Source organism: Pristiophorus japonicus, chromosome 19 (assembly GCF_044704955.1).
Source record: "Pristiophorus japonicus isolate sPriJap1 chromosome 19, sPriJap1.hap1, whole genome shotgun sequence".
Taxonomy (NCBI): domain Eukaryota; kingdom Metazoa; phylum Chordata; class Chondrichthyes; family Pristiophoridae; genus Pristiophorus; species Pristiophorus japonicus.
Window position 1 is genome coordinate 16,158,794 of NC_091995.1, and position 144,179 is coordinate 16,302,972.

At 43.8% G+C, this 144,179-nt stretch overlaps 1 pseudogene; it reads left to right on the forward strand.

Moving 5' to 3' along the window:
• Positions 1–382: 382 nt before the first annotated feature.
• Positions 383–101,470, forward strand: LOC139230131 (zinc finger protein 850-like; annotated as a pseudogene).
• Positions 101,471–144,179: the final 42,709 nt, after the last annotated feature.

The window sequence follows — 144,179 nt, forward strand, 5'->3', positions numbered from 1 at the left end:
AGGAGTTAAACTGGTTGCCGCTCTGTCTGCTTATTTCCTCCTTCCTAAGATGACCGACTAATGTCAGTATTTACTCGGTGCTCTGAGGAAACACATTGCCTTTTTTTTTACGTAACAATGCAGAATACGTATAATTCACGGTTAGAGATTCGTATGCTCTGCTGCAGGGCTCAATTGCACCGATATTTATCAAATAAAATTAAAATTCGGCGCTTTCTACAACTGGCATTCATTGGCAACGACAGGTTTGCAGCCGCAGTGCATTTGGAAATCAATCCACATATATATTTACATGTATATATAAACCAGACACACTCACACGTATATACATGTATCGACACACCAGCGAGTTTACACTAGGGAGAAGTCGTTCACCCGCTCCATGTTTGGGAAGGGATTCACTCGGCCATCCACAGTTCTAAAGCACCAGCTGGTTCATATCAGGGATAGATCATTCACCTACTCTGAGTGTTGGAAGGGATTCATTCGGTCAACGAGACTGCCTACACACCAGCGAGTTCACACTGGGGAGAGGCCATTCACCTGCTCCACGTGTGGTAAGGGATTCACTCACTTTTCCAGCCTGCTAAAACACCAGCGAGTTCACACTGGGGAGAGACCTTTTATCTGCTCAGTGTGTGGGAAGGGATTCACTCACTTTTCCAGCCTGCTAAAACACCAGCGAGTTCACACTGGGGAGAGACCATTCACCTGCTCCACGTGTGGGAAGGGATTCACTCACTTTTCCAGCCTGCTAAAACACCAGCGAGTTCACACTGGGGAGAGACCTTTTATCTGCTCAGTGTGTGGGAAGGGATTCACTCACTTTTCCAGCCTGCTAAAACACCAGCGAGTTCACACTGGGGAGAGACCATTCACCTGCTCCACGTGTGGGAAGGGATTCACTCACTTTTCCAGCCTGCTAAAATACCAGCGAGTTCACACTGGGGAGAGACCTTTTATCTGCTCAGTGTGTGGGAAGGGATTCACTCAGTCACCCAATCTGCTGACACACCAGCGCGTTCACACTGGGCAGAGGCCATTCACCTGCTCCACGTGTGGGAAGGGATTCACTCACTTTTCCAGCCTGCTAAAACACCAGCGAGTTCACACTGGGGAGAGACCTTTTATCTGCTCAGTGTGTGGGAAGGGATTCACTCAGTCACCCAATCTGCTGACACACCAGCGAGTTCACACTGGGGAGAGACCTTTTATCTGCTCAGTGTGTGGGAAGGGATTCACTCAGTCACCCAATCTGCTGAAACACCAGCGAGTTCACACTGGGGAGAGATCGTTTATCTGCTCAGTGTGTGGGAAGGGATTCACTCAGTCACCCAATCTGCTGAGGCACCTGCGAGTTCACAAGTGATTGCAGTGTTTGGATTCTGCTGTTATTGCTGCTGTTATTCACATCCTACTGAATCGTGTTCATTCTGTTAGTTGGTGTTTGTTTCTGCTGCTGTTAATGAACCTTTAACTAGGTTGGAGTTTAGTATTTTGATATTTCAATTAACGGTGCGTCGATATTTGATGACTCCAAGATAAGAGGAGACCAACTAATGTCCTGTTACTGACTGCTCCATTTTTGATCGGGGAGGAGGAGTCGTGAGAGATCGGGGTCCAGGAGCATTGTGATCGGGGCCCAGGAAAGGCGAGGGTTCAGGGCCCAGAAGAGGCGAGGGCCCATGGGGAGCACGGGCCAGCCCACGTTGCGATCTATGGATAGTAGAAGCATGTGTGCGCACTAGGTCCATGCAGCAGAGCTTGGTCTCCAGTCGTCTTGGTTAACCCTTGCCAGTGAATCTAGACCTATCTCTTTCAAGCCCGTGTGGTGGCTGGTGTACAACGGCCACCCCACGTTAAAAGAATCCATGCACAGGCATCTTCCACCCTTCAGTAAGTCGTTCGGGACCTAGAATGTCAGGTCCATCATGAAAATACCTGTGGACTCATCCCTTTTTGGTGTGAAAGCGTGTCATCCTCGATTCGAGGGACTGCCTAATACTTTACTCATACATGTATATACTCATAATTATAAATATTTTAATGTATATATATATATACATATACACAAATATATATACAAACACGCACATTTTGTGGTATATGTCAATGACTTAGACTTGAATGTATGGGGTATGATTAAGAAGTTTCTATGATACCAAAATAGGCTGTGTGGTTGCGAATGAAGAAGAAAGCTGCGGACTGCAACATGGTATCAATCAACTGCTCAGGTTGGCAGAAGAGTGGCAAATGGATTTCAATCCAGAGAAGAATAAGGTAATGCATTTGCGGAGGGCTAACAAGGCATGGGAATACCCATTAAATGGTACGACACTGAGAAGCGTAGAGGAACAAAGGGCACGTTGGAGTGAATGTCCACAGATCCCTGAAAGTTGCAGGCCAGGTAGATAAGATGGTTAAGAAGGCACACGGATTATTTGCCTTTATTAGCCGAGGCATATAATACAACAGGGTGGTTATGCTTGAACTGTATACAACATTACTTATGCCAGTTAGAGTACTGCAATCAGTTCTGGTCACCACATTACAGGAAAGATGTGATTGCACTAGAGACGGTGCAGAGAAGGTTTAACGAGGATGTTACCTCGTGTGGAGAATTTTAGCAATGAGGAAAGATTGGATCGGCTGGGTTTATTTTCTTTGGAACGGAGGAGGCTGTGGGGAAAAGCTATTGATGAGTATACATTTATATGGGGCCAAGATAGAGTGGATAGGAAGGACTTGTTTCCCTTGGCAGAGGGATCAACAGCCATGGGGCATAAATACTAAGTAATTGGTAGGAGGTTTAGGGGGGAATGAGGGGACATTTTTTCACCCAGAGGGTGGTCTGAGTCTGGAACTTACTTGGATGTGCACTTGAAGTGACGTAACCTACAAGGCTACGGACCTGTCGCTGAAAAGTGGGAATCGGCCGGATAGCTCTTTGTCGGCCGGAGATGATACAATGGGACGAAATGGCTTCTTTCCGTATTGTAAATTTCTATGACTCTATGATTTTACATGCACACAATCATATATGCATGCACACACACGTATGTATTATATACATGTATTTATATATACACACACACATATACATATACATATATATATCAGAATAAAATTGAATTATGTTATGTCAAAATTCAGTTACCACTTACGCCTGGTTTCCAGTTTGGTCATATTGGTTAAGCCCCATCTTGCTTTCCCGTTAACTATACACACTGAAAATAAAGAAAATGAAGAATTGCATTTATATAGCACATTTCACAACCAAATTAAATAATTTTTGAAGTGCAGTCGCTGTTGTAATGTAGGAAATGCGGCTGCAAGTTGCGCACTGCAAGCTCCCACAAAGTTGATAACCACTGGATAATCTGTTCTTTTTTGTGATGTTGGATGAGGGATGACCAGAACACCGGGGAAGACTTCGTGGGATCTATTGCGACCACCTCAGAGAGCAGATGGGGGTCTCGGTTTAAAGTCTCATCCGAAAGACGGCACTCTGTGAGTCAGCCTGGATATTTCTGGTCCCAGAGATGAGAGTGCTGCCCACTGAGACACGGCTGCTACTAAAATGTCAATTCACCTCAAATGGGACTCGAACCCACAAGCCCTCAGTAAGGAGACCAGTGCCTTATTCATTAGGCCACTGGGACTGGTAGACGCAATCCCCTTACTATCTCACTCTACTTTTAACGTATTCAAAAATGCGGCACACATAATCATCCTCCGTCTTCTTGCAATCTTCGGGCTTTTAAAAGTCAAATTTGAGCTCATCTGATAATTACTTGATTTGCCTCATCCTCTCCCCTGCTCGTTTCAACCTCGGTTCCTCATTTAGAAAGTTAGAAACATACAGCACTCTCTCTTTCCGCCTGTCCCATGTCTTCCGTTTATGTTAGCTCCAACACAAGACGGGTGAGAGCTCACAGTTCAACCTAACACTTAACATTTCATTAAAAAATATGCTTCCTGACATCAGATGAGGGGCAGATTTTGGCTTTGGTATAGATGTTAACTTCGTGCGATAACGTCAAACGGGCGATGTCAATGAAAATATCAATGGCTAGAGATGGAAAACGGACTGCAATTGGCTATCACCCGTAAAAATCTTACCCAACAGTCGGAGTCAGATATATGTTTTCCGCCTCACAGAAATTTTATTAAAATGCTATTAATTATCATTTCGGTAATTCTGGTTGAATAATATGGGTCGAATTCCTCTGGTCCCTCCTATGTATCGACATCTTGAAAACGTTGATCAGCATTTCTCGGTGAATCGGAAGCATTTGTTCAAAGAATTCCTAGACAATCTGGATAGAATATTGAAACCTTTAAGAACGTATTTGCCCCGGTCGAATTCGTGTTTCTCCGCGGTGATTTTAAGCGAACAATTACAGGGCGCACAGTTAGGAGGGTGTCCCATTAACGCACACACTTTACAAGGGCACACAGTTAGTTTATCATCGCCGTCTATATGCGAGCGTTGCGAGCACAAGAGCCAGAAACCTCGATGCGCCGCACGGAACAGGAGTTAAACTGATTACCGCTCTGTCTGCTCATTTCCTCCTTCCTAAGATGACCGACTGATGTTAGTGTTTACTCGGTGCTCTAAGAAAACACATTTTTTGTTTAACTTAGCAATGCAGAATACATATAATTCACACGTTAATGAGAAGGACATGGTTATAGATTTGCCTGTTCTGCTGCAGGGCTCCCACTGCACCGATATTTATCAAATAAAATTAATCATAAAATTAATCTTCGGCGCTTTCTATCATCGGCACTCGACCCGCAGCGATAGGTTTATAGCCGGACAACATTTGGATATCAACCCACACACACATATATATATTATATATATATATATATACACATATGTATATATATATATATATGGACATATAAAGCAGACACACTCACAGGTATATACATATATTTACACATACTTATATATATACAAACACACACTTTTTGTGGTATATATCAATGATTTAGACTTGAATATACGGGGTATGATTAAGAAGTTTGCAGATGATACAAAAATAGGCTGTGTGGTTGATAATGAAGAAGAAAGCTGCGGACTGCGGGAAGATATCAATCAACTGCTCAGTTGGGCAGAACAGTGCCACGTGGAATTCAATCCGGGTAAATGTGAGGTAATGCATTTGGGGAGTGCTAACAAGGGAAGGGAATACACATTAAATAGTACGACACCGAGAAGGGTAGAGGAACAAAGAGACCTTGGAATGCATGTCCACAGATCCCTGAACGTAGCAGGCCAGGTGGTTAAGAAGACATACGATATATTTGACTTTATAAGCCGAGGCATAGAATACAAGAGCAGGGAGGTTATGCTTGAACTGCATTAAACACTAGTTAGGCCACAGCTAGACTACTGCAATCAGTTCTGTTCATCACATTACAGGAAAGATGTGATTGCACTCGACAGGGCGCAGAGGAGGTTTACGAGAATGTTGCCTGGACTGGAGAATTTTAGCTATGAGGAACAATTGGATAGGCTGGGTTTATTTTCTTTGGAACAGAGGAGGCTGAGGGGAAACCTTTTTGAAGTCTATAATATAATGAGGGTCCAAGATAGAATGGATAGGAAGAACCTATTTCCCTTGCCAGAGGCATCAACAGACAAGGGGCATAGATAACAAATAATTGGTAGGAGGTTTAGAGGGGATTTGGTGGCACATTTTCTCACCCAGAGGGTGATGGGAGTCTGGAACTCGCTTGGATGTGCACTTGAAGTGATGTAACCTACAAGGCTCAGGACCATGAGCTGGAAAGTTGCAAACGCATTTCCTATATTACAACAGTGACTGCACTTCAAATAGTATTTAATTTGGTTGTGAAAGGTGCTATATAAATGTAATGTTTATTTTCAGTATGTAAAGTTAATGGGAACAGGATAGGGAGATAGCTATGCTACCAAACTGGAAACCAGGCGTAAGTGGTAATTGCATTTTTCATATAACATAATTATGTTTTAATTCTGAATTATATATGTGTGTGTATATAAATATATGTGCGTGTATATATATATATATATATGTGTGTGTGTGTGTGTGTGCGTGTGTGTGTGTATCAATGTGTATATAAATACATGCATATATTTATATATTTAGACGTGTGTGTGTATGTGTGTGCGTGTGTGCGTGTGTCTGTATGTATATATGTGTGGATTAGGTTGGATAGCTCTTTGTTGGCTGGCGGGGACACAATGGGAAGAAATGTCTTCTTTCCATGATGTAAATTTCTATGATTGTATGATTCTGCATACACACACAAACACACACACGTACACATATATATACATGTATTTATATACACAAAGATACACATACACACATATATATATATATATATACACACATATTTATATACACACACGTATATATTTCAGAATTAGAACAGAATTATGTTATATGAAAAATGCAGTTACCACTTACGCCTGGTTTCCAGTTTGGTTGCATTGCTACCTCCCCATCCGTTTCCCATTAACTTTTCGCGCTGAAAATAAAGAAAATAAAGAATTGCATTTATATAGCACCTTTACAAACAAATTAAATACTTTTTGAAGTGTAGTTACCGTTGTAAAGTAGGAAATGAGGCTACAACTTGCGCAGAGCAAGCTCCCTCAAAAGTGATAATGGCTTGGTTATCTGTCTTTTTGTGATGTTGGATGAGGGAGGGCCAGGACACCGGGGAAGATTTCAAAAATACTTCAAGGGGTATTTTACAACCACCTCAGAGAGCAGACGGGGTCTCGCTTTAAAGTCTCATCCGAAAGACGACACCTGCGCTTTGCTACACTGTGTGTGTCAGCCTGGATATTTCTGATCCCAGAGATGAGGGTGCTGCCCACTGAGACACGGCTGCTACTAAAATGTTAATTCACGCAAGACGGGACTCAAACCCACAATCCCTGGCTTTGGAGGTCAGCGCCATATCTATTAAGCCGCTGGAGCTGCTAAACGGTTCGCTTCTACTATCTCACTCTACTTCAAGTTTTCAAAAATGCGGCACACATAACCATTCCCCGTCTTCTTGCAATCAGATGAGAGGCAAATTTTGGCTTTAGGAATGGATCTCGACTTCGTGCGATAGCGTCGAAAGGATGACGTCAATGGGGAAAGATGGAAAACGGGCTACCAATTGGCTATCACCCATTAAAATCGCACCTGACAGTCGGAGTCAGATGTATGTTTCCAGTCTCACAGAAGTTTTATTGAAATGCCATTAATTATTATTTCAATAATTCTGGTTGATTAATATGGGTCGAGTTCCTCAGGTCCCTCCTGTGTAGCGACATCTTGACAGCGTTTCTGGGTGAATCGTAAGCATCTGTTCAAAGAATTCCTAGACAATCTGGATAGAATTGTTGAACTGAAGGATCTTTTAAGAACGTATTTGCCCCGGCGAATTCTTGTTTACCCGATGGTAATTTTTACCGTACAATAACAGGGCGCACAGTCAGAAGGGCACTGACAGGTACACACATTACAAGGGCACACTCAGTTAGTTTGCCATTGCCATCAGTATGCGAGGATTGCGAGCACAAGAGCCAGAAACCTCGGTGTGCCCAGCCGAACAGGAGTTAAACTGATTGCCGTTCTGTCTGCTTATGTCCTCCTTCCTAAGTTGGCCGACTGATGTCAGTATTTACTCGGGGCTCTAAGAAAACACGTTATTCTACTTACCAATGCAGAATTCGTATAATTCGCACGTTAATGAGGAGGGAATAGTTATAGATTCGTCTGCTCTGCTGCAGGGTTCCCATTGCACCGTTATTTATCAAATAAAATTAAAATTCGGCGTTTTCTTTTACCGGCACTCGACCCGCAGCGATAGGTTTGTAGCTGGACTGCATGTTGGAAGCAACACCCATATACAAATATATACACACATACATGCACGCACACTTATATATAAATGCATATACATATATACATAAACACACACACATATATACATATATATATATATATATACATACACACACACACACACAATACATGCACAAATATATACTCACATATACACACGTAGATATATACACACATACGTATATACACATATATATATACATATATATACACACACATATATATACACACATACATACTTATATATACATACATACACACATATATACGCACAGATATATATATATATACACGCGCATATATATACACACACGCACACATATATACACATGTACATACCTATATACACATATACACATACATATATATATATATATATATCAGAATTAAAACAAAATTATGATAAATGAAAAATGCAATTACCACTTACGACTCGCTTGCAATTTGGTCGGTCGCATAGCCGTCTCTCCATCCCTTTCCCTTAACTTTACGCGCTGAAAAGAAAGAAAAGAAAGGTTTTCATTTTAAAAGCGCCTTTCGTCTCCCCAAGACGTCCCATAGTTACAACAAATGAACTACTTTTTGAAGTATCGTCACTGTCGTAATGAAGTAAAATCGAATGTCAACTTGTGCACAGCATGTTTCCGGAAACAGCAAATGTGATCATGACTAGATAATCTGTTTTTGTGATGTTGATTGAGGGATAAATATTGGTTAGGACACCGGAGATAACTCTCGGCTCTTCTTCGAAATAGCGGCGGTAGGGTCTTTTACACCCATCTGTGAGAGCAGACGGGGCCTCGGATTAACGTCTCATCCGAAATACCAGCAGGTGTCTGAGACTCCCTCAGGTCGGAGATTGTAATGAAAATTCTAACCTTGTTAAAAGAACTGATGTCCGACTTTTCCAGCCACCCTTTAAGAAATCCGACTTTTGCGCAAATCACCAGCGTTTTTTTCAACTCGTGTCCGCGGGACTGTGGGGATCATTCAACCCTCCTCCGCCATAACTCACGGCGCAGCTCAGTGGCACTGACTCTCCCTCCACTGCAGTTGTGAAGTTAGCAAACTGGAATACGGTGAGACTCAATCTCTGACCGTCTATAAAGTAAAGGCAGTTTTAATTCAAACCCGTCCGTGTTGCATTCCGAGTCTATCAAACGAGAAACTATAAATTTAGATCATATCAAACATTAAAATAAAAAATGCGAAATTATTCGGTTTTCGACAGTGGCGCCTATATGGAAATATTTCCCATTTAATTGCGTTCACCGGCGAATTTAGTTTGTTGCAATGCTATAAATGTTTGAATCTTGCATTATTTCACATTGTTACGCTTCTTATTTAGCTGCGGATGTCTCAGTATATCACACCGTCTTGAGTAGCCGCAGATCGGTTATCTCCGCAGTGACTCGGAGCCTGTGACGTTTGCGTGCAATTGGGGCAATTAATGATGCTAAGATCGGGCTCGCCATTCATATGTGCAAATCAAATGGCGACTTGTGGCGAATGTGCCCTGCAGCTATGTAATTCGAGGGTATATCTATCAGGAATAAACGAACAGGCTGGGTCTCTTTTCGCTTGAAAAGAGAAGGCTGAGGGGTGACCTAATAGAGATCTTTTAAATTATGAAAGGTTATGATAGAGAGAATGTTTCCACTTGTGGAGAAGAGCATAACTAGAGGCCATCAATATAAGATCGTCACCAAGAAATCAAATAGGGAATTCAGAAGAAACATCTTTACCCAGAGAGTGAGAATGTGGAACTCACTACCACAGGGAGTAGTTGAGAGAGTAGCAAATATGCATTTGAGGGGCAGTTAGACAGGCATATGATGGAGAACGGAATAGCGGGTTCTGCTGATAGAGTTAGATGAGGAAAGATGGGAGGAGGCTCAGTGGAGCATAATCGCTGGCATGGGGTGGTTGGGTCGAATGGCCTGTTTCTGTGCTGTATGTCCTATTTAATCCTGTGTAATCCTATGTTAGCTAGACGGTCTGAGGCTTATTGCTGCGATCAGAGTCCCGTCAGGAAGATGTCTGTTTACATTGCACAAGCCTGCAGTTCATTCAATAACGGGCACGGCTGCTTTCTGGTCAACCTCGACCCAACCTGCTGCTGCCTACATGAATTCAGTGAAAGCTCGGATATGTTTACTTGCGTCACGAATTGATTGTGAATTTTTAAGGAGAAACACTAATCTTGTCCCTTGTAATGTAACACTTCGCTGAGGGTACCCGGCGCCACAGTATTAAAACTTCGCAGACTGACGCATGAACAGTATTCTAACTGTTCTGCTGCTGTACAGAAAAGGGTTGAGTGTTTGGACTGAATGTTTAAGATTGCGAAATACATTCAAGAGCTGTTCAAAAATATGAATGACATGAATGAATGAATGAAAGAAATGAAATGAAAGACCGAAGGAATTAATGTACAGTCCCAGGTTTAGAATCTCCATATAAAGATCTTAGAGAGGGTGCAGAAAAGATTTACGAGAATGGCTCCAGGAATGAGGGACTTCAGTTCCGTGGATAGACTGGAGAAGCTGGGATTCTTCTCCTTAGAGCAGAGAAGGTTGAGAGAAGATTTGATCGACGTGTTCAAAATCATGAGGGCTCTGGACAGAATAGATGGAAAGAAGTTGTTCCCATTGGCGGAAGGGTCGAGAACCAGAGGACACAGATTTGAGGTGATTGATAAAAGAACCAAAGGTGACATGATGAAAAACTGTTTTACGCACTGATTGGTTAGGAACTGTAATGCACTGCCTGAAAGGGTGGTGGAGGCACACTCAAACCCAGCTTTCAAAAGGGGATTGGATAAATACCTGAACGAAAAAGGTGTAGGTCTATGGGGAAAAGGCGGGGTAATGGGACTAGCTGAGAGCTGGCACGGGCTCGATGGGCCGAATGGCCTCATTTTGTGTTATAACCATTCTATGATTCCTTATGATTCCAACGAAACATTGAATGAATTGTATCTATTTTCAAATGTTGTGCATTTAACGGGAATGTGGAGCAGGGCCTCCATTACTTCCAGCAGTAGGGTACGGTATGGTACGGTAGTGTAGTAGTTATGTTGTTATGTTGCTGGATTAGTAATCCCAAGGTTTAGAGTAATAACGTTTAGACAATGTGGGTTCAAATCCCACAATGGCAAATTGAGACTTTTATATCCAGTTTTGTAAAAACGTCTGAAAACATAAAGGTGGCATTATTAAAAGTGACCAGAATGTGTTGTCGTAAAACACCCAATTATTTATCCAATGTCCTTCAGGGAAGGACTCCTTACTTGGTTCAAATCCCACCACGGCAAATTGAGACTTTGATATTTTCTTTCAAAAATTCTGAAAATAAAAATACAGTATCAGTAAAAGTGACCATGAAGCTGTTGTAAAAAAAAAACTTTTACGAATGTCCCTCAAGAAAGGAGTCCTTACCTGGCATGGTCCATAGGTGACTCCAGTTCCACTTCAACGTGATTGACGCTTAATTGTGCTCTGAAGTACCCTGACAAGCCATTCAGTTGTATCAAACGGCTACATTGTAAAAGGTCAAGGAGAAGGTCTACCTTCTCAAGGTAACCAGGGATTAGGCACTAAAAGCGATGCCCGTATCCCAAGAATGATTTGTGTTTGTTGTTGCAGGTAGCTGAACTTGGTGTACAATGGTATTTTTGAAGCCGTCCGTTAAGCTCTCTCGAATAGATATTAGTGAGTTCGATGAGCGGACACAACGACGAGTATTATAAATAGCCACGCTGGTTCGAAAATAACTAACATCACCCAGCAGTACACGGCCTGCACAGACTTGGTGTTCATGTGAGCGCAGTCACGTACGAGGTAAATTTACCTCATGCGTACAGGTCGGTTTACAAGGCTTGCAGACATAAATGAGTTAATGTGCGAAATACGTGCAAATTTCAACACCAGCAACACTTCAATTCACTGTGAACACTTTTAAAGATAATCTATCTTTACTGTACCTGCCCTACACTGTGACCATTTGTGAACGCAATATTCGTGTCAATTTCATGTCATTTAATGTTATCTTTCCACCAATTTTTAGACAGAGACTTATTTTGTGAGGTCATTGCATTTGCTTCCGTGGATGGTAATGTGCTGGGAGATTTCCGTAAAGCAACCCGCTGCAAATGAAATGCAATTATATTTCAACGCAGAATCAGAGAGAAAAAATCATTCAAATTTACTGCACAGAAGGAGGCCATTCGGCCCATCGTGTCTGTGCTGGCAGAAACAAGAGCTATCCAGCCTAATCCCGCTTTCCAGCTCTAGGTCCGAAGCCCTCTAGGTTACGGCACTTCAAGTGCATATTCAAGTATTTTTAAATATGAGGAGGGTTTCTGCCTCTACCACGTTTTCAGGCAGTGAGCTCCAGGCCCCACCACCCTCTGGGTGAAAAACGATCTCCTCAACTCCCTTCTAATCCGTCTACCATTACAGGTACCTGAATACATCACAACTGTTTTTCCCCTTGTTATATTGACATAAAAGGGAGGCCGTTTGGTGGGGCGGGGGGAGGATGGAATTCGCAAAATATTTCAATACTTTCAATTCGAATTGAGGATTCTTCCACATCGCCAAATACGCCATAATAGCTTGTTGAAATGTAGGATGCATATAGACGGTGAGAAGAACCATCATATTACACCGCCCTACGAATACATCAGAACGCCAGGGCGTCACATTCGCCTGTGGCTAATAAGTTTCTGCCTCGCTGAAAAATAATACAGATTCCATCTTCTTAGTTGCATTAAATCAATCATTAAAACATGGAAATAGAAACTAGTATTTGAATCCTTTACATGTTCTTTGTTCTCTTCATTCCTTGGTCCCTTTCGGCTGCACCGCCAATCTCCAATGCTGCGCGTTCAATCCGAGGACCAAAAGGTCTTCACATGCAATGGGTGAGACTTGGCCACCGGCGGCACTTGGTGCGAGGAGGGAGCGTCTAGTTATTGATCGCAGCCTCCACTAAATAACAGGAATTGGATCAAAATGGAAGTTCGAAGCCGTTTGAACCCTGTGATATTTCACACTGGAGCACGCTGTGTACATTTTATAATCTCATTTTCGATGTAATGCTGTGTAATTTTATTAAAAATATGAACAATTGATTGTTATCACGGCGTTCACTTTTGAATGAGCTCCAGTTCACGGAAGGTCTAAGCTGTGGAAGCCAGCCAGGAAATGCATCTTCTCACTTTCACCTCTTCCCAATGGTCCTCTTTATCCCCAGCCCTAACAAACCCCATCTTTTTATTCATGGGATGTGGGTGTCGCTGGCAAGGCCGGCATTCGTTCCCCATCCCTAATTGCCCTTGAGAAGGTGGTGGCGAGCTGCCTTCTTGAACTGCAGAGGGCAGTTATGTGTCAACCACGTTGCTGTTGTTCTGGTGTTACATATAGGCCAGACCAGGTAAGGACGGCAGATTTCCTTCCCTAAAGGGCATTAATGAAACAGATGAGTTTTTACGACAATCCGGTAATGTCATGGTCACCATTACAGATACTATTACAGATTTATTCAACTGAATTTAAATTCAGCTGCCGTGGTGGAATTTGTACTCACATCCTCCAGATCATTAGTCCAGTTAATTACAAGTTCAGTAAATAACCACTACTGTACCCCCTACCCTGCGTGAGCCCCAGATCCGCTCACTTGTTCTCCCCCTCATCTCTACCCTCAACTATGATTGACTTACCCTCTCTCTCCACTCTGAGTTTCTTTCCATTATCCCATTAGCTTCTTACACATTCGTGCATCCTCGGTCCATAACACAACCTCTGCCGCTCAGGTTCAGCCCTATATCCCACTCAAACACCATCACCTTCCGTTCACCAACCTGGGATTATAGCCCCACTCCCTTACACCCTGCCTCCTCCCACCAGAAGTGTAATGTGAAAATCCTCCATTAGTCTCCAGTCCCTCCAAGAGTTCCTTCCTCATCGGCGTGTTGCTCAGCTCTGGGAGTGAACAATTTGTTTATTAAAGATTTAAAACGCTTCAGTTAGAACATGGTGTTATAAACACTTTGGAAAAAGAACACGAATTGATAGTTCCCGGTGCTGAGAGACGGACGAGAATCACCAGGGGATACGGGGAGGAAGCGCGCAAAGACGGGCATGCCACGGCCGAAGGACATAAGACAGGTCAGGGCAGAAGGAAGTTACTTTGATGCTGGGTTTTAGAAGCGGTCGAGTACCTGAGAGACATCAGAATGAGGAGCAGCGGCGCCACCTTGTGGAAGGTCCGCATATTACTGCAGCGTGACTGGCAAATGCTGACTCATATTTTTGCAGTGTCTGTTGACAAAAACAGGTACTGAAAAAAAATATGAAACAAGAAATAACTGGATTGTTAACAGATAGTGTTCACTTAACCCAAGGTATTATAGGTAGTTTTACCAATAGGATTTCATACGTAGATTCCTCAATTTTTCGCAGAATATCAAAATAATGATGCTAAGACAATAAAGAAAAGTAGTGCAACTAGAATCAGGAAGATTATCAAACTCGTAGGCAACAGGTTACAGAAAATAATCAAAAAGGCTAGAGGACTAGAACACAAGAGGTTATGCTGCAGCTATACAAAACCTTGGTTGGACCACATCTGGAATACTGTGAGCAGTTCTGGGCACCACACCTTTGGAAGGATATATTGGCCTTGAAGGGAGTGCAGCGTAGGTTTACCAGAATGATTCCCGGACTTCAAGGGTTAAGTTACCAGGAGAGATTACACAAATTGCGGTTGCATTGCTTGGAATTTAGAAGTTTAAGTGGTGATCCGATCGAAGTTTTCAAGCTATTAAGGGGGACAGATAGGGTAGATGGAGAGAAGCTACTTCCGCTGATTGAGGATTCTGGGACCAGGGGGCATAGTCTAAAAATTAGAACCAGACCTTTCAGGAGTGGTGTTAGGAAACACTTCTACACACAGGGTGGTAGAGGTTTGAAACTCTCTTCAGCAAACAGCAAAAGATGTAAGGTCAATTGTTAATTTTAAATCTGAGCTTTTTGTTTATAGCTTTCTGTTAACCAAAAGTATTAAGGGATCTGGGGCAAAGGCGGATGGAGTTAGGTCGCAGATCAGCCATGATCTCATTGAATGGCGGTGCAGCATCCAGGGGCTGAATGGCCTCCTTGTGTTCCGATGTTGCTATGAGCGGTGGATGACAGATTCATTTTAATATTCATAAGTGTAAAGCAATTATTATGAATCAAGATACCAAAAGAAGGAACATTTGTTAAATACTACAATGGGCACGACAATCAGGAAATAGATCTAAGCATTATATAATGGATACATATATCAAATCAAAAGCAAAGCCTTTCACTGCAGTGATAAAAATGCCAAATACTCGGTTGTATTAGCAGAGAGGCGGGGTGTAATTCTAAAGACATGTATCATTGTACAAGGAACTGGCCATAGCTTATGCAGTGTTGTATGAAGTGCTGATTATTTAACTGTAAGATATTATTCCCTTGATATAGTACAGAGCCAAGCAATGAAAATGGTCACAGGCATCAACATCTTAATTATCAGTAAATTTTAATCAGTGGACCTTGCTTCTTTCCTTAAATTGCTAGAAATTGCAATGGAAGATATGGTCATTTGGTCCCTCATGCCTGCGCCAGTAACAGTTCCACATTACAGCTATCTTCTCTAATCCCATTGATTTCTCCCGCTAATAATGTGTTTCTTCGCCTTAATTAATACCACACTTTGAAGGTTTAAGACCCACTGCAAGAATTAAACTCATAACCTAGGGTGATACGTTAGCAAAGTATTGCATAGTTAAAGGTTCTGGCCAACATTCCTCCCGAACCAACAGAAAAAAAGATCGGATGTATATTCGGATGCATATTAATGTGAATATACAATGTGAAAAATCATAATAGCAATTCTTGTACTTCCAAAAATAATGAATTGATTGTGAATTACTTTGGAAAGTCCTAAGAAGACCTAATATGGCTCTCTGAATACATGTTTGTTTTTTTCTTTGTCTCTTCAAGAATTTCAAGAACGTTCCCCTAAATAGTGCCATTGGCTTTGCTTCAAAATGTACGTGTGGCCGCTCATTGCGCTTCCTTTGCTTGAAAAAACCCTTCTCCAATGTTTTTAAGATCCCCTTAATATTCTCTACCCCAGTGAATGGCTCATTTAATCTCTCATCGTGAATCTATCCACATATAATCCCATGAATCGCAGATGCAACCTTTCCATAACTCCAGTATTCTTTCTCTAAAGTTGTACTTAACGCTGGACTCAGTACTCTATTACTCCATGAAGGCGTATTCACTCGTATTACAGATTTTTATTCAGTATATAAAAAGCCCAGAATCACACCTTCGTTTAATGGCTTAATACAACTCTAGATTTTATAAAACAAACCGCGAATCTTTATTCCTAGATCGCTGTGGTCCTCTCCAACTCCACTTAGAATGCTAGTTTTATTATATTTCCTATGATTTTTTCTGAAAATGATCGACATCATATTTGCAAAAATTGGTATATGTTTCCTCCTCTCCTCTTGCAATCTCTTTCTCAATTTTCCACCTTGTGCAATTAGATGCAGTCATCACTTTTTGCAGACTGAGTTCTACTTTCCTGCACTGTTCATTTGTGTGCATTGCAAACGAGAATAATGTCAATTACTGGTGAGTCCTAAACCCAACCTGGGAACTACACACCAGGGAGCATTGCTCCATTTCTCACATCAGTTATTTTAATGCTGCGTTTCAATATGATTGTCAATTTGGTGTTCATATATATTAAACTATAGGTGCGCTATTCTGTAGGCACTGTCTAAGTTAATTACAATAGGCGCCTTATACATGGCAGATGATGGAGACTTTCCCCATCAGTCTCAGGAAACAACTTCAGAATCACAGTCAGGAGATTGCATCTTTTCTCACTGTTCTCGCAACAAGCTAGTGATTCGAGTGTTGATTTTATTGTTGATACGTTTCAAGGACACTATAACATACAGTTTTACTGAAAATGTGCACATGAACGCGTTTCAGTTGCGGTTGCTTTTTTAACAGGAATACAGAAAATGCATGTACTCGTCAGCATAACTATATAACAAAACAATATAACTGTTTCCCTTTGCAGAGGGGCCAATAACCATGGGACATAGATTTAAAGTAGTTGGTTGAAGGTCTAGAGGGGAGATGAGGAAAAACATTCACCTAGAGGGTGGTGGGGGTCTGGAACTCACTGCCTGAAAGGGTGGTAGAGGCCGAAACCCTAATCACATTTTAAAAGTACTTGGATATGCAATTAAAGAGTCGTAACCTACAGGGCTACGGACCTAGTGCTGGAAAGTGGGATTAGGCTGGCTCGGGCTTTTTCGACCATCGCGGACATGATGAGCCGCTTTCCGTGTCGTAATTTTTCTAAGATTCTATGATTTCTAAAAGATTGGAAAATTTAAATTGTTCGACCAGGGTGTGTGGTCATCAATTGCTCCAGGCATTTGAATATATGTGAGCTGGAGGTGAGGTTTTCTGCATACATATAAAAAGAGGAACAAAAATTTGTCAATTTAGAACTGAATTATACGTGTCAGTCATCCGTCCGTCTATATCAATGTAGATCGATAATCAGAGCTAAGATAAGCGATCGGGTTCTGGAGATCAGTGGCGCCTGCAGAAAACGGCCAAGAACAGCTCATATAGATTTCTCTGTGACTATTACCATAATCAGTAACCGAGTTGTATTGAGACCGAGTACATCTCACCGGCCGACATGGTTCCATCTGCCTTTTGGTTTTAACCGGAGTGGTCGAAATTTGGCTCGGTTGTGCTCTGTTGCTGTTTGGATGTTCACGGCAGACACGTGGCGAAGGCTTGCCCCCACAGATAAGTGTTACCTTGCTCATACTGTTGCTGAATTCATAGAACCAGGATTAGCAGAATGGAAGGCAGCTAGTCTGCAGTCCAACTGGTCATTTCTTTCCTCAACTTTATCATCTTCACGTCAATCGTCACTGAACAACATGCAGTTTGGGGAGGTTGCATCTACTGTACAAGAATAGAACCGCGGATAGCATGGAACTTTGGTACTATCGACCGGGGTGTCATTTCTTATGCTGTGTACTTATCAGAAGCCATCAAACTGCTTTTCTTTAGAAAATTCCCGAACGCTAAAACAAAAAGCGGCTTTAAAGACTAACACCATTTAATTCCGTGCATCGCTGAAGTTTGCGCATCCTGTGTTGTCACTGTGGAGACCGCAAATAATTCCACTCACCCTTTATTTGGTTTGGTGCTAAATGCACCGCTCACCTTGCTTGCGCTGTTCGCCCAGGGGCTCATTGTTTCCAACCTCTCCACTTGTGCACCGACGATGCTGTTCACTCGCCAGCTTGCGTTAATGCAGCTGATTAATTTTGCAACATGCGCGGGTGAGTTAATGGCGTTTATGCCCGTCGCGGATAACGTCCATCGGCTTAGAGAATAACGTCCATTTAAATTGGACCGTTTGCAGAAAACGGACATTTTTTGAAGAACAATTATAATATTTCCAGCTTCTAATTAGTATTTTCATTATTTGCTAGCAGGGCTGGGTGAGAAAACAGTTAAAAATACTTAAGGAACCCTGGGCTTCATATATAGAGGTATAGAGTACAAAAGTGTGGAAATTATGATGAACCTGTACAAACCACTGGTTCAGCCCCAACTGGGCACCACACATGAAGAAAGATGGAAAGGCCTTAGTGAAGTTGCAGAAAAGAATCACGAGAATGATTCCAGGAATGAGGGAGTTCAGTTAAATTGATAAGCTGGTGTTGTTCTCCTTGGAGCAGACACGGTTGAGAGGAGATTTGATAAGAGGTGTTCAAAATCATGAGCGGTCTGGACAGAGTAGATAGAGAGAAACGGTTTCCATTGACAGAAGTGTGGAGAACCAGAGGACACAGATTTAAGTTAATTGGCAAAAAACCAAAGGCTACGGGTAAGAAAAAACCTTTTTTATGCAGCGAGTGATCTAGAATGCACTGCCTGAAAGGGTGGTGGAGGCAGACTCAAGCGTGGCTTTCAAAAGTGGCTTGGATAAGTATCTGAAGAAGGAAAAAAATGCAGGGCTACGGGGCAAGGGCAGGGGAGTGGGACTAATTGAGAGCCGGCACGGGCCTTCCTCTTGTGTTGTAACCATTCTACGATTCTATGGTTTGAGACAACCTCACAAACGCTAATGGGTACCGTCTGTTAACATGATTTTTTTTCTGCAACTTACGTACAGCTGTCGCACGAACATGAAATAACGGGGTCACTGTGCTATAAGAATACAAGTCTTTCTAATCATTGGGGGTGAGTTGGGGAGGAAACCAACTTAACTTTAAGGCTCTGCAAATTTTATCTCAAGGTTTAAATCAACCTGCACCTGCACTTAGTTTATGCTGCTGAGTCTGATGCATTATATATCTGTGCCTGGCTTTAAATGCACAAAGCACATGCAATCATAACATATTTGCATAGGGGGGAAAAATTCAGGTCAAAAAGGGTCGATGACCAGAGTGCACACATTTAAGGTAATTGGCAAATGAACCAGTGGGGACGATGAGGAAACAAATGTTTATGCAGCGAGTTGTAATGACATGGAATGCACTGCCTGATAGGGAGGTGGAGGCAGATTCAAAAGGGAATTGGATGTAAACTTGAAAAGGAACTAATTTTCAGGGCTATGGCGGAAGAGCAGGTCGGGAGGGGGCTTGTCGGACTAATTCAACAGCTCTTTCAAAGGGCCGACGGGCAGGATGAGCCGAATGACCTCCTTCTGTGCTGTATCTTTCTATGATTCTATGTTTCACTGTGCTTAGCAATTAGTCCATCCTTCTCCATGCAGAGTTACAGTATGTTCTAGACCTGAGCGCATATCGGGCAGAACTGCCGCAATCTTCTCCCGATCTCCCGCCATAGCTTTAGAATCATAGAATGGTTACAGCACAGAAGGAGGCCATTCGGCCCTTCGACCCGTGCCGGCTCTCTCCAACTAGTTCCACTCTCCCGCCCTTTCCCCGTAGCCCTGATTGTTTTATTTTCCCTTCAGGTATTATACAATTCCCGTTTGAAAACCACGATTATGTTTTCCTCCACCACCCTGTCAGGCAGTGAATTCCAGATCCTAACCATTCACTGCATGCTAAGTTTTTCCTGATGTCGCCTTTGGATATTCTACCAATCACCTTAAATCTGTGTCCTCTGGTTTTCTATCTTTCTGCCACGCGAACAGTTTCTCTTGCTCTACTCTGTCTGGAACCCTCATGATTTTGAACACTACTATCAAATCTCCTCTCAAACTTCTCTGCTCTAAGGAGAACAAGCCCCAGCTTCTCCAGTCTATCCACGTTATTGAAGTCCCTCAGCCTTGGAACCATTCTTGTAATTCTTTCCTGCACCCTCTCTAAAGCCTTCACATCTTTCCTAAAGTGCAGTGCCCAGAATTGGACACAGTACTCCAGTTGTAGCCAAACCAGTGTTTTATAAAGGTTTATCATAACTTCCTTGCTTTTGACTCTCTGCCTCTATTTATGAAGCCCAGGATCCCATAAGCTTTTTTAACTGCTTTCACAACCTGCCTTGCCACCTTTAACAATGGTGGAAGATTGGCTGTGTTTAACCGAAGTTATGACGGGAGATGGAGATGAGCCCGCCACAAAAATTCCAGGCAAAACTTTTCATTTGATTTAAGCTGTCTGTGGGGCGTTCCTCGCAGTAAATGACTGCTGCATCTGCTTTCCGAACAATAGTGGTTGCACTCCAGAAAGTAACTGGGAAACACTTTGATATGTTTCGACCATGTGGTAGGGCACTGTACAAATTCAATGGCTTTTTTTATAAATGCAAGTGTGATTATTATTACGTAATCGGAATTTTTTTTCATTCGCGGGATGTGGGCATCACTGGCTCTTGTGTGGTGCAAATGTAACTTATCACTATCAGCCCAAGCCTGGAAGCTGTCCAGATCTTGTTGCATGCGGGTGCGGACTGCTTCCTTATCTGGGGAGTTGCGAATGGAACGGAACGCTGTGCAATCATCAGTGAACATCCCCACAATATACGCTCCACAAAATGTTCTCGCCAAAACAGGATCTTTCTACCAATCCGTTTCAATTGCATCCGAATAATGGCCACTTCTCAGTATCAGAAAAAATCATTCATCTTCCGCGCTGGTCATACTCAAATTTTAAAAAGTAAAGTATGACTTCCTGTATCTATCTCAGTGCTTGTCTCCTTTTTCTCATCCTCCCTTCTCCTTCCCCCTTTCCTTCCCTCTGTCTTTGTCTTTCTCTTCTGCTATCCCTTTCACAATTCCATGCTCTGATGTGGGGCGATCCCAGCAGATTGTAAAACCGCAAATGTAATGCCCATATTTAAAAAAGGAGGCAGACAAAAAGCAGGAAACTATAGACCAATTAGCCTAACTTCTGTCCATTATTAAAGAAGCAGTAGCGGGACATTTGGAAAAGCATGATTCAATCAAGCAGAGTCAGCATGGTTTTATGAAAGTGAAATTATGTTTGACAAATTTGCTGCAGTTCTTTGAGGATGTAACAAGCAGTGTGGATAAGAGGGAACCAGTGGATGTGGTCTATTTGGATTTCCAGAAGGCATTTGATAAGATGCCACATAAGAGGTTACTGCACAAGATGAAAACTCACGGGGTTGGGGGTAATATATTAGCATGGATAGAAGATTGCCTAACGAACAGAAAACAGAGAATTGGGATAAATGAGTCATTTTCCGGTTGGCAAACAGTGACTAGTGGCAGATGGAGTATAATGTGGGAAAATATGAGGTTATCCATTTTGGCATAGGTAACAGAAAAGCAAATTATAATTTAAATGGAGAAAAATTGCAAAGTGTGGGTCCTTGTGCATGACACACAAGAAGTTAGTATGCAGGTGGAGCAAATAATCAGGAAGGTAAATGAAATGTTGGCCTTTATTGCAAGGGGGATAGAGTATAAAAGCAGAGAAGTCCTGCTACAACTGTACAGAGATTGGTGAGGCCACACCTGGACTACTACGTAAAGTTTCTGTCTCTGTATTTAAGGAGGGGTATACTTGCATTGGAGGCTGTTCAGAGAAGGTTCACTAGATTGATTCCAGAGATGAGGGGCTTGACTTATGAGGATACGTTGAGTAGGTTGGGCCTATGTACATTGGAGTTCAGAAGAATGAGAGGTGATCTTATTGAAACTTATAAGATATGAGGGGGCTCGACAAGGTGGATGCAGAGAGGATATTTCCACTCATAGAGGAACTAAAACTAGGGGATGTAGTCTTAGAATAAGGGGCCGCCCATTTAAAACTGAGACGAGGAGAAATTTCTTCTCTCAGATGACTGTACATCTATGGAGTTCCCTGCCCCAGAGAGCTGTGGAGGCTGAGTCATTGAATATATTTAAGGCGGAGATAGGCAGATTTTTGAGCGATAAATGAGTAAAGGGTTATGGGGAGCCGGCAGGGTGGAGGGCAGAGAATTGGAGCTGTGTCCATGATCAGATCAGCCATAATCTTATTGAATGGCGGAGCAGGCTCGAGGGACCAAATGGCCTACTCCTGCTCCTATTTCTTATGGTCTTATGTTTATCCGCGTTCTCTTTCTGACGTCTCAGTATTAGCCCCGATTCCTTTTCTCAGTCCGTCACTCTACTTTTGTGCATTTCTCTTTCTCGACTCCTTTCCTTCCGACTCACAATACTCCGTCTTTGTCCCGCACTGGTAGAAAGCAACCGGCATTATAAAACGGTTGTTGAATGAAAGGAGACAATGAAACTTTGGATGCCATGTCGTTCGGGTAATCGATCGCAGGTTGTCGATCTGCCGTCACAATTTTATCAGTTCGGCTCTTGACGTTTGCGGTTTGCTTGTATTCCCCGCTGCTGAGTGACTCTGGGCGGGATGCTTTCAGTCGTGGAGACAGCGAGACGGAGCAGCACAACCAACCTATCTTTTCCTTTCAGACCCTGGCTCACTTGCTATATATTTGCAACACTTTCTCTGTGTGTTTTTCACGTTTCCAGTATTCGCTGTTTTACTTCTTATCTCTGTATCTACATAATGTGGAATGATAATTAACTTTACCTACAAATAATGCCGATCAGTGTTCGACAGGTGTGGCGTGCAGTCATTATCCGTTTTACTTTTCAGCAGGTGGGACGGATACCACGGTCTACCAGTTACCTCCCTTTATAACTGCAACAGAAGGGGAGTCGGTGAAACTGAACTGTGCCGTGGCTACTGCAGGAAACCTATCTTCGATGGGCTCAGCTCAGTGGACACGGGGTGAACCAAATGGGTACAAACTGGATAATAGTCCATTTTATGGAGACCGGCTGGAGAAATCGGACAAAGATTCATTTTTCAACAACAGAGTATTTATTATTATCTCCAACTTGATTGAGAAAGACTCAGACACCTATTACTGCTGGATAAACTTAATGCGAGAAGGGCAGAGTTGCGGAAATGGCACCAAATTGGAAGTGACGCGTAAGTTGCAACTTATTGGTTGATAAAGCATGTGTTTTCATTTTCTATTCAAACAGAGCAGGATGAGTTTTGGTCCAATTTTCCGGACTTGTGATAGGCTGGCTGACCCCAGCAATCTGGGCGCCGATTAGTGTCAGCTATGGCTCAGTGGTGGCACCCTCGCTTGTGAGCCAGACGTCATGGGTTAAAGTCCCACTCCAAGGACTTGAGCGCAAAAGTCTAGGCTGACGCTCCAGTGCGGTGCTGCGCTGTCGGACGTGCCGTCATTCGGATGAGACGTTTGCCCTCTCAGGTGGGTGCAAAAGATCGTTTGGCTCTATTTGGAAGAAGAGTTAATCCCCGGTGTCCTGGGGTCAATATTTATCCCTCAATCAACATCACTAAAAACAGATTACTTGGCCATTATCACATTGCTATTTGTGGGAGCTTGCTGTGCGCAAATTGGTTCCAAGTTTCCCAGTTTACAACAATGACTACACTCCAAAATAGTACTTCATTGGCTGCAAAATGCCTTGGGACGTCTCGTGGTCGCTAAATAAATTCAAGTCTTTCTTTCTTTCACGGGGATGGGAATACAATCTCAAGTCGCTCCTCTTTGCCATACTCAAATCTTTTTTCTCCTGGAAGGTGCTTGTATGTTTGTGAGTATCAGAGGATAAAATTGGAAGCAAAACGGGTGGATTAGCATTGGCTGGCTATTATACCACACACCAGATATTCTGTTCTATTGAAGAATGATTCCTGGGATGGGGGGTTGTCCTATGAGGTGAAATTGAGGAGACTAGGCCTATCTTCTCTAGAGCTTAGAAGAATGAGAGGTGATCTCATTGAAACATACAACATTCTCACAGGGCTTGACCGGATTGATGCAAGGAGGATGTTACTTCTGGCTGGGGAATCCGGAACCAGCGGTCACAGCCTCAGAATAAGTGGTCGACCATTTAGGACTGAGATGAGGAGAAATTTATTCACTCAGAGGGTGGTGAATCTTTGGAATTCTCTACCACAGAAAGCTGTGGAAGCTCCGTTGTTGAGTACATTTAAGAAAGAGATCAATAGATGTTTTGGATATTAAGCGAATCAAGGGATATGGGGATAATGCAGGAAAGTGGAGTTGAGGTAGAAGATTTGTCGTGATCTTATTGAATGGTGGAGCAGGCTTGAGGGGCCTAATGGCCGAATCCTGCTCCTACCTCTTATCTTCTTATGTCCTTATGAAATAAATATCATCTGAACCTGTAACGGGCTCCCAATACCGCTTGTGTTGCCAACCTGCTCATGCCCAAGGTGCCTACTTTGATTTAATTTGTTTCTGGGATGTGGGCATCACTGGCATGGCCGACATTTATTACCCATCCATAATTGCCCTTGAACAGGTGGTGGTGAGCCGCCTTCTTGAACCGCTGCAGTCTGCGTGGCAAATGTACTCCCCCACAGTGCTGTTAGGGAGGGAGTTCCAAGATTTTGACCCAGCGCCGATGAAGGAAAGGCCGATATATTTTCAAGTCAGGATGGTGTGTGTGACTTGGAGGTGATCTTGGAGGTGGTGGTGTCCCCATGCGTCTGCTGCCCTTGTCCTTCGAGGCGGCAGAGGTCGTGGGTTTGGGAAGTGCTGCTGAAGAAGCTTGGCAGAGCAGGATTGTGATGCTTTTTAGAGTCAAATAGCCAAACTCACCTTCTGGGCTTAACTTTGAATAATCACCATTAAATTGATATCTTGGGCGCTCCAAGTGAAGAAAAAATCCATGAAGATTCCATGTAATGAGAACATGGGACAAAATCAATAAAGGTTGAGGAAAGCGTCTTGACATTTTCTTTATTATTGTTGATGCACCAACAGTAACACAATAGAAGAGCAAATTTTCTGTTTCCATTGTAATACAATCATGTTATTTGTTTTAAGGCAAACAAAACCATTTTCCCTCAGCGTCTTCCTATTTAGATATAAAAATATTGACTTCAACTCCTTATTTCAGGCAGAAAGCAGGAAAAAAAGAAAGGAGATATTATCCTGACACTTGTACTGGGAGGTGTGCTGGTATTGCTGGGGATAACCATCATGATTCTTACAATTCGACTGATCAGGCAAAACAAAGGTCTGTATCTTTACAAAACACACTGGTAACCTGTTTAAATATTACACTTTCACTATAGTGCAGGGGAATTACTCTGGCCACTGTAAATAACAATATAGCAAATGCTTTTGTGGAGCAAGTCAGCATTTCTACTGCAATCGGAATCACATTATTATGAACAACTATTTTAGGGCACCCATAGGATTTCACCAGAAATAATAATAGGAGAAAATGTCCATACTCCATTATGATATCGGTGCACATAGCATCCAGAATACCTTCCCTTCCTATCTATGCATTTGTGTGTCAAAGGTCAATTTTACGAAACTTTAATAAGGAATAGCATTATAAAGTCATTATCCTACAACAATAATATTAATTTTGTTCTTTACCTTTCAGTTATCCTGAGGCTGAAAAGGTACAGGAAAAGTTAAATCCTAAAGAATTAATGATTATTCATAATATAATGTACTTAATTTTAAATTCAAATATCATCTCACTTATTACAGAAATCGCAGTGAAGCCAATGCAACATATGGTAAGGAAAATTTAATTGCATTCACGTGACGTAATTTACATTGATCAATACAAAAACACATTTGCAGATTATTTTAATCAAAATCATTTCATTTCCAATCAGGTTCTACTGATATGTGTGTGTGCGTATGCGTGTATCTGTATATGTATGTGCATATGTTTGTATGTGTCTGAGTTAAAGAGTGTTTGAAGACCAGGCCCTCAAAACTGTCATCAAGCTCATGGTCTACAGGCCATAGTAATACCCGCCCTGTTGTATGGCTCAGAGACGTGGACCATGTACAGCAGACACCTCAAGTCGCTGGAGAAATACCCCAAAGATGTCTCCGCAAGATCCGACAAATCCCCTGGGAGGACAGATGCAGCAACATTAGCGCCCTCATCCACACCAACATCCCCAGCATTGAAGCACTGACCAAACTTGAAGGAGGAACTGATGGAAATCCTTATTAGTCGGGAAATTGTGTTGGGGAAATTGATGCGATTGAAGGCTGATAAATCGCCAGGGCCTGATGGACTGCATCCCAGAGTACTTAAGGAGGTGGCCTTGGAAATAGCGGATGCACTGACAGTCATTTTCCAACATTCCATTGACTCTGGATCAGTTCCTATCGAGTGGAGGGTAGCCAATGTAACCCCACTTTTTAAAAAAGGAGGGTGAGAGAAAACAGAGAATTATAGACTGGTCAGCCTGACATCGGTAGTGGGTAAAATGATGGAATCAATTATTAAGGATGTCATAGCAGCGCATTTGGAAAGAGGTGACATGATAGGTCCAAGTCAGCATGGATTTGTGAAAGGGAAATCATGCTTGACAAATCTTCTGGAATTTTTTGAGGATGTTTCCAGTAAAGTGGACAAGGGGGAACCAGTTGATGTGGTGTATTTGGACTTTCAGAAAGCTTTCGACAAGGTCCCACACAAGAGATTAATGTGCAAAGTTAAAGCACATGGGATTGGGGGTAGTGTGCTGGCGTGGATTGAGAACTGGTTGGCAGACAGGAAGCAAAGAGTAGGAGTAAATGGGTACTTTTCAGAATGGCAGGCAGTGACTAGTGGTGTACCGCAAGGTTCTGTGCTGGGGCCTCAGCTATTTACATTGTACATTAATATTTAGACGAAGGGATTAAATGTAGTATCTCCAAATTTGCGGATGACACTAAGTTGGGTGGCAGTGTGAGCTGCGAGAAGGATGCTATGAGGCTACTGAGTGACTTGGATAGGTTAGGTGAGTGGGCAACTGCATGGCAGATGAAGTATAATGTGGATAAATGTAAGGTTATCCACTTTGGTGGTAAAAACAGAGAGACAGACTATTATCTGAATGGTGACAGATTAGGAAAAGGGGAGGTGCAACGAGACCTGGGTGTCATGGTACATCAGTCATTGAAGGTTGGCATGCAGGTACAGCAGGCGGTTAAGAAAGCAAATGGCATGTTGGCCTTCATAGCGAGGGGATTTGAGTACAGGGGCAGGGAGGTGTTACTACAGTTGTACAGGGCCTTGGTGAGGCCACACCTGGAGTATTGTGTACAATTTTGGTCTCCTAACTTGACATTCTTGCTATTGAGGGAGTGCAGCGAAGGTTCACCAGACTGATTCCCAGGATGGCGGGACTGACATATCAAGAAAGACTGGGTCAACTGGGCTTGTGTTCACTGGAGTTCAGAAAAATGAGAGGGGATCTCATAGAAACATATAAAATTCTGACGGGTTTAGACAGGTTAGATGCAGGAAGAATGTTCCCAATGTTGAGGAAGTCCAGAACCAGGGGTCACAGTCTAAGGATAAGGGGTAAGCCATTTAGGACCGAGATGAGGAGAAACTTCTTCACCCGGGGAGGAGTTAAACTAATGTGGTAGGGGGATGGGAACCAATGCAGGGAGACAGAGGGAAACAAAAAGGAGACAAAAGCAAAACACAGAAAGGAGATGAGTAAAAGTGGAGGGCAGAGAAACCCAAGGCAAAAAACAAAAAGGGCCACTGAATGTAAAGGGGCTGCAGGAGGGGTCAAAACTAAAAATCATGGATTAAAAACTAGTATTAAAACACTCTACCTAAACGCACGCAGCATTCGAAATAAAGTAAATGAGTTGACGGCACAAATCATTACAAATGGGCATGATTTGGTGGCCATTACAGAAACGTGGTTGCAGGGTGGCCAAGACTGGGAATTAAACATACAGGGGTATCTGACGATTCAGAAAGATAGACAAGAAGGGAAAGGAGGTGGGGTAGCTCTGTTAATAAAGGATGCTATCAGGGCAGTTGTGAGAGACGATATTGGCTCTGATGAACAAAATGTTGAATCATTGTGCGTGGAGATTAGAGATAGTAAGGGGAAAAAGTCACTGGTGGGCGTAGTTTATAGGCCCCCAAATAATAACTTCATGGTGGGGCGGGCAATAATCAAGGAAATAATGGAGGCATGTGAAAAAGGAACGGCAGTAATCATGGGGGATTTTAACCTACATATCGATTGGTCTGATCAAATCGCACGAGGTAGCCTGGAGGAGGAATTCATAGAATGCATACGGGATTGTTTCTTACAACAGTATGTTACAGAACCTACAAGGGAGCAAGCTATCTTAGATCTGGTCCTGTGTAATGTGGCAGGAATAATAAATGATCTCCTAGTAAAAGATCCTCTCGGAATGAATCATCACAGTATGGTTGAATTTGTAATACAGATTGAGGGTGAGGAAATAGTGTCTGAAACGAGCATACTATGCTTAAACAAAGGGGACTACAGTAGGATGAGGGCAGAGTTGGCTAAAGTAGACTGGAAACACAGACTAAACGGTGGCACAATTGAGGAACAGTGGAGGACTTTTAAGGAGCTCTTTCATAGTGCTCAACAAAAATATATTCCAATGAAAAAGAAGGGTGGTAAGAGAAGGGATAACCAGCCGTGGATAACCAGGGAAATTAAGGAGAGCATCAAATTAAAAACCAATGCGTATAAGGTGGCCAAGGTTAGTGGGAAAATAGAAGATTGGGAAAATTTTAAACGACAGCAAAGAATGAATAAGAAAGCAATAAAGAAAGGAAAGATAGATTACGAAGGTAAACTTGCGCAAAATATAAAAACGGATAGTAAAAGCTTTTACAGATATATAAAACGGAAAAGAGTGACTAAAGTAAATGTTGGTCCCTTAGAAGATGAGAAGAGGGATTTAATAATGGGAAATGTGGAAATGGCTGAGACCTTAAACAATTATTTTGCTTTGGTCTTCACAGTGGAAGACACAGAAACCATGCCAGAAATTGCTGGTCACAGGAATGTGGGAAGGGAGGACCTGGAGACAATGACTATCACTAGGGGGTTAGTGCTGGACTGGCTAATGGGACTCAAGGTAGACAAGTCCCCTGGTCCTGATGAAATGCATCCCAGGGTATTAAAAGAGATGGCAGAAGTTATAGCAGATGCATTCGTTATAATCTACCAAAATTCTCTGGACTCTGGGGAGGTACCAGCGGATTGGAAAGCAGCTAATGTAACGCCTCTGTTTAAAAAAGGGGGCAGACAAAAGGCAGGTAACTATAGGCCGGTTAGTTTAACATCTGTAGTGGGGAAAATGCTTGAAACTATCATTAAGGAAGAAATAGCGAGACATCGAAATAGGAATAGTGAAATCAAGCAGACGCAGCATGGATTCATGAAGGGGAAATCATATTTAACTAATTTACTGGAATTCTTTGAGGATATAACGAGCATGGTGGATAGAGGTGTACCGATGGATGTGGTGTATTTAGATTTTCAAACGGCATTCGATAATGTGCCATACAAAAGGTTACTGCAGAAGATAAAGGTACGCAGGGTCAGAGGAAATGTATTAGCATGGATAGAGAATTGGCTGGCTAACAGAAAGCAGAGTCGGGATAAATGGGTCCTTTTCAGGTTGGAAATTGGTGGTTAGTGGTGTGCCACAGGGATCGGTGCTGGGACCACAACTGTTTACAATATACATAGATGACCTGGAAGAGGGGACAGAGTGTAGTGTAACAAAATTTGCAGATGACACAAAGATTAGTGGGAAAGCGGGTTGTGTAGAGGACACAGAGAGGCTGCAAAGAGATTTAGATAGGTTTAGAGAATGGGCTAAGGTTTGGCAGATGGAATACAATGTTGGAAAGTGTGAGGTCATCCACCTTGGGAAAAAATACAAAAAAAGTGAATACTATTTGAATGGGGAGAAATTACAACATGCTGCGGTGCAGAGGGACCTGAGGGTCCTTGTGCATGAATCCCAAAAAGTTAGTTTGCAGGTGCAGCAGGTAATCAGGAAGGTGAATGGAATGTTGGCCTTCATTGCGAGAGGGATGGAGTACAAAAGCAGGGAGGTCCTTCTGCAACTGTATAGGGTATTGGTGAGACCGCACCTGGAGTACTGCGTGCAGTTTTGGTCACCTTACTTAAGGAAGGACATGCTAGCTTTGGAGGGGGTACAGAGACAATTCACTAGGTTGATTCCGGAGATGAGGGGGTTACCTTATGATGATAGATTGAGTAGACTGGGTCTTTACTCGTTGGAGTTCAGAAGGATGAGGGGTGATCTTATAGAAACATTTAAAATAATGAAAGGGATAGACAAGATAGAGGCAGACAGGTTGTTTCCACTGGTCGGGGAGACTAGAATTAGGGGGCACAGCCTCAAAATACGGGGGAGCCAATTTAAAACCGAGTTGAGAAGTAATTTCTTCTCCCAGAGGGTTGTGAATCTGTGGAATTCTCTGCCCAAGGAAGCAGTTGAGGCTAGCTCATTGAATGTATTCAAGTCACAGATCGATAGATTTTTAACTAATAAGGGAATTAAGGGTTATGGGGAGCGGGCGGGTAAGTGGAGCTGAGTCGACGGCCAGATCAGCCATGATCTTGTTGAATGGCGGAGCAGGCTCGAGGGGCTAGATGGCCTACTCCTGTTCCTATTCTTATGTTCAGAGAGTGGTGAATATGTGGAATTCTCTACCACAGAAAGTTGTTTAGGCCAATTCACTAAATATATTCAAAAAGGAGTTAGATGTAGTCTTTACTACTAGGGGGATCAAGGGGTATGGCGAGAAAGCAGGAATGGGGTACTGAAATTGCTTTTTCAGCCATGAACTCATTGAATGGCGGTGCAGGCTCGAAGGGCCGAATGGCCTACTCCTGCACCTATTTTCTATGTTTCTAATATGTATGTATGTATGTTTTGCATTTGTGTGTAAGTGCGTATGTCTGTATGTGTGTTTATGTATATGTGTATGCACGTGTGTGTTTATATATATGTGTGTGTATGTGCATATGTGTGTGTTTATGAGTGTGTATGTGTGTTTATGTATATGTGGATGTGCGTGTGTGTACATGCGTATGTGTGTGTATGTTTTATGTATGTGTATATAAGTATGTGTGTGTGTATTTATGAATATGTGTGTTTATGTTTATGTATGTGTATGCGTGTGTGTATGTGTGTATGCATGTGTATTTACATACATGTGTATGCGTGTGTGTGTATGTGGTTTGTGTATGTGTGTTTATGTATGTGTGTATGCGTGTGTGTGTGTGTGTTGCATTGTGTAATTCTGAGATATTCTCTATCATCGTCTCTCCTCTCATTTTCACAGATCCAGCCAATCTACAGCCAACACAAGTAAGAACTATCGGATGATGAAATGTTTTCTGTGTTCAATGACAGCTGGTCCTGGTGTACAATAAGGCTCCTGTAATTGGCCAAACACTTAACTCTGTTCTCTATATACTTTCAATATCCTATATGTGCTTGTGAAGGATTTCCCCTGTTATGTATGTTTTAGGGATGTGCTTATACTTGGCAGTAAAATGAAACCAGAGGTAATGACAATCAAAAGTAGTGTTTAAGGGGACGCAGTGCACCAGCATTATTCAACTCCAGCCCCGACTGATGGGCTGAAAGGTTCCTCTTTCCGTTGATTGCAACCGGTCATATCTTCCCAATGGACATTTTTTTTTTTTTTTTTTTAATTCGTAGCCAATCGTTCCAATTCTTTGTCAAATCACAAACGCCAGAGGTCACCTTGCACATGCCAAGGATCACTCTGCGCCAATGCTCTTAGCCAAAAGGCCTAGAGCCACTGCACCGTTCCTGGAAGTACTGCAATACCAGGTTCGTGCCATGGAGGTGGATGGGTCAGGTCCCCCACACACCTCCGTGGAGGTGGATCCAATGGACATTGAACCACAGCACCAAATCTACCCCAAAAAAGGACAATTGGCATTAAATTGGGGACGCGTTTATTTGTACTGCCAAAGTGGCCAGCATGCTCCACCCTTTGTGTCTGATTGGTCCCCTTGGAGGATAAGCCACACCCTGATGTTTCACAGGAATGTGTAACTGGAACCGCCCATCCCAAGGTCTCGCTGACTTTGCAAATTGTAACTCGATCTACTTTGACTTCCTGAGCGACAGAGGACAGAGCTCCCCAGAAGACAGCAAGGGCCAACCAAAGTGCCTTACCCCAGTCCAAATGCATGGCTGGCCCAGCCAAATTGCCTTACCCCAGTCTAAATGTATGCCTCTGCCAGCCAAAGTGCCTTACCCAAGTCCAAATGCATGCCTTCCCCAGCCAAACTCCTGTACCCAGTCCAAGTGCATGCCTGCCTCAGCCAAAAGTGCCTTCCTATGCCTCCCCCCCACCCCCCATCATAGATATCATAGATATCATAGATGTGGAAGGCATTGTGTACGGATTGTTAACAGGTTTATTGGATATGAAGGGAATGGTGTCCACTCCAACTATGTCCCTTTTAGGGGATTGGAAGAACATGATCCATCTTTGACAAGTTCCCTCTCTCCCATCCGATTCCTCCCCCCCCCACCCCACCCACATCTCTCACTCTCCCCCCAGCCTCACTCTCCCCGCCCCACCCCTCAGACTCTCTCTCTCTCCCCCCAGCCCAGGCTCTCTCTTTCTCTCTCCCCCCACCCCAGGCTCTCTCTCCCCCTGCCCACCCCAGCCTCTCTCTCCCCGCCCCAACCCCCAAGCTCTCTCTGTCCCCCACCGCCCGCCCCCCCCAGCCTCTCTCTCCCCACCCCACCCCCCCCCCAAGCTCTCTCTCTCCCCCACCGACGCCCCCAGCCTCTCTCTCCCCACCCCACCTCCCAGGCTCTCTCTCTCTCACCCCCGCCTCTCTCACTCTCTCCCAAGCCCAACCCAGGCTCACTCTCTCTCCCTCTCTCTCTGCCCCCCCCCCACCCCAGGCTCGCTCACTCTCCCCCCACCCCAGGCTCTTCCCCCCCTCCCCCCCCTCCACAAGTTCTCTCTCTCCCCCCACCCTAGACTCCCTCTCTCTCCCTCCCCGCAATCTCTCTCTCTCTCCTCCCCCCCCCCCCGCAATCTCTCTCACTCTCTCTTCCCCACCAATCTCGCTCTCCCCCCCCCCAATCTCGCTCGCCTCTCCCCCCCAGTCTCCCTCTTCCTCTCCCAAATCTCTCTCTCTTCCTCCCCCCAATCGCTCTTTCTCTCCCTCCCCAATCTCTCGCTCTCCCTCCCCAATCTCTCTCTCTCTCTCTCCCTCCCCACAATGTTGCTCTCTCTCTCCCTCCCCCAATCTGTCTCTCTCCCTTCCTCCCCCCAATCTCTCTCTCCCTCCCCCAATCTCTCTCTCTCCCTCCCCCCAATCTCTCTTTCTCCCTCCCTCCCCCCAATCTCTCTCTTCCTCCCCCCAATCTCTCTCTTCCTCCCCCCAATCTCTCTCTCCCTCCCCAATTTCTCTCTCCCTCCCCCAATCTCTCTCTCTCTCCCTCCCCCCAATCTCTCTTTCTCCCTCCCTCCCCCAATCTCTCTCTCTCTCTCTCCCTCCCCACAATCTCTCTCTCCCTCCATCCAATCTCTCTCTCCCTCCCTCCCCCCAATCTCTCTCTCTTCCTCCCCCCCAATCTCTCTTTCCCTCTCTCCCCAATCTCTCTCTCCCTCCCCACAATGTCGCTCTGTCTCCCTCCCCCCAATCTCGCTCGCGCGCTCTCTCTTTCCCTCCCCCAATCTCTCTCCCTCCCCCAATCTCTCTCTCTCCCTCCCTCCCCCCAATCTCTCTCTTCCTCCCCCCAATCTCTCTCTCCCTCCCCCTCCCCACAATCTCTCTCTCCCTCCATCCAATCTCTCTCTCTCTCCCTCCCCCCCAAATCTCTCTCTCTCTCTCTCTCCCTCCCCACAATCTCTCTCTCCCTCCATCCAATCTCTCTCTCTCTCCCCCTCCTCCCAATCTCTCTCTCTCTTTCTCCCCGTCCCCCCGCCGCCGCCGCTCTCCCCCTTCCGCCGCTTAGGACTCGCGGCTCAGCGGGAGGCTCGGTCGGCGCTCGATCGAAGGAGCAGGCTCGCAGAGGAGCAGCAGCTCGGTCAGCTCGTGGAGCAACAACGTGGTCGAACTGATCGCAGGATCCCACTGCCGGTTCGGGGCCCCACTGCTCTCCCCGCCCCAGCTTCTCTCTCTCCACCCTCACTCCCCCATCCTCTCTCCCGCCATTAGCCCCCTGCTGCCATCAGGCCCAGGCCGGCCGGGGGCGAAAAGAGCCTCAGGTCCTGTTTCTCTGCACCACGCGAATGGAATGACTCGGGCCGGGGGGAGAGCTTGACAGGTGGCGGGGCTTGTCATCTGTCGGTCAAAAAAGTGCAGTACGGGCACTGGTGGGATCAGGGCTGGACAGACCTGTCAAAAAAAGTGCATTCAAATAATTAGTCCCTTCAATTGGTCATCTCAATTTCAGCGTTTATAAGCTGTGAAAGTGGAAATGTTCAGACTCGGAGTGTAAGAGTCTTTTTCTGAGCGTTTTGTGTAGGGGTATTGTACAAGCAGAGTAGAGGAAAATTCACCTTGCAGTCTATAATGTTATAGCTGACGCAGAAATACTGGAGGCCCACAATGGATAACATTCCATGCTTTTCTTCCCAGTACAAACATAACAATGTCTCATTCCAATTTCTCCTCCTGGTATAACAACCATCTTCACTTCTTTAAGTCCAAGGGGCACACAACCGGATAAGCCGTCCATTCCTAGATTTGGCTTGCCACATTAATCTCTATCTGGCTTTGCTCACCTGTGGAGAAACCGTCCATTACTATTGCATCGTCCTGGAAGTTAACGGTAGCTGCAGGCTCCTCTTCTCTACTGCCTTAAACAACTTTGCCCACCACCCCCTCTCTCTCATTTCTAACAAGTGCGAGGAACTCATGTAGTTATTCCTCATGTCCATCTGTTGAGCTGTCTCGTTGCTTCTGTCTTCCCCTTGTTTACTCAGCCAAATGTCCCCCAGCCCTTTCACCATCATTTCCCTGGAACCTGGCCTCTCACTAGTTTCTGCCCTTTTCCCCACACCCCGTCCAAAATTATCTCATCCACGAGATCTTTTTTTCTGTTCTCTTGACCCTCCCTTTCCCACCAATCTCCTGATCAGCCAACAGCCATTTTTGTGAATGGCTTAATTTACATCGTTGCCTTTTAAACCCACTGCCATTACCCGTTTTTATGATCACAACTTCTTTAATCACAGGATGTGGGCATCGTTGGCAAGGCCAGCATTTATTGTCCATTCCTCATTGCCCTTGAGAAGGTGATGGTGAGCCACCTTCTTGAATCGCTGCAGACCTATGTGGTGAAGGTGCTCCCACAGAGGTGTTAGGTAGGGTGTTCCGGGATTTTGGCTCAGCGATGATGAAGGAATGGCGATATATTTCAACGTCAGGATGGTGTGTAATTTGGAGGGGAACTAGGAGGGGTTTGTCTTCCCAACACCTGCTGCTCTTGTCCTTCTCGGTGGTAGAGATCACAGGTTTGGAAGATGCTGTTGAAAAAGCTTTGGTGAGTTGCTGCAGTGCATCTTTGATCTGTCTGTCCTATCCAGGTAATGTCCCATATTGAACCTGCCTTTCCCTTCCAATGTCCTTAGAGTGCTGTTGCCTTACAGATATGTACCCACTTCCCTTCAGATAAGGTTTCTGCCTCTGCCACAACACTGAAATGACACTGACCAAAGTCAGAAGTGACATTCTCTGCTACAGTGGCTATGGTATGTTATCTTTCCTGTAAACTTTGACTTGTCAATCACACGACCCTCCTCCAATGTCTCTTCTCTATTGCTCAATTCCCTGGCACTGTTCTTGCTCAGCTCTATGATAATGCATCTAATTTTAACCAGAGCATCTGCAGCAATGGCTTCTCTTTCCAGCCAATAGCTTGGGAGTCCCCAAAGTATCTATCCTTTGTTTCTTCGTCGAGTTGGCATCATCAAAGCTAGGCATTCAGCTTCCATATATACGCCAATTAAGAAATAGGAGCAGAAGTCGCCCATTTGGCCCCTCGAGCCTGCTCCGCTATTCAATAAGATCATGGCTGATCTGATCTTGGCTTCAAATCCACTTCCCTGCCCACTCCCCAGAACCCTTGACTCTCTTATCATTCAAAAATCTGACTATCTCCACCTTAAATATATTCAATGTACCAGCACCCACAGCTCTCTGGGGTAGAGAATTCCAAAGATTCATCACCCTCTGAGAGAAGACAACCCTCTTCATCTCCATTTTAGATGAGCGACCCCTTATTCTGAAACTATACCCCTTATTTCTAGATTCGCCCACGAGGGGCAGCATCCTCTCTGCATCTAACCTGTCAAGCCCCCTCATGATTCTTATATGTTTCAATAAGATCAACTCTCATTCTTCTAAAATGCAATTTGTATGGGCCCAACCTGCTCAACTTTTTTCATAAAACAACCTCTTCATCTCAGGAATCAACCTCATGAACCTTCTCTGAACAGCCTCCAATGCAAATATATACCTCCTTAAATAAGGAGAACAAAATTGTATGCAGTACTCCAGGTGTGGTCTCACCAACGTTCTGTACAGTTGTAGCAGGACTTCCCTACTTTTAGACTCCATCCCCTTTGAAATAAAGGCCAACATTCCATTTGCCTTCCTGATTACTTGCTGCACCTGCATCCTAACTTTATGTGTTTCATGCACAAGGACCCCCAGATCCCTCTGTACTGCAGCATTTTGTAATCTCTACCCATTTAAATAATAATTTGCTTTTGTATTTTTCCTATCAAAGTGGGTAAGCTCACACTTTCCCACATTATACTCAGTCTTCCAATTTTTTGTCCACTCACTTAGCTGTCTCTATCCCTTTGTAGATTATTTGCATCCTCCTCGCAACTTGCTTTCCCACCTATTTTGTACTATCAGCAAATTTGTCTACATTACACTCGGTCCCTTCATCCATGTCATTAGAATAGACTGTAAATATTTGAGTAAAAAGTAATAGCTTTACTTATACACCATCTATCTTGACCCCTCCTTGTGCTGTCAGACTGTATCTCCGACTTCTAGTCTTGAATCTGCGACCCTTTATCTGATTGCACATCGCTCCAGTGCTTTGGAATGTATTTCTGCTTTACGGGTGCTATAAATAGGCAAACTGGTATTATTGTATTTATACGCATTGGAAATTAAAACTTGTGCTAACCTGATTGTACTCATTATTAGGTACATTCCAATTGTTGCAGTAATGAAGCAGTTTCCCTGCATTACGCCAAAGTGGACACAAAGCAAAAGGGGAGGATGAGGAGAATGAATATGGAGGAACATGATGTGGAGTACGACACCATCAAATGAAGTGGTGGCAAGAAACTTGACATACCTCAAAACCCCGATCCGACAGATTCCTACCCCTGTCACTAGGAGACCTGGGGCAATTTTAAACAATATCTGGCACATCGACCATCTTGCTCTTTATTACTCTGCCAATAAGGTTGCAACATGTTAGCTATGAATGTGTGTAAATCTGCAGTTATTCCTAATTTCCCAGTGGTTCAATATTCGGCACTTTCAATTAATTACCCTGTAGAGGCTATGGGCTAGGTTTTATACTTTTGTGCATATCGCCCAAAAATGGGCATTATTTCCGGTGTGGGCAGTAAAAATGGGTTTTCAGATCGCCGGCTTCTTGCCCATTCTCAAATCACCTAGTCTTCATTTTTGAAATTGGGCATTATTGCAAGCGATATGAAATGGGCGTTAGCATTAAATCTCTCTGACCTTCTGTCGTAAAGTGTCGCTGTCCTTAGCAACGGCATGGCAATGCTCAATTCCTGTGATTCAGGAGGTCAAGGATCATCATGACACGCACTGAAGAGGAGACAGAGAGAGAGGGAGCTGAGAGGGACTGAAAGCATGTGTGGCTGTGGTGTGTACTTGTTTGGCTGTTGTGAGAGGCACGACGGAGATTCACCAGCAGCAAAAAGCCTACCTTGCATCAAGAACATAGTTGGCACCGAGTTTTTCTGCAACAAATAATATATAACATGGAAGGGATGGTAGAGGCCCTAGAGCTGGTAGCGAGGAACACTGGTAGCAGAGGGCTCCTAGTGGTCCCAGAGCACTGCACTGCACCACAAGGTGATGCACCCCCATTGCTAATGACACATGAGAGTCAGGAGCAACATCTTGCTTCTGGCTCGGAGCACGTTCCCACCTTGGGACCATCCTCTTCCGTATCCATCCAAGCAGCGTTTCGGCTCACATCCCACCCCCCCCCCCCCCCACCCCGCCCAATCAAGTATCGCCTGAGGAGCTCCTCAGCCAGGTGGCTTAGAGTCAGGAGGGGAAGGGGAAGGGGTAGAGGTGGGTGGGAGAAGCTGGGGTGGGGGGAGGGTTGTTTTTTACAGAAATACTGATGATTTCAGACAAATGTTCGGCTTAAATGTTTTTTATTTAACAAAACCTTGTTGCACATTGGCTCAGATAGCTGCACCATTACACGCTGGTGATTCCTTAACATCAAAGGGTATACTTACACTTAACTTCAATCAACTTAAACTTTAACTGTCACAAAGGTAATGCCCACCATTGATGTATGACCTGCACACCCAGTAGTGTATCAGCCTTGTAAATATCACCAACGTTCTTTCACGCAAAGCGCTCATTGATGAGCTCTTGACATAAGGCTCATGTCGCTATCATGTCACCATGGGTCCTTTCAAGTGGTCTACAGGGAAGTGGGGGAATTGGAATCCGCATCAGCCTGATTGTCTGGGCCGATGTCAGCATCCGCCTCCTCAATCTCCTCTTCCTCTCTGTGGTGAGGTGGCCTGTCAGAGCCAAGTTGTGCAGCATGGAGCACACCACCATGAATTGAGCTACCTGCTCAGGGTGGTATTGGAACGTGCCTCCTGAGTGGCCCAGGCATCTAAAGTGCTGCTTAAGCACTCCAATGGTTTTCTCCATGATATTGCAAGTGGCTCTGTGGCTCTCATTGTATCGCCTCTCAGCTTCGGTGTTGGTGTCATGCAGGGGGGTCATCAGCCAGGTGGCGAGGTCACCAAGCATCCAGCATTGACCTTGTGGCTGATTGTTAATCAAGTCAGATACAGTGCTCTTATGCAAGATGCGAGCATCATGGATGCTGCCCAGAAATGTAGCATTTACGGCCATTATAATTTGCTGGTGGTCAAAAACGAGTTGAAGATTCAGGGAGTGGAATCCCTTGTGGTTCGTGAAAACCTCTGCATCCTGAAAAGGTGCCCGCATCGCAATGTGCATACAGTCTATTGCTCCCTGCACCTTGGGGAAGTTTGCAATTCTGGAGAATCCTAGAGCCCTCTCAGTCTGTGCCTCCCAAGTCATAGGAAAGCTGATCAAGTCCCTCCTGCGTGCGTACAGGGCTTCAGTGACATGTCTAATGCAGCAATGTGTGGCATGCTGAGACAGACCACAAATGTCACCAGCTGAGGCCTGAAAAGAAAACGATGTGTAGAACGACAGTGCCGCAGTGACTTTGACCTCAGCGGACAGTGCGGTCCTGATGGTGCTGGCAGACTCCAGATCTCCCCTTATGAGCTGGCATAGCTCAGTGATAAACTCTTTGTGTCTCCGAAGGCAAGTGGTGTCTGGCAAGTCGAGGTAAGACCACTTGTCCCTGTACTTGCGAGGAGTGTAACATCTCGTCCTCCTCATCAGTCTGGCAGGTCTTACATTGGGCACATAATGCTGTGGAGCATACCTTTGGCCATCTCGACTCTGCAGCATGTAATTGATCATCAAGAGAGGGTGAGAAAAGACAGGCCCCATTGCAATAGCTCTCTGTTTTCCACCGCTTGGTCACAAAGAATTAATGTCCCGACGAAGACACCTATTAAATTCCAATTGGTTACAGTATCGTCAAGATGTTTGTACAGATGTTCACATCACCTCCAAAGACCTCCAGAGTACATCTAAACTCCCCCGAGGTTGAAGTAGAGCAGCCTTTTAAAGGATGCGACATGTGATGTAGAACATGGAGTCCATAATGCTATGATTAATTCTGGTTAGTTCCACTTTTTCCGGGCGGTTTTTTGGGCTAGCGATATTGTGGGCGATATGTGTGCGAGTTGGTGAAAGTGACACCGGGTGATCTCATGGCAATTAATTTCGGAAAATGTGATCTTTATGACAAAAAAAGTGGGCGGCCGGTAATATTGAATTTCGCCGTTAATTCCATGCGGAAACTAACGCTGGGCAATATTATGGGGGTTGATTTTGCCCATTCTGATGATTCCGCCACAAAATTTGGGCAGACGATATTATCATTTCCCGGCATTATGCACATAAGTTTCCAAAAAATGCCTGTCAGTTTCCAATTTGTGGCTAAATGGGTGATAAATGGGCGTTATACGTCATTTCAGCGGTAAAATGGACATTAATTGGGCATTAAGCATGCAAAAAAAAGTGGAGGTTCTAGCCCTTTGTGTCTCTGACCCAATCTTAGAAAATTGAAACTTCCTTATCATTAACAGAAAATATGTTTCCTAGCCTCACAAACTAAAGAAGGTGGGAAACGAGATCCTCCAAGTCACTGCGTGTAGCGACAAAGTAAATGAAAATTGCGTCATGTGGGTATTTCTGGTGAAATTATAAAAGCACTCTTAAAAATGTATTTGCTGTGTTCCTAGAAATAAGAATTAAGAAATCTTCTCAGTGTTTACATGGTCGATAACAGGTGTTTTTCAGAAAAGGAATATATCCCAAAATGCTACTTACTGGTTTCCATTTGTCATGAATATTAAAATACTTAACTCTGCATGCCAGATTTACCATAACTTTTCATCTAAGTGTCACAAATATTTCAATTTTGCACTTGACATTTTCTAAGATTCAATGTCACCAGTCACTTCTGAAAGTGGACCGAGGGTCCCCTATGATTTAGAGGAGGATTATGTGGTCAACCATGTCAAAGGCTGCAGACAGGTCCAGAAGGATGATGAGGGAAAATCTACTTTTGTCACAGTCACATAGGATGTCATTTGCCACTTTGCTCGGGGCCGTTTGAATGCTGTGGCATGGGTGAAAATATGATGGGATGGGTTTCAAATCTGGAGCTGCGGCAAAAATGTGGCACAAATTTTGGAGGTGGCAACATGTTCAAGGTCTTTGGTGCACAAGGGGAGTTTGAAGATGGCACAGTAGTTTTCAGGGCCAAGGGTGAGTTTTTTCAGGAGGGGCTGCTGATGGCAGATTTGAAGCGGAGGGGGACAGTACCTGAGGAGAGATAAACGAAAAGGGGATAAGGGGTTATGGGGAGCGGGCGGGGAGGTGGAGCTGAGTCCATGACCAGATCAGCCATGATCTTATTGAATGATGGAGCAGGCTCGAGGGGCCGTATGGCCTACTCCTGGTATTATTTCTTATGTTCTTATGTAAGTCATGAGATGTTAGTTGCCTTTGCACCAGAGCCGCTTTCCCCCTGCCCTGACAACAGAATGCATTCAGACTGGACTAGTACTGTAGAACTGAGGAAAGCTTCACTCGTTTATTAATTTAAATTTGAGCTGACTGGACTTTTATTTTAATAATAACATTTAATTATCTGCTATTCTTAAGTAGAAGCTATTCAAGCTAAATGTTTTTTCAGAAAAGTCTGGAGTGCTCGCAATTGCTTTTGGAGGTAACTGCCATTGCTCAACCATCATCTCCCCTGCCCCACACTCGTCTCTTCCCACCCAATCTGGCATGGATCTGAGAAAGGACACTGAATTGGTTAAAACTGATCCTTCACGAGGCTGAACCTTTCTCCGCCTCTTGGCCACATTGTGAATAAAAGGCGTAGAAGTTATGGTAACAAAACTTGAGGATCCTACTATAATGGTTCCGAAGTGTATTTATAAGCGAGTGCAGTTGATGAATATCCACTCAAATTAAGTCTTCAAACTTTAAATATAATAAATCATGATGTCTTTATATTCAGTACTACAATTTAGCAAATGTTGTTGCTTGGGATAGGGCTCAGACAGAAATAAACATAGCCTAAAGATTAAAAATATTTTATAAAAGGATGAGAGCAAAGTTTAGATCAGCAATAGTGTTAAAAGTAATACAAATACTTCAAGTTCAGAAAAAATATTGGAAATAATAACAAACTAACTGTTCAAAATACAACAGAATACAACAGTGCTATTGAAGGAGTGCAGCGAAGGTTCACCAGACTGATTCCCTAGATGGCGGGACTAACATATGAGGAGGGACTGGATCAACTGGGCCTTTATACACTGGAGTTTAGAAGGATGAGAGGGGATCTCATAGAAACTTACAAGATTCTGACAGGACTGGACAGGCCAGATGCGGAAAGAATGTTCCCAATGATGGGGAAGTCCAGAACCAGGGGACGCAGTCTTAGGATAAATGGTAGGTCATTTAGGACTGAGATGAGGAGAAACTTCTTCACTGAGTGTTGTTAACCTGTGGAATTCCCTACCGCAGAGAGTTGTTGATGCAAGTTCATTGGATATATTCAAGAGGGAGTTAGATATGGCCCTTACGGCTAAAGGGATCAAGGGGTATGGAGAGAAAGCAGGAAAGGGGTACTGAGGGTACCTCAGCCATGATCTTATCGAATGGTGGTGCAGGCTCGAAGGGCTGAATGGCCTACTCCTGCACCTATTTTCTATGTTTCTATGTTTCTATGAATATGATCAGTTGGAACATGTGTTGAAAACATCAGGGCATAAGGGCAGGAAATGATATTTTCCGAAATTAGAAGTTCTATATACCAATGCATGTAGCATAAGAAATAAAACAAGTGAATTAGAAGTGCAAATACAATTAAAAGGAGATGACATTGTGGTCATCACTGAGACCTGACTACATGCTGAGCAGGAGTTGTTCATAGAGTCCAGATAGCAGTGATAAATAACCTGGATAAATAAGCACGAAGATCACAGAAGTTTATAGCAAAAGCTCAGTAGTTATAATGGGAGACATCATTTTTCATATAGACTGGACAAGATTAAAAAAAAGCACAAACCCAGCAAAATTCTTGAGTGTATTCTAGAAAGTTATCTAGAACAATATGTTCTTGAACTAACAAGAAACTGGCCATCTTAGACTTAGTAATGATTAACAACTTATATTTATATTGCGCCTTTAACATAGTGAAACGTCCCAAGGCATTATAAGACAAAAACTTTGACACCAAGCCACATAAGGATAAATTAGGGCAGGTGACCAAAAGCTCAGTCAAAGAGGTAGGTGTTAAGGAGTGTCATGATGGAGGAACGAGAGTAGGGGGCAGCTAGGTTTAGGCACAGAATTCCAGAGTTTGGGGGCCTAGGCAACAGAAGGCACGACCACTGATGGTTGAGCGATCATAATCAGGGATGCTCAAGAAGGAAGAATTAGAGGAGCGCAGATATCTCGGGGGGGGTTGTGGGGCTGGAGGAGATTACAGAGATAGGGAGGGTCGAGGCCAAGGAGCGGTTTTGAAAACAAAGATGAGAATTTTGAAATCGAGGCGTTGCTGAACCGAGAGCTAATATAGGTCAGCAAGCACAGGGGTGATGGGTGAGCGGGCCTTGGTGTGAGTTAAGACACGGGCTGCCGAGTTTTGGATCACATCTAGTTTACGTAGGGTAGAATGTGGGAAGCCAGCCAGGAGTGTATTGGAATAGTCAAGTCTAGAGGTAACAAAGGCATGGATGAGGGCTTGAGCAGCAGATGACTTGAATTAATGAGCTGAGGATTAATGAACCTGAATTCATCCAAAGGAACATTTGGCTAACAGTGACAATATGATATAATTCGATAGGATGTTTGAGAAGGAGAAGGGTGAGTCACGAATCAAGGTTTTAAATTTAGGTTTGGCTAACGTTAGAGGGATAAGGCAGGAATTGACCACAATAGACTGAGCAGAACTATTGACGGACAAAACAACGGATGAACAGTGAGAGGTTTTCAAAAAAGTATATGGTGGTACACAAAAACTATACATACTCCTAAAGGGCTATTTGTGTGATTAAACAACCTTGGTCAACAACGAAAGTGAGGGATGGTATAAAATGAAACTAAAATGTAGGGCTTATATGTAAGCAAAGAACTGTAGAGATACAATGGACTGGTAGAGATGTAAAGAACAGTAAAGGGATACAAAGAGAGTGGGAAGAGCTGCAAAAAGGGAATACAAGAAAAAGCTTGCGAGGGATATCAGGGACAACACTCAAAGTTGTTACAAAAATATTAAGAGAAAGAGGGTGGCTAAGCGTAATGTGGGCCACCTTAATGACAGACACAGTTGATATTGTAATTGGAAATCAGGAAATGGCAGAATTACTAAATAGTTACTTTGCATTTGTTTTCACAGTAGACGATGAGGATAAAATACCAGAGATACAAGGAAAAATAAAAATAAATCAAGAAAGGAATTAACTAGATTCAATATAATTATTTTTAAATGGTGATGGAAATCTAATGAGATTAAAGATAGGTAAATCTCCAGGATCCAATAGTTTCCACAGCGTATGAAAAGAAGTAGGCGAGGAAATTATTGATGCTCCAATCATGATCATCCAAAACTCTCTTGATTCAGGGATTGACCCTTGGATTGGAAAATTGACACTGTCACTTCACTATTTAAGAAGGGTAAGAGAACTAAACTGGAAAAGATAGGCCTATTGGTCTAACGTCAGTTGTGGGAATGTTTTTTTTTTCATTCATGGGATGTGGGCATTGCTGGCAAGGCCCGCATTTATTGCCCATGCCTAACTGCACTTGAATGACTTGCTGGGCCATTTCAGAGAGGCAGTCAACAGTCAACCACATTGCTGTGGGCCTGGAGTCATATATAGGCCAAGACCGGGTAAGGGCGGCAAATTTCCTTCCCTGAAGGGCATTAGTTACGAGAGTCTGTTACTAGGGAGAGAGCGACTGAGTATTTGGACAAATAGGAGCTCATCGGAGAGAGCCAGCGTGGCTTTGTAAAGGGTAAGTCAGGTCTAGCAGACTTGTTGGATTTTTTGAGATTGTTACTAACGTGGTAGATAAGGGAACCTTATTCATATGGACTTCCAGAAGGCTATCGACAAGGTACCACATAAGAGATTGTTAAGACAAATGAGAGTGCGTGGAATTGGAGGCAACCTATTAGCTTGGATAGGGAATTCGTTAAGAGGCAGGAGATAAAGATTTAGGATAATGGGTATGTACTCAAATTGGCACGATGTGGTTAGTGGTGCCACTAGGAATCAGCACTGCTACAGTTTGTCACTATATTTATAAATGACTTGGATGAAGGAATAGAGAGCTGCATACTTAAGTTTGCTGATGATACTACGTTAGGGGGCGTAGTAAATAATGTAGATGGGAACAGAAAGTTTAACAAATGGGCATTGAAAGATTAAATGAGTGGGAAAAACTGTGGCAAATGGATTTCAATGTAAGCAAATGTGACGTCTTGGACTTAAAAGGGATAGAACAGGGAACTTTCTAAATGAGAAAAGCTAAAAACAGTGGAGTGCAAAGAGACTTGAGGGTCCAGGTACATAAATCATTAAAATGCCATGAATAGGTAGAGAAAATAATCATAAAAGCAAATGGAATGCTGGCCTTTATATCTAGCGGACTAGAATTCAAGGGGTAGAAGGTGTGTTATAGATATATAAATCCCTGGTTAGACCCCTCATGGAATCCTGTGAGCAGTTCTGGGTGGCACACCTTAGGAAGGATATATTTGCCTTTGAGGGATTGCAGTGTCGGTTTACTAGAATGATACCCAGAATCCAGGGGTTAAATTATGAGGAGAAATTACACAAACCAGGGTTGTATTCCCTGGAATTTAGAAGACTAAGGGGTCAATTGATTGAAGTTTTGAAGATATTAAGGGGAACAGATAGCATAGATAGAAAGAAACTATTTCCGCTGGTTGGGGAGTCTAAACCTAAGGGAGAGAGTCTAAAATTTAGAGCCAGTCCCTTCAGGAGTGAAATTAAGATACACTTCTACACAGAAAGGCTGGTAGAAGTTTGGAACTCTCTTCAGCAAACGACAATTGATGCTGGGTCAATTGTTAATTTTAAATCTGATGCTGATAAACTTTTGTTAACCAAAGGGATTATGGAATATGGGGCAAAGGCAGGTATATGGAGTTAGATCGCAGATCAGCCATGATCTCATTGAATGGAGGAACAGGCTCGAGAAGTTAAATGGTCTCCTCCTGTTCCTGTGTTCCTATCTCAAGAGGACTAGAATACAAAGGGGTGGCAGTTATGTTACAGATGTATATAGTTCTGGTGGGACCCTAGCTGGAACACGGCATCCAGTACTGGTCACCCCGCCTCAGAAAGGACATAATGGCCTTGGAGGGAGTACCGTGTAGATTCACCTGAATGATAGTGGGGCGAAAAGGGTTAAATTGAGGACGTTGCATATACTCAGCTTGCATTCCCTTGAATATAGAAGATTTAAGCTTTAATCTAATTGAGGTGTTCAAGATAATTCATGAATTTGATAGGGTCGATAAAGAGAAAGTATTTCCTCTGGTGGGGAGAGTTGAGAACATGGAGGCAGAATCTTAAAATTAGAGCTAGGTCATTCAGGGCTGATATCAGGGAGCACTTCTTCACACAACGGGTAGTGGAAATCTGGAACTCACTCCCACCAAAAGCTGTTGAGGCTGGGGTCAATGGCAAATTTCAAAACTAAGATGATAGATTTTTTTTGGCAAGAGCATTAAGGATTATGGAGGCAAGGTGGTTAAATGTGGCTCAGATGCACTGTCAGAGGTGCTATCTTTCGGATGAGACATTAAACCGGGGTCCCGTCTGCTCTCTCACAGGTGAACGTAAAAGATCCCATCTCACTATTTTGAAGAAGAGCAGAGGAATTTTCCACGGTGTCCTGGGCCAATATCTATCCCGGAATCAACATCACTAAAACAGATGAACTGGTCATTATCACATTGCTGTTTGTGGGAGCTTGCTGTGTGAAAATTGGCTGCCGCGTTTCCTGCATTACAACAGAGACTACACTTCAAAAAGTGCTTCATTGACTGTAAAGTGCTTTGGGACGATCTGAGGTCGTGAAAGGCGCTATGGAAATGCAAGTATTTCTTTATAAGTTCAACGTTAGCGGTAATTCCTTACCTCAAACTGAGACTCACACAGTAGCTTTTATCTAATAAACAATTTTTGAATGACTTTAAAAGAGATTGAGGCGGGTCCTGACTCCCCGGAGAATTGTGTTAACAATTGGGGTCCGGGGAAAAAAAATATTCAGTTTCGAATCTACCACTTGTGTAGCATGTACGCTTAATTTGGCCACTTGTGAGGGTTTTGGTTTAACCCTTTTGTTGATAATAAAGAAGAAAGCTGCGGACTGCAGGAAGGTATCAATCAACCGGTCAGGTGGGCAGATCAGCGGCAAATGAAATTTAATCCGGAGAAGTTTGAGGTAATGCATTTGAGGAGGGCTAAAAGGAAAGGGAATATATATTAAATGGTAGGACATTGCGAAGTGTAGAGGAACGAAGGGACCTGGAAGTGCATGTCCATAGATCCCTGAAGGTAACAGGCCAGGTGGATAAGGTGCTTAAGAAGGCAAATGGAATGCTTGCCTTTATTAGCCGAGGCATCGAATATAAGAGCAGGTGGGTTATGCTTGAACTGTATAAAATACTGGTTAGGCCACAGCTGGAGTACTGCATCATCATCTGCATGCAGTTCTGGTCACTGCATTACAGGAAGGACATGACTGCACTGGAGAGGGTACAGAGGAGATTTACAAGGATGCTGCTGGGAGAATCTTAGCTATGAGGACAGATTGGATAGGCTGGGTTTGTTTTCCTTGGAACAGAGGAGGCTGAGGGGAGACCTGATTGAGGTGTATAAAATTATGAGGGGCCTAGATATAGTGGATAAAAAGGGCCTATTATCTTAGCAGAGGAGTCAACAACCAGGGGGCATAAATTTAAAGTAATTAGTAGAAGATTTAGAGGGGATTTAAGTGGAAATTTCTTCACGCAGTGGGTGGTGGGGGACTGGAACTCACTGCCTGAAAGGGTGGTAGAGGCAGAAACCCTCACCACATTTGAAAGATACTTGGATGTGCACTCGAAGTGCCGTAACCTGCAGGGTTACGGACCTAGTGCTCGAAAGTGAGATTAGGCTGGATAGCCTCCTGTCGGCCGGGGCGGACACGATGGGCCAAAATGGCCTCCTTCTGTGCTGTAACTTTCTATCATTCTATGAACTAGCTTGGAGCTCACAGCGCAACGCGAAAGCGTGCCGTGCTTTGGACAGTTCTTCCACCAGCCACTAGATGGAGACGATTTCCATGCTGAAGAAAACTACAAGACAGATTCATTAAAACTCAACCATATGCAGCGAGCAGTAAAAGGGTTAAATGAAAATTAAAGAGAAGGTGGGAAGTTTTAGGTGCGTGTGGGCATTAAATGAAACCTGTTTAAATGGCTCGGGGTGTAAGACTTCATTGTGTCGTATTAGTAACATCTCAAATAAGTTAAGCTCCGATCAGGTCAAATCTCTAGGCAAATTTCAGAGAATTATAAAAATAATAGTAGTGGACTTCAATTACCCTGCTATAGACTGGGTGGTGGGGGGGAAACAGAGTCAAGGGTAATGAGGGGGAAGAATTCCTAAAATGTGAACAGGGGAACTTTCTTGATCGATATGATTCCAGCTCAACGAGGAATGAAGCAGTGCTGGATCGAGTTCCCTTCAGCCTCCTCTGTTCTGGGGAGTAGGGCAAGTGGAGTGTGTCTCAATGGGAGTGCATCTGGCTGATACTGATAACATAATTAAATTTTAGGTAGTTATGGAATGGGATGAAGAAAAATCAAAGGTGAAAATACCCAACTGGAAGAAAAGCAATTTCAATTATTTGAAAAGGCACAGGTTATAGATTCATAGAAATTTACAGCGCTGAAATTGGCCATTCAGCCCATCGTGTCCATGCCGGCCAACAAAGAGCTATCCAGCCTAATCCCACTTTCCAGCTCTTGGTCTGTAGCCCGTAGGTTACGGCACTTCAAGTGCACATCTAAGTATTTTTTAAATGTGGTGAGGCTTTCTGCCTCTACCACCCTTTCAGGCCGTGAGTTCCAGACCCCCATCACCCTCTGGGTAGTAGAATTTCCCCTAAAATCCCCTCTAAACCTCCAACCAATTACTTTAAATCTATTTCCCCTGGTTGTTGGCCCCTCTGCTAAGGGAAATAATTCCTTCCTATCCACTCTATCTTGGCCCCTCATAATTTTATACACCTCAATAAGGTCTTCCCTCAGCCTCCTCTGTTCCAACGAAAATAACCCCAGCCTATCCAATCTTTCTTCATAGCTAAACCTTTCCAGTCCAGGCAATATCCTCGTCAATCTCCTTTGTACCCTCTCTAGTGCAATCACATCTGTCCTATAATGTGGTGACTCCAGCTGTGACCTGACTAGTGTTTTATACATTTCAAGCATAATCTCCCTGCTCTTGGATTCTAAGTCTTGGCTAATAAAGGCAAGTATTGCGTATGCCTTCTTAACCACCTTTTCTACCTGTCCTGCTACCTTCTGGGATCTGTGGACATGCACTCTGTTCCTCTACACTTCTCAGTGTCCTATTGAGTATTCCCTTGCCTTGTTAGCCCTCAGCACTGAAGCACTGACCACACTTGATCAGTTCCGTTGGGCAGGCCACATTGTCCGCATGCCAGACACAAGACACCCAAAGCAAGCGCTCTACTCAGAACCGTGGAATATTTGTTTTCCCGATGGTGATTTTAACCGTACAATTACAGGGCGCACATTCAGAAGGGTGTCCCACTAATACACACAGTTTAAAGGGGCATACAGTTAGTTTACCATTGCCGGCTGCATGCGAGCATTGCGAGCAGAAGAGCCAAAAACCTCGGTGCGCGCGCGGAACAGGAGTTAAACTGGTTGCCGCTCTGTCTGCTTATTTCCTCCTTCCTAAGATGGATGTCAGTATTTACTCGGTGCTCTGAGGAAACACATTGCCTTTTTTTTTTACGTAACAATGCAGAATACGTATAATTCACGGTTAGAGATTCGTATGCTCTGCTGCAGGGCTCAATTGCACCGATATTTATCAAATAAAATTAAAATTCGGCGCTTTCTACAACTGGCATTCATTGGCAACGACAGGTTTGCAGCCGCAGTGCATTTGGAAATCAACCCACATATATATTTACATGTATATATAAACCAGACACACTCACACGTATATACATGTATCGACACACCAGCGAGTTCACACTAGGGAGAAGTCGTTCACCCGCTCCATGTTTGGGAAGGGATTCACTCGGCCATCCACACTTCTAAAGCACCAGCTGGTTCATATCAGGGATAGACCATTCACCTACTCTGAGTGTTGGAAGGGATTCATTCGGTCAACGAGACTGCTGACACACCAGCGAGTTCACACTGGGGAGAGGCCATTCACCTGCTCCACGTGTGGTAAGGGATTCACTCACTTTTCCAGCCTGCTAAAACACCAGCGAGTTCACACTGGGGAGAGACCTTTTATCTGCTCAGTGTGTGGGAAGGGATTCACTCACTTTTCCAGCCTGCTAAAACACCAGCGAGTTCACACTGGGGAGAGACCATTCACCTGCTCCACGTGTGGGAAGGGATTCACTCACTTTTCCAGCCTGCTAAAACACCAGCGAGTTCACACTGGGGAGAGACCTTTTATCTGCTCAGTGTGTGGGAAGGGATTCACTCAGTCACCCAATCTGCTGACACACCAGCGAGTTCACACTGGGGAGAGGCCATTCACCTGCTCCACGTGTGGGAAGGGATTCACTCACTTTTCCAGCCTGCTAAAACACCAGCGAGTTCACACTGGGGAGAGACCTTTTATCTGCTCAGTGTGTGGGAAGGGATTCACTCAGTCACCCAATCTGCTGACACACCAGCGAGTTCACACTGGGGAGAGACCTTTTATCTGCTCAGTGTGTGGGAAGGGATTCACTCAGTCACCCAATCTGCTGAAACACCAGCGAGTTCACACTGGGGAGAGATCGTTTATCTGCTCAGTGTGTGGGAAGGGATTCACTCAGTCACCCAATCTGCTGAGGCACCAGCGAGTTCACAAGTGATTGTAGGGTTTGGATTCTGCTGTTATTGCTGCTGTTATTTACATCCTACTGAATCGTGTTCATTCTGTTAGTTGGTGTTTGTTTCTGCTGCTGTTAATGAACCTTTAACTAGGTTGGAGTTAATATTTTGATATTTCAATTAACGGTGCGTCGATATTTGATGACTCCAAGATAAGAGGAGACCAACTAATGTCCTGTTACTGACTGCTCCATTTTTGATCGGGGAGGAGGAGTCGTGAGAGATCGGGGTCCAGGAGCATTGTGATCGGGCCCCAGGAAAGGCGAGGGTTCAGGGCCCAGAAGAGGCGAGGGCCCATGGGGAGCACGGGCCAGCCCACGTTGCGATCTATGGATAGTAGAAGCATGTGTGCGCACTAGGTCCATGCAGCAGAGCTTGGTCTCCAGTCGTCTTGGTTAACCCTTACCAGTGAATCTAGACCTACCTCTTTCAAGCCCGTGTGGTGGCTGGTGTACAACAGCCACCCCACGTTAAAAGAATCCATGCACAGGCATCTTCCACCCTTCAGTATGTCGTTCGGGACCTAGAATGTCAGGTCCATCATGAAAATACCTGTGGACTCATCCCTTTTTGGTGTGAAAGCGTGTCATCCTCGATTCGAGGGACTGCCTAATACTTTACTCATACATGTATATACTCATAATTATAAATATTTTAATGTATATATATATATACATATACACAAATATATATACAAACACGCACATTTTGTGGTATATGTCAATGACTTAGACTTGAATGTACGGGGTATGATTAAGAAGTTTCTATGATACCAAAATAGGCTGTGTGGTTGCGAATGAAGAAGAAAGCTGCGGATTGCAACTTGGTATCAATCAACTGCTCAGGTTGGCAGAAGAGTGGCAAATGGATTTCAATCCAGAGAAGTATAAGGTAATGCATCTGGGAAGGGCTAACAAGGCATGGAAATACCCATTAAATGGTACGACACTGAGAAGCGTAGAGGAACAAAGGGCACGTTGGAGTGAATGTCCACAGATCTCTGAAAGTTGCAGGCCAGGTAGATAAGATGGTTAAGAAGGCACACGGATTATTTGCCTTTATTAGCCGAGGCATATAATACAACAGGGAGGTTATGCTTGAACTGTATACAACATTACTTATGCCAGTTAGAGTACTGCAATCAGTTCTGGTCACCACATTACAGGAAAGATGTGATTGCACTAGAGACGGTGCAGAGAAGGTTTAACGAGGATGTTACCTCGTGTGGAGAATTTTAGCAATGAGGAAAGATTGGATCGGCTGGGTTTATTTTCTTTGGAACGGAGGAGGCTGTGGGGAAAAGCTATTGATGAGTATACATTTATATGGGGCCAAGATAGAGTGGATAGGAAGGACTTGTTTCCCTTGGCAGAGGGATCAACAGCCATGGGGCATAAATACTAAGTAATTAGTAGGAGGTTTAGGGGGGAATGAGGGGACATTTTTTCACCCAGAGGGTGGTCTGAGTCTAGAACTCACTTGGATGTGCACTTGAAGTGACGTAACCTACAAGGCTACGGACCAGCCGCCGAAAAGTGGGAATCGGCCGGATAGCTCTTTGTCGGCCGGAGATGATACAATGGGACGAAATGGCTTCTTTCCGTATTGTAAATTTCTATGACTCTATGATTTTACATGCACACAAGCATATATGCATGCACACACACCTATGTATTATATACATGTATTTATATACACACACACATATACATATACATATACATATATATATCAGAATAAAATTGAATTATGTTATGTCAAAATTCAGTTACCACTTACGCCTGGTTTCCAGTTTGGTCATATTGGTTAAGCCCCATCTTGCTTTCCCGTTAACTATACACACTGAAAATAAAGACAATGAAGAATTGCATTTATATAGCACATTTCACAACCAAATTAAATAATTTTTGAAGTGCAGTCGCTGTTGTAATGTAGGAAATGCGGCTGCAACTTGCGCACTGCAAGCTCCCACAAAGCTGATAACGACTGGATAATCTGTTCTTTTTTGTGATGTTGGATGAGGGATGACCAGAACACCGGGGAAGACTTCATGGGATCTATTGCGACCACCTCAGAGAGCAGATGGGGGTCTCGGTTTAAAGTCTCATCCGAAAGACGGCCTGGATATTTCTGGTCCCAGAGATGAGAGTGCTGCCCACTGAGACACGGCTGCTACTAAAATGTCAATTCACCTCAAATGGGACTCGAACCCACAAGCCCTCAGTAAGGAGACCAGTGGCCACTGGGACTGGTAGACATAATCCCCTTACTATCTCACTCTACTTTTAACGTATTCAAAAATGCGGCACACATAATCATCCTCCGTCTTCTTGCATTCTTCGGGCTTTTAAAAGTCAAATTTGAGCTCATCTGATAATTACTTGATTTGCCTCATCCTCTCCCCTGCTCGTTTCAACCTCGGTTCCGCATTTAGAAAGTTAGAAACATACAGCATTCTCTCTTTCCGCCTGTCCCATGTCTTCCGTTTATGTTAGCTCCAACACAAGACGGGTGAGAGCTCACAGTTCAACCTAACACTTAACATTTCATTAAAAAATATGCTTCCTGACATCAGATGAGGGGCAGATTTTGGCTTTGGTATAGATGTTAACTTCGTGCGATAATCAAACGGGCGATGTCAATGAAAATATCAATGGCTAGAGATGGAAAACGGACTGCAATTGGCTATCACCCGTTAAAATCTTACCCAACAGTCGGAGTCAGATATATGTTTTCCGCCTCACAGAAATTTTATTAAAATGCTATTAATTATCATTTCGGTAATTCTGGTTGAATAATATGGGTCGAGTTCCTCTGGTCCCTCCTATGTATCGACATCTTGAAAACGTTGATCAGCATTTCTCGGTGAATCGGAAGCATTTGTTCAAAGAATTCCTAGACAATCTGGATAGAATATTGAAACCTTTAAGAACGTATTTGCCCCGGTCGAATTCGTGTTTCTCCGCGGTGATTTTAAGCGAACAATTACAGGGCGCACAGTTAGGAGGGTGTCCCATTAACGCACACACTTTACAAGGGCACACAGTTAGTTTATCATCGCCGTCTACATGCGAGCGTTGCGAGCACAAGAGCCAGAAACCTCGATGCGCCGCACGGAACAGGAGTTAAACTGATTACCGCTCTGTCTGCTCATTTCCTCCTTCCTAAGATGACCGACTGATGTTAGTGTTTACACGGTGCTCTAAGAAAACACATTTTTTGTTTAACTTAGCAATGCAGAATACATATAATTCACGCGTTAATGAGAAGGACATGGTTATAGATTCGCCTGTTCTGCTGCAGGGCTCCCACTGCACCGATATTTATCAAATAAAATTAATCATAAAATTAATCTTCGGCGCTTTCTATCATCGGCACTCGACCCGCAGCGATAGGTTTATAGCCGGACAGCATTTGGATATCAACCCACACACACATATATATATTATATATATATATATACACATATGTATATATATATATATGGACATATAAAGCAGACACACTCACAGGTATATACATATATTTACACATACTTATATATATATAAACACACACTTTTTGTGGTATATATCAATGATTTAGACTTGAATATACGGGGTATTATTAAGAAGTTTGCAGATGATACAAAAATAGGCTGTGTGGTTGATAATGAAGAAGAAAGCTGCGGATTGCGGGAAGATATCAATCAACTGCTCAGTTGGGCAGAACAGTGCCACGTGGAATTCAATCCGGGTAAATGTGAGGTAATGCATTTGGGGAGTGCTAACAAGGGAAGGGAATACACATTAAATAGTACGACACCGAGAAGGGTAGAGGAACAAAGAGACCTTGGAATGCATGTCCACAGATCCCTGAACGTAGCAGGCCAGGTGGTTAAGAAGACATACGGTATATTTGACTTTATAAGCCGAGGCATAGAATACAAGAGCAGGGAGGTTATGCTTGAACTGCATTAAACACTAGTTAGACCACAGCTAGACTACTGCAATCAGTTCTGTTCATCACATTACAGGAAAGCTGTGATTGCACTCGACAGGGCGCAGAGGAGGTTTACGAGAATGTTGCCTGGACTGGAGAATTTTAGCTATGAGGAACAATTGGATAGGCTGGGTTTATTTTCTTTGGAACAGAGGAGGCTGAGGGGAAACCTTTTTGAAGTCTATAATATAATGAGGGTCCGAGATAGAATGGATAGGAAGAACCTATTTCCCTTGCCAGAGGCATCAACAGACAAGGGGCATAGATAACAAATAATTGGTAGGGGATTTGGTGGCACATTTTCTCACCCAGAGGGTGATGGGAGTCTGGAACTCGCTTGGATGTGCACTTGAAGTGATGTAACCTACAAGGCTCAGGACCATGAGCTGGAAAGTTGCAGACGCATTTCCTATATTACAACAGTGACTGCACTTCAAATAGTATTTAATTTGGTTGTGAAAGGTACTATATAAATGTAATGTTTATTTTCAGTATGTAAAGTTAATGGGAACAGGATAGGGAGATAGCTATGCTACCAAACTGGAAACCAGGCGTAAGTGGTAACTGCATTTTTCATATAACATAATTATGTTTTAATTCTGAATTATATATGTGTGTGTATATAAATATATGTGCGTGTATATATATATATATATATATATATATATGTGTGTATGTGTGTGTGTGTGTGTGTGCGTGTGTGTGTGTGTATCAATGTGTATATAAATACATGTATATATTTATATATTTAGACGTGTGTGTGTATGTGTGTGTGTGTGTGTGCGTGTGTGTGTATGTATATATGTGTGGATTAGGTTGGATAGCTCTTTGTTGGCTGGCGGGGACACAATGGGAAGAAATGTCTTCTTTCCATGATGTAAATTTCTATGATTGTATGATTCTGCATACACACACAAACACACACACGTACACATATATATACATGTATTTATATACACAAAGATACACATACACATATATATATATATATATACACATATTTATATACACACACATATATATTTCAGAATTAGAACAGAATTATGTTATATGAAAAATGCAGTTACCACTTACGCCTGGTTTCCAGTTTGGTTGCATTGCTATCTCCCCATCCATTTCCCATTAACTTTTCGCGCTGAAAATAAAGAAAATAAAGAATTGCATTTATATAGCACCTTTACAAACAAATTAAATACTTTTTGAAGTGTAGTTACCGTTGTAAAGTAGGAAATGAGGCTACAACTTGCGCAGAGCAAGCTCCCTCAAAAGTGATAATGGCTTGGTTATCTGTCTTTTTGTGATGTTGGATGAGGGATGGCCAGGACACCGGGGAAGATTTCAAAAATACTTCAAGGGGTATTTTACAACCACCTCAGAGAGCAGACGGGGTCTCGCTTTAAAGTCTCATCCGAAAGACGACACCTGCGCTTTGCTACACTGAGTGTGTCAGCCTGGATATTTCTGATCCCAGAGATGAGGGTGCTGCCCACTGAGACACGGCTGCTACTAAAATGTTAATTCACGCAAGACGGGACTCAAACCCACAATCCCTGGCTTTGGAGGTCAGCGCCATATCTATTAAGCCGCTGGAGCTGCTAAACGGTTCGCTTCTACTATCTCACTCTACTTCAAGTTTTCAAAAATGCGGCACACATAACCATTCCCCGTCTTCTTGCAATCAGATGAGAGGCAAATTTTGGCTTTAGGAATGGATCTCGACTTCGTGCGATAGCGTCGAAAGGGTGACGTCAATGGGGAAAGATGGAAAACGGGCTACCAATTGGCTATCACCCATTAAAATCGCACCTGACAGTCGGAGTCAGATGTATGTTTCCAGTCTCACAGAAGTTTTATTGAAATGCCATTAATTATTATTTCATTGATTAATATGGGTCGAGTTCCTCAGGTCCCTCCTGTGTAGCGACATCTTGACAGCGTTTCTGGGTGAATCGTAAGCATCTGTTCAAAGAATTCCTAGACAATCTGGATAGAATTATTGAACTGAAGGATCTTTTAAGAACGTATTTGCCCCGGCGAATTCTTGTTTACCCGATGGTAATTTTTACCGTACAATAACAGGGCGCACAGTCAAAAGGGCACTGACAGGTACACACATTACAAGGGCACACTCAGTTAGTTTGCCATTGCCATCAGTATGCGAGGATTGCGAGCACAAGAGCCAGAAACCTCGGTGTGCCCAGCGGAACAGGAGTTAAACTGATTGCCGCTCTGTCTGCTTATGTCCTCCTTCCTAAGTTGGCCGACTGATGTCAGTATTTACTCGGGGCTCTAAGAAAACACGTTATTCTACTTACCAATGCAGAATTCGTATAATTCGCACGTTAATGAGGAGGGAATAGTTATAGATTCGTCTGCTCTGCTGCAGGGTTCCCATTGCACCGTTATTTATCAAATAATATTAAAATTCGGCGTTTTCTTTTACCGGCACTCGACCCGCAGCGATAGGTTTGTAGCTGGACTGCATGTTGGAAGCAACACCCATATACATATATATACACACATACATGCACGCACACTTATATATAAATGCATATACATATATACATACACACACACACACATATATACATATATATATATATATATATATACACACACACACACACACACACAATACATGCACAAATATATACTCACATATACACACGTAGATATATACACACATACGTATATACACACATATATATATACATATATATACACACACATATATATACACACATACATACTTATATATACATACATACACACATATATACGCACAGATATATATATATATATACACGCGCATATATACACACACGCACACATATATACACATGTACATACCTATATACACATATACACATACATATATATATATATATATATATATCAGAATTAAAACAAAATTATGATAAATGAAAAATGCAATTACCACTTACGATTCGCTTGCAATTTGGTCGGTCGCATAGCCGTCTCTCCATCCCTTTCCCTTAACTTTACGCGCTGAAAAGAAAGAAAAGAAAGGTTTTCATTTTAAAAGCGCCTTTCGTCTCCCCAAGACGTCCCATAGTTACAACAAATGAACTACTTTTTGAAGTATCGTCACTGTCGTAATGAAGTAAAATCGAATGTCAACTTGTGCACAGCATGTTTCCGGAAACAGCAAATGTGATCATGACTAGATAATCTGTTTTTGTGATGTTGATTGAGGGATAAATATTGGTTAGGACACCGGAGATAACTCCCGGCTCTTCTTCGAAATAGCGGCGGTAGGGTCTTTTACACCCATCTGAGAGAGCAGACGGGGCCTCGGATTAACGTCTCATCCGAAATACCAGCAGGTGTCTGAGACTCCCTCAGGTCGGAGATTGTAATGAAAATTCTAACCTTGTTAAAAGAACTGATGTCCGACTTTTCCAGCCACCCTTTAAGAAATCCGACTTTTGCGCAAATCACCAGCGTTTTTTTCACCTCGTGTCCGCGGGACTGTGGGGATCATTCAACCCTCCTCCGCCATAACTCACGGCGCAGCTCAGTGGCACTGACTCTCCCTCCACTGCAGTTGTGAAGTTAGCAAACTGGAATACGGTGAGACTCAATCTCTGACCGTCTATAAAGTAAAGGCAGTTTTAATTCAAACCCGTCCGTGTTGCATTCCGAGTCTATCAAACGAGAAACTATAAATTTAGATCATATCAAACATTAAAATAAAAAATGCGAAATTATTCGGTTTTCGACAGTGGCGCCTATATGGAAATATTTCCCATTTAATTGCGTTCACCGGCGAATTTAGTTTGTTGCAATGCTATAAATGTTTGAATCTTGCATTATTTCACATTGTTACGCTTCTTATTTAGCTGCGGATGTCTCAGTATATCACACCGTCTGGAGTAGCCGCAGATCGGTTATCTCCGCAGTGACTCGGAGCCTGTGACGTTTGCGTGCAATTGGGGCAATTAATGATGCTAAGATCGGGCTCGCCATTCATATGTGCAAATCAAATGGCGACTTGTGGCGAATGTGCCCTGCAGCTATGTAATGCGAGGGTATATCTATCAGGAAAAAACGAACAGGCTGGGTCTCTTTTCGCTTGAAAAGAGAAGGCTGAGGGGTGACCTAATAGAGATCTTTAAATTATGAAAGGTTATGATAGAGAGAATGTTTCCACTTGTGGAGAAGAGCATAACTAGAGGCCATCAATATAAGATCGTCACCAAGAAATCAAATAGGGAATTCAGAAGAAACATCTTTACCCAGAGAGTGAGAATGTGGAACTCACTACCACAAGGAGTAGTTGAGAGAGTAGCAAATATGCATTTGAGGGGCAGTTAGACAGGCATATGATGGAGAACGGAATAGCGGGTTCTGCTGATAGAGTTAGATGAGGAAAGATGGGAGGAGGCTCAGTGGAGCATAATCGCTGGCATGAGGTGGTTGGGTCGAATGGCCTGTTTCTGTGCTGTATGTCCTATTTAATCCTGTGTAATCCTATGTTAGCTAGACGGTCTGAGGCTTATTGCTGCGATCAGAGTCCCGTCAGGAAGATGTCTGTTTACATTGCACAAGCCTGCAGTTCATTCAATAACGGGCACGGCTGCTTTCTGGTCAACCTCGACCCAACCTGCTGCTGCCTACATGAATTCAGTGAAAGCTCGGATATGTTTACTTGCGTCACGAATTGATTGTGAATTTTTAAGGAGAAACACTAATCTTGTCCCTTGTAATGTAACACTTCGCTGAGGGTACCCGGCGCCACAGTATTAAAACTTCGCAGACTGACGCATGAACAGTATTCTAACTGTTCTGCTGCTGTCCAGAAAAGGGTTGAGTGTTTGGACTGAATGTTTAAGATTGCGAAATACATTCAAGAGCTGTTCAAAAATATGAATGACATGAATGAATGAATGAAAGAAATGAAATGAAAGACCGAAGGAATTAATGTACAGTCCCAGGTTTAGAATCTCCATATAAAGATCTTAGAGAGGGTGCAGAAAAGATTTACGAGAATGGCTCCAGGAATGAGGGACTTCAGTTCCGTGGATAGACTGGAGAAGCTGGGGTTCTTCTCCTTAGAGCAGAGAAGGTTGAGAGAAGATTTGATCGATGTGTTCAAAATCATGAGGGCTCTGGACAGAATAGATGGAAAGAAGTTGTTCCCATTGGCGGAAGGGTCGAGAACCAGAGGACACAGATTTGAGGTGATTGTTAAAAGAACCAAAGGTGACATGAGGAAAAACTGTTTTACGCACTGATTGGTTAGGAACTGTAATGCACTGCCTGAAAGGGTGGTGGAGGCACACTCAAACCCAGCTTTCAAAAGGGGATTGGATAAATACCTGAACGAAAAAGGTGTAGGTCTATGGGGAAAAGGCGGGGTAATGGGACTAGCTGAGAGCTGGCACGGGCTCGATGGGCCGAATGGCCTCATTTTGTGTTATAACCATTCTATGATTCCTTATGATTCCAACGAAACATTGAATGAATTGTATCTATTTTCAAATGTTGTGCATTTAACGGGAATGTGGAGCAGGGCCTCCATTACTTCCAGCAGTAGGGTACGGTATGGTACGGTAGTGTAGTAGTTATGTTGTTATGTTGCTGGATTAGTAATCCCAAGGTTTAGAGTAATAACGTTTAGACAATGTGGGTTCAAATCCCACAATGGCAAATTGAGACTTTTATATCCAGTTTTTTAAAAACGTCTGAAAACATAAAGGTGGCATTATTAAAAGTGACCAGAATGTGTTGTCGTAAAACACCCAATTATTTATCCAATGTCCTTCAGGGAAGGACTCCTTACTTGGTTCAAATCCCACCACGGCAAATTGAGACTTTGATATTTTCTTTCAAAAATTCTGAAAATAAAAATATAGTATCAGTAAAAGTGACCATGAAGCTGTTGTAAAAAAAAACTTTCACGAATGTCCCTCAAGAAAGGAGTCCTTACCTGGCATGGTCCATAGGTGACTCCAGTTCCACTTCAACGTGATTGACGCTTAATTGTGCTCTGAAGTACCCTGACAAGCCATTCAGTTGTATCAAACGGCTACATTGTAAAAGGTCAAGGAGAAGGTCTACCTTCTCAAGGTAACCAGGGATTAGGCACTAAAAGCGATGCCCGTATCCCAAGAATGATTTGTGTTTGTTGTTGCAGGTAGCTGAACTTGGTGTACAATGGTATTTTTGAAGCCGTCCGTTAAGCTCTCTCGGATAGATATTAGTGAGTTCGATGAGCGGACACAACGACGAGTATTATAAATAGCCACGCTGGTTCGAAAATAACTAACATCACCCAGCAGTACACGGCCTGCACAGACTTGGTGTTCATGTGAGCGCAGTCACGTACGAGGTAAATTTACCCCATGCGTACAGGTCGGTTTACAAGGCTTGCAGACATAAATGAGTTAATGTGCGAAATACGTGCAAATTTCAACACCAGCAACACTTCAATTCACTGTGAACAATTTTAAAGATAATCTATCTTTACTGTACCTGCCCTACACTGTGACCATTTGTGAACGCAATATTCGTGTCAATTTCATGTCATTTAATGTTATCTTTCCACCAATTTTTAGACAGAGACTTATTTTATGAGGTCATTGCATTTGCTTCCGTGGATGGAACTGTGCTGGGAGATTTCCGTAAAGCAACCCGCTGCAAATGAAATGCAATTATATTTCAACGCAGAATCAGAGAGAAAGAATCATTCAAATTTACTGCACAGAAGGAGGCCATTCGGCCCATCGTGTCTGTGCTGGCAGAAACAAGAGCTATCCAGCCTAATCCCGCTTTCCAGCTCTAGGTCCGAAGCCCTCTAGGTTACGACACTTCAAGTGCATATTCAAGTATTTTTAAATATGATGAGGGTTTCTGCCTCTACCACGCTTTCAGGCAGTGAGCTCCAGACCCCACCACCCTCTGGGTGAAAAACGATCTCCTCAACTCCCTTCTAATCCGTCTACCATTACAGGTACCTGAATACATCACAACTGTTTTTTCCCTTGTTATATTGACATAAAAGGGAGGCCGTTTGGTGGGGCGGGGGGAGGATGGAATTCGCAAAATATTTCAATACTTTAAATTCGAATTGAGGATTCTTCCACATCGCCAAATACGCCATAATAGCTTGCTGAAATGTAGGATGCATATAGACGGTGAGAAGAACCATCATATTACATCGCCCTACGAATACATCAGAACGCCAGGGCGTCACATTCGCCTGTGGCTAATAAGTTTCTGCCTCGCTGAAAAATAATACAGATTCCATCTTCTTAGTTGCATTAAATCAATCATTAAAACATGGAAATAGAAACTAGTATTTGAATCCTTTACATGTTCTTTGTTCTCTTCATTCCTTGGTCCCTTTCGGCTGCACCGCCAATCTCCAATGCTGCACGTTCAATCCGAGGACCAAAAGGTCTTCACATGCAATGGGTGAGACTTGGCCACCGGCGGCACTTGGTGCGAGGAGGGAGCGTCTAGTTATTGATCGCAGCCTCCACTAAATAACAGGAATTGGATCAAAATGGAAGTTCGAAGCCGTTTGAACCCTGTGATATTTCACACTGGAGCACGCTGTGTACATTTTATAATCTCATTTTCGATGTAATGCTGTGTAATTTTATTAAAAATATGAACAATTGATTGTTATCACGGCGTTCACTTTTGAATGAGCTCCAGTTCACGGAAGGTCTAAGCTGTGGAAGCCAGCCAGGAAATGCATCTTCTCACCTTCACCTCTTCCCAATGGTCCTCTTTATCCCCAGCCCTAACAAACCCCATCTTTTTATTCATGGGATGTGGGTGTCGCTGGCAAGGCCGGCATTCGTTCCCCATCCCTAATTGCCCTTGAGAAGGTGGTGGCGAGCTGCCTTCTTGAACTGCAGAGGGCAGTTATGTGTCAACCACGTTGCTGTTGTTCTGGTGTTACATATAGGCCAGACCAGGTAAGGACGGCAGATTTCCTTCCCTAAAGGGCATTAATGAAACAGATGAGTTTTTACGACAATCCGGTAATGTCATGGTCACCATTACAGATACTATTACAGATTTATTCAACTGAATTTAAATTCAGCTGCCGTGGTGGAATTTGTACTCACATCCTCCAGATCATTAGTCCAGTTAATTACAAGTCCAGTAAATAACCACTACTGTACCCCCTACCCTGCGTGAGCCCCAGATCCGCTCACTTGTTCTCCCCCTCATCTCTACCCTCAACTATGATTGACTTACCCTCTCTCTCCACTCTGAGTTTCTTTCCATTATCCCATTAGCTTCTTACACATTCGTGCATCCTCGGTCCATAACACAACCTCTGCCGCTCAGGTTCAGCCCTATATCTCACTCAAACACCATCACCTTCCATTCATCAACTTGGGATTATAGGCCCACTCCCTTACACCCTGCCTCCTCCCACCAGAAGTGTAATGTGAAAATCCTCCATTAGTCTCCAGTCCCTCCAAGAGTTCCTTCCTCATCGGCGTGTTGCTCAGCTCTGGGAGTGAACAATTTGTTTATTAAAGGTTTAAAACGCTTTGGAAAAAGAACACGAATTGATAGTTCCCGGTGCTGAGAGACGGACGAGAATCACCAGGGGATACGGGGAGGAAGCGCGCAAAGACGGGCATGCCACGGCCGAAGGACATAAGACAGGTCAGGGCAGAAGGAAGTTACTTTGATGCTGGGTTTTAGAAGCGGTCGAGTACCTGAAAGACATCAGAATGAGGAGCAGCGGCGCCACCTTGTGGAAGGTCCGCATATTACTGCAGCGTGACTGGCAAATGCTGACTCATATTTTTGCAGTGTCTGTTGACAAAAACAGGTACTGAAAAAAAATATGAAACAAGAAATAACTGGATTGTTAACAGATAGTGTTCACTTAACCCAAGGTATTATAGGTAGTTTTACCAATAGGATTTCATACGTAGATTCCTCAATTTTTCGCAGAATATCAAAATAATGATGCTAAGACAATAAAGAAAAGTAGTGCAACTAGAATCAGGAAGATTATCAAACTCGTAGGCAACAGGTTACAGAAAATAATCAAAAAGGCTAGAGGACTAGAACACAAGAGGTTATGCTGCAGCTATACAAAACCTTGGTTGGACCACATCTGGAATACTGTGAGCAGTTCTGGGCACCACACCTTCGGAAGGATATATTGGCCTTGAAGGGAGTGCAGCGTAGGTTTACCAGAATGATTCCCGGACTTCAAGGGTTAAGTTACCAGGAGAGATTACACAAATTGCGGTTGCATTGCTTGGAATTTAGAAGTTTAAGTGGTGATCCGATCGAAGTTTTCAAGCTATTAAGGGGGACAGATAGGGTAGATGGAGAGAAGCTACTTCCGCTGATTGAGGATTCTGGGACCAGGGGGCATAGTCTAAAAATTTGAACCAGACCTTTCAGGAGTGGTGTTAGGAAACACTTCTACACACAGGGTGGTAGAGGTTTGAAACTCTCTTCAGCAAACAGCAAAAGATGTAAGGTCAATTGTTAATTTTAAATCTGAGCTTTTTGTTTATAGCTTTCTGTTAACCAAAAGTATTAAGGGATCTGGGGCAAAGGCGGATGGAGTTAGGTCGCAGATCAGCCATGATCTCATTGAATGGTGGTGCAGCATCCAGGGGCTGAATGGCCTCCTTGTGTTCCGATGTTGCTATGAGCGGTGGATGACAGATTCATTTTAATATTCATAAGTGTAAAGCAATTATTATGAATCAAGATACCAAAAGAAGGAACATTTGTTAAATACTACAATGGGCACGACAATCAGGAAATAGATCTAAGCATCATATAATGGATACATATATCAAATCAAAAGCAAAGCCTTTCACTGCAGTGATAAAAATGCCAAATACTCGGTTGTATTAGCAGAGAGGCGGGGTGTAATTCTAAAGACATGTATCATTGTACAAGGAACTGGCCATAGCTTATGCAGTGTTGTATGAAGTGCTGATTATTTAACTGTAAGATATTATTCCCTTGATATAGTACAGAGCCAAGCAATGAAAATGGTCACAGGCATCAACATCTTAATTATCAGTAAATTTTAATCAGTGGACCTTGCTTCTTTCCTTAAATTGCTAGAAATTGCAATGGAAGATATGGTCATTTGGTCCCTCATGCCTGCGCCAGTAACAGTTCCACATTACAGCTATCTTCTCTAATCCCATTGATTTCTCCCGCTAATAATATGTTTCTTCGCCTTAATTAATACCACACTTTGAAGGTTCAAGACCCACTGCAAGAATTAAACTCATAACCTAGGGTGATACGTTAGCAAAGTATTGCATAGTTAAAGGTTCTGGCCAACATTCCTCCCCGAACCAACAGAAAAAAAGATCGGATGTATATTCGGATGCATATTAATGTGAATATACAATGTGAAAAATCATAATAGCAATTCTTGTACTTCCAAAAATAATGAATTGATTGTGAATTACTTTGGAAAGTCCTAAGAAGACCTAATATGGCTCTCTGAATACATGTTTGTTTTTTTCTTTGTCTCTTCAAGAATTTCAAGAACGTTCCCCTAAATAGTGCCATTGGCTTTGCTTCAAAATGTACGTGTGGCCGCTCATTGCGCTTCCTTTGCTTGAAAAAACCCTTCTCCACTGCTTTTAAGATCCCCTTAATATTCTCTACCCCAGTGAATGGCTCATTTAATCTCTCATCGTGAATCTATCCACATATAATCCCATGAATCGCAGATGCAACCTTTCCATAACTCCAGTATTCTTTCTCTAAAGTTGTACTTAACGCTGGACTCAGTACTCTATTACTCCATGAAGGCGTATTCACTCGTATTACAGATTTTTATTCAGTATATAAAAAGCCCAGAATCACACCTTCGTTTAATGGCTTAATACAACTCTAGATTTTATAAAACAAACCGCGAATCTTTATTCCTAGATCGCTGTGGTCCTCTCCAACTCCACTGAGAATGCTAGTTTTATTATATTTCCTATGATTTTTTCTGAAAATGATCGACATCATATTTGCAAAAATTGGTATATGTTTCCTCCTCTCCTCTTGCAATCTCTTTCTCAATTTTCCACCTTGTGCAATTAGATGCAGTCATCACTTTTTGCAGACTGAGTTCTACTTTCCTGCACTGTTCATTTGTGTGCATTGCAAACGAGAATAATGTCAATTACTGGTGAGTCCTAAACCCAACCTGGGAACTACACACCAGGGAGCATTGCTCCATTTCTCACATCAGTTATTTTAATGCTGCGTTTCAATATGATTGTCAATTTGGTGTTCATATATATTAAACTATAGGCGCGCTATTCTGTAGGCACTGTCTAAGTTAATTACAATAGGCGCCTTATACATGGCAGATGATGGAGACTTTCCCCATCAGTCTCAGGAAACAACTTCAGAATCACAGTCAGGAGATTGCATCTTTTCTCACTGTTCTCGCAACAAGCTAGTGATTCGAGTGTTGATTTTATTGTTGATACGTTTCAAGGACACTATAACATACAGTTTTACTGAAAATGTGCACATGAACGCGTTTCAGTTGCGGTTGCTTTTTTAACAGGAATACAGAAAATGCATGTACTCGTCAGCATAACTATATAACAAAACAATATAACTGTTTCCCTTTGCAGAGGGGCCAATAACCATGGGACATAGATTTAAAGTAGTTGTTTGAAGGTCTAGAGGGGAGATGAGGAAAAACATTCACCTAGAGGGTGGTGGGGGTCTGGAACTCACTGCCTGAAAGGGTGGTAGAGGCCGAAACCCTAATCACATTTTAAAAGTACTTGGATATGCAATTAAAGAGTCGTAACCTACAGGGCTACGGACCTAGTGCTGGAAAGTGGGATTAGGCTGGCTCGGGCTTTTTCGACCACCGCGGACATGATGAGCCGCTTTCCGTGTCGTAATTTTTCTAAGATTCTATGATTTCTAAAAGATTGGAAAATTTAAATTGTTCGACCAGGGTGTGTGGTCATCAATTGCTCCAGGCATTTGAATATATGTGAGCTGGAGGTGAGGTTTTCTGCATACATATAAAAAGAGGAACAAAAATTTGACAATTTAGAACTGAATTATACGTGTCAGTCATCCGTCCGTCTATATCAATGTAGATCGATAATCAGAGCTAAGATAAGCGATCGGGTTCTGGAGATCAGTGGCGCCTGCAGAAAACGGCCAAGAACAGCTCATATAGATTTCTCTGTGACTATTACCATAATCAGTAACCGAGTTGTATTGAGACCGAGTACATCTCACCGGCCGACATGGTTCCATCTGCCTTTTGGTTTTAACCGGAGTGGTCGAAATTTGGCTCGGTTGTGCTCTGTTGCTGTTTGGATGTTCACGGCAGACACGTGGCGAAGGCTTGCCCCCACAGATAAGTGTTACCTTGCTCATACTGTTGCTGAATTCATAGAACCAGGATTAGCAGAATGGAAGGCAGCTAGTCTGCAGTCCAACTGGTCATTTCTTTCCTCAACTTTATCATCTTCACGTCAATCGTCACTGAACAACATGCAGTTTGGGGAGGTTGCATCTACTGTACAAGAATAGAACCGCGGATAGCATGGAACTTTGGTACTATCGACCGGGGTGTCATTTCTTATGCTGTGTACTTATCAGAAGCCATCAAACTGCTTTTCTTTAGAAAATTCCCGAACGCTAAAACAAAAAGCGGCTTTAAAGACTAACACCATTTAATTCCGTGCATCGCTGAAGTTTGCGCATCCTGTGTTGTCACTGTGGAGACCGCAAATAATTCCACTCACCCTTTATTTGGTTTGGTGCTAAATGCACCGCTCACCTTGCTTGCGCTGTTCGCCCAGGGGCTCATTGTTTCCAACCTCTCCACTTGTGCACCGACGATGCTGTTCACTCGCCAGCTTGCGTTAATGCAGCTGATTAATTTTGCAACATGCGCGGGTGAGTTAATGGCGTTTATGCCCGTCGCGGATAACATCCATCGGCTTAGAGAATAGCGTCCATTTAAATTGGACCGTTTGCAGAAAACGGACATTTTTTGAAGAACAATTATAATATTTCCAGCTTCTAATTAGTATTTTCATTATTTGCTAGCAGGGCTGGGTGAGAAAACAGTTAAAAATACTTAAGGAACCCTGGGCTTCATATATAGAGGTATAGAGTACAAAAGTGTGGAAATTATGATGAACCTGTACAAACCACTGGTTCAGCCCCAACTGGGCACCACACATGAAGAAGGATGGAAAGGCCTTAGTGAAGTTGCAGAAAAGAATCACGAGAATGATTCCAAGAATGAGGGAGTTCAGTTAAATTGATAAGCTGGTGTTGTTCTCCTTGGAGCAGACACGGTTGAGAGGAGATTTGATAAGAGGTGTTCAAAATCATGAGCGGTCTGGACAGAGTAGATAGAGAGAAACGGTTTCCATTGACAGAAGTGTGGAGAACCAGAGGACACAGATTTAAGTTAATTGGCAAAAAACCAAAGGCTACGGGTAAGAAAAAACCTTTTTTATGCAGCGAGTGATCTAGAATGCACTGCCTGAAAGGGTGGTGGAGGCAGACTCAAGCGTGGCTTTCAAAAGTGGCTTGGATAAGTATCTGAAGAAGGAAAAAAATGCAGGGCTACGGGGCAAGGGCAGGGGAGTGGGACTAATTGAGAGCCGGCACGGGCCTTCCTCTTGTGTTGTAACCATTCTACGATTCTATGGTTTGAGACAACCTCACAAACGCTAATGGGTACCGTCTGTTAACATGATTTTTTTTCTGCAACTTACGTACAGCTGTCGCACGAACATGAAATAACGGGGTCACTGTGCTATAAGAATACAAGTCTTTCTAATCATTGGGGGTGAGTTGGGGAGGAAACCAACTTAACTTTAAGGCTCTGCAAATTTTATCTCAAGGTTTAAATCAACCTGCACCTGCACTTAGTTTATGCTGCTGAGTCTGATGCATTATATATCTGTGCCTGGCTTTAAATGCACAAAGCACATGCAATCATAACATATTTGCATAGGGGGGAAAAATTCAGGTCAAAAAGGGTCGATGACCAGAGTGCACACATTTAAGGTAATTGGCAAATGAACCAGTGGGGACGATGAGGAAACAAATGTTTATGCAGCGAGTTGTAATGACATGGAATGCACTGCCTGATAGGGAGGTGGAGGCAGATTCAAAAGGGAATTGGATGTAAACTTGAAAAGGAACTAATTTTAGGGCTATGGCGGAAGAGCAGGTCGGGAGGGGTCTTGTAGGACTAATTCAACAGCTCTTTCAAAGGGCCGACGGGCAGGATGAGCCGAATGACCTCCTTCTGTGCTGTATCTTTCTATGATTCTATGTTTCACTGTGCTTAGCAATTAGTCCATCCTTCTCCATGCAGAGTTACAGTATGTTCTAGACCTGAGCGCATATCGGGCAGAACTGCCGCAATCTTCTCCCGATCTCCCGCCATAGCTTTAGAATCATAGAATGGTTACAGCACAGAAGGAGGCCATTCGGCCCTTCGACCCGTGCCGGCTCTCTCCAGCTAGTTCCACTCTCCCGCCCTTTCCCCGTAGCCCTGATTGTTTTATTTTCCCTTCAGGTATTATACAATTCCCGTTTGAAAACCACGATTATGTTTTCCTCCACCACCCTGTCAGGCAGTGAATTCCAGATCCTAACCATTCACTGCATGCTAAGTTTTTCCTGATGTCGCCTTTGGATATTCTACCAATCACCTTAAATCTGTGTCCTCTGGTTTTCTATCTTTCTACCACGCGAACAGTTTCTCTTGCTCTACTCTGTCTGGAACCCTCATGATTTTGAACACCACTATCAAATCTCCTCTCAAACTTCTCTGCTCTAAGGAGAACAAGCCCCAGCTTCTCCAGTCTATCCACGTTATTGAAGTCCCTCAGCCTTGGAACCATTCTTGTAATTCTTTCCTGCACCCTCTCTAAAGCCTTCACATCTTTCCTAAAGTGCAGTGCCCAGAATTGGACACAGTACTCCAGTTGTAGCCAAACCAGTGTTTTATAAAGGTTTATCATAACTTCCTTGCTTTTGACTCTCTGCCTCTATTTATGAAGCCCAGGATCCCATAAGCTTTTTTAACTGCTTTCACAACCTGCCTTGCCACCTTTAACAATGGTGGAAGATTGGCTGTGTTTAACCGAAGTTATGACGGGAGATGGAGATGAGCCCGCCACAAAAATTCCAGGCAAAACTTTTCATTTGATTTAAGCTGTCTGTGGGGCGTTCCTCGCAGTAAATGACTGCTGCATCTGCTTTCCGAACAATAGTGGTTGCACTCCAGAAAGTAACTGGGAAACACTTTGATATGTTTCGACCATGTGGTAGGGCACTGTACAAATTCAATGGCTTTTTTTATAAATGCAAGTGTGATTATTATTACGTAATCGGAATTTTTTTTCATTCGCGGGATGTGGGCATCACTGGCTCTTGTGTGGTGCAAATGTAACTTATCACTATCAGCCCAAGCCTGGAAGCTGTCCAGATCTTGTTGCATGCGGGTGCGGACTGCTTCCTTATCTGGGGAGTTGCGAATGGAACGGAACGCTGTGCAATCATCAGTGAACATCCCCACAATATACGCTCCACAAAATGTTCTCGCCAAAACAGGATCTTTCTACCAATCCGTTTCAATTGCATCCGAATAATGGCCACTTCTCAGTATCAGAAAAAATCATTCATCTTCCGCGCTGGTCATACTCAAATTTTAAAAAGTAAAGTATGACTTCCTGTATCTATCTCAGTGCTTGTCTCCTTTTTCTCATCCTCCCTTCTCCTTCCCCCTTTCCTTCCCTCTGTCTTTGTCTTTCTCTTCTGCTATCCCTTTCACAATTCCATGCTCTGATGTGGGGCGATCCCAGCAGATTGTAAAACCGCAAATGTAATGCCCATATTTAAAAAAGGAGGCAGACAAAAAGCAGGAAACTATAGACCAATTAGCCTAACTTCTGTCCATTATTAAAGAAGCAGTAGCGGGACATTTGGAAAAGCATGATTCAATCAAGCAGAGTCAGCATGGTTTTATGAAAGTGAAATTATGTTTGACAAATTTGCTGCAGTTCTTTGAGGATGTAACAAGCAGTGTGGATAAGAGGGAACCAGTGGATGTGGTCTATTTGGATTTCCAGAAGGCATTTGATAAGATGCCACATAAGAGGTTACTGCACAAGATGAAAACTCACGGGGTTGGGGGTAATATATTAGCATGGATAGAAGATTGCCTAACGAACAGAAAACAGAGAATTGGGATAAATGAGTCATTTTCCGGTTGGCAAACAGTGACTAGTGGCAGATGGAGTATAATGTGGGAAAATATGAGGTTATCCATTTTGGCATAGGTAACAGAAAAGCAAATTATAATTTAAATGGAGAAAAATTGCAAAGTGTGGGTCCTTGTGCATGACACACAAGAAGTTAGTATGCAGGTGGAGCAAATAATCAGGAAGGTAAATGAAATGTTGGCCTTTATTGCAAGGGGGATAGAGTATAAAAGCAGAGAAGTTCTGCTACAACTGTACAGAGATTGGTGAGGCCACACCTGGACTACTACGTAAAGTTTCTGTCTCTGTATTTAAGGAGGGGTATACTTGCATTGGAGGCTGTTCAGAGAAGGTTCACTAGATTGATTCCAGAGATGAGGGGCTTGACTTATGAGGATACGTTGAGTAGGTTGGGCCTATGTACATTGGAGTTCAGAAGAATGAGAGGTGATCTTATTGAAACTTATAAGATATGAGGTGGCTCGACAAGGTGGATGCAGAGAGGATATTTCCACTCATAGAGGAACTAAAACTAGGGGATGTAGTCTTAGAATAAGGGGCCGCCCATTTAAAACTGAGACGAGGAGAAATTTCTTCTCTCAGATGACTGTACATCTATGGAGTTCCCTGCCCCAGAGAGCTGTGGCGGCTGAGTCATTGAATATATTTAAGGCAGAGATAGGCAGATTTTTGAGCGATAAATGAGTAAAGGGTTATGGGGAGCCGGCAGGGTGGAGGGCAGAGAATTGGAGCTGTGTCCATGATCAGATCAGCCATAATCTTATTGAATGGCGGAGCAGGCTCGAGGGACCAAATGGCCTACTCCTGCTCCTATTTCTTATGGTCTTATGTTTATCCGCGTTCTCTTTCTGACGTCTCAGTATTAGCCCCGATTCCTTTTCTCAGTCCGTCACTCTACTTTTGTGCATTTTTCTTTCTCGACTCCTTTCCTTCCGACTCACAATACTCCGTCTTTGTCCCGCACTGGTAGAAAGCAACCGGCATTATAAAACGGTTGTTGAATGAAAGGAGACAATGAAACTTTGGATGCCATGTCGTTCGGGTAATCGATCGCAGGTTGTCGATCTGCCGTCACAATTTTATCAGTTCGGCTCTTGACGTTTGCGGTTTGCTTGTATTCCCCGCTGCTGAGTGACTCTGGGCGGGATGCTTTCAGTCGTGGAGACAGCGAGACGGAGCAGCACAACCAACCTATCTTTTCCTTTCAGACCCTGGCTCACTTGCTATATATTTGCAGCACTTTCTCTGTGTGTTTTTCACGTTTCCAGTATTCGCTGTTTTACTTCTTATCTCTGTATCTACATAATGTGGAATGATAATTAACTTTACCTACAAATAATGCCGATCAGTGTTAGACAGGTGTGGCGTGCAGTCATTATCCGTTTTACTTTTCAGCAGGTGGGACGGATACCACGGTCTACCAGTTACCTCCCTTTATAACTGCAACAGAAGGGGAGTCGGTGAAACTGAACTGTGCCGTGGCTACTGCAGGAAACCTATCTTCGATGGGCTCAGCTCAGTGGACACGGGGTGAACCAAATGGGTACAAACTGGATAATAGTCCATTTTATGGAGACCGGCTGGAGAAATCGGACAAAGATTCATTTTTCAACAACAGAGTATTTATTATTATCTCCAACTTGATTGAGAAAGACTCAGACACCTATTACTGCTGGATAAACTTAATGCGAGAAGGGCAGAGTTGCGGAAATGGCACCAAATTGGAAGTGACGCGTAAGTTGCAACTTATTGGTTGATAAAGCATGTGTTTTCATTTTCTATTCAAACAGAGCAGGATGAGTTTTGGTCCAATTTTCCGGACTTGTGATAGGCTGGCTGACCCCAGCAATCTGGGCGCCGATTAGTGTCAGCTATGGCTCAGTGGTAGCACCCTCGCTTGTGAGCCAGACGTCATGGGTTAAAGTCCCACTCCAAGGACTTGAGCGCAAAAATCTAGGCTGACGCTCCAGTGCGGTGCTGCGCTGTCGGACGTGCCGTCATTCGGATGAGACGTTTGCCCTCTCAGGTGGGTGCAAAAGATCGAATGGCTCTATTTGGAAGAAGAGTTAATCCCCGGTGTCCTGGGGTCAATATTTATCCCTCAATCAACATAACTAAAAACAGATTACTTGGCCATTATCACATTGCTATTTGTGGGAGCTTGCTGTGCGCAAATTGGTTCCAAGTTTCCCAGTTTACAAAAATGACTACACTCCAAAATAGTACTTCATTGGCTGCAAAATGCCTTGGGACGTCTCGTGGTCGCTAAATAAATTCAAGTCTTTCTTTCTTTCACGGGGATGGGAATACAATCTCAAGTCGCTCCTCTTTGCCATACTCAAATCTTTTTTCTCCTGGAAGGTGCTTGTATGTTTGTGAGTATCAGAGGATAAAATTGGAAGCAAAACGGGTGGATTAGCATTGGCTGGCTATTATACCACACACCAGATATTCTGTTCTATTGAAGAATGATTCCTGGGATGGGGGGTTGTCCTATGAGGTGAAATTGAGGAGACTAGGCCTATCTTCTCTAGAGCTTAGAAGAATGAGAGGTGATCTCATTGAAACATACAACATTCTCACAGGGCTTGACCGGATTGATGCAAGGAGGATGTTACTTCTGGCTGGGGAATCCGGAACCAGCGGTCACAGCCTCAGAATAAGTGGTCGACCATTTAGGACTGAGATGAGGAGAAATTTATTCACTCAGAGGGTGGTGAATCTTTGGAATTCTCTACCACAGAAAGCTGTGGAAGCTCCGTTGTTGAGTACATTTAAGAAAGAGATCAATAGATGTTTTGGATATTAAGCGAATCAAGGGATATGGGGATAATGCAGGAAAGTGGAGTTGAGGTAGAAGATTTGTCGTGATCTTATTGAATGGTGGAGCAGGCTTGAGGGGCCTAATGGCCGAATCCTGCTCCTACCTCTTATCTTCTTATGTCCTTATGAAATAAATATCATCTGAACCTGTAACGGGCTCCCAATACTGCTTGTGTTGCCAACCTGCTCATGCCCAAGGTGCCTACTTTGATTTAATTTGTTTCTGGGATGTGGGCATCACTGGCATGGCCGACATTTATTACCCATCCATAATTGCCCTTGAACAGGTGGTGGTGAGCCGCCTTCTTGAACCGCTGCAGTCTGCGTGGCAAATGTACTCCCCCACAGTGCTGTTAGGGAGGGAGTTCCAAGATTTTGACCCAGCGCCGATGAAGGAAAGGCCGATATATTTTCAAGTCAGGATGGTGTGTGTGACTTGGAGGTGATCTTGGAGGTGGTGGTGTCCCCATGCGTCTGCTGCCCTTGTCCTTCGAGGCGGCAGAGGTCGTGGGTTTGGGAAGTGCTGCTGAAGAAGCTTGGCAGAGCAGGATTGTGATGCTTTTTAGAGTCAAATAGCCAAACTCACCTTCTGGGCTTAACTTTGAATAATCGCCATTAAATTGATATCTTGGGCGCTCCAAGTGAAGAAAAAATCCATGAAGATTCCATGTAATGAGAACATGGGACAAAATCAATAAAGGTTGAGGAAAGCGTCTTGACATTTTCTTTATTATTGTTGATGCACCAACAGTAGCACAATAGAAGAGCAAATTTTCTGTTTCCATTGTAATACAATCATGTTATTTGTTTTAAGGCAAACAAAACCATTTTCCCTCAGCGTCTTCCTATTTAGATATAAAAATATTGACTTCAACTCCTTATTTCAGGCAGAAAGCAGGAAAAAAAGAAAGGAGATATTATCCTGACACTTGTACTGGGAGGTGTGCTGGTATTGCTGGGGATAACCATCATGATTCTTACAATTCGACTGATCAGGCAAAACAAAGGTCTGTATCTTTACAAAACACACTGGTAACCTGTTTAAATATTACACTTTCACTATAGTGCAGGGGAATTACTCTGGCCACTGTAAATAACAATATAGCAAATGCTTTTGTGGAGCAAGTCAGCATTTCTACTGCAATCGGAATCACATTATTATGAACAACTATTTTAGGGCACCCATAGGATTTCACCAGAAATAATAATAGGAGAAAATGTCCATACTCCATTATGATATCGGTGCACATAGCATCCAGAATACCTTCCCTTCCTATCTATGCATTTGTGTGTCAAAGGTCAATTTTACGAAACTTTAATAAGGAATAGCATTATAAAGTCATTATCCTACAACAATAATATTAATTTTGTTCTTTTCCTTTCAGTTATCCTGAGGCTGAAAAGGTACAGGAAAAGTTAAATCCTAAAGAATTAATGATTATTCATAATATAATGTACTTAATTTTAAATTCAAATATCATCTCACTTATTACAGAAATCGCAGTGAAGCCAATGCAACATATGGTAAGGAAAATTTAATTGCATTCACATGACGTAATTTACATTGATCAATACAAAAACACATTTGCAGATTATTTTAATCAAAATCATTTCATTTCCAATCAGGTTCTACTGATATGTGTGTGTGCGTATGCGTGTATCTGTATATGTATGTGCATATGTTTGTATGTGTCTGAGGAAAAGAGTGTTTGAAGACCAGGCCCTCAAAACTGTCATCAAGCTCATGGTCTACAGGCCATAGTAATACCCGCCCTCTTGTATGGCTCAGAGACGTGACCATGTACAGCAGACACCTCAAGTCGCTGGAAAAATACCCCAAAGATGTCTCCGCAAGATCCGACAAATCCCCTGGGAGGACAGATGCAGCAACATTAGCGCCCTCATCCACACCAACATCCCCAGCATTGAAGCACTGACCAAACTTGAAGGAGGAACTGATGGAAATCCTTATTAGTCGGGAAATTGAGTTGGGGAAATTGATGCGATTGAAGGCTGATAAATCGCCAGGGCCTGATGGACTGCATCCCAGAGTACTTAAGGAGGTGGCCTTGGAAATAGCGGATGCACTGACAGTCATTTTCCAACATTCCATTGACTCTGGATCAGTTCCTATCGAGTGGAGGGTAGCCAATGTAACCCCACTTTTTAAAAAAGGAGGGTGAGAGAAAACAGAGAATTATAGACTGGTCAGCCTGACATCGGTAGTGGGTAAAATGATGGAATCAATTAGTAAGGATGTCATAGCAGCGCATTTGGAAAGAGGTGACATGACAGGTCCAAGTCAGCATGGATTTGTGAAAGGGAAATCATGCTTGACAAATCTTCTGGAATTTTTTGAGGATGTTTCCAGTAAAGTGGACAAGGGGGAACCAGTTGATGTGGTGTATTTGGACTTTCAGAAAGCTTTCGACAAGGTCCCACACAAGAGATTAATGTGCAAAGTTAAAGCACATGGGATTGGGGGTAGTGTGCTGGCGTGGATTGAGAACTGGTTGGCAGACAGGAAGCAAAGAGTAGGAGTAAATGGGTACTTTTCAGAATGGCAGGCAGTGACTAGTGGTGTACCGCAAGGTTCTGTGCTGGGGCCTCAGCTATTTACATTGTACATTAATGATTTAGACGAAGGGATTAAATGTAGTATCTCCAAATTTGCGGATGACACTAAGTTGGGTGGCAGTGTGAGCTGCGAGAAGGATGCTATGAGGCTACTGAGTGACTTGGATAGGTTAGGTGAGTGGGCAACTGCATGGCAGATGAAGTATAATGTGGATAAATGTAAGGTTATCCACTTTGGTGGTAAAAACAGAGAGACAGACTATTATCTGAATGGTGACAGATTAGGAAAAGGGGAGGTGCAACGAGACCTGGGTGTCATGGTACATCAGTCATTGAAGGTTGGCATGCAGGTACAGCAGGCGGTTAAGAAAGCAAATGGCATGTTGGCCTTCATAGCGAGGGGATTTGAGTACAGGGGCAGGGAGGTGTTACTACAGTTGTACAGGGCCTTGGTGAGGCCACACCTGGAGTATTGTGTACAATTTTGGTCTCCTAACTTGACATTCTTGCTATTGAGGGAGTGCAGCGAAGGTTCACCAGACTGATTCCCAGGATGGCGGGACTGACATATCAAGAAAGACTGGGTCAACTGGGCTTGTGTTCACTGGAGTTCAGAAAAATGAGAGGGGATCTCATAGAAACATATAAAATTCTGACGGGTTTAGACAGGTTAGATGCAGGAAGAATGTTCCCAATGTTGAGGAAGTCCAGAACCAGGGGTCACAGTCTAAGGATAAGGGGTAAGCCATTTAGGACCGAGATGAGGAGAAACTTCTTCACCCGGGGAGGAGTTAAACTAATGTGGTAGGGGGATGGGAACCAATGCAGGGAGACAGAGGGAAACAAAAAGGAGACAAAAGCAAAAGACAGAAAGGAGATGAGTAAAAGTGGAGGGCAGAGAAACCCAAGGCAAAAAACAAAAAGGGCCACTGAATGTAAAGGGGCTGCAGGAGGGGTCAAAACTAAAAATCATGGATTAAAAACTAGTATTAAAACACTCTACCTAAACGCACGCAGCATTCGAAATAAAGTAAATGAGTTGACGGCACAAATCATTACAAATGGGTATGATTTGGTGGCCATTACAGAAACGTGGTTGCAGGGTGGCCAAGACTGGGAATTAAACATACAGGGGTATCTGACGATTCAGAAAGATAGACAAGAAGGGAAAGGAGGTGGGATAGCTCTGTTAATAAAGGATGATATCAGGGCAGTTGTGAGAGACGATATTGGCTCTAATGAACAAAATGTTGAATCATTGTGGGTGGAGATTAGAGATAGTAAGGGGAAAAAGTCACTGGTGGGCGTAGTTTATAGGCCCCCAAATAATAACTTCATGGTGGGGCGGGCAATAATCAAGGAAATAATGGAGGCATGTGAAAAAGGAACGGCAGTAATCATGGGGGATTTTAACCTACATATCGATTGGTCTGATCAAATCGCACGAGGTAGCCTGGAGGAGGAATTCATAGAATGCATACGGGATTGTTTCTTACAACAGTATGTTACAGAACCTACAAGGGAGCAAGCTATCTTAGATCTGGTCCTGTGTAATGTGGCAGGAATAATAAACGATCTCCTAGTAAAAGATCCTCTCGGAATGAATCATCACAGTATGGTTGAATTTGTAATACAGATTGAGGGTGATGAAATAGTGTCTGAAACGAGCATACTATGCTTAAACAAAGGGGACTACAGTAGGATGAGGGCAGAGTTGGCTAAAGTAGACTGGAAACACAAACTAAACGGTGGCACAATTGAGGAACAGTGGAGGACTTTTAAGGAGCTCTTTCATAGTGCTCAACAAAAATATATTCCAATGAAAAAGAAGGGTGGTAAGAGAAGGGATAACCAGCCGTGGATAACCAGGGAAATTAAGGAGAGTATCAAATTAAAAACCAATGCGTATAAGGTGGCCAAGGTTAGTGGGAAAATAGAAGATTGGGAAAATTTTAAACGACAGCAAAGAATGAATAAGAAAGCAATAAAGAAAGGAAAGATAGATTACGAAGGTAAACTTGCGCAAAACATAAAAACGGATAGTAAAAGCTTTTACAGATATATAAAACGGAAAAGAGTGACTAAAGTAAATGTTGGTCCCTTAGAAGATGAGAAGAGGGATTTAATAATGGGAAATGTGGAAATGGCTGAGACCTTAAACAATTATTTTGCTTTGGTCTTCACAGTGGAAGACACAGAAACCATGCCAGAAATTGCTGGTCACAGGAATGTGGGAAGGGAGGACCTGGAGACAATGACTATCACTAGGGGGTTAGTGCTGGATTGGCTAATGGGACTCAAGGTAGACAAGTCCCCTGGTCCTGATGAAATGCATCCCAGGGTATTAAAAGAGATGGCAGAAGTTATAGCAGATGCATTCGTTATAATCTACCAAAATTCTCTGGACTCTGGGGAGGTACCAGCGGATTGGAAAGCAGCTAATGCAACGCCTCTGTTTAAAAAAGGGGGCAGACAAAAGGCAGGTAACTATAGGCCGGTTAGTTTAACATCTGTAGTGGGGAAAATGCTTGAAACTATCATTAAGGAAGAAATAGCGAGACATCGAAATAGGAATAGTGAAATCAAGCAGACGCAGCATGGATTCATGAAGGGGAAATCATATTTAACTAATTTACTGGAATTCTTTGAGGATATAACGAGCATGGTGGATAGAGGTGTACCGATGGATGTGGTGTATTTAGATTTTCAAAAGGCATTCGATAAGGTGCCATACAAAAGGTTACTGCAGAAGATAAAGGTACGCGGGGTCAGTGGAAATGTATTAGCATGGATAGAGAATTGGCTGGCTAACAGAAAGCAGAGTCGGGATCAATGGGTCCTTTTCAGGTTGGAAATTGGTGGTTAGTGGTGTGCCACAGGGATCGGTGCTGGGACCACAACTGTTTACAATATACATAGATGACCTGGAAGAGGGGACAGAGTGTAGTGTAACAAAATTTGCAGATGACACAAAGATTAGTGGGAAAGCGGGTTGTGTAGAGGACACAGAGAGGCTGCAAAGAGATTTAGATAGGTTTAGAGAATGGGCTAAGGTTTGGCAGATGGAATACAATGTTGGAAAGTGTGAGGTCATCCACCTTGGGAAAAAATACAAAAAAAGGGAATACTATTTGAATGGGGAGAAATTACAACATTTCTGCGGCGCAGAGGGACCTGGGGGTCCTTGTGCATGAATCCCAAAAAGTTAGCTTGCAGGTGCAGCAGGTAATCAGGAAGGTGAATGGAATGTTGGCCTTCATTGCGAGAGGGATGGAGTACAAAAGCAGGGAGGTCCTTCTGCAACTGTATAGGGTATTGGTGAGACCGCACCTGGAGTACTGCGTGCAGTTTTGGTCACCTTACTTAAGGAAGGACATGCTGGCTTTGGAGGGGGTACAGAGACAATTCACTAGGTTGATTCCGGAGATGAGGGGGTTACCTTATGATGATAGATTGAGTAGACTGGGTCTTTACTCGTTGGAGTTCAGAAGGATGAGGGGTGATCTTATAGAAACATTTAAAATAATGAAAGGGATAGACAAGATAGAGGCAGACAGGTTGTTTCCACTGGTCGGGGAGACTAGAATTAGGGGGCACAGCCTCAAAATACGGGGGAGCCAATTTAAAACCGAGTTGAGAAGTAATTTCTTCTCCCAGAGGGTTGTGAATCTGTGGAATTCTCTGCCCAAGGAAGCAGTTGAGGCTAGCTCATTGAATGTATTCAAGTCACAGATCGATAGATTTTTAACTAATAAGGGAATTAAGGGTTATGGGGAGCGGGCGGGTAAGTGGAGCTGAGTCGACGGCCAGATCAGCCATGATCTTGTTGAATGGCGGAGCAGGCTCGAGGGGCTAGATGGCCTACTCCTGTTCCTATTCTTATGTTCAGAGAGTGGTGAATATGTGGAATTCTCTACCACAGAAAGTTGTTGAGGCCAATTCACTCAATATATTCAAAAAGGAGTTAGATGTAGTCTGTACTACTAGGGGGATCAAGGGGTATGGCGAGAAAGCAGGAATGGGGTACTGAAATTGCTTTTTCAGCCATGAACTCATTGAATGGCGGTGCAGGCTCGAAGGGCCGAAGGGCCGATTCCTGCACCTATTTTCTATGTTTCTAATATGTATGTATGTATGTTTTGCATTTGTGTGTAAGTGCGTATGTCTGTATGTGTGTTTATGTATATGTGTATGCACGTGTGTGTTTATATATATGTGTGTGTATGTGCATATGTGTGTGTTTATGAGTGTGTATGTGTACTTATGTATATGTGGATGTGCGTGTGTGTACATGCGTATGTGTGTGTATGTTTTATGTATGTGTATATAAGTATGTGTGTGTATTTATGAATATGTGTGATTATGTTTATGTATGTGTATGCGTGTGTGTATGTGTGTATGCATGTGTATTTACATACATGTGTATGCGTGTGTGTGTATGTGGTTTGTGTATGTGTGTTTATGTATGTGTGTATGCGTGTGTGTGTGTGTGTGTTGCATTGTGTAATTCTGAGATATTCTCTATCATCGTCTCTCCTCTCATTTTCACAGATCCAGCCAATCTACAGCCAACACAAGTAAGAACTATCGGATGATGAAATGTTTTCTGTGTTCAATGACAGCTGGTCCTGGTGTACAATAAGGCTCCTGTAATTGGCCAAACACTTAACTCTGTTCTCTATATACTTTCAATATCCTATATGTGCTTGTGAAGGATTTCCCCTGTTATGTATGTTTTAGGGATGTGCTTATACTTGGCAGTAAAATGAAACCAGAGGTAATGACAATCAAAAGTAGTGTTTAAGGGGACGCAGTGCACCAGCATTATTCAACTCCAGCCCCGACTGATGGGCTGAAAGGTTCCTCTTTCCGTTGATTGCAACCGGTCATATCTTCCCAATGGACATTTTTTTTTTTTTTTTTTTAATTCGTAGCCAATCGTTCCAATTCTTTGTCAAATCACAAACGCCAGAGGTCACCTTGCACATGCCAAGGATCACTCTGCGCCAATGCTCTTAGCCAAAAGCCCTAGAGCCACTGCACCGTTCCTGGAAGTACTGCAATACCAGGTTCGTGCCATGGAGGTGGATGGGTCAGGTCCCCCACACACCTCCGTGGAGGTGGATCCAATGGACATTGAACCACAGCACCAAATCTACCCCAAAAAAGGACAATTGGCATTAAATTGGGGACGCGTTTATTTGTACTGCCAAAGTGGCCAGCATGCTCCACCCTTTGTGTCTGATTGGTCCCCTTGGAGGATAAGCCACACCCTGATGTTTCACAGGAATGTGTAACTGGAACCGCCCATCCCAAGGTCTCGTTGACTTTGCAAATTGTAACTCGATCTACTTTGACTTCCTGAGCGACAGAGGACAGAGCTCCCCAGAAGACAGCAAGGGCCAACCAAAGTGCCTTACCCCAGTCCAAATGCATGGCTGGCCCAGCCAAATTGCCTTACCCCAGTCTAAATGTATGCCTCTGCCAGCCAAAGTGCCTTACCCAAGTCCAAATGCATGCCTTCCCCAGCCAAACTCCTGTACCCAGTCCAAGTGCATGCCTGCCTCAGCCAAAAGTGCCTTCCTATGCCTCCCCCCCACCCCCCATCATAGATATCATAGATGTGGAAGGCATTGTGTACGGATTGTTAACAGGTTTATTGGATATGAAAGGAATGGTGTCCACTCCAACTATGTCCCTTTTAGGGGATTGGAAGAACATGATCCATCTTTGACAAGTTCCCTCTCTCCCATCCGATTCCTCCCCCCCCCCACCCACATCTCTCACTCTCCCCCCAGCCTCACTCTCCCCGCCCCACCCCTCAGACTCTCTCTCTCTCCCCCCAGCCCAGGCTCTCTCTTTCTCTCTCCCCCCACCCCAGGCTCTCTCTCCCCCTGCCCACCCCAGCCTCTCTCTCCCCGCCCCAACCCCCAAGCTCTCTCTGTCCCCCACCGCCCGCCCCCCCAGCCTCTCTCTCCCCACCCCACCCCCCCCCCAAGCTCTCTCTCTCCCCCACCGACGCCCCCAGCCTCTCTCTCCCCACCCCACCTCTCAGGCTCTCTCTCTCTCACCCCCGCCTCTCTCACTCTCTCCCAAGCCCGCCCCCCCAGCCTCTCTCACTCTTCCACCACCCCCCCCCCAGCCTCTCTCTCCCCACCCCACCCCCCAGACACTCTCTCTCTCCCCCCACCCTTGGCTCGCTCTGTCTCTAACCCCCCCCTCACCCGATGCTCTCTCTCTCTCGCCCCCTCCCAACCCAGGCTCACTCTCTCTCCCTCTCTCTCTGCCCCCCCCCACCCCAGGCTCGCTCACTCTCCCCCCACCCCAGGCTCTTCCCCCCCTCCCCCCCCCCTCCACAAGTTCTCTCTCTCCCCCCACCCTAGACTCCCTCTCTCTCCCTCCCCGCAATCTCTCTCTCTCTCCTCCCCCCCCCGCAATCTCTCTCACTCTCTCTTCCCCACCAATCTCGCTCTCCCCCCCCCAATCTCGCTCGCCTCTCCCCCCCAGGCTCCCTCTTCCTCTCCCAAATCTCTCTCTCTTCCTCCCCCCAATCGCTCTTTCTCTCCCTCCCCAATCTCTCGCTCTCCCTCCCCAATCTCTCTCTCTCTCTCTCCCTCCCCACAATGTTGCTCTCTCTCTCCCTCCCCCAATCTGTCTCTCTCCCTTCCTCCCCCCAATCTCTCTTTCTCCCTCCCTCCCCCCAATCTCTCTCTTCCTCCCCCCAATCTCTCTCTTCCTCCCCCCAATCTCTCTCTCCCTCCCCAATTTCTCTCTCCCTCCCCCAATCTCTCTCTCTCTCCCTCCCCCCAATCTCTCTTTCTCCCTCCCTCCCCCAATCTCTCTCTCTCTCTCCCTCCCCACAATCTCTCTCTCCCTCCATCCAATCTCTCTCTCCCTCCCTCCCCCCAATCTCTCTCTCTTCCTCCCCCCCAATCTCTCTTTCCCTCTCTCCCCAATCTCTCTCTCCCTCCCCACAATGTCGCTCTGTCTCCCTCCCCCCAATCTCGCTCGCGCGCTCTCTCTTTCCCTCCCCCAATCTCTCTCCCTCCCCCAATCTCTCTCTCTCCCTCCCTCCCCCCAATCTCTCTCTTCCTCCCCCCAATCTCTCTCTCCCTCCCCCTCCCCACAATCTCTCTCTCCCTCCATCCAATCTCTCTCTCTCTCCCTCCCCCCCAAATCTCTCTCTCTCTCTCTCTCCCTCCCCACAATCTCTCTCTCCCTCCATCCAATCTCTCTCTCTCTCCCCCTCCTCCCAATCTCTCTCTCTCTTTCTCCCCGTCCCCCCGCCGCCGCCGCTCTCCCCCTTCCGCCGCTTAGGACTCGCGGCTCAGCGGGAGGCTCGGTCGGCGCTCGATCGAAGGAGCAGGCTCGCAGAGGAGCAGCAGCTCGGTCAGCTCGTGGAGCAACAACGTGGTCGAACTGATCGCAGGATCCCACTGCCGGTTCGGGGCCCCACTGCTCTCCCCGCCCCAGCTTCTCTCTCTCCACCCTCACTCCCCCATCCTCTCTCCCGCCATCAGCCCCCTGCTGCCATCAGGCCCAGGCCGGCCGGGGGCGAAAGGAGGGAGAGACAGTCGGAGCCTCAGGTCCTGTTTCTCTGCACCACGCGAATGGAATGACTCGGGCCGGGGGGAGAGCTTGACAGGGGGCGGGGCTTGTCATCTGTCGGTCAAAAAAGTGCAGTACGGGCACTGGTGGGATCAGGGCTGGACAGATCTGTCAAAAAAAGTGCATTCAAATAATTAGTCCCTTCAATTGGTCATCTCAATTTCAGCGTTTATAAGCTGTGAAAGTGGAAATGTTCAGACTCGGAGTGTAAGAGTCTTTTTCTGAGCGTTTTGTGTAGGGGTATTGTACAAGCAGAGTAGAGGAAAATTCACCTTGCAGTCTATAATGTTATAGCTGACGCAGAAATACTGGAGGCCCACAATGGATAACATTCCATGCTTTTCTTCCCAGTACAAACATAACAATGTCTCATTCCAATTTCTCCTCCTGGTATAACAACCATCTTCACTTCTTTAAGTCCAAGGGGCACACAACCGGATAAGCCGTCCATTCCTAGATTTGGCTTGCCACATTAATCTCTATCTGGCTTTGCTCACCTGTGGAGAAACCATCCATTACTATTGCATCGTCCTGGAAGTTAATGGTAACTGCAGGCTTCTCTTCTCTACTGCCTTAAACAACTTTGCCCACCACCTCCTCTCTCTCATTTCTAACAAGTGCGAGGAACTCATGTAGTTATTCCTCATGTCCATCTGTTGAGCTGTCTCGTTGCTTCTGTCTTCCCCTTGTTTACTCAGCCAAATGTCCCCCAGCCCTTTCACCATCATTTCCCTGAAACCTGGCCTCTCACTAGTTTCTGCCCTTTTCCCCACACCCCGTCCAAAATTATCTCATCCACGAGACCTTTATTTCTGTTCTCTTGACCCTCCCTTTCCCACCAATCTCCTGATCAGCCAACAGCCATTTTTGTGAATGGCTTAATTTACATAGTTGCCTTTTAAACCCACTGCCATTACCCGTTTTTATGATCACAACTTCTTTAATCACAGGATGTGGGCATCGTTGGCAAGGCCAGCATTTATTGTCCATTCCTCATTGCCCTTGAGAAGGTGATGGTGAGCCACCTTCTTGAATCGCTGCAGACCTATGTGGTGAAGGTGCTCCCACAGAGGTGTTAGGTAGGGTGTTCCGGGATTTTGGCTCAGCGATGATGAAGGAATGGCGATATATTTCAACGTCAGGATGGTGTGTAATTTGGAGGGGAACTAGGAGGGGTTTGTCTTCCCAACACCTGCTGCTCTTGTCCTTCTCGGTGGTAGAGATCACAGGTTTGGAAGATGCTGTTGAAGAAGCTTTGGTGAGTTGCTGCAGTGCATCTTTGATCTGTCTGTCCTATCCAGGTAATGTCCCATATTGAACCTGCCTTTCCCTTCCAATGTCCTTAGAGTGCTGTTGCCTTACAGATATGTACCCACTTCCCTTCAGATAAGGTTTCTGCCTCTGCCACAACACTGAAATGACACTGACCAAAGTCAGAAGTGACATTCTCTGCTACAGTGGCTATGGTATGTTATCCTTCCTTTAAACTTTGACTTGTCAATCACACGACCCTCCTCCAATGTCTCTTCTCTATTGCTCAATTCCCTGGCACTGTTCTTGCTTAGCTCTATGATAATGCATCTAATTTTAACCAGAGCATCTGCAGCAATGGCTTCTCTTTCCAGCCAATAGCTTGTGAGTCTCCAAAGTATCTATCCTTTGTTCCTTCATCGAGTTGGCATCATCAAAGCTAGGCATTCAGTTTCCATATATACGCCAATTAAGAAATAGGAGCAGAAGTCGCCCATTTGGCCCCTCGAGCCTGCTCCGCTATTCAATAAGATCATGGCTGATCTGATCTTGGCTTCAAATCCACTTCCCTGCCCACTCCCCAGAACCCTTGACTCTCTTATCATTCAAAAATCTGACTATCTCCGCCTTAAATATATTCAATGTACCAGCACCCACAGCTCTCTGGGGTAGAGAATTCCAAAGATTCATCACCCTCTGAGAGAAGACAACCCTCTTCATCTCCATTTTAGATGAGCGACCCCTTATTCTGAAACTATGCCCCTTCTTTCTAGATTCACCCACGAGGGGCAGCATCCTCTCTGCATCTAACCTGTCAAGCCCCCTCATGATTCTTATACGTTTCAATAAGATCAACTCTCATTCTTCTAAAATGCAATTTGTATGGGCCCAACCTGCTCAACTTTTTTCATAAAACAACCTCTTCATCTCAGGAATCAACCTCATGAACCTTCTCTGAACAGCCTCCAATGCAAATATATACCTCCTTAAATAAGGAGGACAAAATTGTATGCAGTACTCCAGGTGTGGTCTCACCAACATTCTGTACAGTTGTAGCAGGACTTCCCTACTTTTGGACTCCATCCCCTTTGAAATAAAGGCCAACATTCCATTTGCCTTCCTGATTACTTACTGCACCTGCATCCTAACTTTATGTGTTTCATGCACAAGGACCCCCAGATCCCTCTGTACTGCAGCATTTTGTAATCTCTCCCCATTTAAATAATAATTTGCTTTTGTATTTTTCCTATCAAAGTGGATAAGCTCACACTCTACCACATTATACTCCGTCTTCCAATTTTTTGTCCACTCATTTAGCTGTCTCTATCCCTTTGTAGATTATTTGCATCCTCCTCGCAACTTGCTTTCCCACCTATTTTGTACTATCAGTAAATTTGTCTACATTACACTCAGTCCCTTCATCCATGTCATTAGAATAGACTGTAAATATTTGAGTAAAAAGTAATAGCTTTACTTATACACCATCTATCTTGACCCCTCCTTGTGCTGTCAGACTGTATCTCCGACTTCTAGTCTTGAATCTGCGACCCTTTATCTGATTGCACATCGCTCCAGTGCTTTGGAATGTATTTCTGCTTTACGGGTGCTATAAATAGGCAAACTGGTATTGTTGTATTTATATGCATTGGAAATTAAAACTTGTGCTAACCTGATTGTACTCATTATTAGGTACATTCCAATTGTTGCAGTAATGAAGCAGTTTCCCTGCATTACGCCAAAGTGGACACAAAGCAAGAAGGGAGGATGAGGAGAATGAATATGGAGGAACATGATGTGGAGTACGCCACCATCAAATGAAGTGGTGGCAAGAAACTTGACATACCTCAAAACCCCGATCCGACAGATTCCTACCCCTGTCACTAGGAGACCTGGGGCAATTTTAAACAATATCTGGCACATCGACCATCTTGCTCTTTATTACTCTGCCAATAAGGTTGCAACATGTTAGCTATGAATGTGTGTAAATCTGCAGTTATTCCTAATTTCCCAGTGGTTCAATATTCGGCACTTTCAATTAATTACCCTGTAGAGGCTATGGGCTAGGTTTTATACTTTTGTGCATATCGCCCAAAAATGGGCAGTATTTCCGGTGTGGGCGGTAAAAATGGGTTTTCAGATCGTCGGCTTCTTACCCATTCTCAAATCACCTAGTCTCCATTTTTGAAATTGGGCATTATTGCAAGCGATATGAAATGGGCGTTAGCATTAAATTTCTCTGACCTTCTGTCGTAAAGTGTCGCTGTCCTTAGCAACGGCATGGCAATGCTCGATTCCTGTGATTCAGGAGGTCAAGGATCATCATGACACGCACTGAAGAGGAGACAGAGAGAGAGGGAGCTGAGAGGGACTGAAAGCATGTGTGGCTGTGGTGTGTACTTGTTTGGCTGTTGTGAGAGGCACGACGGAGATTCACCAGCAGCAAAAAGCCTACCTTGCATCAAGAACATAGTTGGCACCGAGTTTTTCTCCAACAAATAATATATAACATGGAAGGGATGGTAGAGGCCCTGGAGCTGGTAGCGAGGAACACTGGTAGCAGAGGGCTCCTAGTGGTCCCAGAGCGCTGCACTGCACCACAAGGTGATGCACCCCCATTGCTAATGACACATGAGAGTCAGGAGCAACATCTTGCTTCTGGCTCAGAGCACGTTCCCACCTTGGGACCATCCTCTTCCGTATCCATCCGAGCAGCGTTTCGGCTCTCATCCCGCCCCACCCCCCCCACCCCGCCCAATCAAGCATCGCCTGAGGAGCTCCTCAGCCAGGTGGTTTAGAGTCAGGAGGGGAAGGGGAAGGGGTAGAGGTGGGTGGGAGAAGCTGGGGTGGGGGGAGGGTTGTTTTTTACAGAAATACTGATGATTTCAGACAAATGTTCGGTTTAAATGTTTTTTATTTAACAAAACCTTGTTGCACATTGGCTCAGATAGCTGCACCATTACACGCTGGTGATTCCTTAACATCAAAGGGTATACTTACACTTAACTTCAATCAACTTAAACTTTAACTGTCACAAAGGTAATGCCCACCATTGATGTATGACCTGCACACCCAGTAGTGTATCAGCCTTGTAAATATCACCAACGTTCTTTCACGCAAAGCGCTCATTGATGAGCTCTTGTCACCATGGGTCCTTTCAAGTGGTCTACAGGGAAGTGGGGGAATTGGAATCCACATCAGCCTGATTGTCTGGGCCGATGTCAGCATCTGCCTCCTCAATCTCCTCTTCCTCTCTGTGGTGAGGTGGCCTGTCAGAGCCAAGTTGTGCAGCATGGAGCACTCCACCATGAATTGAGCTACCTGCTCAGGGTGGTATTGGAACGTGCCTCCTGAGTTGCCCAGGCATCTAAAGTGCTGTTTAAGCACTCCAATGGTTTTCTCCATGATATTGCAAGTGGCTCTGTGGCTCTCATTGTATTGCCTCTCAGCTTCGGTGTTGGTGTCATGCAGGGGGGTCATCAGCCAGGTGGCGAGGTCACCAAGCATCCAGCATTGACCTTGTGGCTGATTGTTAATCAAGTCAGATACAGTGCTCTTATGCAAGATGCGAGCATCATGGATGCTGCCCAGAAATGTAGCATTTACGGCCATTATAATTTGCTGGTGGTCAACAATGAGTTGAAGATTCAGGGAGTGGAATCCCTTGTGGTTCGTGAAAACCTCTGCATCCTGAAAAGGTGCCCGCATCGCAATGTGCATACAGTCTATTGCTCCCTGCACCTTGGGGAAGTTTGCAATTCTGGAGAATCCTAGAGCCCTCTCAGTCTGTGCCTCCCTAGTCATAGGCAAGCTGATCAAGTCCCTCCTGCGTGCGTACAGGGCTTCAGTGACATGTCTAATGCAGCAATGTGTGGCATGCTGAGACAGACCACAAATGTCACCAGCTGAGGCCTGAAAAGAACCCGATGTGTAGAACGACAGTGCCGCAGTGACTTTGACCTCGGCGGAGAGTGCGGTCCTGATGGTGCTGGCAGACTCCAGATCTCCCCTTATGAGCTGGCATAGCTCAGTGATAAACTCTTTGTGTCTCCGAAGGCAGGTGGTGTCTGGCAAGTCGAGGTAAGACCACTTGTCCCTGTACTTGCGAGGAGTGTAACATCTCGTCCTCCTCATCAGTCTGGCAGGTCTTACATTGGGCACATAATGCTGTGGAGCAGACCTTTGGCCATCTCGACTCTGCAGCATGTAATTGATCATCAAGAGAGGGTGAGAAAAGACAGGCCCCATTGCAATAGCTCTCTGTTTTCCACCGCTTGGTCACAAAGAATTAATGTCCCGACGAAGACACCTATTAAATTCGAATTGGTTACAGTATCGTCAAGATGTTTGTACAGATGTTCACATCACCTCCAAAGACCTCCAGAGTACATCTAAACTCCCCCGAGGTTGAAGTAGAGCAGCCTTTTAAAGGATGCGACATGTGATGTAGAACATGGAGTCCATAATGTTATGATTAATTCTGGTTAGTTCCACTTTTTCCAGGCGGTTTTTTGGGCTAGCGATATTGTGGGCGATATGTGTGCGAGTTGGTGAAAGTGACACCGGGTGATCTCATGGCAATTAATTTCGGAAAATGTGATCTTTACGACAAAAAAAAGTGGGCGGCCGGTAATATTGAATTTCGCCGTTAATTCCATGTGGAAACTAATGCTGGGCAATATTATGGGGGTTGATTTTGCCCATTCTGATGATTCCGCCACAAAATTTGGGCAAACGATATTATCATTTCCCGTCGTTATGCACATAAGTTTCCAAAAAATGCCTGTCAGTTTCCAATTTGTGGCTAAATAGGTGATAAATGGGCGTTATACGTCATTTCAGCGGTAAAATGGACATTAATTGGGCATTAAGCATGCAAAAAAGTGGAGGTTCTAGCCCTATGTGTCTCTGACCCAATCTTAGAAAATTGAAACTTCCTTATCATTAACAGAAAATATGTTTCCTAGCCTCACAAACTAAAGAAGGTGGGAAACGAGATCCTCCAAGTCACTGCGTGTAGCGACAAAGTAAATGAAAATTGCGTCATGTGGGTATTTCTGGTGAAATTATAAAAGCACTCTGAAAAATGTATTTGCTGTGTTCCTAGAAATAGGAATTAAGAAATCTTCTCAGTGTTTACATGGTCGATAACAGATGTTTTTCAGAAAAGGAATATATCCCAAAATGCAAATATGCTACTTACTATTAACTGGTTTCCGTTTGTCATGAATATTAAAATACTTAACTCTGCATGCCAGATTTACCATAGCTTTTCATCCAAGTGTCACAAATATTTCAATTTTGCACTTGACATTTTCTAAGATTCAATGTCACCAGTCACTTCTGAAAGTGGACCGAGGGTCCCCTATGATTTAGAGGAGGATTATGTGGTCAACCATGTCAAAGGCTGCAGACAGGTCCAGAAGGATGATGAGGGGAAATCTACTTTTGTCACAGTCACATAGGATGTCATTTGCCACTTTGCTCGGGGCCGTTTGAATGCTGTGGCATGGGTGAAAATATGATGGGATGGGTTTCAAATCTGGAGCTGCGGCAAAAATGTGGCACAAATTTTGGAGGTGGCAACATGTTCAAGGTCTTTGGAGCACAAGGGGAGTTTGAAGATGGCACAGTAGTTTGCAGGGCCAAGGGTGAGTTTTTTCAGGAGGGGCTGCTGACGGCAGATTTGAAGGGGAGGGGGACAGTACCTGAGGAGAGATAAACGAAAAGGGGATAAGGGGTTATGGGGAGCGGGCGGGGAAATGGAGCTGAGTCCATGACCAGATCAGCCATGATCTTATTGAATGATGGAGCAGGCTCGAGGGGCCATATGGCCTACTCCTGGTATTATTTCTTATGTTCTTATGTAAGTCATGAGATGTTAGTTGCCTTTGCACCAGAGCCGCTTTCCCCCCGCCCTGACAACAGAATGCATTCAGACTGGACTAGTACTGTAGAACTGAGGAAAGCTTCACTTGTTTATTAATTTAAATTTGAGCTGACTGGACTTTTATTTTAATAATAACATTTAATTATCTGCTATTCTTAAGTAGAAGCTATTCAAGCTAAATGTTTTTTCAGAAAAGTCTGGAGTGCTCGCAATTGCTTTTGGAGGTAACTGCCATTGCTCAACCATCATCTCCCCTGCCCCACACTCGTCTCTTCCCACCCAATCTGGCATGGATCTGAGAAAGGACACTGAATTGGTTAAAACTGATCCTTCACGAGGCTGAACCTTTCTCCGCCTTTTGGCCACATTGTGAATAAAAGGCGTAGAAGTTATGGTAACAAAACTTGAGGATCCTACTATAATGGTTCCGAAGTGTATTTATAAGCGAGTGCAGTTGATAAATATCCACTCAAATTAAGTCTTCAAACTTTAAATATAATAAATCATGATGTCTTTATATTCAGTACTACAATTTAGCAAATGTTGTTGCTTGGGATAGGGCTCAGACAGAAATAAACATAGCCTAAAGATTAAAAATATTTTATAAAAGGATGAGAGCAAAGTTTAGATCAGCAATAGTGTTAAAAGTAATACAAATACTTCAAGTTCAGAAAAAATATTGGAAATAATAACAAACTAACTGTTCAAAATACAACAGAATACAACAGTGCTATTGAAGGAGTGCAGCGAAGGTTCACCAGACTGATTCCCTAGATGGCGGGACTAACATATGAGGAGGGACTGGATCAACTGGGCCTTTATACACTGGAGTTTAGAAGGATGAGAGGGGATCTCATAGAAACTTACAAGATTCTGACAGGACTGGACAGGCCAGATGCGGAAAGAATGTTCCCAATGATGGGGAAGTCCAGAACCAGGGGATGCAGTCTTAGGATAAATGGTAGGTCATTTAGGACTGAGATGAGGAGAAACTTCTTCACTGAGTGTTGTTAACCTGTGGAATTCCCTACCGCAGAGAGTTGTTGATGCAAGTTCATTGGATATATTCAAGAGGGAGTTAGATATGGCCCTTACGGCTAAAGGGATCAAGGGGTATGGAGAGAAAGCAGGAAAGGGGTACTGAGGGTACCTCAGCCATGATCTTATCGAATGGTGGTGCAGGCTCGAAGGGCTGAATGGCCTACTCCTGCACCTATTTTCTATGTTGCTATGTTTCTATGAATATGATCAGTTGGAACATGTGTTGAAAACATCAGGGCATAAGGGCAGGAAATGATATTTTCCGAAATTAGAAGTTCTATATACCAATGCATGTAGCATAAGAAATAAAACAAGTGAATTAGAAGTGCAAATACAATTAAAAGGAGATGACATTGTGGTCATCACTGAGACCTGACTACATGCTGAGCAGGAGTTGTTCATAGAGTCCAGATAGCAGTGATAAATAACCTGGATAAATAAGCACGAAGATCACAGAAGTTTATAGCAAAAGCTCAGTAGTTATAATGGGAGACATCATTTTTCATATAGACTGGACAAGATTAAAAAAAAAGCACAAACCCAGCAAAATTCTTGAGTGTATTCTAGAAAGTTATCTAGAACAATATGTTCTTGAACTAACAAGAAACTGGCCATCTTAGACTTAGTAATGATTAACAACTTATATTTATATTGCGCCTTTAACATAGTGAAACGTCCCAAGGCATTATAAGACAAAAACTTTGACACCAAGCCACATAAGGATAAATTAGGGCAGGTGACCAAAAGCTCAGTCAAAGAGGTAGGTGTTAAGGAGTGTCATGATGGAGGAACGAGAGTAGGGGGCAGCTAGGTTTAGGCACAGAATTCCAGAGTTTGGGGGCCTAGGCAACAGAAGGCACGACCACTGATGGTTGAGCGATCATAATCAGGGATGCTCAAGAAGGAAGAATTAGAGGAGCGCAGATATCTCGGGGGGGGTTGTGGGGCTGGAGGAGATTACAGAGATAGGGAGGGTCGAGGCCAAGGAGCGGTTTTGAAAACAAAGATGAGAATTTTGAAATCGAGGCGTTGCTGAACCGAGAGCTAATATAGGTCAGCAAGCACAGGGGTGATGGGTGAGCGGGCCTTGGTGTGAGTTAAGACACGGGCTGCCGAATTTTGGATCACATCTAGTTTACGTAGGGTAGAATGTGGGAAGCCAGCCAGGAGTGTATTGGAATAGTCAAGTCTAGAGGTAACAAAGGCATGGATGAGGGCTTGAGCAGCAGATGACTTGAATTAATGAGCTGAGGATTAATGAACCTGAATTCATCCAAAGGAACATTTGGCTAACAGTGACAATATGATATAATTCGATAGGATGTTTGAGAAGGAGAAGGGTGAGTCACGAATCAAGGTTTTAAATTTAGGTTTGGCTAACGTTAGAGGGATAAGGCAGGAATTGACCACAATAGACTGAGCAGAACTATTGACGGACAAAACAACGGATGAACAGTGAGAGGTTTTCAAAAAAGTATATGGTGGTACACAAAAACTATACATACTCCTAAAGGGCTATTTGTGTGATTAAACAAGCTTGGTCAACAACGAAAGTGAGGGATGGTATAAAATGAAACTAAAATGTAGGGCTTATATGTAAGCAAAGAACTGTAGAGATAAAATGGACTGGTAGAGATGTAAAGAACAGTAAAGGGATACAAAGAGAGTGGGAAGAGCTGCAAAAAGGGAATACAAGAAAAAGCTTGCGAGGGATATCAGGGACAACACTCAAAGTTGTTACAAAAATATTAAGAGAAAGAGGGTGGCTAAGCGTAATGTGGGCCACCTTAATGACAGACACAGTTGATATTGTAATTGGAAATCAGGAAATGGCAGAATTACTAAATAGTTACTTTGCATTTGTTTTCACAGTAGACGATGAGGATAAAATACCAGAGATACAAGGAAAAATAAAAATAAATCAAGAAAGGAATTAACTAGATTCAATATAATTATTTTTAAATGGTGATGGAAATCTAATGAGATTAAAGATAGGTAAATCTCCAGGATCCAATAGTTTCCACAGCGTATGAAAAGAAGTAGGCGAGGAAATTATTGATGCTCCAATCATGATCATCCAAAACTCTCTTGATTCAGGGATTGACCCTTGGATTGGAAAATTGACACTGTCACTTCACTATTTAAGAAGGGTAAGAGAACTAAACTGGAAAAGATAGGCCTATTGGTCTAACGTCAGTTGTGGGAATGTTTTTTTTTTCATTCATGGGATGTGGGCATTGCTGGCAAGGCCCGCATTTATTGCCCATGCCTAACTGCACTTGAATGACTTGCTGGGCCATTTCAGAGAGGCAGTCAACAGTCAACCACATTGCTGTGGGCCTGGAGTCATATATTGGCCAAGACCGGGTAAGGGCGGCAAATTTCCTTCCCTGAAGGGCATTAGTTACGAGAGTCTGTTACTAGGGAGGGAGCGACTGAGTATTTGGACAAATAGGAGCTCATCGGAGAGAGCCAGCGTGGCTTTGTAAAGGGTAAGTCAGGTCTAGCAGACTTGTTGGATTTTTTGAGGTTGTTACTAACGTGGTAGATAAGGGAACCTTATTCATATGGACTTCCAGAAGGCTATCGACAAGGTACCACATAAGAGATTGTTAAGACAAATGAGAGTGCGTGAAATTGGAGGCAACCTATTAGCTTGGATAGGGAATTCGTTAAGAGGCAGGAGATAAAGAGTTAGGATAATGGGTATGTACTCAAATTGGCACGATGTGGTTAGTGGTGCCACTAGGAATCAGCACTGCTACAGTTTGTCACTATATTTATAAATGACTTGGATGAAGGAATAGAGAGCTGCATACTTAAGTTTGCTGATGATACTACGTTAGGGGGCGCAGTAAATAATGTAGATGGGAACAGAAAGTTTAACAAATGGGCATTGAAAGATTAAATGAGTGGGCAAAACTGTGGCAAATGGATTTCAATGTAAGCAAATGTGAAGTCTTGGACTTAAAAGGGATAGAACAGGGAACTTTCTAAATGAGAAAAGCTAAAAACAGTGGAGTGCAAAGAGACTTGAGGGTCCAGGTACATAAATCATTAAAATGCCATGAATAGGTAGAGAAAATAATCATAAAGGCTAATGGAATGCTGGCCTTTATATCTAGCGGACTAGAATTCAAGGGGTAGAAGGTGTGTTATAGATATATAAATCCCTGGTTAGACCCCTCATGGAATCCTGTGAGCAGTTCTGGGTGGCACACCTTAGGAAGGATATATTTGCCTTTGAGGGATTGCAGTGTAGGTTTACTAGAATGATACCCAGAATCCAGGGGTTAAATTATGAGGGGAAATTACACAAACCAGGGTTGTATTCCCTGGAATTTAGAAGACTAAGGGGTCAATTGATTGAAGTTTTGAAGATATTAAGGGGAACAGATAGCATAGATAGAAAGAAACTATTTCCGCTGGTTGGGGAGTCTAAACCTAAGGGAGAGAGTCTAAAATTTAGAGCCAGTCCCTTCAGGAGTGAAATTAAGATACACTTCTACACAGAAAGCTGGTAGAAGTTTGGAACTCTCTTCAGCAAACGACAATTGATGCTGGGTCAATTGTTAATTTTAAATCTGATGCTGATAAACTTTTGTTAACCAAAGGGATTATGGAATATGGGGCAAAGGCAGGTATATGAAGTTAAATCGCAGATCAGCCATGATCTCATTGAATGGAGGAACAGGCTCGAGAAGCTAAATGGTCTCCTCCTGTTCCTGTGTTCCTATCTCAAGAGGACTAGAATACAAAGGGGTGGCAGTTATGTTACAGATGTATATAGTTCTGGTGGGACCCTAGCTGGAACACGGCATCCAGTACTGGTCACCCCGCCTCAGAAAGGACATAATGGCCTTGGAGGGAGTACCGTGTAGATTCACCTGAATGATAGTGGGGCGAAAAGGGTTAAATTGAGGACGTTACATATACTCAGCTTGCATTCCCTTGAATATAGAAGATTTAAGCTTTAATCTAATTGAGGTGTTCAAGATAATTCATGAATTTGATAGGGTCGATAAAGAGAAAGTATTTCCTCTGGTGGGGAGAGTTGAGAACATAGAGGCAGAATCTTAAAATTAGAGCTAGGTCATTCAGGGCTGATATCAGGGAGCACTTCTTCACACAACGGGTAGTGGAAATCTGGAACTCACTCCCACCAAAAGCTGTTGAGGCTGGGGTCAATGGCAAATTTCAAAACTAAGATGATAGATTTTTTTTGGCAAGAGCATTAAGGATTATGGAGGCAAGGCGGTTAAATGTGGCTCAGATGCACTGTCAGAGGTGCTATCTTTCGGATGAGACATTAAACCGGGGTCCCGTCTGCTCTCTCACAGGTGAACGTAAAAGATCCCATCTCACTATTTTGAAGAAGAGCAGAGGAATTTTCCACGGTGTCCTGGTCCAATATCTATCCCGGAATCAACATCACTAAAACAGATGAACTGGTCATTATCACATTGCTGTTTGTGGGAGCTTGCTGTGTGAAAATTGGCTGCCGCGTTTCCTGCATTACAACAGAGACTACACTTCAAAAAGTGCTTCATTGACTGTAAAGTGCTTTGGGACGATCTGAGGTCGTGAAAGGCGCTATGGAAATGCAAGTATTTCTTTATAAGTTCAACGTTAGCGGTAATTCCTTACCTCAAACTGAGACTCACACAGTAGCTTTTATCTAATAAACAATTTTTGAATGACTTTAAAAGAGATTGAGGCGGGTCCTGACTCCCCGGAGAATTGTGTTAACAATTGGGGTCCGGGGAAAAAAATATTCAGTTTCGAATCTACCACTTGTGTAGCATGTACGCTTAATTTGGCCACTTGTGAGGGTTTTGGTTTAACCCTTTTGTTGATAATAAAGAAGAAAGCTGCGGACTGCAGGAAGGTATCAATCAACTGGTCAGGTGGGCAGATCAGCGGCAAATGAAATTTAATCCGGAGAAGTTTGAGGTAATGCATTTGAGGAGGGCTAAAAGGAAAGGGAATATATATTAAATGGTAGGACATTGCGAAGTGTAGAGGAACGAAGGGACCTGGGAGTGCATGTCCATAGATCCCTGAAGGTAACAGGCCAGGTGGATAAGGTGCTTAAGAAGGCAAATGGAATGCTTGCCTTTATTAGCCGAGGCATCGAATATAAGAGCAGGTGGGTTATGCTTGAACTGTATAAAATACTGGTTAGGCCACAGCTGGAGTACTGCATCATCATCTGCATGCAGTTCTGGTCACTGCATTACAGGAAGGACATGACTGCACTGGAGAGGGTACAGAGGAGATTTACAAGGATGCTGCTGGGAGAATCTTAGCTATGAGGACAGATTGGATAGGCTGGGTTTGTTTTCCTTGGAACAGAGGAGGCTGAGGGGAGACCTGATTGAGGTGTATAAAATTATGAGGGGCCTAGATATAGTGGATAAAAAGGGCCTATTATCTTAGCAGAGGAGTCAACAACCAGGGGGCATAAATTTAAAGTAATTAGTAGAAGATTTAGAGGGGATTTAAGTGGAAATTTCTTCACGCAGTGGGTGGTGGGGGACTGGAACTCACTGCCTGAAAGGGTGGTAGAGGCAGAAACCCTCACCACATTTGAAAGATACTTGGATGTGCACTCGAAGTGCCGTAACCTGCAGGGTTACGGACCTAGTGCTCGAAAGTGAGATTAGGCTGAATAGCCTCCTGTCGGCCGGGGCGGACACGATGGGCCAAAATGGCCTCCTTCTGTGCTGTAACTTTCTATCATTCTATGAACTAGCTTGGAGCTCACAGCGCAACGCGAAAGCGTGCCGTGCTTTGGACAGTTCTTCCACCAGCCACTAGATGGAGACGATTTCCATGCTGAAGAAAACTACAAGACAGATTCATTATAACTCAACCATATGCAGCGAGCAGTAAAAGGGTTAAATGAAAATTAAAGAGAAGGTGGGAAGTTTTAGGTGCGTGTGGGCATTAAATGAAACCTGTTTAAATGGCTCGGGGTGTAAGACTTCATTGTGTCGTATTAGTAACATCTCAAATAAGTTAAGCTCCGATATCAGGTCAAATCTCTAGGCAAATTTCAGAGAATTATAAAAATAATAGTAGTGGACTTCAATTACCCTGCTATAGACTGGGTGGTGGGGGGGAAACAGAGTCAAGGGTAATGAGGGGGAAGAATTCCTAAAATGTGAACAGGGGAACTTTCTTGATCGATATGATTCCAGCTCAACGAGGAATGAAACAGTGCTGGATCTAGTTCCCTTCAGCCTCCTCTGTTCTGGGGAGTAGGGCAAGTGGAGTGTGTCTCAATGGGAGTGCATCTGGCTGATACTGATAACATAATTAAATTTTAGGTAGTTATGGAATGGGATGAAGAAAAATCAAAGGTGAAAATACCCAACTGGAAGAAAACCAATTTCAATTATTTGAAAAGGCACAGGTTATAGATTCATAGAAATTTACAGCGCTGAAATTGGCCATTCAGCCCATCGTGTCCATGCCGGCCAACAAAGAGCTATCCAGCCTAATCCCACTTTCCAGCTCTTGGTCTGTAGCCCGTAGGTTACGGCACTTCAAGTGCACATCTAAGTATTTTTTAAATGTGGTGAGGCTTTCTGCCTCTACCACCCTTTCAGGCCGTGAGTTCCAGACCCCCATCACCCTCTGGGTAGTAAAATTTCCCCTAAAATCCCCTCTAAACCTCCAACCAATTACTTTAAATCTATTTCCCCTGGTTGTTGGCCCCTCTGCTAAGGGAAATAATTCCTTCCTATCCACTCTATCTTGGCCCCTCATAATTTTATACACCTCAATAAGGTCTTCCCTCAGCCTCCTCTGTTCCAACGAAAATAACCCCAGCCTATCCAATCTTTCTTCATAGCTAAACCTTTCCAGTCCAGGCAATATCCTCGTCAATCTCCTTTGTACCCTCTCTAGTGCAATCACATCTGTCCTATAATGTGGTGACTCCAGCTGTGACCTGACTAGTGTTTTATACATTTCAAGCATAATCTCCCTGCTCTTGGATTCTAAGTCTTGGCTAATAAAGGCAAGTAATGCGTATGCCTTCTTAACCACCTTTTCTACCTGTCCTGCTACCTTCTGGGATCTGTGGACATGCACTCTGTTCCTCTACACTTCTCAGTGTCCTATTGAGTATTCCCTTGCCTTGTTAGCCCTCAGCACTGAAGCACTGACCACACTTGATCAGTTCCTTTGGGCAGGCCACATTGTCCGCATGCCAGACACAAGACTCCCAAAGCAAGCGCTCTACTCAGAACCGTGGAATATTTGTTTTCCCGATGGTGATTTTAACCGTACAATTACAGGGCGCACATTCAGAAGGGTGTCCCACTAATACACACAGTTTAAAGGGGCATACAGTTAGTTTACCATTGCCGGCTGCATGCGAGCATTGCGAGCAGAAGAGCCAAAAACCTCGGTGCGCGCGCGGAACAGGAGTTAAACTGGTTGCCGCTCTGTCTGCTTATTTCCTCCTTCCTAAAATGGATGTCAGTATTTACTCGGTGCTCTGAGGAAACACATTGCCTTTTTTTCTACGTAACAATGCAGAATACGTATAATTCACGGTTAGAGATTCGTATGCTCTGCTGCAGGGCTCAATTGCACCGATATTTATCAAATAAAATTAAAATTCGGCGCTTTCTACAACTGGCATTCATTGGCAACGACAGGTTTGCAGCCGCAGTGCATTTGGAAATCAACCCACATATATATTTACATGTATATATAAACCAGACACACTCACACGTATATACATGTATCGACACACCAGCGAGTTCACACTAGGGAGAAGTCGTTCACCCGCTCCATGTTTGGGAAGGGATTCACTCGGCCATCCACACTTCTAAAGCACCAGCTGGTTCATATCAGGGATAGACCATTCACCTACTCTGAGTGTTGGAAGGGATTCATTCGGTCAACGAGACTGCTGACACACCAGCGAGTTCACACTGGGGAGAGGCCATTCACCTGCTCAGTGTGTGGGAAGGGATTCACTCACTTTTCCAGCCTGCTAAAACACCAGCGAGTTCACACTGGGGAGAGACCTTTTATCTGCTCAGTGTGTGGGAAGGGATTCACTCAGTCACCCAATCTGCTGACACACCAGCGAGTTCACACTGGGGAGAGGCCATTCACCTGCTCCACGTGTGGGAAGGGATTCACTCACTTTTCCAGCCTGCTAAAACACCAGCGAGTTCACACTGGGGAGAGACCTTTTATCTGCTCAGTGTGTGGGAAGGGATTCACTCAGTCACCCAATCTGCTGACACACCAGCGAGTTCACACTGGGGAGAGACCTTTTATCTGCTCAGTGTGTGGGAAGGGATTCACTCAGTCACCCAATCTGCTGACACACCAGCGAGTTCACACTGGGGAGAGACCTTTTATCTGCTCAGTGTGTGGGAAGGGATTCACTCAGTCACCCAATCTGCTGACACACCAGCGAGTTCACACTGGGGAGAGACCTTTTATCTGCTCAGTGTGTGGGAAGGATTCACTCAGTCACCCAATCTGCTGAAACACCAGCGAGTTCACACTGGGGAGAGATCGTTTATCTGCTCAGTGTGTGGGAAGGGATTCACTCAGTCACCCAATCTGCTGAGGCACCAGCGAGTTCACAAGTGATTGTAGGGTTTGGATTCTGCTGTTATTGCTGCTGTTATTCACATCCTACTGAATCGTGTTCATTCTGTTAGTTGGTGTTTGTTTCTGCTGCTGTTAATGAACCTTTAACTAGGTTGGAGTTTAGTATTTTGATATTTCAATTAACGGTGCATCGATATTTGATGACTCCAAGATAAGAGGAGACCAACTAATGTCCTGTTACTGACTGCTCCATTTTTGATCGGGGAGGAGGAGTCGTGAGAGATCGGGGTCCAGGAGCATTGTGATCGGGCCCCAGGAAAGGCGAGGGTTCAGGGCCCAGAAGAGGCGAGGGCCCATGGGGAGCACGGGCCAGCCCACGTTGCGATCTATGGATAGTAGAAGCATGTGTGCGCACTAGGTCCATGCAGCAGAGCTTGGTCTCCAGTCGTCTTGGTTAACCCTTGCCAGTGAATCTAGACCTACCTCTTTCAAGCCCGTGTGGTGGCTGGTGTACAACGGCCACCCCACGTTAAAAGAATCCATGCACAAGCATCTTCCACCCTTCAGTATGTCGTTCGGGACCTAGAATGTCAGGTCCATCATGAAAATATCTGTGGACTCATCCCTTTTTGGTGTGAAAGCGTGTCATCCTCGATTCGAGGGACTGCCTAATACTTTACTCATACATGTATATACTCATAATTATAAATATTTTAATGTATATATATATATATACATATACACAAATATATATACAAACACGCACATTTTGTGGTATATGTCAATGACTTAGACTTGAATGTACGGGGTATGATTAAGAAGTTTCTATGATACCAAAATAGGCTGTGTGGTTGCGAATGAAGAAGAAAGCTGCGGACTGCAACATGGTATCAATCAACTGCTCAGGTTGGCAGAAGAGTGGCAAATGGATTTAAATCCAGAGAAGTATAAGGTAATGCATTTGGGAAGGGCTAACAAGGCATGGGAATACCCATTAAATGGTACGACACTGAGAAGCGTAGAGGAACAAAGGGCACGTTGGAGTGAATGTCCACAGATCTCTGAAAGTTGCAGGTCAGGTAGATAAGATGGTTAAGAAGGCACACGGATTATTTGCCTTTATTAGCCGAGGCATATAATACAACAGGGAGGTTATGCTTGAACTGTATACAACATTACTTATGCCAGTTAGAGTACTGCAATCAGTTCTGGTCACCACATTACAGGAAAGATGTGATTGCACTAGAGACGGTGCAGAGAAGGTTTAACGAGGATGTTACCTCGTGTGGAGAATTTTAGCAATGAGGAAAGATTGGATCGGCTGGGTTTATTTTCTTTGGAACGGAGGAGGCTGTGGGGAAAAGCTATTGATGAGTATACATTTATATGGGGCCAAGATAGAGTGGATAGGAAGGACTTGTTTCCCTTGGCAGAGGGATCAACAGCCATGGGGCATAAATACTAAGTAATTGGTAGGAGGTTTAGGGGGGAATGAGGGGACATTTTTTCACGCAGAGGGTGGTCTGAGTCTGGAACTCACTTGGATGTGCACTTGAAGTGACGTAACCTACAAGGCTACGGACCAGCCGCTGAAAAGTGGGAATCGGCCGGATAGCTCTTTGTCGGCCGGAGATGATACAATGGGACGAAATGGCTTCTTTCCGTATTGTAAATTTCTATGACTCTATGATTTTACATGCACACAAGCATATATGCATGCACACGCACCTATGTATTATATACATGTATTTATATACACACACACATATACATATACATATATATATCAGAATAAAATTGAATTATGTTATGTCAAAATTCAGTTACCACTTACGCCTGGTTTCCAGTTTGGTCATATTGGGTAAGCCCCATCTTGCTTTCCCGTTAACTATACACACTGAAAATAAAGAAAATGAAGAATTGCATTTATATAGCACATTTCACAACCAAATTAAATAATTTTTGAAGTGCAGTCGCTGTTGTAATGTAGGAAATGCGGCTGCAACTTGCGCACTGCAAGCTCCCACAAAGCTGAAAACGACTGGATAATCTGTTCTTTTTTGTGATGTTGGATGAGGGAAGACTTCATGGGATCTATTGCGACCACCTCAGAGAGCAGATGGGGGTCTCGGTTTAAAGTCTCATCCGAAAGACGGCACTCTGTGAGTCAGCCTGGATATTTCTGGTCCCAGAGATGAGAGTGCTGCCCACTGAGACACGGCTGCTACTAAAATGTCAATTCACCTCAAATGGGACTCGAACCCACAAGCCCTCAGTAAGGAGACCAGTGCCTTATTCATTAGGCCACTGGGACTGGTAGACGTAATCCCCTTATTATCTCACTCTACTTTTAACGTATTCAAAAATGCGGCACACATAATCATCCTCCGTCTTCTTGCAATCTTCGGGCTTTTAAAAGTCAAATTTGAGCTCATCTGATAATTACTTGATTTGCCTCATCCTCTCCCCTGCTCGTTTCAATCTCGGTTCCTCATTTAGAAAGTTAGAAACATACAGCATTCTCTCTTTCCGCCTGTCCCATGTCTTCCGTTTATGTTAGCTCCAACACAAGACGGGTGAGAGCTCACAGTTCAACCTAACACTTAACATTTCATTAAAAAATATGCTTCCTGACATCAGATGAGGGGCAGATTTTGGCTTTGGTATAGATGTTAACTTCGTGCGATAACGTCAAACGGGCGATGTCAATGAAAATATCAATGGCTAGAGATGGAAAACGGACTGCAATTGGCTATCACCCGTTAAAATCTTACCCAACAGTCGGAGTCAGATATATGTTTTCCGCCTCACAGAAATTTTATTAAAATGCTATTAATTATCATTTCGGTAATTCTGGTTGAATAATATGGGTCGAGTTCCTCTGGTCCCTCCTATGTATCGACATCTTGAAAACGTTGATCAGCATTTCTGGGTGAATCGGAAGCATTTGTTCAAAGAATTCCTAGACAATCTGGATAGAATATTGAAACCTTTAAGAACGTATTTGCCCCGGTCGAATTCGTGTTTCTCCGCGGTGATTTTAAGCGAACAATTACAGGGCGCACAGTTAGGAGGGTGTCCCATTAACGCACACACTTTACAAGGGCACACAGTTAGTTTATCATCGCCGTCTACATGCGAGCGTTGCGAGCACAAGAGCCAGAAATCTCGATGCGCCGCACGGAACAGGAGTTAAACTGATTGCCGCTCTGTCTGCTCATTTCCTCCTTCCTAAGATGACCGACTGATGTTAGTGTTTACTCGGTGCTCTAAGAAAACACATTTTTTGTTTAACTTAGCAATGCAGAATACATATAATTCACGCGTTAATGAGAAGGACATGGTTATAGATTCGCCTGTTCTGCTGCAGGGCTCCCACTGCACCGATATTTATCAAATTAAATTAATCATAAAATTAATCTTCGGCGCTTTCTATCATCGGCACTCGACCCGCATCGATAGGTTTATAGCCGGACAGCATTTGGATATCAACCCACACACACATATATTTATTATATATATATATATATATACACATATGTATATATATATATATATATGGACATATAAAGCAGACTTACTCACAGGTATATACATATATTTACACATACTTATATATATACAAACACACACTTTTTGTGGTATATATCAATGATTTAGACTTGAATATACGGGGTATGATTAAGAAGTTTGCAGATGATACAAAAATAGGCTGTGTGGTTGATAATGAAGAAGAAAGCTGCGGACTGCGGGAAGATATCAATCAACTGCTCAGTTGGGCAGAACAGTGCCACGTGGAATTCAATCCGGGTAAATGTGAGGTAATGCATTTGGGGAGTGCTAACAAGGGAAGGGAATACACATTAAATAGTACGACACCGAGAAGGGTAGAGGAACAAAGAGACCTTGGAATGCATGTCCACAGATCCCTGAACGTAGCAGGCCAGGTGGTTAAGAAGACATACGGTATATTTGACTTTATAAGCCGAGGCATAGAATACAAGAGCAGGGAGGTTATGCTTGAACTGCATTAAACACTAGTTAGGCCACAGCTAGACTACTGCAATCAGTTCTGTTCATCACATTACAGGAAAGATGTGATTGCACTCGACAGGGCGCAGAGGAGGTTTACGAGAATGTTGCCTGGACTGGAGAATTTTAGCTATGAGGAACAATTGGATAGGCTGGGTTTATTTTCTTTGGAACAGAGGAGGCTGAGGGGAAACCTTTTTGAAGTCTATAATATAATGAGGGTCCAAGATAGAATGGATAGGAAGAACCTATTTCCCTTGCCAGAGGCATCAACAGACAAGGGGCATAGATAACAAATAATTGGTAGGAGGTTTAGAGGGGATTTGGTGGCACATTTTCTCACCCAGAGGGTGATGGGAGTCTGGAACTCGCTTGGATGTGCACTTGAAGTGATGTAACCTACAAGGCTCAGGACCATGAGCTGGAAAGTTGCAGACGCATTTCCTATATTACAACAGTGACTGCACTTCAAATAATATTTAATTTGGTTGTGAAAGGTGCTATATAAATGTAATGTTTATTTTCAGTATGTAAAGTTAATGGGAACAGGATAGGGAGATAGCTGTGCTACCAAACTGGAAACCAGGCGTAAGTGGTAATTGCATTTTTCATATAACATAATTATGTTTTAATTCTGAATTATATATGTGTGTGTATATAAATATATGTGCGTGTATATATATATATATGTGTGTGTGTGTGTGTGTGTGTGTGTGTGTGTGTGTGTGTGCGTGTGTGTGTGTGTATCAATGTGTATATAAATACATGTATATATTTATATATTTAGACGTGTGTGTGTATGTGTGTGCGTGTGTGCGTGTGTGTGTATGTATATATGTGTGGATTAGGTTGGATAGCTCTTTGTTGGCTGGCGGGGACACAATGGGAAGAAATGTCTTCTTTCCATGATGTAAATTTCTATGATTGTATGATTCTGCATACACACACAAACACACACACGTATACATATATATACATGTATTTATATACACAAAGATACACATACACATATATATATATATATATATACACATATTTATATACACACACATATATATTTCAGAATTAGAACAGAATTATGTTATATGAAAAATGCAGTTACCACTTACGCCTGGTTTCCAGTTTGGTTGCATTGCTATCTCCCCATCCGTTTCCCATTAACTTTTCGCGCTGAAAATAAAGAAAATAAAGAATTGCATTTATATAGCACCTTTACAAACAAATTTAATACTTTTTGAAGTGTAGTTACCGTTGTAAAGTAGGAAATGAGGCTACAACTTGCGCAGAGCAAGCTCCCTCAAAAGTGATAATGGCTTGGTTATCTGTCTTTTTGTGATGTTGGATGAGGGATGGCCAGGACACCGGGGAAGATTTCAAAAATACTTCAAGGGGTATTTTACAACCACCTCAGAGAGCAGACGGGGTCTCGCTTTAAAGTCTCATCCGAAAGACGACACCTGCGCTTTGCTACACTGTGTGCGTCAGCCTGGATATTTCTGATCCCAGAGATGAGGGTGCTGCCCACTGAGACACGGCTGCTACTAAAATGTTAATTCACGCAAGACGGGACTCAAACCCACAATCCCTGGCTTTGGAGGTCAGCGCCATATCTATTAAGCCGCTGGAGCTGCTAAACGGTTCGCTTCTACTATCTCACTCTACTTCAAGTTTTCAAAAATGCGGCACACATAACCATTCCCCGTCTTCTTGCAATCAGATGAGAGGCAAATTTTGGCTTTAGGAATGGATCTCGTTTTCGTGCGATAGCGTCTAACGGGTGACGTCAATGGGGAAAGATGGAAAACGGACGACCAATTGGCTATCACCCGTTAAAATCGCACCTGACAGTCGGAGTCAGATGTATGTTTCCAGTCTCACAGAAGTTTTATTGAAATGCCATTAATTATTATTTCAATAATTCTGGTTGATTAATATGGGTCGAGTTCCTCAGGTCCCTCCTGTGTAGCGACATCTTGACAGCGTTTCTGGGTGAATCGTAAGCATCTGTTCAAAGAATTCCTAGACAATCTGGATAGAATTATTGAACTGAAGGATCTTTTAGGAACGTATTTGCCCCGGCGAATTCTTGTTTACCCGATGGTAATTTTTACCGTACAATAACAGGGCGCACAGTCAGAAGGGCACTGACAGGTACACACTTTACAAGGGCACACTCAGTTAGTTTGCCATTGCCATCAGTATGCGAGGATTGCGAGCACAAGAGCCAGAAACCTCGGTGTGCCCAGCGGAACAGGAGTTAAACTGATTGCCGCTCTGTCTGCTTATGTCCTCCTTCCTAAGTTGGCCGACTGATGTCAGTATTTACTCGGGGCTCTAAGAAAACACGTTATTCTACTTACCAATGCACAATTCGTATAATTCGCACGTTAATGAGGAGGGAATAGTTATAGATTCGTCTGATCTGCTGCAGGGTTCCCATTGCACCGTTATTTATCAAATAAAATTAAAATTCGGCGTTTTCTTTTACCGGCACTCGACCCGCAGCGATAGGTTTGTAGCTGGACTGCATGTTGGAAGCAACACCCATATACATATATATACACACATACATGCACGCACACTTATATATAAATGCATATACATATATACATACACACACACACACATATATACATATATATATATATATATATATATACACATACACACAATACATGCACAAATATATACTCACATATACACACATAGATATATACACACATACGTATATACACACATATATATACATATATATACACACACATATATATACACACATACATACTTATATATACATACATACACACATATATACGCACAGATATATATATCTATATACACGCGCATATATATACACACACGCACACATATATACACATGTACATACCTATATACACATATACACATACATATATATATATATATATATCAGAATTAAAACAAAATTATGATAAATGAAAAATGCAATTACCACTTACGACTCGCTTGCAATTTGGTCGCATAGCCGTCTCTCCATCCCTTTCCCTTAACTTTACGCGCTGAAAAGAAAGAAAAGAAAGGTTTTCATTTTAAAAGCGCCTTTCGTCTCCCCAAGACGTCCCATAGTTACAACAAATGAACTACTTTTTGAAGTATCGTCACTGTCGTAATGAAGTAAAATCGAATGTCAACTTGTGCACAGCATGTTTCCGGAAACAGCAAATGTGATCATGACTAGATAATCTGTTTTTGTGATGTTGATTGAGGGATAAATATTGGTTAGGACACCGGAGATAACTCCCGGCTCTTCTTCGAAATAGCGGCGGTAGGGTCTTTTACACCCATCTGAGAGAGCAGACGGGGCCTCGGATTAACCTCTCATCCGAAATACCAGCAGGTGTCTGAGACTCCCTCAGGTCGGAGATTGTAATGAAAATTCTAACCTTGTTAAAAGAACTGATGTCCGACTTTTCCAGCCACCCTTTAAGAAATCCGACTTTTGCGCAAATCACCAGCGTTTTTTTCACCTCGTGTCCGCGGGACTGTGGGGATCATTCAACCCTCCTCCGCCATAACTCACGGCGCAGCTCAGTGGCACTGACTCTCCCTCCACTGCAGTTGTGAAGTTAGCAAACTGGAATACGGTGAGACTCAATCTCTGACCGTCTATAAAGTAAAGGCAGTTTTAATTCAAACCCGTCCGTGTTGCATTCCGAGTCTATCAAACGAGAAACTATAAATTTAGATCATATCAAACATTAAAATAAAAAATGCGAAATTATTCGGTTTTCGACAGTGGCGCCTATATGGAAATATTTCCCATTTAATTGCGTTCACCGGCGAATTTAGTTTGTTGCAATGCTATAAATGTTTGAATCTTGCATTATTTCACATTGTTACGCTTCTTATTTAGCTGCGGATGTCTCAGTATATCACACCGTCTGGAGTAGCCGCAGATCGGTTATCTCCGCAGTGACTCGGAGCCTGTGACGTTTGCGTGCAATTGGGGCAATTAATGATGCTAAGATCGGGCTCGCCATTCATATGTGCAAATCAAATGGCGACTTGTGGCGAATGTGCCCTGCAGCTATGTAATGCGAGGGTATATCTATCAGGAAAAAACGAACAGGCTGGGTCTCTTTTCGCTTGAAAAGAGAAGGCTGAGGGGTGACCTAATAGAGATCTTTTAAATTATGAAAGGTTATGATAGAGAGAATGTTTCCACTTGTGGAGAAGAGCATAACTAGAGGCCATCAATATAAGATCGTCACCAAGAAATCAAATAGGGAATTCAGAAGAAACATCTTTACCCAGAGAGTGAGAATGTGGAACTCACTACCACAGGGAGTAGTTGAGAGAGTAGCAAATATGCATTTGAGGGGCAGTTAGACAGGCATATGATGGAGAACGGAATAGCGGGTTCTGCTGATAGAGTTAGATGAGGAAAGATGGGAGGAGGCTCAGTGGAGCATAATCGCTGGCATGGGGTGGTTGGGTCGAATGGCCTGTTTCTGTGCTGTATGTCCTATTTAATCCTGTGTAATCCTATGTTAGCTAGACGGTCTAAGGCTTATTGCTGCGATCAGAGTCCCGTCAGGAAGATGTCTGTTTACATTGCACAAGCCTGCAGTTCATTCAATAACGGGCACGGCTGCTTTCTGGTCAACCTCGACCCAACCTGCTGCTGCCTACATGAATTCAGTGAAAGCTCGGCTATGTTTACTTGCGTCACGAATTGATTGTGAATTTTTAAGGAGAAACACTAATCTTGTCCCTTGTAATGTAACACTTCGCTGAGGGTACCCGGCGCCACAGTATTAAAACTTCGCAGACTGACGCATGAACAGTATTCTAACTGTTCTGCTGTTGTACAGAAAAGGGTTGAGTGTTTGGACTGAATGTTTAAGATTGCGAAATACATTCAAGAGCTGTTCAAAAATATGAATGACATGAATGAATGAATGAAAGAAATGAAATGAAAGACCGAAGGAATTAATGTACAGTCCCAGGTTTAGAATCTCCATATAAAGATCTTAGAGAGGGTGCAGAAAAGATTTACGAGAATGGCTCCAGGAATGAGGGACTTCAGTTCCGTGGATAGACTGGAGAAGCTGGGGTTCTTCTCCTTAGAGCAGAGAAGGTTGAGAGAAGATTTGATCGACGTGTTCAAAATCATGAGGGCTCTGGACAGAATAGATGGAAAGAAGTTGTTCCCATTGGCGGAAGGGTCGAGAACCAGAGGACACAGATTTGAGGTGATTGTTAAAAGAACCAAAGGTGACATGAGGAAAAACTGTTTTACGCACTGATTGGTTAGGAACTGTAATGCACTGCCTGAAAGGGTGGTGGAGGCACACTCAAACCCAGCTTTCAAAAGGGGATTGGATAAATACCTGAACGAAAAAGGTGTAGGTCTATGGGGAAAAGGCGGGGTAATGGGACTAGCTGAGAGCTGGCACGGGCTCGATGGGCCGAATGGCCTCATTTTGTGTTATAACCATTCTATGATTCCTTATGATTCCAACGAAACATTGAATGAATTGTATCTATTTTCAAATGTTGTGCATTTAACGGGAATGTGGAGCAGGGCCTCCATTACTTCCAGCAGTAGGGTACGGTATGGTACGGTAGTGTAGTAGTTATGTTGTTATGTTGCTGGATTAGTAATCCCAAGGTTTAGAGTAATAACGTTTAGACAATGTGGGTTCAAATCCCACAATGGCAAATTGAGACTTTTATATCCAGTTTTGTAAAAACGTCTGAAAACATAAAGGTGGCATTATTAAAAGTGACCAGAATGTGTTGTCGTAAAACACCCAATTATTTATCCAATGTCCTTCAGGGAAGGACTCCTTACTTGGTTCAAATCCCACCACGGCAAATTGAGACTTTGATATTTTCTTTCAAAAATTCTGAAAATAAAAATATAGTATCAGTAAAAGTGACCATGAAGCTGTTGTTAAAAAAAAACTTTCACGAATGTCCCTCAAGAAAGGAGTCCTTACCTGGCATGGTCCATAGGTGACTCCAGTTCCACTTCAACGTGATTGACGCTTAATTGTGCTCTGAAGTACCCTGACAAGCCATTCAGTTGTATCAAACGGCTACATTGTAAAAGGTCAAGGAGAAGGTCTACCTTCTCAAGGTAACCAGGGATTAGGCACTAAAAGCGATGCCCGTATCCCAAGAATGATTTGTGTTTGTTGGTGCAGGTAGCTGAACTTGGTGTACAATGGTATTTTTGAAGCCGTCCGTTAAGCTCTCTCGGATAGATATTAGTGAGTTCGATGAGCGGACACAACGACGAGTATTATAAATAGCCACGCTGGTTCGAAAATAACTAACATCACCCAGCAGTACACGGCCTGCACAGACTTGGTGTTCATGTGAGCGCAGTCACGTACGAGGTAAATTTACCCCATGCGTACAGGTCGGTTTACAAGGCTTGCAGACATAAATGAGTTAATGTGCGAAATACGTGCAAATTTCAACACCAGCAACACTTCAATTCACTGTGAACACTTTTAAAGATAATCTATCTTTACTGTACCTGCCCTACACTGTGACCATTTGTGAACGCAATATTCGTGTCAATTTCATGTCATTTAATGTTATCTTTCCACCAATTTTTAGACAGAGACTTATTTTGTGAGGTCATTGCATTTGCTTCCGTGGATGGAAATGTGCTGGGAGATTTCCGTAAAGCAACCCGCTGCAAATGAAATGCAATTATATTTCAACGCAGAATCAGAGAGAAAAAATCATTCAAATTTACTGCACAGAAGGAGGCCATTCGGCCCATCGTGTCTGTGCTGGCAGAAACAAGAGCTATCCAGCCTAATCCCGCTTTCCAGCTCTAGGTCCGAAGCCCTCTAGGTTACGGCACTTCAAGTGCATATTCAAGTATTTTTAAATATGATGAGGGTTTCTGCCTCTACCACGCTTTCAGGCAGTGAGCTCCAGACCCCACCACCCTCTGGGTGAAAAACGATCTCCTCAACTCCCTTCTAATCCGTCTATCATTACAGGTACCTGAATACATCACAACTGTTTTTCCCCTTGTTATATTGACATAAAAGGGAGGCCGTTTGGTGGGGCGGGGGGAGGATGGAATTCGCAAAATATTTCAATACTTTAAATTCGAATTGAGGATTCTTCCACATCGCCAATTACGCCATAATAGCTTGCTGAAATGTAGGATGCATATAGACGGTGAGAAGAACCATCATATTACACCGCCCTACGAATACATCAGAACGCCAGGGCGTCACATTCGCCTGTGGCTAATAAGTTTCTGCCTCGCTGAAAAATAATACAGATTCCATCTTCTTAGTTGCATTAAATCAATCATTAAAACATGGAAATAGAAACTAGTATTTGAATCCTTTACATGTTCTTTGTTCTCTTCATTCCTTGGTCCCTTTCGGCTGCACCGCCAATCTCCAATGCTGCACGTTCAATCCGAGGACCAAAAGGTCTTCACATGCAATGGGTGAGACTTGGCCACCGGCGGCACTTGGTGCGAGGAGGGAGCGTCTAGTTATTGATCGCAGCCTCCACTAAATAACAGGAATTGGATCAAAATGGAAGTTCGAAGCCGTTTGAACCCTGTGATATTTCACACTGGAGCACGCTGTCTACATTTTATAATCTCATTTTCGATGTAATGCTGTGTAATTTTATTAAAAATATGAACAATTGATTGTTATCACGGCGTTCACTTTTGAATGAGCTCCAGTTCACGGAAGGTCTAAGCTGTGGAAGCCAGCCAGGAAATGCATCTTCTCACCTTCACCTCTTCCCAATGGTCCTCTTTATCCCCAGCCCTAATAAACCCCATCTTTTTATTCATGGGATGTGGGTGTCGCTGGCAAGGCCGGCATTCGTTCCCCATCCCTAATTGCCCTTGAGAAGGTGGTGGCGAGCTGCTTTCTTGAACTGCAGAGGGCAGTTATGTGTCAACCACGTTGCTGTTGTTCTGGTGTTACATATAGGCCAGACCAGGTAAGGACGGCAGATTTCCTTCCCTAAAGGGCATTAATGAAACAGATGAGTTTTTAACGACAACCGGTAATGTCATGGTCACCATTACAGATACTATTACAGATTTATTCAACTGAATTTAAATTCATCTGCCGTGGTGGAATTTGTACTCACATCCTCCAGATCATTAGTCCAGTTAATTACAAGTCCAGTAAATAACCACTACTGTACCCCCTACCCTGCGTGAGCCCCTGATCCACTCACTTGTTCTCCCCCTCATCTCTACCCTCAACTATGATTCACTTACCCTCTCTCTCCACTCTGAGTTTCTTTCCATTATCCCATTAGCTTCTTACACATTCGTGCATCCTCGGTCCATAACACAACCTCTGCCGTTCAGGTTCAGCCCTATATCCCACTCAAACACCATCACCTTCCATTCACCAACCTGGGATTATAGCCCCACTCCCTTACACCCTGCCTCCTCCCACCAGCAGTGTAATGTGAAAATCCTCCATTAGTCTCCAGTCCCTCCAAGAGTTCCTTCCTCATCGGCGTGTTGCTCAGCTCTGGGAGTGAACAATTTGTTTATTAAAGGTTTAAAACGCTTCAGTTAGAACATGGTGTTATAAACACTTTGGAAAAAGAACACGAATTGATAGTTCCCGGACGAGAATCACCAGGGGATACGGGGAGGAAGCGCGCAAAGACGGGCATGCCACGGCCGAAGGACATAAGACAGGTCAGGGCAGAAGGAAGTTACTTTGATGCTGGGTTTTAGAAGCGGTCGAGTACCTGAGAGACATCAGAATGAGGAGCAGCGGCGCCACCTTGTGGAAGGTCCGCATATTACTGCAGCGTGACTGGCAAATGCTGACTCATATTTTTGCAGTGTCTCTTGACAAAAACAGGTACTGAAAAAAAATATGAAACAAGAAATAACTGGATTGTTAACAGATAGTGTTCACTTAACCCAAGGTATTATAGGTAGTTTTACCAATAGGATTTCATACGTAGATTCCTCAATTTTTCGCAGAATATCAAAATAATGATGCTAAGACAATAAAGAAAAGTAGTGCAACTAGAATCAGGAAGATTATCAAACTCGTAGGCAACAGGTTACAGAAAATAATCAAAAAGGCTAGAGGACTAGAACACAAGAGGTTATGCTGCAGCTATACAAAACCTTGGTTGGACCACATCTGGAATACTGTGAGCAGTTCTGGGCACCACACCTTCGGAAGGATACATTGGCCTTGAAGGGAGTGCAGCGTAGGTTTACCAGAATGATTCCCGGACTTCAAGGGTTAAGTTACCAGGAGAGATTACACAAATTGCGGTTGCATTGCTTGGAATTTAGAAGTTTAAGTGGTGATCCGATCGAAGTTTTCAAGCTATTAAGGGGGACAGATAGGGTAGATGGAGAGAACCTACTTCCGCTGATTGAGGATTCTGGGACCAGGGGGCATAGTCTAAAAATTAGAACCAGACCTTTCAGGAGTGGTGTTAGGAAACACTTCTACACACAGGGTGGTAGAGGTTTGAAACTCTCTTCAGCAAACAGCAAAAGATGTAAGGTCAATTGTTAATTTTAAATCTGAGCTTTTTGTTTATAGCTTTCTGTTAACCAAAAGTATTAAGGGATCTGGGGCAAAGGCGGATGGAGTTAGGTCGCAGATCAGCCATGATCTCATTGAATGGTGGTGCAGCATCCAGGGGCTGAATGGCCTCCTTGTGCTCCGATGTTGCTATGAGCGGTGGATGACAGATTCATTTTAATATTCATAAGTGTAAAGCAATTATTATGAATCAAGATACCAAAAGAAGGAACATTTGTTAAATACTACAATGGGCACGACAATCAGGAAATAGATCTAAGCATTATATAATGGATACATATATCAAATCAAAAGCAAAGCCTTTCACTGCAGTGATAAAATTGCCAAATACTCGGTTGTATTAGCAGAGAGGCGGGGTGTAATTCTAAAGACATGTATCATTGTACAAGGAACTGGCCATAGCTTATGCAGTGTTGTATGAAGTGCTGATTATTTAACTGTAAGATATTATTCCCTTGATATAGTACAGAGCCAAGCAATGAAAATGGTCACAGGCATCAACATCTTAATTATCAGTAAATTTTAATCAGTGGACCTTGCTTCTTTCCTTAAATTGCTAGAAATTGCAATGGAAGATATGGTCATTTGGTCCCTCATGCCTGCGCCAGTAACAGTTCCACATTACAGCTATCTTCTCTAATCCCATTGATTTCTCCCGCTAATAATGTGTTTCTTCGCCTTAATTAATACCACACTTTGAAGGTTCAAGACCCACTGCAAGAATTAAACTCATAACCTAGGGTGATACGTTAGCAAAGTATTGCATAGTTAAAGGTTCTGGCCAACATTCCTCCCCGAACCAACAGAAAAAAAGATCGGATGTATATTCGGATGCATATTAATGTGAATATACAATGTGAAAAATCATAATAGCAATTCTTGTACTTCCAAAAATAATGAATTGATTGTGAATTACTTTGGAAAGTCCTAAGAAGACCTAATATGGCTCTCTGAATACATGTTTGTTTTTTTCTTTGTCTCTTCAAGAATTTCAAGAACGTTCCCCTAAATAGTGCCATTGGCTTTGCTTCAAAATGTACGTGTGGCCGCTCATTGCGCTTCCTTTGCTTGAAAAAACCCTTCTCCACTGCTTTTAAGATCCCCTTAATATTCTCTACCCCAGTGAATGGCTCATTTAATCTCTCATCGTGAATCTATCCACATATAATCCCATGAATCGCAGATGCAACCTTTCCATAACTCCAGTATTCTTTCTCTAAAGTTGTACTTAACGCTGGACTCAGTACTCTATTACTCCATGAAGGCGTATTCACTCGTATTACAGATTTTTATTCAGTATATAAAAAGCCCAGAATCACACCTTCGTTTAATGGCTTAATACAACTCTAGATTTTATAAAACAAACCGCGAATCTTTATTCCTAGATCGCTGTGGTCCTCTCCAACTCCACTGAGAATGCTAGTTTTATTATATTTCCTATGATTTTTTCTGAAAATGATCGACATCATATTTGCAAAAATTGGTATATGTTTCCTCCTCTCCTCTTGCAATCTCTTTCTCAATTTTCCACCTTGTGCAATTAGATGCAGTCATCACTTTTTGCAGACTGAGTTCTACTTTCCTGCACTGTTCATTTGTGTGCATTGCAAACGAGAATAATGTCAATTACTGGTGAGTCCTAAACCCAACCTGGGAACTACACACCAGGGAGCATTGCTCCATTTCTCACATCAGTTATTTTAATGCTGCGTTTCAATATGATTGTTAATTTGGTGTTCATATATATTAAACTATAGGCGCGCTATTCTGTAGGCACTGTCTAAGTTAATTACAATAGGCGCCTTATACATGGCAGATGATGGAGACTTTCCCCATCAGTCTCAGGAAACAACTTCAGAATCACAGTCAGGAGATTGCATCTTTTCTCACTGTTCTCGCAACAAGCTAGTGATTCGAGTGTTGATTTTATTGTTGATACGTTTCAAGGACACTATAACATACAGTTTTACTGAAAATGTGCACATGAACGTGTTTCAGTTGCGGTTGTTTTTTTAACAGGAATACAGAAAATGCATGTACTCGTCAGCATAACTATATAACAAAACAATATAACTGTTTCCCTTTGCAGAGGGGCCAATAACCATGGGACATAGATTTAAAATAGTTGGTTGAAGGTCTAGAGGGGAGATGAGGAAAAACATTCACCTAGAGGGTGGTGGGGGTCTGGAACTCACTGCCTGAAAGGGTGGTAGAGGCCGAAACCCTAATCACATTTTAAAAGTACTTGGATATGCAATTAAAGAGTCGTAACCTACAGGGCTACGGACCTAGTGCTGGAAAGTGGGATTAGGCTGGCTCGGGCTTTTTCGACCACCGCGGACATGATGAGCCGCTTTCCGTGTCGTAATTTTTCTAAGATTCTATGATTTCTAAAAGATTGGAAAATTTAAATTGTTCGACCAGGGTGTGTGGTCATCAATTGCTCCAGGCATTTGAATATATGTGAGCTGGAGGTGAGGTTTTCTGCATACATATAAAAAGAGGAACAAAAATTTGACAATTTAGAACTGAATTATACGTGTCAGTCATCCGTCCGTCTATATCAATGTAGATCGATAATCAGAGCTAAGATAAGCGATCGGGTTCTGGAGATCAGTGGCGCCTGCAGAAAACGGCCAAGAACAGCTCATATAGATTTCTCTGTGACTATTACCATAATCAGTAACCGAGTTGTATTGAGACCGAGTACATCTCACCGGCCGACATGGTTCCATCTGCCTTTTGGTTTTAACCGGAGTGGTCGAAATTTGGCTCGGTTGTGCTCTGTTGCTGTTTGGATGCAGACACGTGGCGAAGGCTTGCCCCCACAGATAAGTGTTACCTTGCTCATACTGTTGCTGAATTCATAGAACCAGGATTAGCAGAATGGAAGGCAGCTAGTCTGCAGTCCAACTGGTCATTTCTTTCCTCAACTTTATCATCTTCACGTCAATCGTCACTGAACAACATGCAGTTTGGGGAGGTTGCATCTACTGTACAAGAATAGAACCGCGGATAGCATGGAACTTTGGTACTATCGACCGGGGTGTCATTTCTTATGCTGTGTACTTATCAGAAGCCATCAAACTGCTTTTCTTTAGAAAATTCCCGAACGCTAAAACAAAAAGCGGCTTTAAAGACTAACACCATTTAATTCCGTGCAACGCTGAAGTTTGCGCATCCTGTGTTGTCACTGTGGAGACCGCAAATAATTCCACTCACCCTTTATTTGGTTTGGTGCTAAATGCACCGCTCACCTTGCTTGCGCTGTTCGCCCAGGGGCTCATTGTTTCCAACCTCTCCACTTGTGCACCGACGATGCTGTTCACTCGCCAGCTTGCGTTAATGCAGCTGATTAATTTTGCAACATGCGCGGGTGAGTTAATGGCGTTTATGCCCGTCGCGGATAACATCCATCGGCTTAGAGAATAGCGTCCATTTAAATTGGACCGTTTGCAGAAAACGGACATTTTTTGAAGAACAATTATAATATTTCCAGCTTCTAATTAGTATTTTCATTATTTGCTAGCAGGGCTGGGTGAGAAAACAGTTAAAAATACTTAAGGAACCCTGGGCTTCATATATAGAGGTATAGAGTACAAAAGTGTGGAAATTATGATGAACCTGTACAAACCACTGGTTCAGCCCCAACTGGGCACCACACATGAAGAAGGATGGAAAGGCCTTAGTGAAGTTGCAGAAAAGAATCACGAGAATGATTCCAGGAATGAGGGAGTTCAGTTAAATTGATAAGCTGGTGTTGTTCTCCTTGGAGCAGACACGGTTGAGAGGAGATTTGATAAGAGGTGTTCAAAATCATGAGCGGTCTGGACAGAGTAGATAGAGAGAAACGGTTTCCAATGACAGAAGTGTGGAGAACCAGAGGACACAGATTTAAGGTAATTGGCAAAAAACCAAAGGCTACGGGTAAGAAAAAACTTTTTTATGCAGCGAGTGATCTAGAATGCACTGCCTGAAAGGGTGGTGGAGGCAGACTCAAGCGTGGCTTTCAAAAGTGGCTTGGATAAGTATCTGAAGAAGGAAAAAAATGCAGGGCTACGGGGCAAGGGCAGGGGAGTGGGACTAATTGAGAGCCGGCACGGGCCTTCCTCTTGTGTTGTAACCATTCTACGATTCTATGGTTTGAGACAACCTCACAAACGCTAATGGGTACCGTCTGTTAACATGATTTTTTTTCTGCAACTTACGTACAGCTGTCGCACGAACATGAAATAACGGGGTCACTGTGCTATAAGAATACAAGTCTTTCTAATCATTGGGGGTGAGTTGGGGAGGAAACCAACTTAACTTTAAGGCTCTGCAAATTTTATCTCAAGGTTTAAATCAACCTGCACCTGCACTTAGTTTATGCTGCTGAGTCTGATGCATTATATATCTGTGCCTGGCTTTAAATGCACAAAGCACATGCAATCATAACATATTTGCATAGGGGGGAAAAATTCAGGTCAAAAAGGGTCGATGACCAGAGTGCACACATTTAAGGTAATTGGCAAATGAACCAGTGGGGACGATGAGGAAACAAATGTTTATGCAGCGAGTTGTAATGACATGGAATGCACTGCCTGATAGGGAGGTGGAGGCAGATTCAAAAGGGAATTGGATGTAAACTTGAAAAGGAACTAATTTTCAGGGCTATGGCGGAAGAGCAGGTCGGGAGGGGGCTTGTCGGACTAATTCAACAGCTCTTTCAAAGGGCCGACGGGCAGGATGAGCCGAATGACCTCCTTCTGTGCTGTATCTTTCTATGATTCTATGTTTCACTGTGCTTAGCAATTAGTCCATCCTTCTCCATGCAGAGTTACAGTATGTTCTAGACCTGAGCGCATATCGGGCAAAACTGCCGCATTCTTCTCCCGATCTCCTGCCATAGCTTTAGAATCATAGAATGGTTACAGCACAGAAGGAGGCCTTTCGGCCCTTCGACCCGTGCCGGCTCTCTCCAGCTAGTTCCACTCTCCCGCCCTTTCCCCGTAGCCCTGATTGTTTTTTTTTCCCTTCAGGTATTATACAATTCCCGTTTGAAAACCACGATTATGTTTTCCTCCACCACCCTGTCAGGCAGTGAATTCCAGATCCTAACCATTCACTGCATGCTAAGTTTTTCCTGATGTCGCCTTTGGATATTCTACCAATCACCTTAAATCTGTGCCCTCTGGTTTTCTATCTTTCTACCACGCGAACAGTTTCTCTTGCTCTACTCTGTCTGGAACCCTCATGATTTTGAACACCACTATCAAATCTCCTCTCAAACTTCTCTGCTCTAAGGAGAACAAGCCCCAGCTTCTCCAGTCTATCCACGTTATTGAAGTCCCTCAGCCCTGGAACCATTCTTGTAATTCTTTCCTGCACCCTCTCTAAAGCCTTCACATCTTTCCTAAAGTGCAGTGCCCAGAATTGGACACAGTACTCCAGTTGTAGCCAAACCAGTGTTTTATAAAGGTTTATCATAACTTCCTTGCTTTTGACTCTCTGCCTCTACTTATGAAGCCCAGGATCCCATAAGCTTTTTTAACTGCTTTCACAACCTGCCTTGCCACCTTTAACAATGGTGGAAGATTGGCTGTGTTTAACCGAAGTTATGACGGGAGATGGAGATGAGCCCGCCACAAAAATTCCAGGCAAAACTTTTCATTTGATTTAAGCTGTCTGTGGGGCGTTCCTCGCAGTAAATGACTGCTGCATCTGCTTTCCGGATAATAGTGGTTGCACTCCAGAAAGTAACTGGGAAACACTTTGATATGTTTCGACCACGTGGTAGGGCACTGTACAAATTCAATGGCTTTTTTTATGAATGCAAGTGTGATTATTATTACGTAATCGGAATTTTTTTTCATTCGCGGGATGTGGGCATCACTGGCTCTTGTGTGGTGCAAATGTAACTTATCACTATCAGCCCAAGCCTGGAAGCTGTCCAGATCTTGTTGCATGCGGGTGCGGACTGCTTCTTTATCTGGGGAGTTGCGAATGGAACGGAACGCTGTGCAATCATCAGTGAACATCCCCACAATATACGCTCCACAAAATGTTCTCGCCAAAACAGGATCTTTCTACCAATCCGTTTCAATTGCATCCGAATAATGGCCACTTCTCAGTATCAGAAAAAATCATTCATCTTCCGCGCTGGTCATACTCAAAATTTAAAAAGAAATGTATGACTTCCTGTATCTATCTCAGTGCTTGTCTCCTTTTTCTCATCCTCCCTTCTCCTTCCCCCTTTCCTTCCCTCTGTCTTTGTCTTTCTCTTCTGCTATCCCTTTCGCAATTCCATGCTCTGATGTGGGGCGATCCCAGCAGATTGTAAAACCGCAAATGTAATGCCCATATTTAAAAAAGGAGGCAGACAAAAAGCAGGAAACTATAGACCAATCAGCCGAACTTCTGTCCATTATTAAAGAAGCAGTAGCGGGACATTTGGAAAAGCATGATTCAATCAAGCAGAGTCAGCATGGTTTTATGAAAATGAAATTATGTTTGACAAATTTGCTGCAGTTCTTTGAGGATGTAACAAGCAGTGTGGATAAGAGGGAACCAGTGGATGTGGTCTATTTGGATTTTCAGAAGGCATTTGATAAGATGCCACATAAGAGGTTACTGCACAAGATGAAAACTCACGGGGTTGGGGGTAATATATTAGCATGGATAGAAGATTGCCTAACGAACAGAAAACAGAGAATTGGGATAAATTAGTCATTTTCCGGTTGGCAAACAGTGACTAGTGCTTTGCTGCAGGGATGAAGGGACCGAGTGCAATGTAGCCAAATTTGCTGATGATACAAGGATGAGTGGGAACGCAAATCGTGTGGAGGATGCAAAACATTTGCAAAGGGATATAGGCAGGCTAAGTGAATGGGAAAAAATTGGCAGATGGAGTATAATGTGGGAAAATGTGAGGTTATCCATTTTGGCATAGGTAACAGAAAAGCAAATTATAATTTAAATGGAGAAAAATTGCAAAGTGTTGTAGTACAGAGGGACCTGGGGATCCTTGTGCATGACACACAAGAAGTTAGTTTGCAGGTGGAGCAAATAATCAGGAAGGTAAATGAAATGTTGGTCTTTATTGCAAGGGGGATAGAGTATAAAAGCAGAGAAGTCCTGCTACAACTGTACAGGGATTGGTGAGGCCACACCTGGACTACTACGTACAGTTTCTGTCTCTGTATTTAAGGAGGGATATACTTGCATTGGAGGCTGTTCAGAGAAGGTTCACTAGATTGATTCCAGAGATGAGGGGCTTGACTTATGAGGATACGTTGAGTAGATTGGGCCTATGTACATTGGAGTTCAGAAGAATGAGAGGTGATCTTATTGAAACTTATAAGATATGAGGTGGCTCGACAAGGTGGATGCAGAGAGGATATTTCCACTCATAGAGGAACTAAAACTAGGGGATGTAGTCTTAGAATAAGGGGCCGCCCATTTAAAACTGAGACGAGGAGAAATTTCTTCTCTCAGATGATTGTACATCTATGGAGTTCCCTGCCCCAGAGAGCTGTGGAGGCTGAGTCATTGAATATATTTAAGGCGGAGATAGGCAGATTTTTGAGCGATAAAGGAGTAAAGGGTTATGGGGAGCCGGCAGGGTGGAGCGCAGAGAATTGGAGCTGTGTCCATGATCAGATCAGCCATAATCTTATTGAATGGCGGAGCAAGCTCGAGGGACCAAATGGCCTACTCCTGCTCCTATTTCTTATGGTCTTATGTTTATCCGCGTTCTCTTTCTGACGTCTCAGTATTAGCCCCGATTCCTTTTCTCAGTCCGTCACTCTACTTTTGTGCATTTCTCTTTCTCGACTCCTTTCCTTCCGACTCACAGTACTCTGTCTTTGTCCCGCACTGGTAGAAAGCAACCGGCATTATAAAACGGTTGTTGAATGAAAGGGGACAATGAAACTTTGGATGCCATGTCGTTCGGGTAATCGATCGCAGGTTGTCGATCTGCCGTCACAATTTTATCAGTTCGGCTCTTGACGTTTGCGGTTTGCTTGTATTCCCCGCTGCTGAGTGACTCTGGGCGGGATGCTTTCAGTCGTGGAGACAGCGAGACGGAGCAGCACAACCAACCTATCTTTTCCTTTCAGACCCTGGCTCACTTGCTATATATTTGCAGCACTTTCTCTGTGTGTTTTTCACGTTTCCAGTATTCGCTGTTTTACTTCTTATCTCTGTATCTACATAATGTGGAATGATAATTAACTTTACCTACAAATAATGCCGATCAGTGTTAGACAGGTGTGGCGTGCAGTCATTATCCGTTTTACTTTTCAGCAGGTGGGACGGATACCACGGTCTACCAGTTACCTCCCTTTATAACTGCAACAGAAGGGGAGTCGGTGAAACTGAACTGTGCCGTGGCTACTGCAGGAAAACTATCTTCGATGGGCTCAGCTCATTGGACACGGGGTGAACCAAATGGGTACAAACTGGATAATAGTCCATTTTATGGAGACCGGCTGGAGAAATCGGACAAAGATTCATTTTTCAACAACAGAGTATTTATTATTATCTCCAACTTGATTGAGAAAGACTCAGACACCTATTACTGCTGGATAAACTTAATGCGAGAAGGGCAGAGTTGCGGAAATGGCACCAAATTGGAAGTGACGCGTAAGTTGCAACTTATTGGTTGATAAAGCATGTGTTTTCATTTTCTATTCAAACAGAGCAGGATGAGTTTTGGTCCAATTTTCCGGACTTGTGATAGGCTGGCTGACCCCAGCAATCTGGGCGCCGATTAGTGTCAGCTATGGCTCAGTGGTGGCACCCTCGCTTGTGAGCCAGACGTCATGGGTTAAAGTCCCACTCCAAGGACTTGAGCGCAAAAGTCTAGGCTGACGCTCCAGTGCGGTGCTGCGCTGTCGGACGTGCCGTCATTCGGATGAGACGTTTGCCCTCTCAGGTGGGTGCAAAAGATCGTTTGGCTCTATTTGGAAGAAGAGTTAATCCCCGGTGTCCTGGGGTCAATATTTATCCCTCAATCAACATCACTAAAAACAGATTACTTGGCCATTATCACATTGCTATTTGTGGGAGCTTGCTGTGCGCAAATTGGTTCCAAGTTTCCCAGTTTACAACAATGACTACACTCCAAAATAGTACTTCATTGGCTGCAAAATGCCTTGGGACGTCTCGTGGTCGCTAAATAAATTCAAGTCTTTCTTTCTTTCACGGGGATGGGAATACAATCTCAAGTCGCTCCTCTTTGCCATACTCAAATCTTTTTTCTCCTGGAAGGTGCTTGTATGTTTGTGAGTATCAGAGGATAAAATTGGAAGCAAAACGGGTGGATTAGCATTGGCTGGCTATTATACCACACACCAGATATTCTGTTCTATTGAAGAATGATTCCTGGGATGGGGGGTTGTCCTATGAGGTGAAATTGAGGAGACTAGGCCTATCTTCTCTAGAGCTTAGAAGAATGAGAGGTGATCTCATTGAAACATACAACATTCTCACAGGGCTTGACCGGATTGATGCAAGGAGGATGTTACTTCTGGCTGGGGAATCCGGAACCAGCGGTCACAGCCTCAGAATAAGTGGTCGACCATTTAGGACTGAGATGAGGAGAAATTTATTCACTCAGAGGGTGGTGAATCTTTGGAATTCTCTACCACAGAAAGCTGTGGAAGCTCCGTTGTTGAGTACATTTAAGAAAGAGATCAATAGATGTTTTGGATATTAAGCGAATCAAGGGATATGGGGATAATGCAGGAAAGTGGAGTTGAGGTAGAAGATTTGTCGTGATCTTATTGAATGGTGGAGCAGGCTTGAGGGGCCTAATGGCCGAATCCTGCTCCTGCCTCTTATCTTCTTATGTCCTTATGAAATAAATATCATCTGAACCTGTAACGGGCTCCCAATACCGCTTGTGTTGCCAACCTGCTCATGCCCAAGGTGCCTACTTTGATTTAATTTGTTTCTGGGATGTGGGCATCACTGGCACGGCCGACATTTATTACCCATCCATAATTGCCCTTGAACAGGTGGTGGTGAGCCGCCTTCTTGAACCGCTGCAGTCTGCGTGGCAAATGTACTCCCCCACAGTGCTGTTAGGGAGGGAGTTCCAAGATTTTGACCCAGCGCCGATGAAGGAAAGGCCGATATATTTTCAAGTCAGGATGGTGTGTGTGACTTGGAGGTGATCTTGGAGGTGGTGGTGTCCCCATGCGTCTGCTGCCCTTGTCCTTCGAGGCGGCAGAGGTCGTGGGTTTGGGAAGTGCTGCTGAAGAAGCTTGGCAGAGCAGGATTGTGATGCTTTTTAGAGTCAAATAGCCAAACTCACCTTCTGGGCTTAACTTTGAATAATCGCCATTAAATTGATATCTTGGGCGCTCCAAGTGAAGAAAAAATCCATGAAGATTCCATGTAATGAGAACATGGGACAAAATCAATAAAGGTTGAGGAAAGCGTCTTGACATTTTCTTTATTATTGTTGATGCACCAACAGTAGCACAATAGAAGAGCAAATTTTCTGTTTCCATTGTAATACAATCATGTTATTTGTTTTAAGGCAAACAAAACCATTTTCCCTCAGCGTCTTCCTATTTAGATATAAAAATATTGACTTCAACTCCTTATTTCAGGCAGAAAGCAGGAAAAAAAGAAAGGAGATATTATCCTGACACTTGTACTGGGAGGTGTGCTGGTATTGCTGGGGATAACCATCATGATTCTTACAATTCGACTGATCAGGCAAAACAAAGGTCTGTATCTTTACAAAACACACTGGTAACCTGTTTAAATATTACACTTTCACTATAGTGCAGGGGAATTACTCTGGCCACTGTAAATAACAATATAGCAAATGCTTTTGTGGAGCAAGTCAGCATTTCTACTGCAATCGGAATCACATTATTATGAACAACTATTTTAGGGCACCCATAGGATTTCACCAGAAATAATAATAGGAGAAAATGTCCATACTCCATTATGATATCGGTGCACATAGCATCCAGAATACCTTCCCTTCCTATCTATGCATTTGTGTGTCAAAGGTCAATTTTACGAAACTTTAATAAGGAATAGCATTATAAAGTCATTATCCTACAACAATAATATTAATTTTGTTCTTTTCCTTTCAGTTATCCTGAGGCTGAAAAGGTACAGGAAAAGTTAAATCCTAAAGAATTAATGATTATTCATAATATAATGTACTTAATTTTAAATTCAAATATCATCTCACTTATTACAGAAATCGCAGTGAAGCCAATGCAACATATGGTAAGGAAAATTTAATTGCATTCACGTGACGTAATTTACATTGATCAATACAAAAACACATTTGCAGATTATTTTAATCAAAATCATTTCATTTCCAATCAGGTTCTACTGATATGTGTGTGTGCGTATGCGTGTATCTGTATATGTATGTGCATATGTTTGTATGTGTCTGAGGAAAAGAGTGTTTGAAGACCAGGCCCTCAAAACTGTCATCAAGCTCATGGTCTACAGGCCATAGTAATACCCGCCCTCTTGTATGGCTCAGAGACGTGGACCATGTACAGCAGACACCTCAAGTCGCTGGAGAAATACCCCAAAGATGTCTCCGCAAGATCCGACAAATCCCCTGGGAGGACAGATGCAGCAACATTAGCGCCCTCATCCACACCAACATCCCCAGCATTGAAGCACTGACCAAACTTGAAGGAGGAACTGATGGAAATCCTTATTAGTCGGGAAATTGTGTTGGGGAAATTGATGCGATTGAAGGCTGATAAATCGCCAGGGCCTGATGGACTGCATCCCAGAGTACTTAAGGAGGTGGCCTTGGAAATAGCGGATGCACTGACAGTCATTTTCCAACATTCCATTGACTCTGGATCAGTTCCTATCGAGTGGAGGGTAGCCAATGTAACCCCACTTTTTAAAAAAGGAGGGTGAGAGAAAACAGAGAATTATAGACTGGTCAGCCTCACATCGGTAGTGGGTAAAATGATGGAATCAATTATTAAGGATGTCATAGCAGCGCATTTGGAAAGAGGTGACATGATAGGTCCAAGTCAGCATGGATTTGTGAAAGGGAAATCATGCTTGACAAATCTTCTGGAATTTTTTGAGGATGTTTCCAGTAAAGTGGACAAGGGGGAACCAGTTGATGTGGTGTATTTGGACTTTCAGAAAGCTTTCGACAAGGTCCCACACAAGAGATTAATGTGCAAAGTTAAAGCACATGGGATTGGGGGTAGTGTGCTGGCGTGGATTGAGAACTGATTGGCAGACAGGAAGCAAAGAGTAGGAGTAAATGGGTACTTTTCAGAATGGCAGGCAGTGACTAGTGGTGTACCGCAAGGTTCTGTGCTGGGGCCTCAGCTATTTACATTGTACATTAATGATTTAGACGAAGGGATTAAATGTAGTATCTCCAAATTTGCGGATGACACTAAGTTGGGTGGCAGTGTGAGCTGCGAGAAGGATGCTATGAGGCTACTGAGTGACTTGGATAGGTTAGGTGAGTGGGCAACTGCATGGCAGATGAAGTATAATGTGGATAAATGTAAGGTTATCCACTTTGGTGGTAAAAACAGAGAGACAGACTATTATCTGAATGGTGACAGATTAGGAAAAGGGGAGGTGCAACGAGACCTGGGTGTCATGGTACATCAGTCATTGAAGGTTGGCATGCAGGTACAGCAGGCGGTTAAGAAAGCAAATGGCATGTTGGCCTTCATAGCGAGGGGATTTGAGTACAAGGGCAGGGAGGTGTTACTACAGTTGTACAGGGCCTTGGTGAGGCCACACCTGGAGTATTGTGTACAATTTTGGTCTCCTAACTTGACATTCTTGCTATTGAGGGAGTGCAGCGAAGGTTCACCAGACTGATTCCCAGGATGGCGGGACTGACATATCAAGAAAGACTGGGTCAACTGGGCTTGTGTTCACTGGAGTTCAGAAAAATGAGAGGGGATCTCATAGAAACATATAAAATTCTGACGGGTTTAGACAGGTTAGATGCAGGAAGAATGTTCCCAATGTTGAGGAAGTCCAGAACCAGGGGTCACAGTCTAAGGATAAGGGGTAAGCCATTTAGGACCGAGATGAGGAGAAACTTCTTCACCCGGGGAGGAGTTAAACTAATGTGGTAGGGGGATGGGAACCAATGCAGGCAGACAGAGGGAAACAAAAAGGAGACAAAAGCAAAACACAAAAAGGAGATGAGTAAAAGTGGAGGGCAGAGAAACCCAAGGCAAAAAACAAAAAGGGCCACTGAATGTAAAGGGGCTGCAGGAGGGGTCAAAACTAAAAATCATGGATTAAAAACTAGTATTAAAACACTCTACCTAAACGCACGCAGCATTCGAAATAAATTAAATGAGTTGACGGCACAAATCATTACAAATGGGCATGATTTGGTGGCCATTACAGAAACGTGGTTGCAGGGTGGCCAAGACTGGGAATTAAACATACAGGGGTATCTGACGATTCAGAAAGATAGACAAGAAGGGAAAGGAGGTGGGGTAGCTCTGTTAATAAAGGATGATATCAGGGCAGTTGTGAGAGACGATATTGGCTCTGATGAACAAAATGTTGAATCATTGTGGGTGGAGATTAGAGATAGTAAGGGGAAAAAGTCACTGGTGGGCGTAGTTTATAGGCCCCCAAATAATAACTTCATGGTGGGGCGGGCAATAATCAAGGAAATAATGGAGGCATGTGAAAAAGGAACGGCAGTAATCATGGGGGATTTTAACCTACATATCGATTGGTCTGATCAAATCGCACGAGGTAGCCTGGAGGAGGAATTCATAGAATGCATACGGGATTGTTTCTTACAACAGTATGTTACAGAACCTACAAGGGAGCAAGCTATCTTAGATCTGGTCCTGTGTAATGTGGCAGGAATAATAAATGATCTCCTAGTAAAAGATCCTCTCGGAATGAATCATCACAGTATGGTTGAATTTGTAATACAGATTGAGGGTGAGGAAATAGTGTCTGAAACGAGCATACTATGCTTAAACAAAGGGGACTACAGTAGGATGAGGGCAGAGTTGGCTAAAGTAGACTGGAAACACAGACTAAACGGTGGCACAATTGAGGAACAGTGGAGGACTTTTAAGGAGCTCTTTCATAGTGCTCAACAAAAATATATTCCAATGAAAAAGAAGGGTGGTAAGAGAAGGGATAACCAGCCGTGGATAACCTGGGAAATTAAGGAGAGCATCAAATTAAAAACCAATGCGTATAAGGTGGCCAAGGTTAGTGGGAAAATAGAAGATTGGGAAAATTTTAAACGACAGCAAAGAATGAATAAGAAAGCAATAAAGAAAGGAAAGATAGATTACGAAGGTAAACTTGCGCAAAATATAAAAACGGATAGTAAAAGCTTTTACAGATATATAAAACGGAAAAGAGTGACTAAAGTAAATGTTGGTCCCTTAGAAGATGAGAAGAGGGATTTAATAATGGGAAATGTGGAAATGGCTGAGACCTTAAACAATTATTTTGCTTTTGTCTTCACAGTGGAAGACACAGAAACCATGCCAGAAATTGCTGGTCACAGGAATGTGGGAAGGGAGGACCTGGAGACAATGACTATCACTAGGGGGTTAGTGCTGGACTGGCTAATGGGACTCAAGGTAGACAAGTCCCCTGGTCCTGATGAAATGCATCCCAGGGTATTAAAAGAGATGGCAGAAGTTATAGCAGATGCATTCGTTATAATCTACCAAAATTCTCTGGACTCTGGGGAGGTACCAGCGGATTGGAAAGCAGCTAATGTAACGCCTCTGTTTAAAAAAGGGGGCAGACAAAAGGCAGGTAACTATAGGCCGGTTAGTTTAACATCTGTAGTGGGGAAAATGCTTGAAACTATCATTAAGGAAGAAATAGCGAGACATCGAAATAGGAATAGTGAAATCAAGCAGACGCAGCATGGATTCATGAAGGGGAAATCATATTTAACTAATTTACTGGAATTCTTTGAGGATATAACGAGCATGGTGGATAGAGGTGTACCGATGGATGTGGTGTATTTAGATTTTCAAAAGGCATTCGATAAGGTGCCATACAAAAGGTTACTGCAGAAGATAAAGGTACGCAGGGTCAGAGGAAATGTATTAGCATGGATAGAGAATTGGCTGGCTAACAGAAAGCAGAGTCGGGATAAATGGGTCCTTTTCAGGTTGGAAATTGGTGGTTAGTGGTGTGCCACAGGGATCGGTGCTGGGACCACAACTGTTTACAATATACATAGATGACCTGGAAGAGGGGACAGAGTGTAGTGTAACAAAATTTGCAGATGACACAAAGATTAGTGGGAAAGCGGGTTGTGTAGAGGACACAGAGAGGCTGCAAAGAGATTTAGATAGGTTTAGAGAATGGGCTAAGGTTTGGCAGATGGAATACAATGTTGGAAAGTGTGAGGTCATCCACCTTGGGAAAAAATACAAAAAAAGTGAATACTATTTGAATGGGGAGAAATTACAACATGCTGCGGTGCAGAGGGACCTGAGGGTCCTTGTGCATGAATCCCAAAAAGTTAGTTTGCAGGTGCAGCAGGTAATCAGGAAGGTGAATGGAATGTTGGCCTTCATTGCGAGAGGGATGGAGTACAAAAGCAGGGAGGTCCTTCTGCAACTGTATAGGGTATTGGTGAGACCGCACCTGGAGTACTGCGTGCAGTTTTGGTCACCTTACTTAAGGAAGGACATGCTAGCTTTGGAGGGGGTACAGAGACAATTCACTAGGTTGATTCCGGAGATGAGGGGGTTACCTTATGATGATAGATTGAGTAGACTGGGTCTTTACTCGTTGGAGTTCAGAAGGATGAGGGGTGATCTTATAGAAACATTTAAAATAATGAAAGGGATAGACAAGATAGAGGCAGACAGGTTGTTTCCACTGGTCGGGGAGACTAGAATTAGGGGGCACAGCCTCAAAATACGGGGGAGCCAATTTAAAACCGAGTTGAGAAGTAATTTCTTCTCCCAGAGGGTTGTGAATCTGTGGAATTCTCTGCCCAAGGAAGCAGTTGAGGCTAGCTCATTGAATGTATTCAAGTCACAGATCGATAGATTTTTAACTAATAAGGGAATTAAGGGTTATGGGGAGCGGGCGGGTAAGTGGAGCTGAGTCGACGGCCAGATCAGCCATGATCTTGTTGAATGGCGGAGCAGGCTCGAGGGGCTAGATGGCCTACTCCTGTTCCTATTCTTATGTTCAGAGAGTGGTGAATATGTGGAATTCTCTACCACAGAAAGTTGTTGAGGCCAATTCACTAAATATATTCAAAAAGGAGTTAGATGTAGTCTTTACTACTAGGGGGATCAAGGGGTATGGCGAGAAAGCAGGAATGGGGTACTGAAATTGCTTTTTCAGCCATGAACTCATTGAATGGCGGTGCAGGCTCGAAGGGCCGAATGGCCTACTCCTGCACCTATTTTCTATGTTTCTAATATGTATGTATGTATGTTTTGCATTTGTGTGTAAGTGCGTATGTCTGTATGTGTGTTTATGTATATGTGTATGCACGTGTGTGTTTATATATATGTGTGTGTATGTGCATATGTGTGTGTTTATGAGTGTGTATGTGTGTTTATGTATATGTGGATGTGTGTGTGTGTACATGCGTATGTGTGTGTATGTTTTATGTATGTGTATATAAGTGTGTGTGTGTGTATTTATGAATATGTGTGTTTATGTTTATGTATGTGTATGCGTGTGTGTATGTGTGTATGCATGTGTGTTTACATACATGTGTATGCGTGTGTGTGTATGTGGTTTGTGTATGTGTGTTTATGTATGTGTGTATGCGTGTGTGTGTGTGTGTTGCATTGTGTAATTCTGAGATATTCTCTATCATCGTCTCTCCTCTCATTTTCACAGATCCAGCCAATCTACAGCCAACACAAGTAAGAACTATCGGATGATGAAATGTTTTCTGTGTTCAATGACAGCTGGTCCTGGTGTACAATAAGGCTCCTGTAATTGGCCAAACACTTAACTCTGTTCTCTATATACTTTCAATATCCTATATGTGCTTGTGAAGGATTTCCCCTGTTATGTATGTTTTAGGGATGTGCTTATACTTGGCAGTAAAATGAAACCAGAGGAAATGACAATCAAAAGTAGTGTTTAAGGGGACGCAGTGCACCAGCATTATTCAACTCCAGCCCCGACTGATGGGCTGAAAGGTTCCTCTTTCCGTTGATTGCAACCGGTCATATCTTCCCAATGGACATTTTTTTTTTTTTTTTTTAATTCGTAGCCAATCGTTCCAATTCTTTGTCAAATCACAAACGCCAGAGGTCACCTTGCACATGCCAAGGATCACTCTGCGCCAATGCTCTTAGCCAAAAGGCCTAGAGCCACTGCACCGTTCCTGGAAGTACTGCAATACCAGGTTCGTGCCATGGAGGTGGATGGGTCAGGTCCCCCACACACCTCCGTGGAGGTGGATCCAATGGACATTGAACCACAGCACCAAATCTACCCCAAAAAAGGACAATTGGCATTAAATTGGGGACGCGTTTATTTGTACTGCCAAAGTGGCCAGCATGCTCCACCCTTTGTGTCTGATTGGTCCCCTTGGAGGATAAGCCACACCCTGATGTTTCACAGGAATGTGTAACTGGAACCGCCCATCCCAAGGTCTCGCTGACTTTGCAAATTGTAACTCGATCTACTTTGACTTCCTGAGCGACAGAGGACAGAGCTCCCCAGAAGACAGCAAGGGCCAACCAAAGTGCCTTACCCCAGTCCAAATGCATGGCTGGCCCAGCCAAATTGCCTTACCCCAGTCTAAATGTATGCCTCTGCCAGCCAAAGTGCCTTACCCAAGTCCAAATGCATGCCTTCCCCAGCCAAACTCCTGTACCCAGTCCAAGTGCATGCCTGCCTCAGCCAAAAGTGCCTTCCTATGCCTCCCCCCCACCCCCCATCATAGATATCATAGATGTGGAAGGCATTGTGTACGGATTGTTAACAGGTTTATTGGATATGAAGGGAATGGTGTCCACTCCAACTATGTCCCTTTTAGGGGATTGGAAGAACATGATCCATCTTTGACAAGTTCCCTCTCTCCCATCCGATTCCTCCCCCCCCCCCACCCCACCCACATCTCTCACTCTCCCCCCAGCCTCACTCTCCCCGCCCCACCCCTCAGACTCTCTCTCTCTCCCCCCAGCCCAGGCTCTCTCTTTCTCTCTCCCCCCACCCCAGGCTCTCTCTCCCCCTGCCCACCCCAGCCTCTCTCTCCCCGCCCCAACCCCCAAGCTCTCTCTGTCCCCCACCGCCCGCCCCCCCCAGCCTCTCTCTCCCCACCCCACCACCCCCCCAAGCTCTCTCTCTCCCCCACCGATGCCCCCAGCCTCTCTCTCCCCACCCCACCTCCCAGGCTCTCTCTCTCTCACCCCCGCCTCTCTCACTCTCTCCCAAGCCCGCCCCCCCCAGCCTCTCTCACTCTTCCACCCCCCCCCCCCAGCCTCTCTCTCCCCACCCCACCCCCCAGACACTCTCTCTCTCCCCCCACCCCTGGCTCGCTCTGTCTCTAACCCCCCCCTCACCCGATGCTCTCTCTCTCTCGCCCCCTCCCAACCCAGGCTCACTCTCTCTCCCTCTCTCTCTGCCCCCCCCCCCACCCCAGGCTCGCTCACTCTCCCCCCACCCCAGGCTCTTCCCCCCCTCCCCCCCCTCCACAAGTTCTCTCTCTCCCCCCACCCTAGACTCCCTCTCTCTCCCTCCCCGCAATCTCTCTCTCTCTCCTCCCCCCCCCCCCCCGCAATCTCTCTCACTCTCTCTTCCCCACCAATCTCGCTCTCCCCCCCCCCAATCTCGCTCGCCTCTCCCCCCCAGGCTCCCTCTTCCTCTCCCAAATCTCTCTCTCTTCCTCCCCCCAATCGCTCTTTCTCTCCCTCCCCAATCTCTCTCTCTCCCTCCCCAATCTCTCTCTCTCTCTCTCTCCCTCCCCACAATGTTGCTCTCTCTCTCCCTCCCCCAATCTGTCTCTCTCCCTTCCTCCCCCCAATCTCTCTCTCCCTCCCCCAATCTCTCTCTCTCCCTCCCCCCAATCTCTCTTTCTCCCTCCCTCCCCCCAATCTCTCTCTTCCTCCCCCCAATCTCTCTCTTCCTCCCCCCAATCTCTCTCTCCCTCCCCAATTTCTCTCTCCCTCCCCCAATCTCTCTCTCTCTCCCTCCCCCCAATCTCTCTTTCTCCCTCCCTCCCCCAATCTCTCTCTCTCTCTCCCTCCCCACAATCTCTCTCTCCCTCCATCCAATCTCTCTCTCCCTCCCTCCCCCCAATCTCTCTCTCTTCCTCCCCCCCAATCTCTCTTTCCCTCTCTCCCCAATCTCTCTCTCCCTCCCCACAATGTCGCTCTGTCTCCCTCCCCCCAATCTCGCTCGCGCGCTCTCTCTTTCCCTCCCCCAATCTCTCTCCCTCCCCCAATCTCTCTCTCTCCCTCCCTCCCCCAATCTCTCTCTTCCTCCCCCCAATCTCTCTCTCCCTCCCCCTCCCCACAATCTCTCTCTCCCTCCATCCAATCTCTCTCTCTCTCCCTCCCCCCCAAATCTCTCTCTCTCTCTCTCTCCCTCCCCACAATCTCTCTCTCCCTCCATCCAATCTCTCTCTCTCTCCCCCTCCTCCCAATCTCTCTCTCTCTTTCTCCCCGTCCCCCCGCCGCCGCCGCTCTCCCCCTTCCGCCGCTTCGGACTCGCGGCTCAGCGGGAGGCTCGGTCGGCGCTCGATCGAAGGAGCAGGCTCGCAGAGGAGCAGCAGCTCGGTCAGCTCGTGGAGCAACAACGTGGTCGAACTGATCGCAGGATCCCACTGCCGGTTCGGGGCCCCACTGCTCTCCCCGCCCCAGCTTCTCTCTCTCCACCCTCACTCCCCCATCCTCTCTCCCGCCATTAGCCCCCTGCTGCCATCAGGCCCAGGCCGGCCGGGGGCGAAAGGAGGGAGAGACAGTCGGAGCCTCAGGTCCTGTTTCTCTGCACCACGCGAATGGAATGACTCAGGCCGGGGGGAGAGCTTGACAGGTGGCGGGGCTTGTCATCTGTCGGTCAAAAAAGTGCAGTACGGGCACTGGTGGGATCAGGGCTGGACAGACCTGTCAAAAAAAGTGCATTCAAATAATTAGTCCCTTCAATTGGTCATCTCAATTTCAGCGTTTATAAGCTGTGAAAGTGGAAATGTTCAGACTCGGAGTGTAAGAGTCTTTTTCTGAGCGTTTTGTGTAGGGGTATTGTACAAGCAGAGTAGAGGAAAATTCACCTTGCAGTCTATAATGTTATAGCTGACGCAGAAATACTGGAGGCCCACAATGGATAACATTCCATGCTTTTCTTCCCAGTACAAACATAACAATGTCTCATTCCAATTTCTCCTCCTGGTATAACAACCATCTTCACTTCTTTAAGTCCAAGGGGCACACAACCGGATAAGCCGTCCATTCCTAGATTTGGCTTGCCACATTAATCTCTATCTGGCTTTGCTCACCTGTGGAGAAACCATCCATTACTATTGCATCGTCCTGGAAGTTAACGGTAACTGCAGGCTCCTCTTCTCTGCTGCCTTAAACAACTTTGCCCACCACCCCCTCTCTCTCATTTCTAACAAGTGCGAGGAACTCATGTAGTTATTCCTCATGTCCATCTGTTGAGCTGTCTCGTTGCTTCTGTCTTCCCCTTGTTTACTCAGCCAAATGTCCCCCAGTCCTTTCATCATCATTTCCCTGAAACCTGGCCTCTCACTAGTTTCTGCCCTTTTCCCCACACCCCGTCCAAAATTATCTCATCCACGAGATCTTTTTTTCTGTTCTTTTGACCCTCCCTTTCCCACCAATCTCCTGATCAGCCAACAGCCATTTTTGTGAATGGCTTAATTTACATAGTTGCCTTTTAAACCCACTGCCATTACCCGTTTTTATGATCACAACTTCTTTAATCACAGGATGTGGGCATCGTTGGCAAGGCCAGCATTTATTGTCCATTCCTCATTGCCCTTGAGAAGGTGATGGTGAGCCACCTTCTTGAATCGCTGCAGACCTATGTGGTGAAGGTGCTCCCGCAGAGGTGTTCGGTAGGGTGTTCCGGGATTTTGGCTCAGCGATGATGAAGGAATGGCGATATATTTCAACGTCAGGATGGTGTGTAATTTGGAGGGGAACTAGGAGGGGTTTGTCTTCCCAACACCTGCTGCTCTTGTCCTTCTCGGTGGTAGAGATCACAGGTTTGGAAGATGCTGTTGAAGAAGCTTTGGTGAGTTGCTGCAGTGCATCTTTGATCTGTCTGTCCTATCCAGGTAATGTCCCATATTGAACCTGCCTTTCCCTTCCAATGTCCTTAGAGTGCTGTTGCCTCACAGATATGTACCCACTTCCCTTCAGATAAGGTTTCTGCCTCTGCCACAACACTGAAATGACACTGACCAAAGTCAGAAGTGACATTCTCTGCTACAGTGGCTATGGTATGTTATCCTTCCTGTAAACTTTGACTTGTCAATCACACGACCCTCCGCCAATGTCTCTTCTCTATTGCTCAATTCCCTGGCACTGTTTTTGCTTAGCTCTATGATAATGCATCTAATTTTAACCAGAGCATCTGCAGCAATGGCTTCTCTTTCCAGCCAATAGCTTGGGAGTCTCCAAAGTATCTATCTTTGTTTCTTCGTCGATTTGGCATCATCAAAGCTAGGCATTCAGCTTCCATATATACGCCAATTAAGAAATAGGAGCAGAAGTCGCCCATTTGGCCCCTCGAGCCTGCTCCGCTATTCAATAAGATCATGGCTGATCTGATCTTGGCTTCAAATCCACTTCCCTGCCCACTCCCCAGAACCCTTGACTCTCTTATCATTCAAAAATCTGACTATCTCCACCTTAAATATATTCAATGTACCAGCACCCACAGCTCTCTGGGGTAGAGAATTCCAAAGATTCATCACCCTCTGAGAGAAGACAACCCTCTTCATCTCCATTTTAGATGAGCGACCCCTTATTCTGAAACTATGCCCCTTATTTCTAGATTCGCCCACGAGGGGCAGCATCCTCTCTGCATCTAACCTGTCAAGCCCCCTCATGATTCTTATATGTTTCAATAAGATCAACTCTCATTCTTCTAAAATGCAATTTGTATGGGCCCAACCTGCTCAACTTTTTTCATAAAACAACCTCTTCATCTCAGGAATCAACCTCATGAACCTTCTCTGAACAGCCTCCAATGCAAATATATACCTCCTTAAATAAGGAGAACAAAATTGTATGCAGTACTCCAGGTGTGGTCTCACCAACGTTCTGTACAGTTGTAGCAGGACTTCCCTACTTTTAGACTCCATCCCCTTTGAAATAAAGGCCAACATTCCATTTGCCTTCCTGATTACTTGCTGCACCTGCATCCTAACTTTATGTGTTTCATGCACAAGGACCCCCAGATCCCTCTGTACTGCAGCATTTTGTAATCTCTCCCCATTTAAATAATAATTTGCTTTTGTATTTTTCCTATCAAAGTGGATAAGCTCACACTTTCCCACATTATACTCCGTCTTCCAATTTTTTGTCCACTCACTTAGCTGTCTCTATCCCTTTGTAGATTATTTGCATCCTCCTCGCAACTTGCTTTCCCACCTATTTTGTACTATCAGCAAATTTGTCCACATTACACTCGGTCCCTTCATCCATGTCATTAGAATAGACTGTAAATATTTGAGTAAAAAGTAATAGCTTTACTTATACACCATCTATCTTGGCCCCTCCTTGTGCTGTCAGACTGTATCTCCGACTTCTAGTCTTGAATCTGCGACCCTTTATCTGATTGCACATCGCTCCAGTGCTTTGGAATGTATTTCTGCTTTACGGGTGCTATAAATAGGCAAACTGGTATTGTTGTATTTATACGCATTGGAAATTAAAACTTGTGCTAACCTGATTGTACTCATTATTAGGTACATTCCAATTGTTGCAGTAATGAAGCAGTTTCCCTGCATTACGCCAAAGTGGACACAAAGCAAAAGGGGAGGATGAGGAGAATGAATATGGAGGAACATGATGTGGAGTACGCCACCATCAAATGAAGTGGTGGCAAGAAACTTGACATACCTCAAAACCCCGATCCGACAGATTCCTACCCCTGTCACTAGGAGACCTGGGGCAATTTTAAACAATATCTGGCACATCGACCATCTTGCTCTTTATTACTCTGCCAATAAGGTTGCAACATGTTAGCTATGAATGTGTGTAAATCTGCAGTTATTCCTAATTTCCCAGTGGTTCAATATTCGGCACTTTCAATTAATTACCTTGTAGAGGCTATGGGCTAGGTTTTATACTTTTGTGCATATCGCCCAAAAATGGGCATTATTTCCGGTGTGGGCGGTAAAAATGGGTTTTCAGATCGCCGGCTTCTTGCCCATTCTCAAATCACCTAGTCTCTATTTTTGAAATTGGGCATTATTGCAAGCGATATGAAATGGGCGTTAGCATTAAATCTCTCTGACCTTCTGTCGTAAAGTGTCGCTGTCCTTAGCAACGGCATGGCAATGCTCAATTCCTGTGATTCAGGAGGTCAAGGATCATCATGACACGCACTGAAGAGGAGACAGAGAGAGAGGGAGCTGAGAGGGACTGAAAGCATGTGTGGCTGTGGTGTGTACTTGTTTGGCTGTTGTGAGAGGCACGACAGAGATTCACCAGCAGCAAAAAGCCTACCTTGCATCAAGAACATAGTTGGCACCGAGTTTTTCTCCAACAAATAATATATAACATGGAAGGGATGGTAGAGGCCCTGGAGCTGGTAGCGAGGAACACTGGTAGCAGAGGGCTCCTAGTGGTCCCAGAGCGCTGCACTGCACCACAAGGTGATGCACCCCCATTGCTAATGACACATGAGAGTCAGGAGCAACATCTTGCTTCTGGCTCAGAGCACGTTCCCACCTTGGGACCATCCTCTTCCATATCCATCCAAGCAGCGTTTCGGCTCTCATCCCGCCCCACCCCCCCCACCCCGCCCAATCAAGCATCGCCTGAGGAGCTCCTCAGCCAGGTGGCTTAGAGTCAGGAGGGGAAGGGGAAGGGGTAGAGGTGGGTGGGAGAAGCTGGGGTGGGGAGAGGGTTGTTTTTTACAGAAATACTGATGATTTCAGACAAATGTTCAGCTTAAATGTTTTTTATTTAACAAAACCTTGTTGCACATTGGCTCAGATAGCTGCACCATTACACGCTGGTGATTCCTTAACATCAAAGGGTATACTTACACTTAACTTCAATCAACTTAAACTTTAACTGTCACAAAGGTAATGCCCACCATTGATGTATGACCTGCACACCCAGTAGTGTATCAGCCTTGTAAATATCACCAACGTTCTTTCACGCAAAGCGCTCATTGATGAGCTCTTGACATAAGGCTCATGTCGCTATCATGTCACCATGGGTCCTTTCAAGTGGTCTACAGGGAAGTGGGGGAATTGGAATCCGCATCAGCCTGATTGTCTGGGCCGATGTCAGCATCCGCCTCCTCAATCTCCTCTTCCTCTCTGTGGTGAGGTGGCCTGTCAGAGCCAAGTTGTGCAGCATGGAGCACACCACCATGAATTGAGCTACCTGCTCAGGGTGGTATTGGAACGTGCCTCCTGAGTGGCCCAGGCATCTAAAGTGCTGCTTAAGCACTCCAATGGTTTTCTCCATGATATTGCAAGTGGCTCTGTGGCTCTCATTGTATCGCCTCTCAGCTTCGGTGTTGGTGTCATGCAGGGGGGTCATCAGCCAGGTGGCGAGGTCACCAAGCATCCAGCATTGACCTTGTGGCTGATTGTTAATCAAGTCAGATACAGTGCTCTTATGCAAGATGCGAGCATCATGGATGCTGCCCAGAAATGTAGCATTTACGGCCATTATAATTTGCTGGTGGTCAAAAACGAGTTGAAGATTCAGGGAGTGGAATCCCTTGTGGTTCGTGAAAACCTCTGCATCCTGAAAAGGTGCCCGCATCGCAATGTGCATACAGTCTATTGCTCCCTGCACCTTGGGGAAGTTTGCAATTCTGGAGAATCCTAGAGCCCTCTCAGTCTGTGCCTCCCAAGTCATAGGAAAGCTGATCAAGTCCCTCCTGCGTGCGTACAGGGCTTCAGTGACATGTCTAATGCAGCAATGTGTGGCATGCTGAGACAGACCACAAATGTCACCAGCTGAGGCCTGAAAAGAACCCGATGTGTAGAACGACAGTGCCGCAGTGACTTTGACCTCGGCGGACAGTGCGGTCCTGATGGTGCTGGCAGACTCCAGATCTCCCCTTATGAGCTGGCATAGCTCAGTGATAAACTCTTTGTGTCTCCGAAGGCAGGTGGTGTCTGGCAAGTCGAGGTAAGACCACTTGTCCCTGTACTTGCGAGGAGTGTAACATCTCGTCCTCCTCATCAGTCTGGCAGGTCTTACATTGGGCACATAATGCTGTGGAGCAGACCTTTGGCCATCTCGACTCTGCAGCATGTAATTGATCATCAAGAGAGGGTGAGAAAAGACAGGCCCCATTGCAATAGCTCTCTGTTTTCCACCGCTTGGTCACAAAGAATTAATGTCCCGACGAAGACACCTATTAAATTCCAATTGGTTACAGTATCGTCAAGATGTTTGTACAGATGTTCACATCACCTCCAAAGACCTCCAGAGTACATCTAAACTCCCCCGAGGTTGAAGTAGAGCAGCCTTTTAAAGGATGCGACATGTGATGTAGAACATGGAGTCCATAATGCTATGATTAATTCTGGTTAGTTCCACTTTTTCCGGGCGGTTTTTTGGGCTAGCGATATTGTGGGCGATATGTGTGCGAGTTGGTGAAAGTGACACCGGGTGATCTCATGGCAATTAATTTCGGAAAATGTGATCTTTATGACAAAAAAAAGTGGGCGGCCGGTAATATTGAATTTCGCCGTTAATTCCATGCGGAAACTAACGCTGGGCAATATTATGGGGGTTGATTTTGCCCATTCTGATGATTCCGCCATAAAATTTGGGCAGACGATATTATCATTTCCCGGCGTTATGCACATAAGTTTCCAAAAAATGCCTGTCAGTTTCCAATTTGTGGCTAAATGGGTGATAAATGGGCGTTATACGTCATTTCAGCGGTAAAATGGACATTAATTGGGCATTAAGCATGCAAAAAAAGTGGAGGTTCTAGCCCTATGTGTCTCTGACCCAATCTTAGAAAATTGAAACTTCCTTATCATTAACAGAAAATATGTTTCCTAGCCTCACAAACTAAAGAAGGTGGGAAACGAGATCCTCCAAGTCACTGCGTGTAGCGACAAAGTAAATGAAAATTGCGTCATGTGGGTATTTCTGGTGAAATTATAAAAGCACTCTTAAAAATGTATTTGCTGTGTTCCTAGAAATAAGAATTAAGAAATCTTCTCAGTGTTTACATGGTCGATAACAGGTGTTTTTCAGAAAAGGAATATATCCCAAAATGCTACTTACTGGTTTCCATTTGTCATGAATATTAAAATACTTAACTCTGCATGCCAGATTTACCATAACTTTTCATCCAAGTGTCACAAATATTTCAATTTTGCACTTGACATTTTCTAAGATTCAATGTCACCAGTCACTTCTGAAAGTGGACCGAGGGTCCCCTATGATTTAGAGGAGGATTATGTGGTCAACCATATCAAAGGCTGCAGAGAGGTCCAGAAGGATGATGAGGGAAAATCTACTTTTGTCACAGTCACATAGGATGTCATTTGCCACTTTGCTCGGGGCCGTTTGAATGCTGTGGCATGGGTGAAAATATGATGGGATGGGTTTCAAATCTGGAGCTGCGGCAAAAATGTGGCACAAATTTTGGAGGTGGCAACATGTTCAAGGTCTTTGGAGCACAAGGGGAGTTTGAAGATGGCACAGTAGTTTGCAGGGCCAAGGGTGAGTTTTTTCAGGAGGGGCTGCTGACGGCAGATTTGAAGGGGAGGGGGACAGTACCTGAGGAGAGATAAACGAAAAGGGGATAAGGGGTTATGGGGAGCGGGCGGGGAAGTGGAGCTGAGTCCATGACCAGATCAGCCATGATCTTATTGAATGATGGAGCAGGTTCGAGGGGCCGTATGGCCTACTCCTGGTATTATTTCTTATGTTCTTATGTAAGTCATGAGATGTTAGTTGCCTTTGCACCAGAGCCGCTTTCCCCCCGCCCTGACAACAGAATGCATTCAGACTGGACTAGTACTGTAGAACTGAGGAAAGCTTCACTCGTTTATTAATTTAAATTTGAGCTGACTGGACTTTTATTTTAATAATAACATTTAATTATCTGCTATTCTTAAGTAGAAGCTATTCAAGCTAAATGTTTTTTCAGAAAAGTCTGGAGTGCTCGCAATTGCTTTTGGAGGTAACTGCCATTGCTCAACCATCATCTCCCCTGCCCCACACTCGTCTCTTCCCACCCAATCTGGCATGGATCTGAGAAAGGACACTGAATTGGTTAAAACTGATCCTTCACGAGGCTGAACCTTACTCCGCCTTTTGGCCACATTGTGAATAAAAGGCGTTGAAGTTATGGTAACAAAACTTGAGGATCCTACTATAATGGTTCCGAAGTGTATTTATAAGCGAGTGCAGTTGATAAATATCCACTCAAATTAAGTCTTCAAACTTAAAATATAATAAATCATGATGTCTTTATATTCAGTACTACAATTTAGCAAATGTTGTTGCTTGGGATAGGGCTCAGACAGAAATAAACATAGCCTAAAGATTAAAAATATTTTATAAAAGGATGAGAGCAAAGTTCAGATCAGCAATAGTGTTAAAAGTAATACAAATACTTCAAGTTCAGAAAAAATATTGGAAATAATAACAAACTAACTGTTCAGAATACAACAGTGCTATTGAGGGAGTGCAGCGAAGGTTCACCAGACTGATTCCCTAGATGGCGGGACTAACATATGAGGAGGGACTGGATCAACTGGGCCTTTATACACTGGAGTTTAGAAGGATGAGAGGGGATCTCATAGAAACTTACAAGGTTCTGACGGGACTGGACAGGCTAGATGCGGAAAGGATGTTCCCAATGATGGGGAAGTCCAGAACCAGGGGACACAGTCTTAGGATAAATGGTAGGTCATTTAGGACTGAGATGAGGAGAAACTTCTTCACTCAGAGAGTTGTTAACCTGTGGAATTCCCTACCGCAGAGAGTTGTTGATGCAAGTTCATTGGATATATTCAAGAGGGAGTTAGATATGGCCCTTACGGCTAAATGGATCAAGGGGTATGGAGAGGAAGCAGGAAAGGGGTACTGAGGGTACCTCAGCCATGATCTTATCGAATGGTGGTGCAGGCTTGAAGGGCTGAATGGTCTACTCCTGCACCTATTTTCTATGTTTCTATGTTTCTATGAATGTGATCAGTTGGAACATGTGTTGAAAACATCAGGGCATAAGGGCAGGAAATGATATTTTCCGAAATTAGAAGTTCTATATACCAATGCATGTAGCATAAGAAATAAAACAAGTGAATTAGAAGTGCAAATACAATTAAAAGGAGATGACATTGTGGTCATCACTGAGACCTGGCTACATGCTGAGCAGGAGTTGTTCATAGAGTCCAGATAGCAGTGATAGCATGAAGGAAGAATGAGAGTAGGGGGCGGCTAGGTTTAGGCATAGAATTCCAGAGTTTGGGGGCCTAGGCAACAGAAGGCACGACCACTGATGGTTGAGCGATCATAATCAGGGATGCTCAAGAAGGAAGAATTAGAGGAGCGCAGATATCTCGGGGGGGTTGTGGGGCTGGAGGAGATTACAGAGATAGGGAGGGTCGAGGCCAAGGAGCGGTTTTGAAAACAAAGATGAGAATTTTGAAATCGAGGCGTTGCTGAACCGAGAGCTAATATAGGTCAGCAAGCACAGGGGTGATGGGTGAGCGGGCCTTGGTGTGAGTGAAGACACGGGCTGCCGAGTTTTGGATCACATCTAGTTTACGTAGGGTAGAATGTGGGAAGCCAGCCAGGAGTGTATTGGAATAGTCAAGTCTAGAGGTAACAAAGGCATGGATGAGGGCTTGAGCAGCAGATGACCTGAATTAATGAGCTGAGGATTAATGAACCTGAATTCATCCAAAGGAACATTTGGCTAACAGTGACAATTTGATATAATTCGAT